At 45.3% G+C, this 141,715-nt stretch overlaps 5 protein-coding genes, 1 non-coding gene and 4 pseudogenes across 12 annotated transcripts in view; 5 read left to right on the plus strand and 5 right to left on the minus strand.

Annotated features, from left to right (window-relative positions):
• The window catches only part of Arhgef15 (Rho guanine nucleotide exchange factor 15), a 16,034-nt gene extending 5,767 nt beyond the window's left edge, over window positions 1–10,267 (minus strand). For 2 of the 4 annotated variants that reach the window (XM_045131762.1, XM_045131765.1), the window contains exons 1-9: window positions 9,661–9,897; window positions 7,528–8,174; window positions 6,699–7,031; window positions 6,380–6,434; window positions 4,921–4,979; window positions 4,628–4,839; window positions 4,360–4,520; window positions 4,061–4,213; window positions 2,884–3,013 (exon numbers count right to left, since the gene is read on the minus strand). In XM_045131762.1, coding sequence (XP_044987697.1) covers window positions 2,884–3,013; window positions 4,061–4,213; window positions 4,360–4,520; window positions 4,628–4,839; window positions 4,921–4,979; window positions 6,380–6,434; window positions 6,699–7,031; window positions 7,528–8,125 — 1,701 coding nt within the window. In that variant the 5' untranslated portion in view covers window positions 8,126–8,174; window positions 9,661–9,897. Of the gene's footprint in view, window positions 1–2,883; window positions 3,014–4,060; window positions 4,214–4,359; window positions 4,521–4,627; window positions 4,840–4,920; window positions 4,980–6,379; window positions 6,435–6,698; window positions 7,032–7,527; window positions 8,175–9,267; window positions 9,400–9,660; window positions 9,898–10,160 lie in introns of those variants that run through there. The other 2 variants (XM_045131763.1, XM_045131764.1) reach the window with 2 other exon arrangements.
• Window positions 10,268–35,794: 25,527 nt separating this feature from the next.
• LOC101616339 lies at window positions 35,795–36,809 on the plus strand (annotated as a pseudogene).
• A 5,276-nt stretch (window positions 36,810–42,085) lies between these two features.
• On the plus strand, window positions 42,086–42,191 carry LOC123453878. Its single transcript, XR_006633053.1, has one exon. It is a non-coding gene; the product is annotated as a U6 spliceosomal RNA (small nuclear RNA).
• A 2,111-nt stretch (window positions 42,192–44,302) lies between these two features.
• Window positions 44,303–51,947, plus strand: Slc25a35 (solute carrier family 25 member 35). 2 transcript variants are annotated; one of them, XM_004663154.2, is made up of 5 exons: window positions 44,303–45,305; window positions 48,215–48,280; window positions 48,704–48,856; window positions 49,173–49,307; window positions 49,475–51,947. In XM_004663154.2, exons 1-5 carry the CDS (start codon window positions 44,931–44,933, stop codon window positions 49,646–49,648), a joined length of 903 nt encoding a protein of 300 aa, XP_004663211.2. In that variant the 5' UTR covers window positions 44,303–44,930; the 3' UTR covers window positions 49,649–51,947. The 2 variants fall into 2 exon arrangements, with proteins under 2 accessions (XP_004663211.2, XP_044987701.1); XM_045131766.1 differs by lacking the exon at window positions 48,704–48,856.
• Rangrf (RAN guanine nucleotide release factor) lies at window positions 50,025–51,445 on the minus strand. Its single transcript, XM_004663153.3, has 5 exons — window positions 51,233–51,445; window positions 51,025–51,141; window positions 50,675–50,831; window positions 50,501–50,586; window positions 50,025–50,294 (listed from the first exon to the last, which is right to left on the minus strand). Exons 1-5 carry the CDS (start codon window positions 51,307–51,309, stop codon window positions 50,174–50,176), a joined length of 558 nt encoding a protein of 185 aa, XP_004663210.2. The 5' UTR covers window positions 51,310–51,445; the 3' UTR covers window positions 50,025–50,173.
• Window positions 51,948–71,589: 19,642 nt separating the features above from the next.
• Pfas (phosphoribosylformylglycinamidine synthase) lies at window positions 71,590–94,356 on the minus strand. 3 transcript variants are annotated; one of them, XM_045131034.1, is made up of 28 exons: window positions 94,319–94,356; window positions 92,169–92,344; window positions 91,637–91,772; window positions 88,449–88,554; window positions 87,186–87,375; window positions 86,960–87,065; window positions 86,486–86,626; window positions 86,266–86,390; window positions 85,804–85,932; window positions 84,537–84,668; window positions 84,274–84,402; window positions 79,557–79,630; window positions 79,293–79,449; window positions 78,965–79,026; window positions 78,666–78,827; window positions 78,291–78,404; window positions 78,038–78,169; window positions 77,540–77,770; window positions 77,207–77,387; window positions 77,036–77,119; window positions 76,653–76,808; window positions 76,090–76,209; window positions 75,350–75,495; window positions 75,024–75,231; window positions 74,651–74,742; window positions 74,451–74,565; window positions 72,128–72,451; window positions 71,590–72,032 (listed from the first exon to the last, which is right to left on the minus strand). In XM_045131034.1, exons 2-28 carry the CDS (start codon window positions 92,305–92,307, stop codon window positions 71,722–71,724), a joined length of 4,002 nt encoding a protein of 1,333 aa, XP_044986969.1. In that variant the 5' UTR covers window positions 92,308–92,344; window positions 94,319–94,356; the 3' UTR covers window positions 71,590–71,721. The 3 variants fall into 3 exon arrangements, with proteins under 3 accessions (XP_044986969.1, XP_012805234.2, XP_044986968.1); XM_012949780.2 differs by having other exon boundaries at window positions 94,231–94,339; XM_045131033.1 differs by lacking the exon at window positions 94,319–94,356 and adding an exon at window positions 94,231–94,302 and having other exon boundaries at window positions 92,169–92,372.
• A 28,474-nt stretch (window positions 94,357–122,830) lies between these two features.
• On the plus strand, window positions 122,831–123,943 carry LOC123453577 (annotated as a pseudogene).
• A 4,783-nt stretch (window positions 123,944–128,726) lies between these two features.
• On the minus strand, window positions 128,727–129,383 carry LOC101615085 (annotated as a pseudogene).
• Window positions 129,384–135,613: 6,230 nt separating this feature from the next.
• Window positions 135,614–141,715, plus strand: part of Ctc1 (CST telomere replication complex component 1) — a 37,458-nt gene continuing 31,356 nt past the window's right edge. Inside the window, exon 1 of the mRNA XM_045131445.1 lies at window positions 135,614–135,697. Within this exon, the coding sequence (XP_044987380.1) occupies window positions 135,665–135,697 (33 nt within the window). The 5' untranslated portion in view covers window positions 135,614–135,664. The remainder of the gene's footprint in view (window positions 135,698–141,715) is intronic.
• The window catches only part of LOC101616949, a 5,641-nt pseudogene continuing 2,601 nt past the window's right edge, over window positions 138,676–141,715 (minus strand).

Here is a 141,715-nt window from a genome sequence, read left to right on the forward strand (position 1 = left end):
ATGGGAGGGAATACATCCATGATACTGAAAACTTAAAACAGGGGTAGTCATGAGCCCTAGGGGTGTAACGTCTGCTGATGTCTGGAAAAATGTATATACTATGCTTATCAAACTGCCCAGTAAGCACCTCCTTAATATTCATACCCTTATATTAATGCTACTCTCACTTTGGGTAGAGAATCTGCTCTTTTCAGATAGCAGTGACCTAGGGATGACTCAGAAGGTATCATGGTGCTGGAAAGAAGTGACTGGAGTACAGAGTAATATCTCAATCACAACTTCCAAGGCTCAGGGTCTAATGCAGAAGAGGTGGCAGAAAGAATGTAAGAGCCAAAGGAAGGGTAGGACTCCTTACAATGTGTGTCCAGACATAAAATGGCCCGGATATCCATGACCTCACAGTGCCTGACACTACCTACACAAGACCACCATAATAGGAGGAAAAGATGATGACATCAAAATAAAAGAGAGACTGATTGAGATGGAGAGGGGTTATGATGGAGAATGGAATTTCAAAGAGGAAAGTGGGGGGAGGGAGGGTATTACCATGGGATATTTTTTATAATCATGGAAGATGTTAATACAAATTGAGGAAAACAAATAGGACTGGAGAGATGGCTTAGTGGCTAAGAAGGTGTTTGCCTATAAAGCCAAAGGATCCCAGATCAGTTCTCCAGGACCCACATAAGCCAGATGCACAAAGAGGCACATGCATCTGGAGTTCATTTGCAGTGGCTGGATGCCTTGGAGTGCCCATTCTCTCTCTCCCCCTCTTTCTCTTTCTCAAATAAATATAAAATAAATAAATAAAACATAATATTTTTAAAATCACATCATATATATATATATATATATATATATATATATATGAAAGAGTTGGGTGCGGTGGCACATGCTTTTAATCCCAGCACTTAGGAGGCAGAAGTAGGAGGATCCCTGAGTTCAAGGCCACCCTGAAACTACACAGTGAATTCCAGGTCTGCCTGAGCTAGAGTGAGACCCTACCTTGAAAAGCCAAGAATAAATAAATAAGTAAGTAAAAATAAAATAAAATAAAAAATCTGATCATCTACTAAGAGACTCTTTACATTAAGATTCCCACTCTGAGTGACCTGCTTAGTCTATACTTTTTAACAAATATTCTTATCCCACTAGAAAATGATTTTCATTTACTTTAATTTTTTTAAATTATTTTATTTGCAAGCAGAGAGAGACAGAGAGAATAGGAGAAAACCAGGGCCACTAGCTGCTGCAGATGAACTCCAGATGCATATGTCACTTTGTGCATTTGGCTTTACATGGGTACTGGAGAATCAAATCTGGGTCACTCAAGTTGTTAGCTTTGCAGGCAAGCACCTTAACCACTAAGCTATCTTTCCAGTCCTATTTTTAAAATATTTTATTTATTTGAGATAGAGACAGAGAAAGAAAGATAGAAAGAATGGGACTGGAGTGGTGACTTTGCAATTAAGGAGCTTGCCTACAAATCCAAAGGACCCAGGTTCGATTCCCTAGGACCCATGTAAGCCAGATGCACAAGGTGGCACAAACATTGGCACATTTGCAGCTGCTAAAGGCCCTGGCATGCCCATTTTCTCTTCTCTCTCTCTTTCTCTCTCTCTCCCCTCCCTCTTTCTCAAATAAAATAATAAATAAGGGCTGGAGAGATGGCTTAGCAGTTAAGTGCTTGCCTGTGAAGCCTCAGGACCCCGGTTTGAGGCTCGATTCCCCAGGACCCACATTAGCCAGATGCACAAGGGGGCGCACACATCTGAAGTTTGTTTGCAGTGGCCAGAGGCCCTGGCGCGCCCATTCTCTCTCTCTCTCTGCCTCTTTTTCTCTCTGTCACTTTCAAATAAATAAATCAATTAATTTAAAAAAATAAATAAATAAATAAACAAACAGAAAGAATGGCACAAGCACTGGGCATGGTGGCACACACCTTTAATCCCAGCACTCTGGAGGCAGAGGCGAGAGGATCACCATGAGTTCAAAGCCACCCTGAGACTACATGGTGAATTCTAGGTTAGTCTGAGCTAGAGTGAAACCCTACCTCAAAACAACAACAAACAGAATGGCAATGGCACAATAGGGCCTTCAGCCACTGCAAACGAGCTGACCTAGAATTCACTATGTAGTCTTAGGGTGGCCTTGAACTCATGGCAATCCTCCTACCTCTGCTTCCCAAGTGCTGAGATTAAAGGCATGCACCACCACACCCAGCTGAAAAATCTGTTTATTTACCATTGCTTTTCTTTTTTTTTTTTTAAATTTTTTGTTGTTGTTACTTTTTATTTATTTGACAGTGACAGAGAGAGAGAAAGAGGCAAAGAGAGAGAAAGAGAGAGAGAGAGAGAGAGAGAATGGATGCGCCAGGGCCTCCAGTCACTGCAAACGAACTCCAGACACATGCACCACCTTGTGCATCTGGCTAATGTGGGTCCTGGGGAATCGAGCCTCGAACCCAGGTCCTTAGGCTTCACAGGCAAGCGCTTAACTGCTAAGCCATCTCTCCAGCCCATACCATTGCTTTTCAAAGTACCACAATGTTTGGAATATCTAAGGTTGCTTTCATCCTGCACCCACAAAGCCAGTGTTTGCCCCTTTGGAGATGTCAGATAATTAGAGGAGCAGAAGGGTTAGAATGCACTCCTCCAACCAGAGACCCTTTCTCTGCACCAATTCGGCCTCTTGAGGCATTTAGGGCACTGCAGAAAGGGCTTGATAGATTCTGGACTAAGAGGCCCAGATTAGGCGATTTATTAGATTTCTGTGGTCATGGTAGAGTAGTGGGAAATGGTGAGGACCAGGCGAGAGCCCTGGAGACAGCTCTCCAAAGGGATTTGGTGAGGTGGAAGAGAAACCCCCACGCCAGGGTGGTACCTGCAGCAGCATGCGGAGCCGGGTGATGCGCTGGAAGGGCAGCAGCAGGAAGGATGGCAGTGGGAGCCGCTCGCACTTGGGGAGGCTCTGCAGCCGACGCAGCTCAGCAGAGAAGCGCACATTTGTGTCCCTGCAAAGGAGGCCCAGTTAAGTGGGACCCTGACCCCCTAGTCAGCTCTAGCTCAACTCCAACCGTGCTCTGCATCTCTGTGATACCACAGTCCCTCCTAATCCATAGTTTTGTTTACAGTTTCAGTCACCCAGAATGAACCTCGGTTTTAAAAAACGAAATGGGAAATTCCAAAGGGAACAATTCATTAAGTTTTAAGTTGAGTGCTTTTCTGAGTAGCATGACAAAATCTCAAACCATCTCACTCAGAGCATGAATTATCCTTCATCTAGCATAGCCACACTATACACAGTACCCACATATTAGTCACTTAGCAGCTAGCTATCCAGTTATCAGACCGACTATAGTAGTATCATTGTGCATTTTACTTAATGTTGGCTCCAAAGTACAAGAGTATTTGCTAACAATTTGATATTATATTATTATTATTATTATTATTATTATTTTCAGTTTTTCGAGGTAGAGTCTTACTCTAGCTCAGGCTGATCTGGAATTCATTATGTAGTCTCAGGGTGGCCTTGAACTCACAGTGATCCTCCTACCTCTGCCTCCCGAATGCTGGAATTAAAGGTGTGCGCCACCATGCCAGGATACTTATTTTATTTTTTTTATTAGTTTTTATCTCTTACTGGGCCTACTTTATAATGATACCATTTGAAGTTAAAACTAGTATGCATTCAACTAGTTTTTCAAATATATGGTCCTACTTTATATTATTTATTTACCTATTTATTTATTTACTTGACAGAGGGGAAAAAAAGGGAGACGGAGAGAGAGAAAAAGGGCACGCCAGGGCCTCCAGCCACTGCAAACGAACTCCAGACCCATCCACCCCCTTGTGCATCTGGCTAACGCGGCTCCTGGGGAATCAAACCTGGGTCCTTTGGCTTTGCAGGCAAGCGCCTTAACCACTAAGCCATCCCTCCAGCCCTGGGCTTATTTTATAAATTAAACTTGTCATAGGTATGTGCATGTAGGGGGTCAGTACTACCTACTGGATGTATCAAAACATATCTCAGGGAGAAGGCGGGGAACTGCTGTACTCACATAAGGCGGCTGTAGGTTTCTTCCTGATACTGCTGGTTCCGCACATAATCCACATACACTGAAAAAGGGCCCACTGCATGGGAGTGCACCACATCACACAGGTCACTGATATGAGGGGAAGCACGCACACGAGACAGTAATGTTCCTAGAAATCTGAAGGCATAGAGGAGACAAGCAATGGAGAGGCCAGAGGGGCAGGTCTTCCAGTCTTCAAAGGAGCTTTGGGAAGGCTCTGGAATGGGAAGCACTCAGCAGCCCAAGACCAAGACTCATGGGAGAACAGAATCCCTTTCACTGACCGCTCACTGACACCCTGGACTCGTTGTACATTGGAGAAAAGTGTGTGGTGGTCTCGAGGAGTGAGTGTGTCCCGGAGAGCTTGGCTCAACACAAAGGTGTCAGTCAGTAGCCGCAGAGAGCGCAGGTAGGAGGCCTCTGATGTCACCACCTCAAACAGGCTCTAGGCAGAAAGGCAGGTCCACAATGGAAAGGCCACCTCATAGCCAGCCCAGGACTCAGGTCACACACCTCCCCTAGGCCAGCCTGCCCCAACCGAGTGGTGTCTACCTCCTGCATACGCCTCTCCTGAGGGCTGAGTGTCTCTAGGAGACCACTGGATCTCACAGCTGGAAGCTCCTGCCACAGGGTGTTTCGAGGTCCAGGGAGCCTGGCGAAGGTGGGAGCTTCCCCAGGATTAGCTAGAGGGGGGCTCCCATCCTCACCCACACCCCACAGTTCCTCTGATAGCACAGCTGCTCGGTAGGTCTGGTATAGAGGTTCTGAAAGTCAGACAGAGCACATCAAGACAGTCCAGGGCCTAAACCCTCCCTCACTCTCTGACAGTCCCCCAGGGCTCTCACCATCCTGCAGGGGCAGCTCCCAGTTCGGTTCCTTCAGCCCCTCTAGCCCCTCCTCTTCCCTGTGGAGAGAGAAAAGAGAATGGGCATCCCCACTCCATGGGTACAATTCACATGATACCATAAGGAATGGATGTGCAATTCACATGCATAATGTATACCCCCAGATCAGCCTACAGCTTTTTCTATATGCCCGTTAAGGAGGAGACTCTAAGTAAACTGTCTTCACCCATTCCTGCTATCTCAACTACTGTGCACCGAGAATTAAAAGCCCTGTCTCTAGGGACTTGTCTGAAAGGTCCTATTATTGGTGCACTAATGAAACTCCACATGGTCAAATCCAAATTCTCACACCTGCCTACCACCTACTCTTTCGTTCAAGCTAAAAACTACACAGGTAAATATTTCCTGAATAAATGAATGGACCTGGACTACTGGATAAAGACAGTCAAGCTAAGATGACTACCAAGCCCAGAGAGAAGAGACAGTCGTGGCTGCCGAATAGTTTTGTCAACAGTGATTACAACAGAGACTCATGGTAAGAGATGGGAATTCGGAGTGTCATCCTGCTTAGGCTGGCTTCAAATTCCTGATCTTCCTGCCTTAGCCTCCTAAGTGCTGGGGTTACAGGCCTGTGCCACCAAGCCTGGCTTGGACCCAGATTTTTTTGTCATCTCACTTTAGCCCAGGTAGGCTTGGAACTCTATACTTCTAGGCTGGCCTCAAACTCATAAGGATCCTCCTACCTCTGCTTCCCAAGTGCTGGGATTAAAGGTGTGTGCCACCATGCTCAGCTTAAACCCAGATTTTTTTTTTTTTAGCCACATTTTTATTTATTTATTTGCAAGCAGAGAGAAATAGAGAGGAAACAGAAAATGGGCACACAGGGCCTCTGTGTGCATCTGGCTTTATGTGGGTACTGGGGAATTGAACTGGGGTTGTTAGGCTTTGCAGGCAAGCACCTTAACCACTGAGACATTTAACCAGCCCTAGAAAGCCAGATAGCCACTCTTTTTTCTTTCTTTCTTTTTTTTTTTTTAATTTTTTTTTGTTTTTCGAAGTAGGGTCTTGCTCTAGCCCAGGCTGACCTGGAATTCACTATGTAGTCTCAGGCTGGCCTCAAACTCACAGCTGTTCTCCTACCTTGGTCTCCTGAGTGCTTAAACCCAGATTTTCAACAATATCACATGCCAGTAACCCCATGGAGTAGTCAGCATACTTACTACCACTTATTATTAGACAAGGATTCTGAAACCCAGGAAAAAAAAAAAAAAAAGAGGATTTGTATAAGGGACAGAACTAGGAGTAGAAACCTAAACTTAAACTGCTTGCTTCTGAAGCCCTGGCCCTTCTTCCTTCCCCCTTCATAAAGTGGGATTCACATGGACCTGAAGTTTGGTTTGCTTTCTGGTGGGAGCAGGGTTGTGTCAGAAGGGGGGAGCATAGGTGGGGTGTTCAGTACCTTCCTTCTAAGGATGCAGGAGGAGCATTCTCAGGAGCTTCACCAGGACTGTCCCCTGGAGAGAGAACTCACAGTGACGAGAGCAAACTTCTAGGACCCCCAGCCCCAAAGAAGACTGTCACTATAAAAAGTACCACTTTTCACAGCCCAGAGCAGCAGCTGGTAGAGGAACAATGAACGGACCCAGAGCCTGGTGGCACTGAAGCTAGTTTGGCTTCAGGCCACTCTGCATCTACCCTGTCCTTTCAAAGCCCAGAGGTCCTACCACTCCTGTCTTCCCCACGCCACCCCACCATGTGCTTACCCCAGGGTCTTGTACCTGTTTGGATCCCATCTTCTGAAGGTAGATCAAGATCAGGCTGTGGGGATTCCCTAGAGATGCCGTCATCTTGCATGACTCGGGTAGGTTTGGGAGGCTTGAGGGGGGGCAGAAGTTTTCGCTCAGCCGTGGAGCGATAGGACGTGAGGACTACTGGGGGGTCACTGAGGCTTGAAGGGTTAGGGCGAGAGCGGGACGTGCGCAGTGGGGACGCCCTGACTGGTGCCCGGAGGACTTCCTCAGAAACCCCCACAGGCACCCATCGGAGCTCCAGACCAGGCCGTGCCATGTGACAAACACAAGGGCAGCAAGGTGGGCAGGCCAGGGCAGCATCTGTGGCAGAAGGATTAGCCTAAATCGGAAGCTCTTCACGCTGGGCCCACTCCATCCAAGCCTCCTCCCCACCTCAAGTCTAGCCCCAGGCTTCTATCTATAGAGCTCCGCTGTCCTGGCTGTCTTCAAACCCCAGAAATACAAAAATCAAATTTCCCAAACGCAAAGTCCACTTAGGAAAACTAGCCCCTGGGCTGGAGAGATGGCTTAGCGGTTAAGGTGCTTGTTTTGTTAAGCCTAAGGACCCAGGTTTGATTCCCCAGTGCCCACATAAGCCAGATGCACAAGGTGAAGCATGCATCTGGAGTTCATTTGCAGTGGCTAGAGCCCCTGGTGTGCCCATTCTCCCTCCCTCCCTTCCTCTCTCTCAAATAAATAAATAAAAACAATTTTTTTTAAAGAAAGAAAAAAAAACAGTCCCTCAATAAAGTTCAGCCTCCAAGCACTGAAAACAAAGATAAACTAGATTGAGGCCACCCTGGTCCCATCTGCTTACCCAGAACACCATTCTCCTGTGATGCATTCCCGGGTAGAATACCTTGGGGAGCCTCTCTCTCCCCATTCACACCAGTACTCCCTTGGGAACTCTGCTCCAAGGAATCCACAACCTGGGTCCGGCCCTCACTGCCCCATTCAAACTTGCCCGCCAGTCTCCGCACAGTACCAGGGGCAGAGGCAGAGCCATCCTGGGGCAGGGTGGGGAGCTGGGGTGGAAGTGAATGGGGTGACCCAGAGGGCTTGGGTCGGGGGACTGGAGAGCAGGGAGCTGGTTCTGGAGAGACAGAGCGCCGGGACACTGGACTTGGGGTGCTGGAAGGAGAATCTGGGGATGCTTGAGAGTCCAGGCTGGCTCTAGAAGCAGAGGGGGGCACAAGGGCAGGGGGCTTCAGGGATGAAGAGGGAGGCTCCCAGAAGATTGGGGTGCACATGGTGGCTGATGCATCATTGGAGGTTTGAGGAAATACTTGTGGTGAGGAGCCATTGTGGGGAGGCCCTGGGGAGTGGGGAGCCCGCTGACGAGGAGGCCTTGGACGAATAATCCGAGGGGGCTTCAGGTCAGGGGGCGTTGCTGCAGGAAGGGACTGGGCAGACATCTTCCTCTGAGTGTTTCCAAGGAGTGGAGTGTTCTGTGGGAGTCATCCCCTGAGGAGGATGGAGGGAGAGAGTACCTTTCAGTGTCTCTTAGGTGGGTAGACTGAGGCCATCTAAAGTCATGCTGCATGAGGCGTACTTCCTCTCCTCATTTGTACTGTCTTTTCCCTTCACTTCCCACCCCTCCTCATCCTACCCCTAGACCCTCTTAGGGAGCCTTTCTTGTTTTAAGACAGGGTCTCCCTATGTAACCCGAACTGACTTTAAACTCATGATCCTCCTGCCTCAGTTCCCCACCTCACTACTGCTGGGATTACAGGCCTCAGCACACCCCTCCCTTCCTATGTCCAGCCTCTCCATGTCTTTCATCTTTTTAAATTTTATTTGGTTATTTATCTGTGTGTGTATATGTGTGTGCTCACGCATACATGTGTGCACATGGGCGCGTCAGGGTCTCTTGCCGCTGCGGCTCAGCCATCTCCCTAGCTATGTCTTATGACTTCTGCTGCCACACTCAGGCCAGAGAACATAGTAAGGCTAGAGATGGCAATAATAGCCGGGGGTGGGTAGGCAGGGACAAAAGAGGATCAGCAAAATATAGTGAGAGGAACCCAGTTTGCCAATATGTTGCTGGGTGTCTGCCTGATGAGCAGTGTGGCTGGGAGAGGGTTGACGGTTTTGGTGGTTTAAGTGTGTGCTATATCTAGTGTGTTATGAGAGGGAGTTGTGTGTGTACCAGGGATGGTGCTGTGTGGCCCATCAAGGAACAAGTAATGTGAGTACAGGAGATGGGCTTGTATCTGTGTTCCAGGCTGTCTAGGTGGAGTGCGCTCCATGCCTGGGCTGAAGGATGCATCACAGTTTCCCTGCTCCAACTGGCCCTCCCACCCCCACCCCCAGTTCCTCTCTCCGGACTCTCCCTTTCCGGATTATTTTTAGTCTCCTTTTCCTGCCATGAAGATTCCTGGAGCCTCTGACCCCAGGAGACCAGGAGTCTCCGGCCTGATCTTTTCAGTCCCCCATCCTCTTATCTCTGCTGTCCCAGGGTCTGGTCACAGAGACTGACTCCAGCGGAACACTAGGTCCTGCTAAGATGTCTGGGAGGTGACCAGGAGCTCAAAGCAAAGCACGGGATCAATAGCACCTGGGCAGACACTGAGTCCTGGACATTTCTTCTTGGGAGAAAGGAGACTGGGGTCCCAAGTGCACTGTAAGGCCAGAGCTCAGCCCCAGTAGCGTCCCGAAACTCCCTTCAGGAGTCAACAGAAGTCACAGCCCTCCAGGCCCAGTGAGGTTCTGGAAAAATGATGGGCGCCCAGATTGTAGACTGCAGCTCCGTGGCCTCTGCATGCTTTCAGGAAGCCGTCAGCAAGGTGACCCGGGCAGTAACCTCATCAACTGACCAACCCCTCCCCAGCCCTTGCCTCTTTCAGGGAACCCCCTCCCCAGTCCCAGGCATGGGCATTTATTTCCTTCCATACCACCCACTCAGGCCTTTTGGAGGCAGGGCCCAGGTAGCCAGTCCCCAAGTACTTACCCTTAAGTCCCCTCCACTCTCAGTCACCTCCCAGGGCTGAGTGAGTAGGGGCAGGAAACAGGAATCGGATCCTCCTCCCAACCGGACACCCCCCCACCCCGCCACACCGCACTCCACATGCGCACACTGGGGCTCCGAGGGCAGGCTCTGCCTCTACAGGGCGGTGAAGCTTCAGGAGACTGGAGAAAGGCCTGTGTGTGCGCAGCCCACCTGCACGGCGGCTCGGTGGCGGGGGGGCTCTCGGCCTGGGTGGACAGACACAGACTCAAGATGGAGTGGCCACGACAAGGAGCCATGAGCCTGTACCTGCCTTCGCCTGAGCTAAGGGAGAGTGTGCGTGTGCCCTTGTGCAGCCTGTCTGACCGTCCTTCCCACAACTTGCGCGCCCACCTTTCTACTTGGCTTCCATCTTGTGCCTGGGCGTGAGCCCACAGCACTTCACACTGAGGGACCCCTCGCTGCTTCCCTCCCTCAGGTGCTCATGCACCCCAAGGATTTACCTTTGTGATTTTAGGGTCGTTTCTGTTTTCAGCCTGTCCTCCTTGCCCCTTGGAGCACAAAATGTGTCCGGAGGTCTCCCAATGTCTGTGCCCGAGTTTCTGCAGCGGGAAATGAGGGCCCAGATTGTGATCTCCACAGAGGAAGCCAGTTCCTCAGGCCCCACCCGGCCATTGTGTCAGACATGAGGGGGAGGGTCAGGATAGGTGGGGAAGGGGATCTTCCAGGTAGCTACAATGTTTGCTGGAGCCTCTGCAGCTCCCCATTCTGCAGTCCCAGTTTCTTTGGGTCCCAGTTCGTGACTCCACGTCCCACTGGGAGGCTCCCACAATGATTGGCTAGGAGTCAATCAATGGTCCTGTGGAGAAGACTGAGGGCGTGCCCTCCCTGCCCCGACCAGACCAGCGGGACCTAGTTATTCGTGAGGGCACCAGGAGGACCTTAGCCTGCAAAGAAAATGGGCGAGAGAGGGGAATGGACTCAGGCAAACCAACGCTTGTCGAGAGTCGTTTATTCAGTCAGAAGGCTCATCTTTTAAAGTCACTTTTAGGTAGGGGAGGGGTAAGGGGAGTAGAGGGTGAGACAGTACAGAATCTTCTTGCACAAGGCATGGATCATATGGGAGGGGGTCAGGGCGACCTAGGTGGTGGAAGGTTACAAACTCTTCTTGGCCTCAGGCCAGAGACATTGTGGTTGTTCTGAGAAGTCAAAACTCAGGGGCCTTGATACTGCAGGCGCAGAGCAGAATGTTTATTCTTTAGCCAGAATGCAGCAGGGGTGGAGGAGGGGGTAAGGGAAAGATGAAGGATTTCTTTAAGGGTGGTCCCCAACATCTCCCCCTCTCTTATGTAAAAAATGAGGCAAGTGAGGCAGTCATTGCGATCCCCTTGGTCACATGTTAACAACATTTAGGTTTTAGTGCCAATTGTTTGTCACGTTCAGTGGGTCCCAGGGTTGCCCTGAGGATGTTAAACAGGGAGGCAAGCGTCCCCCAGGGATCGGACAAAGCCATTATATCATTTTGGCAGGATGTTTCTGTGGCCAGAGTGTCTAGAGTGATCCCGACAGTAGGGGCACAAACGGGACCTGAGCCTGTTAGAAAGGCAATGCTAGGCCCTTACCCGTCATTGGGTCGGCCTCCTCTCAGCGAGGTCGCCCTGTCTTAGGTGGGCCAAGACTTAGTCACCTGTTCCGTCACTGACTTACCAGGTCACTCACTTTGTGGCAGCGCAACGCACCTCTCCCTTAGAATAAGCCGATAGGGTCCTCCCGGGATCCCAAAGGACGGACCTTGTATGTTAAAAAGATGACCTTAAGCATTTGAAGTTCTTTTTGTAGCCAATAGTGGGAGGGGGATCGCAGAGACTTGAACCATCACATGGAGGGACGGGACCAGAATTTCCACTGAAAGGAGGGTTTTTGCAGGGGGGTAAAGTCTAAAGGTTGAGGGGGAGGGCCGGCAGGTTCTTTGGCCGCATATGTGGCGGAGACTTCTTCAGTTGCCAGGCGATGGTAGTGAACTTCCACCGGCTTGATGGCGGCGTCCACCTGATTCTTAATGAAACTGGTTAGTCGTCTGACGGCCCAGGGGCCAAAGGAGATAAGCAAAAGGAATCCAAAAAAGGGGCCTAAAAGACTAGGAAGCAAAGTAGTTAGCCAGGGAGATGTAGAGAACCAAGTTTTGTACCATGACTCTTGTTGTTCTCGGGCTCTCTTTCTGTCCTCTAGATTTCTTTTTATTTTGTTCAGACTGTTTTGTACCAAGCCAGTCTTATCAGAGTAGAAACAACATTCCTCCTTTAGAGCCACACAAAGTCCACCCTCCTTTAGGAATACCAAATCTAGCCCCCTCCGGTTTTGGAGTACAACCTCAGAGAGCGAGGCCAAAGAGTCTTTGAGATCTTGTATCCCCTCATGTATGAGGTTAAGATCTCTGTCCACTAAGGCACTGAGTTGTGTAAAGTGCTGTTGGGAGGTTACCAGCGAGGCAATGCCTGTTCCTGCTCCTGCAACACCAAGTCCCAGGAGCACAGTCAGGGTGAGGGCAGTTAAAGGCTCTCTTTTTGGTCTAATGGCAATGCCTTGATCTATAGTAGTTGTAAAACTTTCAGAATCATGAATGAAAAATCGTGGCAAAACTATAACTACAACACAATAGTCCTTAGTCTGTAAAAAGTCCTTGTTGACAATAAAGGGAGTCAGCCCCATGGAATAAGCAAGATAGGAGTTACTAGGGGCTTTAGTATATATAAAGGAGTCATTGATAATAGTAGTTTGGTTGCATACCGGTTCAAGAGTCAGAGGAGGGAGCATATCAGGGCCTAATAGACACAGTCTGAGACCGAAAATGGATGTAAGAGTAATACCCCCCTCTGGGGCAGAGTGCCAGAATAATCCCTCTGCACTGTTAGTAGACACAGGAGATGTAAGGATGGCAATTCCCTCATAAAAGGGAGGTATTGGAGAGAAACAAATCCAACATTCCTGGTAGGCAGGATTACTAGTATTATGGATAGCCTCTAAGGAGGCATTGACCAAGGAAACAATAAGATCAGCAGAGCTTGGGGGTCCTTTAGGAATGGTGGGACGAAACAATGTATGTGTAGACAGCCTATTCTTTTATTTTTTCCTCTCATGAGAAGACACTCTAACTGCTTTAGGGGACTGGGTCGAAGACATCAGATCATTTACTACTTCCTGCTGAACGGGACATGAAGTGGAGACTTGTTGCAGTTAGAGAATCTCTCCTAGAGAGGGGAACTATTTTAATGTACCACAGAGTGTAGGAAGATAATCTTGAAAGAGAACTTTGGAAAGAAAGAATAAAAGTAAGGAGTTACTGAGAAGTGAGCACACAGCAAACTGGTCTTTTTGTAGGTCGAGGGAATCCAGGTAGACAGGCTTGGATCATCTCAGGACCATCTGAGGATGAGTTGGCTGAGATTTTCTTTCAGAACTGTTCATTAAATGGCACAGTAGTATTTAACATGGCTTGTAAAACAGGTGAGATGTTAGCAGGGTTATCAGAAACATATACATAACATTTAATCTTGACAATAAAGAGCTATTGGGTGCCATTAAAGGCTATACAAATATATATATATATATTTGGTCTTAGAACTTATTTATATATTTTAGATTTGAAAATAACCCTTTGAACATCTATAGTTGTTTTTCTTTATTATAGAATTAGAACTGTGGGGAAAAGATATCTTAATGTTTATTTGTTTCCCCTCTTGAATAGCTCTTGTATTACTTAATAGGCCATTCATATATTTAAGGTATTTTTAATCTTTGGTTATACATTTCTCTCTGAGTGTTTAAGACCACGCAGATAGCCAAAAGTTAATTAAGGATTAATTTTGGAGGTCATTAATGGCTCTCCAAAGAGACTTTAGGGACACAGGAGTAGCCCCATAGTTTACTGGTGTCTTTTACCTGTTAGGATGAGTCAGGGCCATGCTGGCCAAGTAGTTTTCCCTTCTTTGGGAAGTCAGGAGGACTGATTGTTCCTCAATTGTGACTCTCCTGTTTTACATTGCACACCAGTTTTGTTTGGGTCTCCATATCCTCCCTGCTCAGGAAGACAGGTGACTTACCAGGGGCCCAGTGTAGAAGTGTCCCATCATCTCCAGTGGCCTCATGACATGGGAGCACAGGCCAAAATATTGACACTTTTTACTCCGATGATTCCAATTGGCTTTGGCTTCTACATAGGTGATTAACACACTTAGAAAGGAAGTTACACCAGCCTGGATGTACATACATATAGAACACATTTAATTACTGAAATAGACAACTAAAGAATGGCACAGGGCTTCTAAAATTATTTTGTCCTATCTTTAAAATTTTTGTTGTACTGTGGTAGCATAAGCCATATATCTGAGGTATAGAAAGTAGGCACATCTCCCATTTTAAATATCCAACATTTATAAATATAGGCAGAACCTGTTACCAGTCTTGAAAACAGTACCAGTTGATTTACAAACTTAACTTATTTAACCTAGAAAACAAGTAAGACAGTATAAGGTCTTAGCACCTGTGTAAAAACATCTTTGATTAGTTCAGATACCTGTGTGGGTACAAATTACCCAGAGAACATTGGAAACAGAACCATGGAGCTTGAATTTTTTTTTTTTCCTTTTTTCTCAGATGAGGACCATTGTTAGAGCATGAGGCTGTGCCCTAAAGTAGGGAATATGTCTTAAGGGTTAATTTTGTTATAAGCACTGGACTTAAGATGCCAAAATTGAGACAGTTACTTTACATACAACAAAGTAGAATCTGGTCTTTTCTGAACCCAAACAGCTAGCTAAATATTAATATAACCCTTGATAAATCTTTTTGAAAGAAAAAAAAACATTATTTGACAACCAATGATTTTGGCTTAAACTTGATAGCTATTGATTTCATGTACCACAGAAATTTTTATTAACATAAAATTTTATGTTTTACCCATGACTTAAATTTGATAAAGCTCAAGCAAACTATCCCAACATACTTCAGCCTGAAAATTTCTTTCTTTTTTCACATCCGCACACCTTTATCTACATACTTTAACATTCTGATCTAAGTACCACTCAAAAGGCATTTTTAACAAGCACTCTATGTCCCAACATTGAAAAATTCCTTCCCAGTTTCTTTCTTTTTGGGGCATTCACGAACCCAACATCCTCTTTCCTTGCAATACATACATTGATCCTTCTCAAGGGGCTTCCTAAAGCCCTCAGGTTTTTTTTTGTTTGTTTGTTTTGTTTTTTCTTGTTTGCTTGTTGTCCAGGTACCCTGGCTGTTTAAGTCTTCCTGATCCTGATGCTCTTTTTTATTTTTTTTCCTATCACTGTAGCCAATATCTTAAGTTTCTTTCTTGTCTCCTTTTCCATTTATCTTTTCTCTCTTCTGCTTCCTTTTTTTCTCTGTCTTTCTTCTCTTCTTTTTTTTCTCTCTCTTATGATTAACCTTTTTAGCTTCCTTAATTATGTCTGTCAAAGCTAGATCTTGTAAACCCTCCAGATGTTTTAATTTCTTTTTAATGTCTGGAGCAGACTGCCCTATATATGTCATTGTTACTGTTGCCTGTTGACCTGGAGAAGTAGGGCCAAAAGGAGTATATCTCCGGTGAGCCTTTATCAAGCATTCTAAAAACACAGAGGGAGGTTCTGTAGGCCCTTGGAGGACCTCTCTTATCTTAGCCAGATTTGTGGGGCAGCAGGCAGCTCCCATGAGACCTGCCATCAGAGCCCGGCAGTAGACTGTCAGTTGCTCCCTACCTTCTGTTGAGTTGTAATTCCATTCAGGTCAGGTGAGAGGGAATCCCACATCAATCTCATTTGGGAGCTGGGTAGGCTGCTCATTTGGGCCGGGGACATGCTAACTAGGGTCAGGGGGAGGACCAAAGGCTCGTAGGGGCAGGGACATGGTGGAATCAGGTCCTTTGGGACTTTGGCTGCTAGTCCCTGCAGTGGGTCCATCTCCTCCCTCAGCCAAAGCTGGAGCGGGGAGAGCAGGGGGGGGGGGTAAGGTGGGGGAGATGGAATCAGGGCAGAGGGCCACTCGGGAGGGTCCTCTATTTCAGGATATATTTTGGGCTGAGCCAAGGGGTCCAGGGCCATTCGGCTTAGTTTTCTTGTAGCTTGTTGGGCCACTGCCAGGACTCGGGAGCCTGACTGTGGCGGGGGGTGGATCCAGGGCTTGACCCACCGGGGGATCCGTCCTTAGGCTCTCCCAGACCAGGATGTATGGGTGTTGATCTGGGTGAGAATGTGGTCCCTTCTGAAAAACAATATTCTTAACAGAAGAAATAATGGTTAGATAAAATGCTCCCTCTGGCAGCCACTCAAAGGAGCAGAAAGTCTGCTATTTACCTTCTCTAATTTTTACAGATAAGTCATAAGCCCTACTTCTAACTTCAGAGAAATGAGATACCGTCAGAGTCAGGGGGGTCATCATAGTCCGTCCCATAATTAGAAACAAGAGTCCACAAACAAACACAAAATAGATACTGACAAAAAGAAACCAAAAACCGTGACGCCTCCGATGTGTCCAAAACAGAAAACCAAATGCAGTTTCAGATGGAAGATGCCTCTGTGGTTTCTCCTGAAGGAGAAATACACAATCTTCCTTTACCAGATAGGAGACTGTCAGCTACCCTGACTCTCCTCAGATCCCGGGGCGTCCCCCAGGGTTGCAGCCTGTGGTCCTGCCAACCACCATTGTCAGGTCCTCACGGTCCCGAACAACAGCTGCCCAAACCAAAATTAAAATAGATCAGAGCAACAGAAATCACAGAAATCACTCAGACAAACACTCAGACAAACACTCAGACAAGCAGTACTGCAGACATTTACATTGTTTACCTCCAAGGGGGTCTCCGGAGTCCTGGGTAGATGTGCAAATCCCTGGACGAGCCCCCAATTGAAAGACCCCCAGAGGGAGACCTTCACTCAAGTCTCGAGATAGCATGCACCCAAAGACACATGGGAGACCAAACTTGCTGCAAAAGCATGAGGCTTTATTCGGGAAACCAGAGCTCTGGGGTCAACACGTATCTCATGCAGGAGACAGAGGAGTCGACTCTTTGTCTTATTGGGTGTTTCTTTTTATAGGTTTTTAGCAAGGAAGGGAAAGGAGAGGGGGTTTCACAAGGGCATTTGCCAAGCTTGTACAGTTATGTCTACATATCTTATTTGTGCATAATCAGAGTTTAAGTCCTTTTTCTTTACCTTAATTCCCCTTTCTCTGAGAGAAAACTTTAAGTCCTTAATAAAGGATGCTTAGACAAAGAATGGCCCATTTTATGGGACGGAATGAGTGAACTTACCAGATCTAGCCGTCTCCTCAGGCAAAGAAGCCGTGATCACAAGAGAACTCCTCCGGAGGATCTTCAATAAGTGGTCTCCGTCCGACTAGGTCCGTGCCTGAGCCCCACGTTTGGGCGCCACTTGCCCCGACCAGCGGGACCTAGTTATTCGTGAGGGCACCAGGAGGACCTTAGCCTGCAAAGAAAATGGGCGAGAGAGGGGAATGGACTCAGGCAAACCAACGCTTGTCGAGAGTCGTTTATTCAGTCAGAAGGCTCATCTTTTAAAGTCACTTTTAGGTAGGGGAGGGGTAAGGGGAGTAGAGGGTGAGACAGTACAGAATCTTCTTGCACAAGGCATGGATCATATGGGAGGGGGTCAGGGCGACCTAGGTGGTGGAAGGTTACAAACTCTTCTTGGCCTCAGGCCAGAGACATTGTGGTTGTTCTGAGAAGTCAAAACTCAGGGGCCTTGATACTGCAGGCGCAGAGCAGAATGTTTATTCTTTAGCCAGAATGCAGCAGGGGTGGAGGAGGGGGTAAGGGAAAGATGAAGGATTTCTTTAAGGGTGGTCCCCAACACCTCCCCCCGCCCCCACACACACACTGACCTTTAATTTTTCTCACTCTGGTTCCCAGGTCTGGGAGTGTGTCATAACAACTGAGGAGATGGAATAAATCACACCCCAATCTGGGAAGAAGATTGGTGGAAGATCCAAGGCCCAGTTTTGAACTCTTGAGGTCCTTGTCATATCATACCTTCACTCACACGTGCATACATTCATACTGGGAAGAAAATCCACTAAACTAGTGTTAAAAAAAAATATTTTAGCTGGCATGGTGGTGCATGCCTTTAATCCCAGCATTTGAGAGGCAGAATCTGTACAAGGAGCTCAAGGCCACTCTGAGACTACATAGTAAATTCCAGGTCAGCCTGGGCTAGAGCAAAGCCCTACCTCGAAAAATCAAAAAGAGTAAAAGAAAATATTTACTTTAGTTTAATTTATCAAATGTAAACACCTCCTGGGTGCAGTGGCAAGTAGCTGTAGGCATAGCCTGTAGTTCCAGGTATTTGGGAGGCTGAGGTAGGAGTATGGCCTGAGCCTAGGAGTGCAAAACCAGATTGGACAAACCAAAACAAAACAAAACAGGGACCAAGGAGTTAGCCTAGTGAGTAAGAGCATTTGCTGTACAAGTTCAAACCCTGGCATCCGTGTTAAGAAAAAGCAGATGTGGCTGTGTATGACTGTAACTCCAGCCCTGACGGGGCGCAGATAGGAGATTCTGGGGATTAGCTCACAGCAAATCCTCCTACCTCTGCCTCCTGACTGCTGGGATTAATGACAGGTAGGGAGATCACCATGAGTTCAAGGGTAGACTGGGAATGCAGAGTAAATTCCAGGTCAGATAGAGTGGGCTCTGCTTCAAAACAAAACAAATAGGGCTGGAGATGGGCCTTAGTCCCTGCACTTGGGAGACAGAAGTAGGAAGATCACCATGAGTTCGAGGCTGGCCTGAGACTACAGAGTGAATTCCAGGTCAGCCTGGGCTAGAGCAAGATCTTACACTGAAAAACAAAAAAAAAAAAAAGAAAGAAGGTAGGGAAGAAAGAAGAAAAAAGAGAAAGCAGAAGGAACAAACAGGAAAAAGGAGAGTAGAGAGGGAGAAAAGGAGAAGAGAAAATAATTTCTTTCTCTCCCGCTCTGAGTATGAGTGTGTATGTGTGTGTGTGTGTGTGTTCATTTTGATTTTTCAAGGTAGGATCTCACTGGAGCCCAGGATGACATGGAATTCACTCTGTAGTCTCAGGCTAGCCTCAAACTCACAGCAATCCTCCTACCTCTCTGCCTCCCAAATGCTAGGATTGAAGGTGTACGGCCCCATGTGAGAGAGAGAAAAAAATGTGTGCACCAGGGCCTCTAGGTACTGCAAACAAACTCCAGACATATGCACCACCTTGTGCATCTGGCTTGACATGGGTACTGAGGAATCAAACTCAGGTTGTTAGGCATTGCAGGCAAGTGCCTTAATGATTGAGCCATCTCTCTAGCCTGGAATTATTCTTTTTAAAATAATTCTAAACTGAGCATAGTGGCGCACACCTTTAATCCCAGCACTCAAGAGGCAGAGGTAGGAAGATCACCATGAGCTCGAGGTCACCCTGAGATTACATAGTGAATTCCAGGTCAGCCTGGAGTAGAGTGAACCCCTACCTCAAAAAATAATAATAATAGTTATTATTATTATATTTATTTATTTTCAAGTACAAAGAAAAAAAGAAAGGAAGAAAGAAGGGAAGAGAGAAAGAGAAAGAAAGAAGGAAAGAAAGAAAGAAAGAAGAAAGAGAAGGAAAAGAAAGAAAGAAAGAGAGAGAGGGAGGATGGGTGTGCCAGGGCTTCTTGCAACTACAAATGAACTCTAGATGCATGCACCACTTTGTGCATCTGGCTTTACATGGGTAGTAGGGAATTGAACCTGGGTCCTTAGGCTTTGCAGGCAAGTGCCTTAAAAGCTGAGCTATCTCTCCAGCTCCTAATTAATTAATTAATTTTGATAGAGTCTTGCTCAAGCCTAGGCTGACCTGGAATTCACTACATGGTCTCAGAGTGGGCTCAAACGCATGGTGATCCTACCTCTGCCTTCCAAGTGCTGGGGTTAAAGGCATGTGTCACTATGCCCGTCCTACTAATTAATTTATTTTTTGTTTATTTTTATTTATTTATTTGAGAGTGACAGACAGACAGAGAAAGAGGCAGAAAAAGAGAGAGAGAAAATGTGCACACCAGGGCCTCCAGCCACTGCAAATGAACTCCAAATGCATGTGCCACCTTGTGCATCTGGCTTTCGTGGGTCCTGGGGAATCAAGCTTCAAACCGGGGTCCTTAGGCTTCACAGGCAAGTGCTTAACCACTAAGCCATCTCTCCAGCCCCTAATTAATTTTTTTTGCCATAGGTTGGAGTATATCCTCTCTCCCAGTCCTATTCTCTGAGGGCCCTCTTCAGTAGGGTCATGGGTGTTCACTGTGGAATAATTAAGGCCTCTATGGGGGTTGGGGGGAGGGAGTTGCACCTCAGGTTGTTTCTACTGGCCTTGTGGGTCTTACAATCTTCCTCCCCCCTCTCCCACAACAGTGCCTGAGTTTTGGCAGGTATGTTGTTTGTTGATGGTGACTTCTCTTTCCAGCCCTTTAAAAAATACATATGTGAGGGCCAGGCATGGTGGCACACGTCTTTAATCCCAGCACTTGGGAGGCAGAGGTAGGAGGATCGCTGTGAGTTCGAGGCCACCCTGAGACTACATAGTGAATTTCAGGTCAGCATGAGCTAGAGAAAGACCCTACCTCAAAAACAAAACAAACAAAAAAGAATAATTTCCTTAGAAGAGTTAAAAGAAGGGTTGAATTCCACCTGGCTTCTGGTAGGATCAGAACCTTAAGTCCAATCGAATCCTTCCTGAAAAAGCACAGAGCACCAAGGCCCTCTAGTCTGTCTGGAAAGCTGTTAGGGTTAATACCACTCTACATGTGGGTTAAATCAGGCATGGGGCAGCAAAGAAAAACTACCTGCTCAGGGGATTAGAATGGGTTCTCATCCACGTGAAGACGGACTCAGTGAATGCTATCAAACTGCCACCAGGTGGAGTCTGAGCTCTTCAGGTGCTGCTGTGGAGTGGGGGGGGGGGTGAGAGACAGCCCCCCTGTCTTCTTAGCCTCAGCATTTCCTTCCTGCCTCTGTGGTTTCACGACTGGGGGGGGGGGGATCAGGTAACTATCTGTGGACACACAATTATTCACCTCTACAGAATACTTCTGCCCATACTCTCTCAGACTGGCCTCAAACTCACAGCCATCCTCCTATCACTGCCTTCTGAGTGCTGGGATTAAAGGCGTGAGCCACCACACCTAGCTCTCTTTCTTTCTTTCTTTGTTTTGTTCTTTGACATATGTATTATTAGTTAGTGAGAAAGTAGGTTTCCATATGACTTACGCATGACATTATAACTCTCCTCTCCTCTACTTCCCCCACCTCACTCAGACTATTCCACCTCCTCCCTCCCAGATTCTGCCCTTCTAATTATATATCTACATAGCCTCCCCTTCAGCCCTCCTCTCTCCTTCCCTCCCTCCTTCATAATCCCTTTCTCATTTCCTGGCCTCTACCACAGACTTTTACTCCAACTCACATACAAATCTAAATATTTGAAGCTGGGATCCACATGTGAAGGAGAACATGTGGCATCTGTCTTTCTAGGCCTGGGTTACCTCACTTAGTATATAATCTTTATCAGATCTATCCATTTCCCTGCAGATTTCATAATTTCATTTTTCTTTAGAGCTGAATAAAAATTCCATTGTGGGGCTGGAGAGATAGCTTAGTGGTTAAGGCAGTTGCCTGCAAAGCCTACTGTCCTGAGTTCCATTCCCCCAGTGCCCAGGTAAAGCCAGATGCACAAAGTCACACATGCATCTGAAATTCATTTGCCAAGGCTAGAGGCCCTCATACGTCCATTCTCTCCCTCTTTCTCTGCCTGGCATGGTGGCACACACCTTTTATCCCAGCACTTGGGAGGCAGTGGCAGGAGGATCGCTGTGACTTTGAGGCCAGCCTAGAACACAGTGAATTCCAGGTCAGCTTGGGCTAGAGAGAGATCCTACCTCGAAAAAGCAAAAACAAAAACCTCCATTGTAGCTGGGTGTGGTAGTGCACGCCTTTAATCCCAGACCTTACCTCGGAAAAACAAAAACAACAAAAAAGAAAAACCTCCATTGTGTAAATGCTTTATTATCCATTCATCAGTTGAAGGGCATCTAGGCTGGTTCCATGTCCTACCTACTGTGAATACATGGATGAGCAAGTATATCTGTGGTAATAAGTAGAGTCCTTAGGGTATATGCCAAGGAGTGGTTTAGCTGGATCATGTGGTAAATCTGTTTTTGCTGCCTCAGGAAACTCCACACTGATTTCCACACTTATTTGCTATACCAGTTTCTATTCCCACCAACAATGCGGAAGGGTTCCTCTTTTCCCACACCCTTACTGACATTTATTGTCTTTTGACTTTTTATTTACTTATTTACTTATTATTTATTTATTTTGGTGTTTTGATGTAGGGTCTCACTCTAGCCCAGAGTAATCTGGAATTCACTATGGAGTCTCAGAGTGGCCTCAAACTCACGGTGATCCTCCTACCTCTGCCTCCTGAGTGCTGGGATTAAAAGCGTGCACCACCATGCCTGGCTCTCTTTTGATTTCTTGAAGATAGACAGCCATTCTGACTGGAGTGCGATAGAATCTCAAAGTAGAAAGCAGTTTGATTTGCATTGCCCTGATGGCCAAAGATGTAGCACATGCTTTAGGTGTTTATTTGCCATCTGTATTTCTTCTTTTTTAAAAAAAAATTATTTATTTGACAGAAAGAGAGGGAGAGAGAGAAAAAAATGGGTGTGCCTGCAAAGTCTAAGGACCTAGGTTCAATTCCACAGTACCCACGTAAGCCAGATGCACAAGGTGGCACATGCGTCTAGAGTTCGTTTGCAGTGGCTGGAGGTCCTGGCATGCTCATTCTCTCTGTCATAAATAAATGAAAATATTCACTTAAAAAAAAAAAACATGGGCTGGAGAAATGGCTTAGCAGTTTAGGCGCTTGCCTGCAAAGCCACAGGTCCCCAGTTCAATTCCCCAGGACCCACATAAGCCAGATGCACAAGGTGGCACATGTGTCTGGAGTTCATTTGCAGTGGCTGAAGACCCTGGCATGCCCATTCTCTTTCTCTCTTGCTCTCAAATAAATAACTAAAAATAAAATATTTTTAAAAAGAAGTAACTCACAGATCATTCTGAGACTACATAGTGAATACCAGGTCAGCCTGGGCTAGAGCAAGACCCTACCATGAAAAACTAAAAAAAATTTTGTTTTAATTTTTAAATTTTTATTAACATTTTCCATGATTATAATAAAATATCCCATGGTAATTCCCTCCCTCCCCACCCCCACACTTTCCCCTTTGAAATTCCATTCTCCATCATATTACCTCCCCATTACAATCATTGTACTTACATATATACAATATCAACCTATTAAGTATCCTCCTCCCTTCCTTTCTTTTCCCTTTATATCTCCTTTTTAACTTACTGGCCTCTGCTACCAAGTATTTTCATTCTCACGCAGAAGCCCAGTCATCTGTAGCTAGGATCCACATATGAGAGAGAACATGTGGTGCTTGGCTTTCTGGGCCTGGGTTACCTCACTTAGTATAATCCTTTCAAGGTCCATCCATTTTTCTGAAAATTTCATAACTACATTTTTCTTTACCGCTGAGTAGAACTCCATTGTATAAATGTGCCACTCGTCTGTTGAGGGACATCTAGGCTGGTTCCATTTCCCGGCTATTATAAATTGAGCAGCAATAAACATGGTTGAGCATGTACTTCTAAGGAAATGAGATGAGTCCTTTGGATATATGCCTAGGAGTGCTATAGCTGGGTCATATGGTAGATCAATCTCTAGCTGTTTTAGGAACCTCCACACTGTTTTCCACAATGGCTGGACCAGATTGCATTCCCACCAGCAGTGTAGAAGGGTTCCTTTTTTTCCACATCCCCGCCAACATTTATGATCATTTGTTTTCATGATGGTGGCCAATCTGACAGGAGTGAGATGGAATCTCAATGTAGTTTTAATCTGCATTTCCCTGATGACTAGTGACGTAGAACATTTTTTTAGATGCTTATATGCCATTCGTATTTCTTCCTTTGAGAATGCTCTATTTAGCTCCATAGCCCATTTTTTGATTGGCTTGTTTGAATCCTTAATATTTAACTTTTTGAGTTCTTTGTATATCCTAGATATTAATCCTCTATCAGATATATAGCTGGTGAAGATTTTTTCCCATTCTGTAGGTTGCCTCTTTGCTTTTTTCACTGTGTCCTTTGCAGTGCAAAATCTTTGTAATTTCATGAGGTCCCAGTGATTAATCTGTGGTTTTATTGCCTGAGCAACTGGGGTTGTATTCAGGAAGTCTTTGCCAAGACCAATATGTTGAAGGGTTTCCCCTACTTTTTCCTCTAGCAGTTTCAGAGTTTCAGGTCTGATGTTAAGGTCTTTAATCCATTTGGACTTAATTCTTGTGCATGGAGAGAGAGAAGAATCTATTTTCATCCTTCTGCAGATATATATCCAAAAGATATATATCAAAACACCATTTGCTGAAGAGGCTGTCTCTTCTCCAATGAATATTTTTGGCATTTTTATCGAATATCAGGTGGCTATAGCTACTTGGGCTTACATCTGGGTCCTCTATTCTGTTCCACTGATCGACATGTCTGTTTTTGTGCCAGTACCATGCTGTTTTTGTTACTATGCCTCTGTAGTATAGGTTAAAATCAGGTATGGTGATACCACCAGCCTTATTTTTGTTGCTCATTATTATTTTAGATATTTGAGGTTTTTTGTGATTCCAAATGAATTTTTGGATTGTTTTTTCTATTTCCATGAAGAAAGCCTTTGGAATTTTTTTTCTTTTTTTTTTTTTTTTTTTTGGTTTATCGAGGTAGGGTCTCACTCTGGTCCAGGCTGACCTGGAATTAACTCTGTAGTCTCAGGGTGGCCTTGAACTCATGGCGATCCTCCTACCTCTGCCTCCCGAGTGCTGGGATTAAAGGCGTGCACCACCACGCCCGGCCCAGCCTTTGGAATTTTAAAAAAGTAACTTGGGCTGAGGATATGGCTTAGCAGTTAAGCCTGTGAAGCCTAAGGACCCCAGTTTGATTCCCCAGGACCCATGTAAGCCAGATGCACAATGGGTACATGTGCCTAGAGTTCCTTTGCAGTGGCTAGAGGCCCTGGCATGCCCATTCTCTCTCTCTATCTGCCTCCTCCTCTCTCTCTTTCTCTCTCTCTCTCTCAAATAAATAAATAAGGGCTGGAGAGATGGTTTAGTGGTAAAGCACTTGCCTGTGAAGCCTAAGGACCCTGGTTTGAGGCTGGATTCCCCAGGACCCACGTTAGCCAGATGCACAAGGGGGCGCACATGTCTGGAGTTCATTTGCAGTGGCTGGAAGCCCTGGCGCCTGTTCTCTATCTGCCCCTTTCCCTCCCTCTCTCTCTGTAACTCTCAAATAAATAAATAAAATATTTTTAAAGTAACTTGCATTTCTAATATACAATGGAAAAGAGGTTTGAAGCAGAATTTCACTCTAGCCCAGGTTGACCTGGAACTCACTCTTTAGCCCCAGGCTGTCCTTGAACTCACTGTGGTCCTCCTACTTCAGTCTCCTGAGCACCGGCACTAAAGGCACGTGCCATCATGCACAGCACCTTAAAAAACCCTTTATTTGTATGTGATTGTGTGTTTGTGCATGTGTACGGATGTATATGATGTGTGTGTATGGGCACATACATTCCACCATGCATGTGGGTGTCTGAGGACATCCTCAGAGTGTTTGTCCTCTTCTACCTTGCTTGAGACAGGGTATTCCTTTTTTCTTCCACTGTGTGTGCACCAGTCTAGCTGTTCTGTTAACTTATGGATTTTCCTTCCCAGTGCAGTAAGCGTGTTGGGATCAGATGTGTGTGCTGCTTTGTGTCTGGCTTTACATCGGTGATAGGAATGAAACTCTGACCATCAGGCAAGAAAGTATGGACATTTAAATGCTAAGCCATCTCCCTAACCCATTTAAGTTGCTTCTTGTGAACTATTTGGTCACAGCAAGAAAAGTTGGGTATGGTGGCACATACCCTTAATCCCAGCACTAGGGAGACAAAGGTAGGAGGATCACCATGAGTCTGAGGCCACCCTGAGACTACATAATGAATTCCAGGTCAGCCTGAGCTAGAGAGAGACCCTACCTCAAGAAGCCAAAAAGATAAAAATAAAAATGAAAGAGAAGTAACTAAAACATGGTCCAAGGTTAAAAGTCCATACTTGGGGCTTGAGAGATAGCGCAGTAGTAAAAGGTGCTGGTTTGCAAAGCCTGACAACCTAGGTTCAATTCCCCAGGGCCTATGTAAAGCCAGATGCACAAAGTAGTGCATGCATCTAAAGTGTGTTTGCAGTAGCAGAAGGTCCTGGAGTGCTCATACTTACTCACTTTCTGTCTCTTTCTATCTCTCTCAAAGAAAAATATTTTTTTAAAGTCCACATCTGGAGAGCTGGGTGTGGTGGCACACGCCTTTAATCCCAGCACTTGGGAGGCAGAGGTAGGAGGATCACCATGAGTTCGAGGCCACCCTGAGAGTACACAGTGAATTCCAGGTCAGCCTGGACCAGAGTAAAACCCTATCTCGAACCCCCCCCCCCAAAAAAAGGCCACATCTGATGATGCCTTTCTTGGTTTTTCTTTTCTTTTCTTTCTCCTCCCCTCTCGCTTTCCTTTTTTTTTTTTTTTTTTTTTTTTTGGAAGTGTCTGGGAAGGAACCAGGGCCCTTGTATGAGCTAAGCAAGAGTTTTACCACTGATCTCCATCCCTGCTCATGATTTTTAGAGACAGGGTCTCACTATGTAGCCTAGGCTGACTCTTAACTGGAAATTCTCCTGCATCAGCTTCCCAAATGCTGGGATGCTAGTGACTGATTTTTACCTTCTCCTTTGCTACTGACCAGAGGATCTTTTTGGCCTAGTGGCTGTTACAGCTTAGTGTGGGGCCAAGCCCTCTCTTTATGGCCCTCTACTCTATCTTCCAGGAAGGAGGATGAAGCAGGACTGTATTGGGAGTGGTTGAATCCCTGTCTACAGAGGGTAGCAATCCCTGCTGACTCAGATCTTTCCTCAGGCCATTGCTGGTCCATGACTCTCATGCTGCCTTCATAAAAATTCTGGAATTGCCCAGCATGGTGGCGCACACCTTTAATCCCAGCACTAGGGAGGCAGAGGTAGAAGAACTGCCGTGAGTTCGAGGCCACCCTGAGACTCCATAAGTGAATTCCAGGTCAGCCTGGGCTAGAGTGAGACCCTACCTCGAAAAAAAAATAATCTGGAATTATGAGCTGGAGAGATGGCTTAGTGGTTAAGGTGCTTGCCTGTGAAGCCTAAGGACCCATGTTTGACTCTTCAGATCCCACATTAATCTGATAGACAATGTAATGCAAATGCGCAAGGGTGTGGTGACACACACCGTTAATCCCAGCACTTGGGAGGCAGAGGTAGGAGGATTGCCATGAGTTCGAGGCCACCCTGAGACTACAGAGTGATTTTCAGGTCAGCCTGAGCTAGAGTGAGACCCTATCTCGAAAATGCAAAAAAAAAAAAAGAAAAAGAAAAAGAAAAGGTCAGGGAAACCAACTGCCCTCTAATTTGACTGGAGGCCTGCTCCATGGAAGGGAATACATCCCTGATACTGAAAACCTACAACAGGGGTAGTCATGAGCCCTAGGGGTGTAATGTCTGCTGCTGTCTGGCTAAATGTATATACTATGCTCACCAAACTGCCCAGTAAGCACTTCTCTTAATATTTATACTCGTATATAAATGCTATTGTCACTTTTGGTTAGAGAACCTTCTCTTTTCAGATGGCAGTAACCTTGGGATGACTCAGAAGGCACCATGGTGCTAAGAAGAAGTGACAGAGGAGTATTCAGCATTAAAATTCCCTATCACACCTTCCAATTGCAGAAGAGGTGGCAGAAAGAATGTAAGAGCCAAAGGAAGGGTAGGACTCCTTACAATATGCTCCTCCAGACAAAAAATGACCTGGATATCCATGACCTCACAGTGCCTGACACTACCTACACAAGACTATCATAATAGGAGGAAAAGATCATGACATCAAAATAAAAGAGAGACTGATTGAGAGGAGGAAGGGATATGATGGAGAGTGAAGTTTCAAAGTAGAAAGTGGGGGAAGGGAGGAAATTACCATAGGATATTGTTTACAATCATGGAAGTTGTCAATTAAAAAAAAAAGGCTAGTCCCTTGGGCTTACCCCCCCAAAAAAAAATAATTCTGGAATTAGAGGCTGAGAGCACAGTTAAGTGGTACAGTGCTCGCCTGGTATGTGCAAGGCCCTGGGGCTCCATCCCTAGAGTTTTGGTTTTGTTTTGTTTCTTTTTTTGAGGCAGTATCTCAGTCTAGCTCAGGCTGACCTAAAATACATTATGTAGTCTCAGGGTGACCTCGAACTCTTGTCAATCTTCCTACCTCTGCCTCCCAAGTACTGGGATTAAAGGCATGCGCCACCATGACCGGCATGTCTCCATCCCTAGGAGTGAAACAAAACAAAAAGTTTCACTCAAAAATTGTAGAATCTGGCCGGGCGTGGTGGCGCACGCCTTTAATCCCAGCACTCGGGAGGCAGAAGTAGGAGGATCGCCGAGAGTTCGAGGCCACCCTGAGACTACAGAGTGAATTCCAGGTCAGCCTGAGCCAGAGTGAGACCTTACCTCGAAAAACCAAAAAAAAAAAAAAAAAAAAAAAAAAAAAAAATTGTAGAATCTGGGCTGGAGAGATGGCTTAGTGGTTAAGGCGTTTGCCTATCTCTTTCTCTCTCTCCCTCTTTCTCTCTCTCAAATAATAAAATAAAATATATTTTAAAAAATTATACAATCTTGGCTGGAGAGATGGCTCAGAGGTTAAGACACTTGCCTGTGAAACCTAAGGACCCAGGTTTGATTCTCCAGTGAAAGGCCCAAGAATTCAGAAGCCCAGAAATACTATCACGCTCCAAAGGGAGCTTAAGCGGGCCCCTGCATACCTCAAACTCCAGGCTTTACTCTCTGTTGGAAGCAAGTAAAGAATCCCTCTTCTCATTATATCAGAGCCCGCTCCTAATATAAAACTAGGTAAAAAGGGCATGAGATAGCCCTCAAGGATGAAAAATGAGTAATGAAGTGAACCACTTATTTGGTTTCTGTAAATAGCCTGCACCATAAGCCTTAGTAGCCCACACCATAAGCTGTAGCAGCCTGCCTCAGACCACCAAGGTCATAGGAGACTGATACCACACTCTGCTACTCCCACCCAAGGACCTGTGCAAATGCTGACCACCAAGGTCATAAGAGACTGATTGGTCCATGAGGGGATTGAACAAATTAAACTAATTGGCTTAGAAACTATGGAGTGGCACAAACTGACTGGCTCGCACCCCGCGGGCTCCTGATATTAAAAAAATGATTGGTCTAATGCACAGGCTTTGTTAGAAACCCTATAAAAACTGTCCCGTTCCTGCATTTGGGGCTCTGCAGTCCTCTACCCCTGTGTGGTGTACGACTGTGGGCCCCAGCGTGCTTGGAATAAAATCCTCTTGCAGTTTGCATCAAGACTGCTTCTCGTGAGTGATTTGGGGTGTCGCCATATCTGGGCAGAGCATGGGGTCCTTGTTTTGGGGGTCTTACATTTGGGGGCTCGTCCACGATTTGTGACCACCCCTCACACCCGAGAACCAACTTGGAGGTGATGGGGACCCCCCTGGAATGAATGTGTGCTGGCCAGTGTTTCTGTTCTGAGTATCTGTTTTCTGGGACATCTGAATATGTTGTCTGGGATGCATGCTTTCAGTTTTCGGTTTGCAGCCATCCTCTCGGACCATAAGGAACAGAGGACTGTGATCAGCAGACATGCTAGGAGGATCACAGGCTGCCACCCTGGGGGACGCCCCAGGAGGTAAGGAGAACCAGGGATGCCTGGTGGTCTCCCATTGTTGGTCAGAGGACCGAGTTCTGTTGTCAAGGTGGAGGGAGCCTCTGCGGCCGTCAGACCCTTTTGCCTGATTGTGGAGGATGCGGACGGGCCGCTGATGTCTGAATCTGTTAGTCTCAGTTGTGTGCGTTGTTGTCCTTTGTGTCTTTGTTTACAGTTTTTGTCATGTGACAGACGATGATAAATGCCCTTAACTTGACTCTTGACCATTGCATTGAAGTTAAGTCTAGGGCCCATAATTTGTCAGTTGAGGTTAAAAAGAGACCCTGACAGACGTTTTGTGCCTCTGAGTGGCCAACTTATAAGGTTGGATGGCCGTCAGAAGGAACCTTTAATTCCGAGACTATTCTGGCTGTTAAAGATATTATTTTTCAGAATGGACCAGGCTCCCGTCCCAACCAGGAAGGATTTGATGGACAACCCCCCGCCATGGGTCAGGCCATGGCTGAATAAACCAAGGAACTCAAGCTCCAGAGTCCTGACTCTCGAAAATGCAAAAAAGCCCTCTCCTGAGGGAGCCAGACCTCCCCCTCGCATCTATCCTGAGATTAAAGAGCCTCCGGCTTGGCCGGAGACTCAGCCTGCCCCTCCCCCCCTTACCTAGTCCTGGGAGCCAAGAGAAGGCCCCTCCACCCTTCCCAATCCTCCGCCCTCCGCCCTTCCCAATCCTCCGCCCCTCACCCTTCCCAAGCCTCCGCCCTCCAGCCTTCCCAAGCCTCCGCCTCCCAGCTTGCCCAAGCTTCTTCCCTCCGCCCCTCCCGAGCCCCTGGAAATGGGAGGGCCGGCCACAAAGACGCGGAGCTGGAGAGATGCTACCCCGGAGGGAACAAATAAAATCGTAACACTACTGCTATGTGAGGCAGGTCCTCCCATGCTGGGGGGCCAACTACAACCCCTCCAATATTGGCCTTTTTCCTCTGCAGATCTTTATAACTGAAAAGCTAACCACCCCTCCCCCTTCTTCAGAGGAACCCCAACACCTCACGAGGCTGATGGAGTCTCTTATGTTTTCTCATCAGCCTACTTGGGACGATTGCCAACAGCTGTTGCAGACACTCTTCACAACCGAGGAACGAGAGAGAATTTTATTTATTTATTTATTTATTTATTTATTTATTTATTTATTTATTTATTTATTTATTTGAGAGCGACAGACACAGAGAGAAAGACAGATAGAGGGAGAGAGAGAGAATGGGTGCGCCAGGGCTTCCAGCCTCTGCAAACGAACTCCAGACGCGTGTGCCCCCTTGTGCATCTGGCTAACGTGGGACCTGGGGAACCGAGCCTCGAACCGGGATTCTTAGGCTTCACAGGCAAGCGCTTAACCGCTAAGCCATCTCTCCAGCCCACGAGAGAGAATTTTAATAGAGGCCAAAAAAAAAAAAAAATGTCCCTGGGGCCAACGGGAGGCCCACGCAGCTGCAGCATGAAATAGACATGGGGTTCCCTCTGACTCACCCTGTTTGGGACCACAATACGGCTGAAGGTAGGGAGAGCTTAAAAATCTATCGCCAGGCTCTGGTGGCAGGTCTCCGAGGTGCCTCCAGAAGGCCCACCAATTTGGCCAAGGTGAGAGAGATGCTGCAGGGGCCAACGGAGTCTCCCTCAATGTTTCTTGAGAGGCTCATGAAAGCATTTAGGAGGTTCACACCCTTGACCCCACCTCTGATATTCAAAAAGGCTCAGTAACATTAGCTTTCATAGGACAGTCAGCTCCTGATATCAGAAAGAAACTTCAGAGATTGGAGGGATTACAGAAAGCTGAGCTACATGATTTAGTAAAAAAGGCAGAAAAGGTATATTACAAAAGGGAGACAGAAGAGGAAAAGGAGCAAAGGAAAGAAAGAGAGAGAGAAGAATGCGAGGAGAGACATGAGAAAGAGAGAGAGGAAAGGGAGGATAGGCGCAATAGACGACAAGAGAAAAATCTGACCAGGATCCTGGCCACAGTGGTAGAAAACAAAGGAAAAAGAGAAAAATATTCAAAAGTTTAGGCCCTAGGAAGATAGGGAACCTGAGCAACAGGACCCAACTTGATAGAGATCAATGTGCCTGTTACAAGGAAAAAGGACACTGGGCAAGAGACTGCCCTAAGAAGAATAGCAAAAGACCTAAGGTCCTAATCCTTAAAAAAAATAAAGACTAGGGAGGAAGGGGCTCAGAGCCCCTCCCCGAGCCCAAGGATTCAAGAACTCCCCAACCATCTTTGATGAAGCCCTACACAGGGACCTAACCAATTTTAGAGTTCAACACCCCCAGGTAACCCTCCTTCAATATGTTGATGACTTACTCCTAGCAGGAGCTACCCAACAGGACTGTCTAAAAGGTACAAAAGCATTATTACTGAAGCTGACTGACCTTGGTTACCGAGCCTCAACTAAGAAGGCCCAAATATGCAAAAGAGAGGTAACATATTTGGGTTGCTCCTTGCGGGATAGACAAAGATGGCTGACAGAGGCACAAAAGAGGACTGTAGTACAAATACTGGTTCCAACTACGGCAAGACAAGTTAGAGAGTTCCTGGGGACAGCTGGGTTCTGCAGACTATGGATCCCATGGTTTGCAACCCTAGCAGCCCCCCTCTATCCACTAACTAAAGAGAAAGGAAAATTCACTTGGACCTCTGAACACCAGGGGGCATTTGATGGCATCAAGAAGGCACTATTAAGTGCGCCTGCCCTAGCCCTCCCTGATGTGATTAAACCATTCACCCTTTACGTAGATGAGCGTAAGGGGATAGCCCGGGGAGTCCTAACCCAGTCCTTAGGGCCATGGAGAAGACCCATTGCCTACCTATCAAAAAAACTTGACCCTGTGGCTAGTGGATGGCCTATATGTCTAAAAGCCATAGCAGCAGTGTCCACGTTGATCAAAGATGCTGATAAACTAACTCTAGGGCAGAGGATAACTGTCATTGCCCCCCATGCCCTGGAGAGCATTGTCCGGCAGCCCCCAGACCGATGGATGACTAATGCCCGTATGACTCACTACCAGAGCCTGCTCCTCACCGACAGGATAACGTTTGCCCCGCCTGCCATCCTCAACCCCGCTACTCTTCTCCCTGAAGAAACTGACGAGACAGTGACTCATGACTGTCATCAACTGCTGGTTGAGGAAACTGGGATCCGAAAGGATCTCACAGATGTCCCACTGACTGGAGGAACGTTAACCTGGTTCACAGATGGGAGCAGTTACATTGTAGAAGGTAAGAGGATGGCTGGGGCGGCGATAGTAGACGGAACACGAACAGTCTGGGCCAGCAGTCTGCCATAAGGAACTTCAGCACAAAAGGCTGAGCTCATGGCCCTCACACAGGCCTTATGACTAGCTGAAGGAAAGTCTGTGGATATCTACACGGACAGCAGGTACGCTTTTGCTACTGCACACGTACACGGGGCCATCTACAAACAGAGAGGGCTACTTACTTCAGCAGGGAAAGAAATTAAAAACAAAGAAAAAATTCTAAGTTTACTAGAAGCTCTACATCTACCCAAAAGACTGGACATTATGCATTGCCCTGGCCACCAAAAAGCCAAAGATTTTATCTCCAAAGGGAACCAGATGGCTGACCAAGTGGCCAAGCAGGCTGCCCAGGGGGTCAACCTTCTGCCCATAATAGAAAAGCCAAAGAACCAAAAGAGTGAGCAACGATATACCCCAGGTGACTGACAAGAAGTTAGAAAGTTAGGCCAGTTCTCCAAAACTCCGGAGGGGGCCTGTTTTACCTCAGAGGGAAAAGAGATTCTACCTCAAGCGAAGGGACTAGAGTACTTTCAACAAATACACCGCCTAACCCATCTGGGGGCCAAACATCTACAAAAACTGCTGCAGACGTCTCCTTACCATATTCTGAGGTTGCCAGAGATAGCTGGCTCAGTAGTCAAGCATTGTGTACCTTGCCAGATGGTCAATGCTAATCCCTCAAGAATGCCTCCTGGGAAAAGGCTAAGGGGAGACAGCCCAGGTGCTCACTGGGAAGTGGACTTCACTGAGGCAAAACCAGCTAAGTATGGCAATAAGTATTTACTAGTTTTTGTAGACACTTTTTCAGGATGGATAGAGGCTTATCCTACCAAGAAAAAAACCTCAACCGTGGTGGCTAAAAAAATACTAAAAAAAAAAAATTTTCCCAAGGTTTGGGATACCCAAGGTAATAGAAACAGACAATGGTCCAGTCTTTGTTGCCCAGGTAAGTCAAGGACTGACCAAAATATTGGGAATTGATTGGACATTACATTGTACATACAGACCCCAAAGTTCAAGACAAGTAGAGAGGATAAATAGAACCATTAAAGAGACCCTCACCAAATTGACCACAGAGACTGGCGCTAATGATTGGATAGCTCTCCTACCCCTTGTGTTCTTTAGGGTTAGGAACACACCCGGACAATTTAGACTGACCCCCTATGAATTGCTATATGGGGGGCCTCCTCCACTGGTAGAAATAACCTCTATACATAGTACTGATGTGCCGCTTTCCAAGCCTCTGTTTTCTAGGCTCAAGGCGCTCGAGTGGGTGAGACAACGAGCGTGGAAGCGACTCCGGGAGGCTTACTCAGGAGAAGGAGACTTACAGGTCCCACATCGCTTCCAGGTGGGAGATTCGGTCTATGTCAGACACCACCGCGCAGGAAACCTTGAGACTCAATGGAAGGGTCCCTACCTCGTCCTACTGACCAAGGATGGTTTGAGGGATGGTTCAACAAGTCCCCCTGGATGACTACTCTGCTTTCCACCCTGATGGGACCCTTGATGGTTTTGCTCCTGATGCTTTCAGTTGGGCCTTGCATACTAAATAAGATTTTTACTTTTGTTAGAAAACGAGTGAGCGCGGTCCAGATCATAATACTTAGACAACAATACAAGGGCCTTCAGGGCAAAGAAAAAGCTTACATTTAGTCCTTCCAAGTTCGAGGATTAGAACTATTAACAAGAGAAAAAGTGGGAAATGAAAGGCCCAAGAATTCAGAAGCCCAGAAATACTATCACGCTCCAAAGGGAGCTTAAGCGGGCCCCTGCATACCTCAAACTCCAGGCTTTACTCTCTGTTGGAAGCAAGTAAAGAATCCCTCTTCTCATTATATCAGAGCCCGCTCCTAATATAAAACTAGGTAAAAAGGGCATGAGATAGCCCTCAAGGATGAAAAATGAGTAATGAAGTGAACCACTTATTTGGTTTCTGTAAATAGCCTGCACCATAAGCCTTAGTAGCCCACACCATAAGCTGTAGCAGCCTGCCTCAGACCACCAAGGTCATAGGAGACTGCTACCACACTCTGCTACCCCCACCCAAGGACCTGCGCAAATGCTGACCTCCAAGGTCATAGGAGACTGATACCACACTCTGCTACTCCCACCCAAGGACCTGTGCAAATACTGACCACCAAGGTCATAAGAGACTGATTGGTCCATGAGGGGCTTGAACAAATTAAACTAATTGGCTTAGAAACTATGGAGTGGCACAAACTGACTGGCTCGCACCCCGCAGGCTCCTGATGTTAAAAAAAATGATTGGTCTAATGCACAGGCTTTGTTAGAAACCCTATAAAAACTGTCCCGTTCCTGCATTCAGGGCTCTGCAGTCCTCTACCCCTGTGCAGTGTACGACTGTGGGCCCTAGAGCGCTTGGAATAAAATCCTCTTGCAGTTTGCATCAAGACCACTTCTCGTGAGTGATTTGGGGTGTCGCCATATCCAGGCAGAGCGTGGGGTCCTCGTTTTGGGGGTCTTACACCAGGTCCCACATAAGCCATATGCACATGGTGGTGCATGCATCTGGTGTCTGTTTGCAGTAGCTAGAGGCCCTGGTGCGCCCATTCTCATTCTCTCTCTGTCCTCCTCTCTATCTCTAATATACAAATAAAACATCAGCCTCTAGGATCGTGGCTGCAGGCGTAGGACTACATTCACGGGTTTTCCTGGCGACCGAGAGTCGGAGCCTGTGTGCCAGCAGCCTGGAACCCAGAACCTGCCCTGGAGCCTTGCACAATCAATCCAGACTGATGCCGATGCCTTCTAGAGGGACAGAAATGCAATCCATCTGGGGTACAGCTGAATTTTGAGAGGCATTAATGTCTTGGCGTCCACCGAAGGACTGCTGGGACTAATTCACTTGGCAAACTTGTGGTCAGCCATACTTCAAATCCCCATTGTCCTTGGCTATCGCCCAAGATTGGCTTACAGAAGAGATGAAATGTGGTCTGGGGGTGTTATGACTATCAACGACTTCCAAGAGAAAGGGGACCTCCTCGGAATCACCCCAGTGATGGCTACCATAGAGTAGTTAATATTGTGCCAAATAAATCACCTCTGCTAGAAAAGAAACCACCACTCCTAGAAAAGAGACCACCTCTTTCTAGACAGATCTGATGAAGGAAGCTACAGGAGATATTACAGTCATGTTGATTACTGAGAATATGACGCAGGCCAGTTTTTCTCATGATCAAAGAAGTGGTCCACCTCACAGAGGAGATGAAGCTGGCTATAGATGGACCAGAGATGATCATTCCATAAGCCGACAGCCTGACTACAGAGAATCACCTGTAGGCCAGAAGACTCCCCGCACAGCAGATCTGGCTCCAGTGTCAGCAGTAGAAGCTATTCTCCAGAAAGAAGCAAAGTGTACACTTTCCATCAATCTCAGCATAGAAGTAAGGAGAGGCCCATCCAGTCTTTGAAAACATCAAGAGACACTTCACCCTCAAGTTCTTCAGCAATTTCTTCATCAAAGGTGTTAGATAAATCAAGCAGGCTAACTGAGAAGGAACTTAGTGAGGCTGCAAGCAAATGGGCTGCTGAAAAACTAGAAAAGTCAGATGAAAATAATTTGCCTGAAATTTCCGAGTTTGAGACGGAATCCACAGCACCCTTGTTTATTGATCAGACAGGAGAACCCGAGGGGGACACAGTGGATGGCACAGAGTTGTTTGAAGACAGCCAGTTGACCAGTCGCTCTAAAGCAATAGCATCAAAAACCAAAGAGATTGAACAGGTTTATCGACAAGATTGTGAGACTTTCGGGATGGTGGTGAAGATGCTGACTAAAAAAGATCCTTCATTAGAAAAACCCATTCAGTTTGCACTGAGGCAGAATTTACATGAAATAGGTGCCAAGTGTGTGGAAGAACTCAAACGTTGCATTGCAGAATATATTTCTACTCAAGATTTTGGAGAGCCTTTTTAGGAGAATTAGTGTTGATGCCAAAAAGAAGTTTATAGGTCCTTCCTCGGATTGTGTGAATCCTTAATATTTTGTGATAAAGAAAAATACTTTATTATAACTGGCCATTTCTCTTATCAAATAAACATCTAAAGTAGTCTGTTTAAAATATCTGAATCATGGGCTGGAGGGACGGCTGAGTGGTTAAGGCACTTGCCTGCAAAGCCAAAGGACTCAAGTTCCATTCCCCAGGACCCACATTACCCAGCTGCATAAGGGGGCGCATGCGTGTGGAGCTCATTTTCAGTGGCTGGAGGCCCTGGAGTGCCCTTTATCTCTCCCTTTCTCTCTCCCTCTTTCTCTGTCAAATAAATAAATAAAAATAAATTATTAAAATATCTGAATCAAAAATGTTTTCTACATGGACAGTCTGCTAATATATATTCATGCCCCTCCCTCTAAAACATGATGGTCATTTAAAGCTTGAAAAAGCAGTTTTAGGAGCAGTTTTCTATACTTAACACATGTTCTTTAGTCTTCCACAATATGGTCATTTGGTCACAAGTGTCATATATAGTTAGAAATCATCCCACTTCAACAGTAGTCTGTTTGCATTTCATGTGAGTGATCCTATGTGAGAATGTTAGCAGTTTGAGTTGTGATTCTATAGATTTAGGCTTGCTTTTCTTAATGTAACACTTCACAATGTCAAGGTTTCCCATCCTAATGAATTAGTACTTTGGTGTCTTAGAGAATATTTGCTTTGAGAAGAATTCTCAGCCAGTGATAAAACAGCATTTAAAATCTCTACAAAAGACCTCTGAGAATAAAATACTGATTTTCCAAGTACATGAACTGAGTGCATCTATTCCACTAAAATACTTGTGAAACTTTGGACCATGCTGTGTGATGTGTAGTTTTAAACAACATTGTAGATAAGATTTAGAAGATGGAAGAGAGTTTTAAGGTTAAGATTTCTCAGAAACCCTTCTGATCATTACAGGAAAACATTAATAGGCCCATACTCTGTATTAAAACTAACATGCTCATAGATTATTCTATTAATCTCTGTGATCTCAGTTCCTTGTTCTGTGAATCTGAAGAGGTTCTCAGCTCTTCAGAAGTATTTCTGAAAGAAAGAAAGAAAGAAAGAGAGAGAGAGAGAGAGAGAGAGAGAGGGAGGGAGGGAGGGAGGGAGGGAGGGAGGAAGGAAAGAAAGAAAGAGAAAGCAAGCAAGCAAGCAGAGAAGGCATTGAGGTCAGCGTTGCTACACCTTACCTCAAGAGTGAACAAGTTACTTAGGAATCCCCAGCAACCAATAGGGGAGTCCTCTCATTTCCTGGCCTCTTCCAGCAGCACAGTGACATTGAACCAAAATACATAATTTGTGACATTAGTGAGGAAACCTTAAAAAATCATGCTTTTTATTAACTACCCAGTTTCATTATCTTCCTGTCCTTTATCCATTTTCACTCTATTCTCACTTCAATTCCATCATTTAAAAAAGAAATTGAGATAGAGTCTTACTATGTAGCTCAGGCTGGTCTCAAGCTTTCCATGTAAATTTCCACATGGACTTTGAATTTATGATTCTCTTGCCTGAGTACTAGAGTTGTAGGTATGAGCCATCATGTCCAGCCATCTGCCATTACTTTGTGGTTTCTATTGATATTATCAAAAGAGCTACCCCAAAGTACATACAGATTATATTAAAAGTAGAAATAGAAGTATAAATAATTCTAATGGATCTGTAATGGATGCTTGAAATATGTATTAAGCTACTTCAAAAATTAAAAACTAATTGAGGACAAGATTTTTTTAAGTTTCCTAAATGAGACCACTTGAAATTTTTATTTTTGCCTTTGATAAGTTAGACATATCTAACTTTTCTAAAACATGATATTCTCCCTAAATATAAACAGTGATTTACTTGCTACTCATTTTTAGAGAGACTTAAAAAGATACTGCCATTATTTTTTCTTCCCAGGGTTTTTCTTTTCTTAAATATTCTAGTCCCAGGAGTTAGTTCTTCTAATCAAGGTGTTACTAGTTTAAATATAAAATTTGAGAAACTACCAGTTTGCCAAGTTGTTCACTTGGTAGAAATTCATGAGGAAGGAAATCTAATAGATACATTTAAATATCAGTTCAACACACAGTTTCTTCCTCTTCCTTTTGTTCACATTACTGTCCACACACAAAGCTGTTTATAGCTTGCCAACAGTCTTCTTCTCCTAGGCGTGACAGTGTTAAATATGTTTGTTTTGCTTTTATTTTTTTAAAGTCCAATTTTAGGATCAATAAATTCAGATGTGTACTAGAATATTTATTTTGCAAAATGTTTTAATTAAAGTGATTTGTAAATTATCCGTTGTTTTTGAATATACCTAATTGATGTGATAAAATTTTCATTGTCTTACCATAAAGCCCTGATGCTCAACATGGGGGAAGCAGATATTGTAAAGCTTTTGTGAACTTTAAAAATGCAAAATAAAGCAACCAAGATGAAGTAAAAATAAATAAATAAATAAATCAGGGGAAAAAATTACAGAATCTGGGCTGGAGAGATGGCTTAATAGTTAAGGCATTTGCCTACAAAGCCTAAGGACTTAGGTTCAATTACCCAGTACCCATGTAAGCCAGATGCACAGGGTGGCACATGTATCTTAAGTTTGTTTGCAGTGGCTAAAGACCTTAGTGCACCCCATTATCTCTATCTGCCTCTCTCTATGTAATAAATAAAATAAAATAATAAAGCATTATAGAATTTAGATGGCTGGGGTGGCACATGCCTTTAATCCCAGCACTCTGGAGGCAGCAGTGGGAGGATCACCTTGAGTTCGAGGCCACCCTGAGACTGCATAGTGAAGTCCAGGTCAGCCTGGGCTAGAGTGAAACCCTACCTTGAAAAACAACAAATAAAAAAAAAAAAAATCATAGAATTTAGCTCATAGGAGGACCCCATGAGTTAAAGGCAAACCTGGAATTACAATTACAGAGTGAGTTTCAAGTCAGCCTGGGCAAGAATGAGACCCTACTTCGGAAAATATTTTCGAGGTAGGGTTTCACTCTAACTCAGGCTGACCTGGACTTCACTATGTAGTCTCAGGGTGGCCTAGAACTCATGGTGATCGTCCTACCTCTGCCTCCTAAGTGTTGGAGGCCACCATGCCCGGCTTAAAAAACATTTTTATTAATTTTCAAGGGGAGAGAGAGAGAGAGAATGGGTGTGTCAGGGCCTCCCGCCACTGCAAAGGAACCTCGGAAGCATGAGCCATCCTGTGCATCTGGCTTTATGTGAGTACTGGGGAATCAAACCCAGGCCATCAGGATCGGCAGGCAAGAGCCTTAACTACTGAGCCATCTCTCTAGCCCCCAAGAATTTTTTTGTTTTAAGTTGAACGTGGTTTTACTACATACAGTGCACAATCTAAAAACTAGAGGTTTTTTTTAAAATTTTTATTAGCATTTTCCATGATTAAAAAAAATCCCATGTTAATTCCCTCCCTTCCCCCCCCCCACTTTCCACTTTGAAATTCCATTCTCCATCATATTACCTCTCCATCACAATCATTGTACTTACATATATACAATATCAACCTATTAAGTACCCTCCTCCCTTCCTTTCTCTTCCCTTTATGTCTCCTTTTTAACTTACTGGTCTCTGCTACTAAGTATTTTCATTCTCACGCAGAAGCCCAGTAATCTGTAGCTAGGATCCACATATGAGAGAGAACATGTGGTGCTTGGCTTTCTGGGCCTGGGTTACCTCACTTAGTATAATCCTTTCAAGGTCCATCCATTTTTCTGCAAATTTCATAACTTCATTTTTCTTTACCGCTGAGTAGAACTCCATTGTATAAATGTGCCACATCTTCATTATCCACTCATCAAAACTAGAGGTATTAGCCGGGCGTGGTGGCACACGCCTTTAATCCCAGCACTTGGGAGGCAGAGGTAGGAGGATCGCCATGAGTTCTAGGCCACCCTGAGACTCCATAGTGAATTCCAGGTCAGCCTGGGCTAGAGTGAAACCCTACCTCGAAAAACCAAAAAAAAAAAAACAACAAAAAAAAACTAGAGGTATTTAATCCAACCAATATGAAAACTAACATCCAGGAATTGAGGGGGTAGTTCAGTGGTAGAAAGCATACTTAGTATGCACAAGGTGCTACATTCTATCCATAGCACATATACACACACAAAAGTAACTTAATGTAGGACTGACTGGAAAGATGGCTCAGCAGTTAAGACACTTGCCTATAAAGCTTAAGGACCAACATTCAATTCCCCAGTACCCACATAGAGCCAGAAGCACAAGGTGAAACATGCAAAAGCCCTGGTGTACTCATTCTCTCTCTCTCTCCCTCTCCCTCTCTCTCTCTCTCTCTCTCTCTCTCTCTCTCTCTCTCTCTCTCTCTCTGCCTCTCATAAAATATTAAGCTGGGCATGGTGGTTCACTCTGTAAGCCCAGGCTGGCCTTGAACTCATCGGATCCTCCTACCATCTAAATTCTGTAACTTTAAATTTTTTTTTAATTTTTCTGTTTTATTTAATTTTTTAAAATTTGAGAGAAACAATGAGAGAGAGAGAGAGCGACAGTGAAAAAGGGTGCATCAGGGCCTTCAGCCACTGCAAAGGAACTCCAGAAGTGTGCATCTGGATTATGTGGGTCCTGGAGAATTGAACCTGACTCCTTTGGCTTTGCAGGCAAGCACCTTAACCTCTAAACCATCTCTCCAGCTGCCAGCACCGCCCCCCCTTTTTTTTTTTTTAGTTTTTCAAGGTAGGGTCTCAATCTAGCCCAGGCTAACCCGGAATTCACTGTGGAGACTCAGGGTGGCCTCGAACTCACAGCAATCCTCCTACCTCTGTCTCCCAAGTGCTGGAATTAAAGGCGTGCGCCACCACACTTGGCTCTGGCTCCTCCCCACACCCTGTTTTTTGACAGAGGGTCTCACTCTAGCCCAGGATGACCTGCAATTCACTGTGTAGTCTCAGGGTGGCCTTGAACTCACAGTGATCCTCCTACCTCTGCTGGGATTAAAGGCATGTGCCACCAAGAAAGGTTTGAAAATGTTTTTTAATCCCAGCACTCAGGAGGTAGGAGGATTGCTGTAAATTCCAAGACAGCCTGAGACTACATAGTGAATTCCAGGTCAGCCTGCGCTTCAGGGAGACCTTACCTTGAAAAACAAAACAAAGAAATGTCCAGTTGGGCGTGGTAGCACACGCCTTTAATCCCAGCATTTGGGAGGCCACACCCTGAGACTACATAGTGAATTCCAGGTTAGCCTGATCTAGAGTAAGTCCTTACTTCAAAAAACCAAAATTTTGTGCTCACTTCAGCAGCACATATACTAAAATTGGAACGATACAGACAAGATTAGCATGGCCCCTAAAAAAAAAAAAAATGTCTATGGATACAACCAAGATATCTTTCAGTATATGAATGGATAAACATATAATGGGACATTATTTGCTAACAAAAGAAATGAGTTATCAGCCAGGATGTATCATGCATCTATAGTCCTAACTCTTGAGAGGGTGGGGCCTAAGAATCTCTAGTTCAAAGACAACATTGGGAACTTGAGAAATAGCTCTGTGTTGAGCCAGGTGTGCTGGTGCATGCCTTTAATCCCAGCACTAGGTAGCAGGATCACCGTGGGGTCAGGCCCACCCTGAGAGTACATAGTGAATTCCAGGTCAGCCTGGGCTAGAGTGAAACCCTACCTTGAAAAAACAAAACAAAACAATAATAATAATAAAGAAAGAAAGAGCTCGGTGGTTAAAGGTGCTTTTCTTTCTTTATTTATTTATTTATTAGATCAGAGGGAGAAAGCGAGAATGAGCACACCAGGGCTTCTAGACACTGAAAATGAACTCCAGATATATAGATACATGTGCCACAATATGCATGTGGCTAAAGTGGGACCTGGAAAATCAAACCTGGGTCCTTCGACTTCGCAGTCAAGTGCCTTAACTGCTAAGCCATCTCTCCAGCCCAAAGGTGCTTTTCTTGCAAAGTCTGATGGTCCTGGTTTGATTCCCCAGTTACCCACATAAATCCAGACACACTAAGTGGTGCATGTATGTGTGGACTTCATATGCAGTGACAGGAAACCCTGGCACACCCATATTCATTCTCTCTGTCTGCCTCTCTTTCAAATTAAAAAAAAAAAAAAAAAAAAAAAGACAACCTGTCCCCACATAAAGCCAGATGCAGAGGCACATGCATCTGGAGTTCATATACAGTGGCTGAAGACCCTGGTGCACCCATTCTCTCCCTCTCTCTCTGCCTCTTTCACTCTCTCAAATAAATAAAATAATATTTTTAAAAGCCAGGCATGGTGGCACACGCCTTTAATTCCAGCACTCAGGAGGCTGATCACTGTGAGTTCAGGGACACCCTGAGACTACACAGTGAATTCCAGATCAGCCTGGCCTAGAGTGAGACTCTACCTAAAACAAAAAAAAACAAACAAAAAAAAAAAACACGGAAAAAAAAAGACTCATATTCAACCCTCAGCTGGGGGAGCCTCCCTTTGGGAGGTGGAGCCTTGCTGGAGGCAGTGTGCCACTAGGAGCAACATTTAGGTTTATTAATCCAGTCCATCCGTATTCAGTCAGAGTTCACTTTTCCTACTTCCTCCCTAAATGTTTGAGAAACAAAGTGGGTTGAGTAGCTGAATGTGGAGGATTTAGGAAAGTCTCATATGTCGGGTGATGTTCCAGATACAGAGTGGGGAGCGGAAGGGTTCCAGAAATGGGAACAGCGGTCTGCCAGAGACGTTGACTGAGCAAGTGATGCCAACCCAACACTTCTGGAATAAAGTTCATAAAATATTGCTGTTAGCCGGGCATGGTGGCCCACACCTTTAATCCCAGCACTCGGGAAGCAGAGGTAGGAGGATCACCGTGAGTTCGAGGCCACCCTGAGACCACAAGTCAGCCTGGACTAAAGTGAAACCCTACTTCGAAAAATCGAAAAGAAAAGAAAGAAGATAAATCGGCATCTCCCACCTCTTGCTTGCCCTCAGTAACCTAAGCCTAGCTGGAAATCCTTGCCTTGGCCGACCTCCTCCAGGTCGCTGTGAAGATCAAAAGAGCTTGCTGTGAACGAGCTCGGCTCTCTGGCTCTTCAGCCGGAGGCCTCCCTCCCTCGGAGCCCGCCGCCACACCCGTTCTGGCGCAGGAACCTACAAACCCTCCTTTGGCCCTTAGTGGATGGGTCCCATCCAGCAGGTGTCTCGTCGCCAGGGCAGGCGGGACAGTAGCTTCCGGGAACTCGGGCACCCGAACTGAGCTGGGCGTGGCTGCGCTCGACAGCCTCATCCCGACATGACCTGGGTTAGAGGGCAGCAGCAGGGAGTGAGCTCAGCTTCTGCATCCTTCCAGAATCCAAGCATCCAATCCCCGCGCTCCCTCCGCGCCCGCCCGGGACACCCTTCCCGAGGCTCAGCAGGCCCCGGGCACAGGCGCTGGGGCCGGCAGAGTTAACCTCCACCACCTCTCGGCAGCTGCCCCGGGCCAGGCCTTCCAGAGCACCTCCCATTGGCGGCGGAGCCGGCTCTACGCTGATTGGCTGAGGATCTCGGCTGCGGCTCTTGGAGAGTCCCCATTGGTGCTGCTTTCCAGGGCTGGAGAGTGGCGGCCCGGCCTCCGCAGGCTACTCCGGGTGAAGGTGCTCGAGCTCCGGTAGCTACCTTAGGACACTCATCCCCCGACAGAGTCCGGACTGCGTTCCCTAGTCAGCTCTCATTGCTGCCCCGGAGACACCCCCAGCTCTTCTCACGCATCCTTTTCTTCCTGTTGCTTCTCCTTCTCCTGCCTCTCCAGCTCCTAATACTGCGTTTCCTCTGCCGCACCCCCAGACCCCCTAGCCTGTCATCCCGAGCATCCTACCCCGACTCCTTCTGACTTCGGCTCCTCCTTGACCTCAGATCCCTTGAGCCAACAGGGCTCTGTCATACATAGCCTTCTCACCAGACTCACCCACACTCCTCTCCTTCCCTCTTTGCCAATCTCTGACTTCCAAGTTCCAACTAACCTTTCTTGACATTTGACCTGACACTTGACTCTAGAACTCTAAATTTCTACTTCTTGCAGCCTGGACTGTAAAAAAACCAGGTCTTGCCCAAGTTCCCTGATCTCCCTTTCCAAGGCTGTTTCTATCCCACCATGGACTTCTTGATGAGTGGTCTGGCAGCTTGCGGAGCTTGTGTGTTCACCAATCCCCTGGAGGTTGTGAAGACCAGAATGCAATTGCAAGGAGAGCTGCAGGCCCCTGGCACCTACCAGAGGCACTACCGAAACGTCTTCCATGCCTTCTTCACTATCGGCAAGGTGGATGGCCTGGCTGCCCTGCAGAAGGGCCTGGCTCCTGCACTCCTGTACCAGTTCCTGATGAATGGTATCCGATTGGGCACCTACAGTCTGGCCGAGACTAAAGGATACCTGCACACGGCTGAAGGCACCGTCAGTCCTGTCCGCAGCGCCGCAGCTGGGGCCCTGGCTGGAGTCATGGGAGCCTATCTGGGGAGCCCTATCTACATGGTAAGGAAAGGGGTCTTGCCTGGAACATTCAAGGTAGACCCTTGGTGGAGGGTGGGAGCCTATCCTTCAGCTGGGCTTCATGACAGGTGCTGCACCCCTTACCCCAGCAATTAGGGAAGAGCATAGGAAAGTGTTTGGCGGGCTTTGGGGCCTTCTGATCTGCCGTATACTCACACTCATTCAGTGGACTGTCACATATGTCGATGATTATGGACTTAGTTTTCAGGGTAGTTTTTTTGGGGGGGTTGTTGAGGCAGGGTCTTCCTATATAGACCACAGTGGTGTCTTTACCCACCCATACTGGCTTCAAAATCACAGCCCAACCTCAGCCTCTCCAATGATTGAATTACAAGTGTGCATCATCACATCCAGTTTAGATTGAGCTTTGGAGTCAGACTTTCTAGAACACAAATCCTGGGCTTTGAAAATTATTCATTGTTGAGTTTCAGTTACCACATCTCTAAAACAGGGGTAAATTGTAGAGCTCTCCTGTTTTTGTCTTTTTTTTTTTGTTTTGTTTTCCTTCCTTCCTTTCTTTCTTTCTTTCTTTCTTTCTTTCTTTCTTTCTTTCTTTCTTTCTTTCTTTCTTTCTTTTTCTTCAAGGTAGGGTCTCCCTGTAGCCCAGGCTGAGCTGGAATTCACTCTGTAGTCTCAGGGTGTCCTTGAACTCACATCCACCTACCTCTGCCTCCCAAATGCTGGGATTAAAGGCATGTGCCACCATGCCTGGCTGTCTTTGTCTTTTGAAAAACTATTTATTTGAGCCGGACGTGGCATGAGTTCGAGGCCACCCTGAGGCTACAGAGTGAATTCCAGGTCAGCCTGGGCTACAGGGAGACCCTACCTAGAAAAACAAACAAAAACCAACTATTTATTTGCGTGTGTGTGTGTGTGTGTGTGTGTGTGTGGTGGGGGATGCTCCAAGGGTCTCTTGCCATGAAAACCAATCACCAGCTGTTTGTGCCATTGGTGCCACTTTTTTTTTTTTTCCTGGTTTTTCGAGATAGGGTCTCACTCTAGCCCAGGCTGACCTGGAATTCACTCTGTATTCTCAGGGTGGCCTCGAACTCATGATGATCCTCCTACCTCTGCCTCCTGAGTGCTGGGATTAAAGGTGTGCACCACCACACCCGGCTTCATGGGTGCCACTTTTGTGTCTGGTTTTCCATGTATGGATGGAAGGCTTTGCAAACGAGTTCCCTTAACTGCTGGCTAAACCATCTCCCAGTCCTTCTTTTATTTATTTATTTTGGATTTTCGAGGTAAGGTCTCACTCACTCTAGCTCAAGCTGACCTGGAATTCACTCTGTAGTCTCAGGTGGCCTTGAACTCATGGTGATCCTCCTACCTCTGCCTCCCAAGTGGTGGAATTAAAAGCATGCACCACCATGTCTGGCTTGTTTTAAATATTTTATTTTAATATTTATTCATTTGAGAGAGAGGGAGAGAGAGAGAGAAATAGGTATGCCAGGGCTTCCTACCACTGCAAATGAACTCCAGACCCATGTGCTACCTTGTGCATCTGGCTTACGTGGGTCCTGAGGAATTGCCTTTGCAGGCAAGTGCCTTAACTGCTAAACAGTCTCTCCAGCCCAACCTCCTTTTTTTGAGGTAAGGGCCTTGCTCTAGCCCAGGCTGACCTGGAATTCACTATGTATTATCAGGCTTGCCTTGAGCTCAGAGAGATCCTCCTACCTCTGCCTCCCAAGTGCTGGGATTAAAGGCATACACCACCATGCCCAGCTTTTTTTTCTTTTTGAAACAAGGGTGTCACTCTGTAGCCCATACTGGTCTTGAATTCATGGTGACTGTCTGCCTCAGCCTCTCCAGGGCTGGGGATTACAAGTGTGAGCTCTTTTGTATGATTATTGGGAGGTCTGAAGGAGACAGATGAAATAATACATGTGAAGCACAAGTCCTGGCAGACAATAAACATTTGATAGTATTGCTTTGCTTTCATTTCTTTTCTTTTTCTTTCTTCCTTTCTTTCTTTTCTTTTATTTTTTTGAGACAGGGTTTGGCTAAAGCTCAGGGTAACTTCAAACTCTTGATCCTTGTGCCTGTGCCACCTGAGTGCTAGGATTATAAGCATGTGGCACCATGCTAGCTGATAGTATTGCTTTTATTGTTTTATGATTGTTACCTGATACTGAGGTTGGCTTTGTGTGGTTGAGGATGAGGAATTTGAGTAATACATCCGCAAATACAGAGATCCCTGGGCATCAGAAAATTATAATCTTCAATCTACTGCTTTGAGTTATCTGATATACGTGAAGGACTGGGAGCCCAGGCCTAGCTAGAGAGGGGAAGTGACCTCGTCAAGGTCGCACAGCTGCTTAATTATTGCTGGGCCTAGCTCACACTTAGTGCAGCTAAGAAAGCCGGAGGCAGCATGTTTCTCAGGAGAGCCCACTTGTTCTCACTCCCAAGGTGTGAGATTCGAAGACAGAAGCTTCTTCAAAGTCAGCCAAACACATACCCCTACGGTCCTGGGAGCCAAAGAAAACAAGTGTAGCCAGCCTGATAGGGAGCCTGCTAGAAGTAGCAGCTGGGGACCTGGTCTAGGAATGGGAGCTGGCAAAAGTGGCCAGATACCCAGGTCTTGCTTAACATGAAGTCTTGGGAAATGTTGCCATTAGTCAACCCCCACCCCCCAACCCCAAGGGAAGGAGGATGTGGAGGGGGAGTGGTACCTTACAGTGCTAGGAGATCTGTCTCCTGGGACTAGAGCCAAGGGACACAGAGTCGTATGACTAATTTGTTAAGTGGGGAAAAACAATAATTATCAGATTAAAAGGATATTCATTGCTTAATACTCTAGAAGAAGTGTGAAGGGGCCTAGGTGTTTGGGTCTCTAAGAAAGGAGGATGGGCATTGGGGCACAGGCTGTGATACTCTCTTGTTTCCAGGTGAAGACACATCTACAGGCACAGGCAGCCTCTGAAATTGCTGTAGGGCACCAGTATAAGCATCAGGTGAGGGTTCCCCAAACCACCAAGCGCCCAGCCATCCTTTTCCATTTCCTCCGAGTTTTCAGCCTGCACCTGGCAGCTCCATCCCTGGCCACTGTTCTGTCTACCCCATTAGTTCAGCCCCTTTCTGCCCCTGGAGCCCACTCTGACCCTCCTGTACCCGTGGTCCTCATATCTTATGCACCTGTTTCTCCTGTCCCATTCTAAGGCCTGCTAATGTCCTTACTCCCATACCTTCAGCTCATAGTCTGGGACTGCAGGGGTGGTAGACACCTGAAGACCCCTATTCTGGCTCTAAGCCCACTTTGAACTGGGTATCTGGACAAAAGGTGTGTGTTAAGGACTGATCCTTGACAAGTGTTAGCAGGTGGTAGTCCCTGATGCTGGAGTGACTGAACCCCACCCCCATGGTCTTCCCCCAATCAGGGCATGTTTCAGGCACTAACCGAAATTGGCCAGAAACATGGTCTGGTGGGGTTGTGGCGTGGGGCCTTGGGCGGCCTGCCCAGAGTGGTCATCGGTTCCTCCACCCAGCTGTGCACCTTCTCATCTACCAAGGACCTCTTGAGCCAGTGGGAGGTACTGCCTGGGAAGGGGTGGGGTCATCCAGGGAATGGGACATAGGGTGGGCAAAGGGAGGTGGGCCCAGGAGGGGATGGTGTCAACTGAAGTGAGAAAGGGAGCAGGAGTTACTGACTCCTTAGACACAATTCTCTCACTTTCTCCCAGAGGGGTACCTGAGCCCTTGGGGCACTCTGGCCTTGTCCTTCATAGTGTAACTGTTACTGGTGGAGTAGAACCCTCAGTTATGGCTCTGTGTACCCAGGGTAGGACCTGCTTTGGCCTAGGAGTTGCATATCTGTCTGGTTGACAAAGCTCTTCCTGTCTCCTGTAGATCTTTCCTTCCCAGAGCTGGAAGGTGGCTCTGGCTGCTGCCATGGTGAGTGGCATTGCAGTAGTCCTGGCCATGACACCTTTTGACGTGGCCAGCACAAGGCTCTATAACCAGCCCACAGATGCTCAGGGCAAGGTAAGGGCGTGCTCTAGGGTTCAGGCTGGCAGGAAAAGATGTGGGGTGGGGAAGTGGATTGTGGGTACAGGTGGGTCAGCTTCAAATGCCACCTGATGAGGTTAAGGCCTTGGTGGGCTCTGACAGGCTCCTTCCTGTGCTCTCCCTTCCTCTCCACCATGCTCCAGGGCCTCATGTACCGGGGGATCCTGGACGCTCTGCTGCAGACAGCTCGAACAGAGGGCATTTTGGGCATGTACAAGGGTATAGGTGCCTCTTACTTTCGGCTTGGCCCCCACACCATCCTCTCCCTCTTCTTCTGGGATCAACTGCGCTTATTCTACTACACATATACTAAATAAGTCCCTCTCTCATACACCACCAAACTGACACTCCTTGAGCATCTTCTGCCTCCACTACTGTCTTGGTGGCTACTGACAATGTGACTTTTCATCTGTCTGAGGGGGACAGCCAAGCCCACTCCCTATCTGTACTCTCAGGGTCGAATCACTACGAGTAGTAGTTTCTCTCTCTTCCTTGTGTGTTGCTTCAAATACTCCCACACACCCCTTTGTACACTTCGACCCTTGTCTCAGGGTTGAATCAGTCACTCCAAAGTGTATTTCCACTGCCAGTCTTGGGTCCCTTTTGCTCCCACACACAGCTTTAAACTCCCTCTTCCAAGCCAAAGGGAATTGGGGAAACCTAGGTGTCCTCTTAAATTCAAAGCCACAGAAATTATGTTGGTGGTAAAGCAAGTTTATTTCTGCAGAGGAGGTGTTTTATGTTTATGTCCAGGAAAGAAGAGGAAACTCAGGTATCCAATTTCTTTCTCCCTTTTCTCAGAACTGGGTCCCTAAGTCCCTTAGCGGCGGCAGCATGCGTCTTTAGTGAGGACCAAAGATGTTTGGATCATGGAGGGTCAAACTGGTCACCAATTGTTCAAAGTTACTCAAGCTCCAGGGCGGAGATGACAGATTTTCAGGGCCAAGACACCCGTTGTCAGAGCTTAGGGTAGAGGAACACAGAGAGAAAGAACACGGTTCAGGTCAGAGATTTGAAAGATCCCACTTCCTGTGTCCCAGAGGACCCAGGGATCTGCCACCACAAACCCACTTCTGCTTCCCTGAAGACCCCATCAACCTATCTCCCACCTCTGCCCACCCAGACTAAGTATCCCACTGTGAGATTCCCACCCTTTCCTTCCTCCTTACGGGGGCTGATTGAATGTGAGCAAGAGATCAGTCTGGTACTGGGGCATCCGCAGCAAAGCCTGGTGCAGTGTGATATCCTTTGCTACCTAAAAGGATCAGAGTCAGAATGCTTCTCTAGATCTCTGGAACTATCTTTCCCCTATTCCAGGGCATCCCACACTCCTGTTGCCTCACCTGCTGGTTTTCTTTAGCTATCTGTTGCTTGCCAGAGAGGACCCAGGCATCTTGACAACAGCCCCTCAGGGCTAAAGTCTCCAAACTGAGAGGCTGCACAGACTCCACGTGCACAGACCTAGCCCCCTGCACCCCGCCAACATCTTCAAAATGGTACCTTGGGGGGGGGGGGAGAGAGGCGTCAGGGAGAGATAACTCGCAGTGTCCCAAGCCCGAGACCGAGCACACGTGTGTCATCTGGCCGTCTGCTATTGCCCTTGGAGTTCTCCTGAATAACCGTCCTGCCACAGACCCACCCGCTTCATCGAGTCCCAACCTCCCATTGGCCAGTCGAAGGGCCCCTTCCTCACAACGCAGCCGCTTCGCCCAGCACGTGGGCCTGCAGCTCCAGAAGTTCCACGATCAGACTCTGGTCGGTCACGGGATGGCAGAAAACTTCTTGGTTGTCCGGGACCGGGCGGAGGTCACTAGAGAATCGGGGGGGACCCTGGCTGACTGTGGATGCTTTCCCACAACCCAACCCGGGCCGGCCTCCACCGGGTATCTGGGCTGTCTCACCTCACATCAATGGCCCCAGGAGGGAGGATGGCAGAGAAGGCGCCCCCGAACAGTGGAAAGTCTCTGGTGGGCTCCATGAACCGGGGACTAAGGTGTGGACATTAGAGAAGCTTAATGGAAACCTACATGGGGCTTCGCGGAATCACCTCTCTGGGTGGACGCAGCCGCCACCGCCTCCTCCGGGATCGCTTAGATCCTGGGCCTTTAAGACTTGGCCCCGCCTCGCGATCCCGCTGACCAATCGGCGGCCGCGCTTTGGGGGCGGAGCCCAGCCGGGACGTTCTCTGAATTTGGAGAAAGCTGGGCAGGACCTAAGGTCTGGTAGGCATTTCAGACCAGGGCTTCTCCTTAACGCTCCGTAGGGGGGTCAGTATCCTGTCCCCGCCTGCCTCTTCCTTTTAAAGGAGTCGCACCTGGGATGGGGGAAGGGGTGGGGGCGGACAGTTGCTCAACTAAGGGACCCATGTCTGAGGTGGTGGGGGAATAGGAATGCCAACCACACTTCTAATTCCCGGATCCCATGCTGGAAATTAGGGAAACAATAGGTCCAGGTGTGGATCTGGGTTAGGATTCTGGCCTCATGCCAGTGATACCCAGCCTGAGGATTATAGTTCTAATCCCTTCAAATCTTCGCTTTGGGAGGGTGGGGGTAAGCTCCTCTGCCCCATGCACCTGGACTGAAGCACGGATTAAACTCTCGTGTTTTTCTTTTACAGATTTTCAGAGTGTTCTTTAAGTGTTTATTTAAATTTCAAACTTGCAGTTAAATTTTCCATTCACCCTTGATCCCCAGCACCTGGCACAGTGCTTAGCGCATAAGGCCCTCTTTGTATATTATTACCCAATTGGTAAAACGTATTAATGGGTTCTAGATGTCACCTTCTTTCCAACCTTGAATTAGGCAAAAGGATTCTTCGTCCCTATATGAAGGTCATTAGGACAGCCCTTTCAACGTGTACAAATAAACAGTGGAAACTGTTTATTTTTTTAGTTATTATTTTGACCTTTTCAAGGTAGATGGTCTCACTCTAGCACAGGCTGACTTGGAATTTACTCTAGTTTCAGGCGGGTCTTGAACTCACAGCTACACCTGGCTTTATTTTATTAGAAAATGGGTGGAAAATGGGTGTGCCAGGGTCTTTTGACACTGCAAACAGACTCCAAACACATGTGCCGCTTTGTGCATCTGGCTTTACATGGGCCAGCAGGCTTTACAAGCAAGTGCCTTAAGTGCTGAGCCATCTCTCCAGCCCTCTGCTTTTAGTCAGAGGGCATCTTGGAAGTATCCGAGGCAGGAAATGGGTGTGGAGACTTAAGAGATGAGGTGTGCACTCTAAGAAATGTAAATATATCCTCTTGGGGCAGAGAAGCAGATGAGTTCCAAGTATAAAGGATTTTGTTCGTGTGGAATACTGAGGATTGAAGCCACATAGGACAACCCACTGAGCCTTTGCTGAGTTTGCTTGGACTCAATTTTTTGTTGTTTTGAGGCAGGATGTCACTCTAGCTCAGGTGGACCTGGAACTCCCTCTAACCTTGAATGAACTCATAGTGTTATCCTACCTCAGCCTCCTGAATGTCAGAAATAAAGGTCTGTGTCACATACATGGCTTTTCTTTTCTTTTTTTTTTTTTTTTAAACATGGGCTGGGAGACCCAGGTGTGGTGTCGCATGCCTTTAATCCCAGCACTCAGGAGGCAGAAGTAGGAGGATTGCTGTGAGTTCGAGGCTACCCTGAGACTACATAGTGAATTCCAGGTCAACCTGAGCTAGAGTGAGATCCTATCTCAAAAAAAAAAAAAAAAAATCAATCAATCAATCTATCTATCTATCTATCTATCTATCTATCTATCTATCTATCTCACCTGGGGTTGGAGAGATGGCTTAATGGTTGAGGCATTTGCCTGCAAAGCCAAAGGACCCAGGTTTGATTCCCCAGTACCCATGTAAACCAGATGCACAAGGTGGCACATGTGTTCCTTTGCAGGAGCTGAAGGCCCTGGTGTGTACTATTCTCTCTCTCTCTACCTCTATGTCTCTTTCACTCTCAAATCCTAGCACTGGGGAGGCAGAAGTAGGTGGATCACTGTGAGTTCGAGGCCACTCTGAGACTAATTCCAGGCCATCTTGGGCTAGAGAGTGGGACTCTACCTCAAAAAAACAAAAAATTAAAAAATAAATAAAAATATTTGCTGGAGAGATGACTTAGTGGTTAAGGCACTTGCCTACAAAGCCTAAGGACCCAGGTTCAGTTCTCCAGTACACACGTAAGCCAGATGCACATGGTGATGCATACATCTGGAGTTCGTTTGCAGTAGGTAGAGGCCCTGGTAGACCCATTCTCTCTCACACAGATAAATAAATTAATTAATTAAATATTTTTATGAAAAGATTTTATTGCCAGGTGTGGTGTCAGTGCCTGTAGGCCCAGCTACTCAGAAGGCTGAGGCAGGAGGATTACTTGAGTCCAGGAGTTCTGGACTATAGTGCGCTGTGCCAGTCAGGTGTCCACACTAAGTTCACCATCAATATGGTGACCTCCTGGGAAGGGGAACTACCAGGTTGCCTAAGGGGGTGGGGGTGAACCAACCAGCCCAGGTCAGAAATGGAGCAGGTCAGAACTCCCATGCTGATCAGTAATGGGATCACACCTCTGAATAGCCACTGCACTTCAGCCTGGGCAAGTAGTGAGACCTCATCTGTAACAAGAAAAATAATTGGGGGGCTGGAGAGATGGCTTAGCAGTTAAGGGCTTGCCTGTGAAGCCTAAGGACCTCAGTTTGAGGCTCAATTCCCCAGGACACACTAAGCCAGATGCACAAGGGGGCACATGCATCTGGAGTTTGTTTACAGTGGCTGGAGGCCCTGGTGTACCCAATCTCTCCCTCTCTCTCTCTCTCTCTGCCTCTATCTGTCGCTTTCAAATAAATAAAATTTAAAAAAAAACTATGTATTTGCAAGCAAAGAAAGAGATTGAGCATGGGCAGTTGCCACTGCAAACAAATTCTAGGTGTATGTGCCATTTTTTTAGTCTAGCTTTACGTGAGCATTGGGGAATCAAACCTGGGATGGCAGGCTTTGGTAGCAAGTGCCTTTAACCACTTAACTATTTCTCTAGTCCTGATTTCTTTTTCTTTTCTTTTTTCCTTTCCTTTTCTTTTCTTTTCTTTTTTTATTTTTTTGAGACAGGATCTCAATAGGTAGTCCAAGCTGGCTTCTGATTTATGATCCTCATGCCTCAGCCTCCTAAGTGCTGGGATCACAGGTATACATCACCTAGTTTAGACTCCTCATCATTTTTTTTCCTCAATTTTTATTAACATTTTCCATGATTATAAAAAATATCCCATGGGACATTGTATATATGTAAGTAGAATGATTGAGATGGGGAGGTAATATGGAGAATGGAATTTCAAAGGGGAAAGTGGGGGGGGGGATTACCATGGGATTTTTTTTATAATCATGGAAAATGCTAATAAAAATTAAAAATATATATCCCATGGTAGTACCCTTCCCCCCAGCTTTCCTCCTTGAAATTCCATTCTCCATCATATCCCCTCCCCATCTCAATCATTCTACTTACATATATACAATACCAACCTATTAAGTACCCTCCTCCCTTTCTTTTTTTTTTTTTAATTTAATGTAAGATATTTTTACTTACTGTGCTTTTCACACACACACATATGCATGCCTAAGGTTCTTGAAGCCACAAATGAACACCAGACTTTTTGCATCAGGTTTACATGGGTGGCTTGGGAGTTGAACCAGAGTCTGCTGGCTTTGCAGGCAAGTATCTTTAACTGCTGAGCCATATTCCCAGTTCCTTAGACTCATTATTTCTTTTTTTTTGTTTGTTTTGCTTACGAGGTAGGGTTCCACTTTAGCCCATGCTGACCTGGAATTTACTATGTAGTCTCAGGCTGGCCTTGAACACACGGTGATCCTCCTACCTCTGCCTCCCGAGTGCTGGGATTAAAGGCGTTCACCACCACGTCTGGCTAGACTCATTATTTCTTACTGTAGGAATCAAACTTCTCTGAGCCTTTCCTCATCTCTAAAACACTGTTAGGACTAATGAGATGTGGCTATATTTGAACATGAATCTTTCTCTGGACAAAGATTGTGAACTAGGTTATTCCATGGGGAGCAATAGACAGGAGAGGTGCTGCATGCCTCCAAGGCAGCCAGACCATAGGGATCTCACTCTGTTGCTTCTCTCAGAGTGGAAGATCTCTGTCCCTCTTCCCATTTTTGCCTGCCTGCCATCTGTCCCTCCTCCCCACCAGAAACTACTCTGTGAGCAGCCAAGCAAATCAGAAGTTCTTGGATAAGGAGTGCCAGGAACATAGACATTAGCAGATCATAACACTGATTAGTAGGGGTGGAGGCCTATTTATGGGCCAGAGGAGGTCATAAAGAAGAAAGCCTCTTCAACTGCCCATCCCCACGCCGTCCCCCTCCCCATAGTATCTGATAGATCTTCCAAGCTTCAGGCAGCTGTGAATGCCTGGTCCTTTTCAGTCCATGAGTTCTTAGGACAGGGTTAAATGGGCTTTTCCGAGTCATAGAAAGCAGAAAGTGCCAGGGGCCCAAGGCCAGATCTCCTTTGGGAGAGTGAAGTGGAAGACTACTCTTACTTGGCAGTTCACTCTTGGCTCCCTTGGTGTCTCATCACTGCTGGCCTTTAAATTTTTTTTTTTTTCTGAGTAATGAAGGGAAATAATTTATTATTCCATGTAAGTTTTTTTTTTCAAATATATTTTAAAGAATATTTTATTTTTATTTATTTACTTATTTGATAGAGAAAGAGAGAGAGAATGGGCATGCCAGGACCTCCAGCCACTGCAAACAAATTCCAGATGTGCATGCCCCCTTGTGCATCTGGCTAATGTGAGTCCTGGGGAATTGAACCAGGGTCCTTTGACTTTGCAGGCAAACACCTTAACCACTAAGCCATCCCTCCAGCCCTTTAAAAAATATTTTTTATTGACAACTTCCATAATTATAGACAATAAACCATGGTAATTCCCTCTCCCCCCACTTTTCCCTTTGCAATTCCACTCTCCATCATATCTCCTCCCTTTCTCATTCTCTCTTTTATTTTGTTTTTTAATATACTTATTCATCTATTATTGACAACTTCCATAATTATAGGCTATAAACCATGGTAATTCCCACCCTCCCCTACATTCCCCTTTACAACTCCACTCTCCATCATATCCCCTCCCTCTCTCAATCAGTCTGTCTTTTATTTTGATGTCAGTATCTTTTCCTCCTGTTAATGACGGTTTTGCGTAGGTAGTATCAGACACTGCAAAGTCATGGACATCCAGGCATTTTGTGTGGAAAGAATGTATTATAAGGAGTCCTACCTTCCTTACATTCTTTCCTCCATCTCTTCTGCAATGGACACTTAACCAACTAAGCCATCTCTCCAGCCCTTATTTTATTATTTTTTTATTTATTTGAGAGAGAGAGAGAAAGAGGCAGAGAGAAAGCCAGGCATGGTGGCACAGACCTTTAATCCCAGCACTCTTGGGAGGCAGAGGTAGAATGATCACTGTGAGTTTGAGGCCAGCCTGAGAGTACATAGTGAATTCCAGGCCAGCCTGGGCTAGAGCGAAACCCTACCTTGAAAAATCAAAGCAAAACAACAACAACAAAAGAGGTAAGGAGGCATGCCTCACAGAGAAAGGGGTGTGCTAGGGCCTTCAGTTGCTGCAAATAAACTCCAGATGCATGTACCACCTTGTGCATCTGGCTAATGTGGGTCCTGGGAAAGTGAACCTTGATTCTTTGGCTTTGCAGGAAAGTGCCTTAACCACTAAGCTCTCCAGCCCTGTTGTTTGTTTTTGAAACAAGATCTCACTCTGTTGCACAGGGTGACCTAGATCTCAATATGTAGCCCAGGCTGACCTTAAACTCACAGCAATTATTTTCTTAGTCTCCTGCAGGTACTGGGACTATAGGCATGAACCACCATACTTAGTTAAAGTAGACTAAGGTGTTCAAGTACAGTGATCAAAACCCAGATCAGCTGGGCGTGGTGGAATACCTCTTTCATCCCAGCACTCAGGAGGGAGAGGTAGGAGGATTAGTGTGAGTTAGAGGGCAGCCTGAGACTATATAGTGAATTCTAGGTCAGCCTGGGTGAACAAGAGACCCTACTTTGAAGAAACAGAAAGAAAACCAGATATTTAGCGGCATATAGATGTGCTCCCCTGACGTTATAGCATTGACAAAGCTGAGGCAGCAAGGTCTACAGTTTGGTCTACATAGAAAGTTGCAGGCCAGGTAGCTGAGGATGTAATTCAGTTGGTATAGTACATGCCTAACACATTCAAAGCCCTGAGTGTAATCCCTAATACCTCATAAACTGAGTTGTGGTAGTGCAGGCCTGTTATCCAAGCACTCAGGAGGTGGAGGCAGAAGGCAGAAGTTCAAGGTTATCCTTAGATACGTCATAAGTTTGAGGCCAACCTGGGATATATGGAACCCTGTATCAAAAAAAAAAAAAAAAAAAAAGGGCTGGAGAAATGGCCTAGTGGTTAAGCGCTTGCCTATGAAGCCTAAGGACCCCGGTTCGAGGCTCAATTCCCCAGGACCCACGTTAGCCAGATGCACAAGGGGCACACACATCTGGAGTTCCTTTGCAGTGGCAGGAAGCCCTGGCATGCCCATTCAGTCTCTCTCTCTCTCTCTCTCTCTCTCTCTGTGTGTCTCTTTCTCTCTATCTATCTCTGTCACACTCAAATAAATAAATAAAATTAAAAAAAAAAAAAAAGGCTGAAGAGATGGCTCAGTGGTTAAGTCACTTCCCTGAGAAAATCTAAAGACCAGAGTTTGATTCCCCAGTGTTGCAATCAGGTTTGCATTGCTGGTAGAAAACACCCAACCAAGAGCAGCTTGTGGGGACAAAAAGGGGCGGTATTTTAGCTTATAGACTCAAGGGGGAGCTTTATGATGATAGAGGAAAATGATGACATGAGCAGAGAATAGACATCACCTCCTGGCCAACATCAAGTGGACAATAGCAACAGGAGAGTGTTCCAAACACTGGAAAGAGGAAGCTAGCTATGATAACTATAATAATATACTGCCTGCAGGAGGTTTCAATTCCCAAATTGCCACCAGCTGAGGACCTAGAATTCAGAACAGCAAGTTCATGGGGGACACCTGAATCAAACTACCACGTAAACTGATAACCACACATGATATAAAATACAATGCATTCAGTCCAATTTTAAAAGTCCCCATAGTCTTACCAATTCCAAAGATGTTCATACATCCTCATAATCCAATATCTTTTTAAAAAATTTTTTTTTCATTTTTATTTATTTGAGAGTGAAAGAGGCACACACACACACACACACACACACACACACACACACACACACATATATATATATATATATATATAGAGAGAGAGAGAGAGAGAGAGAGAGAATGAGAGGGAGAAAGAAAGAATGGGCACGCCAGGGCTTCCAGCCACTGCAAACCAACTCCAGACACGTGTGCCCCCCTGTGCATCTGGCTAACACGGGTCCTGGGGAATCAAAGCGGGGTCCTTAGGCTTCACAGGCAAGCACTTAACTGCTAAGCCATCTCTCCAGCCCATAGTCCAAGATCTTTTAACTGAGCCATAAGACCAAAAATATCCCCCCAAAAAACCATAATAATAGCACGGAATAAACATTCATGTGAAAGATGGTATTGGGCATAGCAAAGAAATTTTCAAACAATACAAGATTTAAACAGGGCAAACATCAAACTCTCTATAGTTCCAAGTCCAAAAACTCTAACCAGTGATGAGTCTCCAATTCTGAACCTCCAGCTAGACTACCCAGTCCCAGAAAACTTCGTCTGGTGCTGGCAGTTCTCCTTGGAAGCCATCCCATGGTCCTGGCATCTCCAATGGGTCTCCACTGCAACCCACAGTTCATCCTCATGGCTCTATCAGGTCTCTTCACAGGTGATCCAAGAAGACTGCTTCACACTGCCCATGGCCATTGTAATCTCTCAAACAATTGCACCTGAATGGGCAAATTTCTTCCTGAACCATATCCCTCTGCTCACAACAGTGCATTTATGCACAATGCAGCCCTGCACAACTTCTCCGGACACAGGCATAACAGCAAGCCTCTCACACAAACTGCTGCTATCCCAGTCTAGGCAAAGCTCTTTCTCACCCTCATAAGCCAGACCTCATAGTCCATAGTTCTTACTGCATTCAGTCTCTCAATTCTGACCAAATAGTCCATCAAGCTGTACTTACAGTACTGCAAGGTGTCTCTTAGGCCAAGGTTTCAAATCTTTCTGCATTCATCTTGAAAATGAGGTCCAAGGGCCAAAAGCCACATAATCAGATTTCTAGCAGCAATGATCCCACTTCTCAGTACTAACTTTACTGTTGCACTCAGGTTCACACTGCTGGCAGGAAACACCCAAAGAAGAGCAGCTTGTGGAGAAAAAAAGGGTTTATTTTGGCTTACAGACTTGAAGGAAAGCTTCCTGATGGCAAGGGAAAACTATAACATAAGCAGAGGGTGGACATCACCTCCTGGCCAACATCAGATGGACAATAGCTATAGGAGAGTATACCAAACACTGGCAAGAGGAAGCTGGCTATAACACCCATATGCCCACCCCCCCTAACAATACACTGCCTTCAATTCCCAAATTGCCACCAACTGAGGACCTAGAATTTAGAACACATAAGTTTACAGGGACACCTGAATCAAACCACCACACCCAGTAGCCGTGTAAATCCAGATGCACAAAGTGGTGCATGCATCTTTGCAGCAACTGGGGGCCCTGGTGCACCCATTCACATTCTGTCCCTCCCTCTCTCTCCTTGCAAATAAAAAAGTTGTATTTTATTAAAAAAAAAAAAAAGTTTCAGGCCAGGGCTGGGGATGTTGCTCAATGGTAGTACAGAGGGCAAGGCCCTAGGTTCATTCCTCAGAACTGAAGAAAAAAGTTGCAGGGCTGGAGAGATGGCTTAGCAGTTAAGGCATTTGCCTGCAAAACCAAAGGATCCCAGTTCAATTCTCCAGGATCCATGTAAGCCAGATGCACAAGAGGGCACATGCATCTGGAGTTTGTTTGCAGTGGCTGGAGGCCCTAGTGCACCCATTCTCTCTGTCTACCTGTTTCTCTCTCAAATAAATGTTTTTTTTTTTTTTAAAGTTTCAGCCAGTTTGGACTAATAATTAAGACATCTCAAAAAAAAAAAAAAAAGCCACCTGATATTTGATAAAAATGCCAAAAATACTCATTGGAGAAGAGACAGCCTCTTCAGCAAATGGTGTTTTGAAAACTGGATAAATATCTGTAGAAGGATGAAAATAGATTATTCTCTCTCGCCATGCACAAGAATTAAGTCCAAATGGATTAAAGACCTTAACATCAGACCGGAAACTTTGAAACTGCTAGAGGAAAAAGTAGGGGAAACCCTTCAACATATTGGTCTTGGCAAAGACTTTCTGAATACAACCCCAATTGCTCAGGCAATAAAACCACAGATTAATCACTGGGACCTAATGAAATTACAAAGATTTTGCACCGCAAAGGACACAGTGAAAAAAGCAAAGAGGCAACCTACAGAATGGGAAAAAATCTTCGCCAGCTATATATCTGATAGAGGATTAATATCTAGGATATACAAAGAACTCAAAAAGTTAACTAATAAGGAATCAAACAAGCCAATCAAAAAATGGGCTAAGGAGCTAAATAGAGAGTTCTCAAAGGAAGAAATACGAATGGCATATAAGCACCTAAAAAAATGTTCTACGTCACTAGTCATCAGGGAAATGCAGATTAAAACTACATTGAGATTCCATCTCACTCCTGTCAGATTGGCCACCATCATGAAAACAAATGATCATAAATGTTGGCGGGGATGTGGAAAAAAAGGAACCCTTCTGCACTGCTGGTGGGAATGCAATCTGGTCCAGCCATTGTGGAAAACAGTGTGGAGGTTCCTAAAACAGCTAGAGATTGATCTACCATATGACCCAGCTATAGCACTCCTAGGCATATATCCAAAGGACTCATCTCATTTCCTTAGAAGTACATGCTCAACCATGTTTATTGCTGCTCAATTTATAATAGCTGGGAAATGGAACCAGCCTAGATGTCCCTCAACAGATGAGTGGATAATGAAGATGTGGTACATTTATACAATGGAGTTCTACTCAGCGGTAAAGAAAAATGAAGTTATGAAATTTGCAGAAAAATGGATGGACCTGGAAAGTATTATACTAAGTCAGGTAACCCAGGCCCAGAAAGCCAAGTGCCACATGTTCTCCCTCATATGGGGATCCTAGCTACAGATGACTGGGCTTCTGTGTGAGAATGAAAATACTTAGTAGCAGAGGCCAGTAAGTTGAAAAGGAGACATAAAGGGTGGAGAAAGGAAGGGAGGAGGATACTTAATAGGTTGATATTGTATATATGTAATTACAATGATTGTAATGGGGAGGTAATATGATTGAGAATGGAATTTCAAAGGGGAAAGTGTGGGGGTGGGGAGGGAGGGAATTACCATGGGATATATTTTATAATCATGGAAAATGTTAATAAAAATTTAAAAAAAAAAAAAAAAAAGGTGGGGCTGGAGAGATGGCTTAGTGGTTAATCACTTGCCTGTGAAGCCAAAAGATCCCGGTTCGAGGCTCAGTTCCCCAGGACCCACATTAGCTAGATGCACAAGGGGTCGCACGCGTTTGGAGTTCGTTTGCAGTGGCTGGGGGCTCTAGTACGCCCATTCTCTCTCTCTATTTGCCTCTTTCTCTCTGTCACTTTCAAATAAATAAATTAAAATAAACAAAAAAATATTTTTAAAGCCAGGTGTGGTGGCGCACACCTTTAATTCCAGCACTCGGGAGGCAGAGGTAGGAGGATTGCCGTGAGTTCAAGGCCACCCTGAGACTCCATAGCGAATTCCAGGTCAGCCTGGGCTAGAGTGAGACCCTACCTCGAACCCCCCCCCCGCAAAAAAATTTAAAAAATTAAAAAAAGAAAAGACAGATGTAACAGATGTTTTCCCCATTGTATCAAAGCCAACTGAAAAGGAAGGTGGGAGCTGGAGAGATGGCTTAGCAGTTAAGGCTCTAGCCTGCTAAGCCTATGGACTCAGGTTCAGTTCCCCAGTACCCACATAAGCTAGATGCACAATGTGGAACATGTGACTGGAGTTCATTTGCAGTGGCTAGAGGGCCTGGTGCTGTGCCCATTCTTTCCCTACCTCCCCCTTCAAATAAGTAGAATTAAACTAGGCATGGTGGTGCATACCTTTAATCTCAGCACTTGGGAGGCAGAGGTAAGAGGATCACTGAGTTCGAGCCCACCTGAGACTAAATGGTGAATTCCAGGTCAACCTGGGCTAAAGCAAGACCCTACCTCAAAAAAATTAATATTTTATTTATTTACTTATTTATTTGTGTGTGCATGTATGCATATGTATGTGAGTATAGGCTTAAACTGAAGAAATGGCATAGCAGTTAAGGAATGCTAAAGACTTGCCATTATAAACAAAACAGATGCCTACACTATGAAAAAAAATCTTTTACAACTACTTTCTTTTTGAAAAACATTTTTTTTGTTGTTGTTTTGTTTTTGTCTTTTGAGGTAGGGTCTCACTCTGGCCCAGACTGACCTGAAATTAACTATGTGGTCTCAAGAGTAGCCTCAAACTCACAGCGATCCTCCTACTTCTGCCTCCCGAGTGCTGGGATTAAAAGGTGTGCACCACCACATCCGGCTTTTTAAACGTTTTTTAGTTGACAGCTTCCATAACTATAGACAATAAACCGTGACAATTCCCTTCCCTCCCCCACTTTCTCCTTCACAAATCCACTCACAGTTTTTTTTATTTTTTGGTTTTTCGAGGTGAAGTTTCACTCTAGGTCAGGCCGACTTGGAATTCACTATGTAGTCACGGGATGGCCTTGAACTCACGGTGATCCTCCTATCTTTGCCTCCCGAGTGCTGGGGTTAAAGGTGTGTACTACCACGCTTAGCTAGTTTTAAATTTTTAAAATTTTCATATGGGCACTTAGGAGGCTGAGGTAGAAGAATTGCCACATATTTGTAAGGCCAGCCTGGAGAAAAAAATAATAATAAAAAAAAATAAAAATAGGAAGCAGAGGTAGGAGGATCTCTGAGAGTTCGAGGCCACCCTGAGACTACATAGTGAATTCCAGGTCAGCCTGAGCCAGAGTGAGACCCTACCTCGAAAAACAAAACAAAACAAAAATAAATAAATAAAATAAAAATAGAAACAAAAGAAAAAGCTCCGGGCTTGGAAGATGGCTCAGCTGTTGTAGGTGCTTGCTTGCAAAGTTACTGGCCCTGGTTCACTTCCCCAGCAGCTTACATAAGCCAGACACAAAAAGTGGCATAAGTGCCTAGCATTTGTTTGCAGCAGCAAGAGACCTCATGCCTTTGTCTTTGGGCTTTGTCTCCATGACTCAAACACCTTGCACTAGACTCCACCTTCCAACATTGCTACAATGGAGACCAACCTTCAACATGAGCTGTAATGGGAATAAGCCTATTCAAACCAGAGTACAAACTGTGTGTGGTGGTACATTGCTTTAATCTCAGCACTTGGGAAACAGAGGTAGGAGGATCACCATGAGTTTGAGACTACATAGTGAATTCCAGGTCAGCCTGAGCTAGAGTGAGACCCTATCTTGAAACACCAAAAAAAAAAAAAAAAAAAAAAAAAAAAAAAAAGCCTATAATACAGACACAACTTTGTCATACCCAGTGCTTTGTAACTTGTCATGAAGACCCTGGGTTTGAAGCTAGTTAACAGTGCTGGTCCCTCACCCCTAGAGTGAGGTATATATTCTCCCAACTAAGTTCTGGCAACCCTTGGTTGTGACTTCTCATCAGACTCATGCATTCCTGCATCTCATATTTGTCTCAAAACATATTCCAGCCAAGCTTGGTGGTGCACGCCTTTAATTCCAGCACTTGGAAGGCAGAAGTAGGAGGACTGCCATGAATTCCAGGCCACCCTGAGACTACATAGTGAGTTTCAGGTCAGCTTGGGCTAGAGTGAAACTCTACCTCTAAACATGCTCCCTCCCCCCCAAAAAATACATCTCTTCCATCTCTTCAAAATCCCATGAACCCCAGTAGGAGGAGTGATCCATCAGGCAGGGTGAGGAGTTTCTTCAGCCTACCACTCAGAGCAGGATGTTGGTTCTTGGGCCCAGTGGCACTGTGCCTGTCCCTTCCTTTGAACCTCATAGAGGGTGCCACCCTCTTGGACCTATGGGACCCACCCTTCAAAGTCCTACACAGTTGAATCTTTTATTTATCCAAGGCCACTTCCTTGTAACTTCCCACAGGTGTGATGTTTGGAGTGGGGAGGACCTGCCACACTATGTTGGCAAAGAGAGGACTTTTGCCTCTGGGTAAAGATTTGGCCAGCTAAGCCAGTGGGTGAAGGAGAACAGAGCACACTTTGCTGTTGCCTTGGATACCTTAGGTGGGTGGGGGGGGGGGGAGGGGGAGAAGGCGCATCCCAGAATATTCAGGCAGTGGAAAGCCACTCTACCGGTTAGACCTGATCATGGTGGCTGTTCCTTTTCCACCATTCTGCCAAGCTCTAGGCTTCCTGACCTGAAAATTCTCCCACACTAATTTTTTCCCATCTATCCACATCCCAGTGTCCTAAACCTCCATGTCTATCCCACATCCCTTCTGACTACCTCATGGTTGATACCTTCACCAGCCTGTCCCACTAACACATGGACCCATGTGCAGAGTAAGGGCTAGGGGGCTCTTCCCTTGGCTCAACCTAGCAGCTGAGGGAAAAACACTTCATGCACGGCTGGAAGTTCCCAAGTGGTCAGAGCATTTTTTTTTTGGTAGGATTTCACTTTAGCCCAGGCTGACCTAGAATTCACTATGTAGTTTCAGGCTGGCCTCAAACTCACAGTGACCCTCCTACCTCTGCCTCCTGGGTGCTGGGATTAAAGGTATGCCTTTAATGCCCAGCTCCTACTTTCTTTTTCTACAGTCACTATCATCTCTCAAAATCTCAACTCGTGGGCTGGAGGGATGGCTTAGCAATTAAGGCACTTGCCCAAAAAACCAAAGGACCTAGGTTTGGTTCCCCAGGACCCACATAAGCCAGATACACAAGGTGGCACATGTGTCTGGAATTTGTTTGCAGGGGCTGGAGGACCTGGAACACCCATTCTCTCTGTCTCTCTCAAGTAAATAAAATATATATATATTTTTAAATCTCAAATATGTACTCAGTTGGTAGAATACTTGTCTAATATGCGTAAGGCCCTGTACCATGTAAAAGTGGGGGCTGGAGAGGTGGCTTACTGGTTAAAACGCTTGCTTGTTAAGTCAAAGGATACAGGTTTGATTCCTCAGGATCCACATGAGCCATATGTACTAGGTGGTGCATGTGTCCGGAGTTTGTTTTCAGTGGCTGAAGGCCCTTGCGTGCCCATTTTCTCTTTCTCCCTGTGTCTCTCTCAAATAAATAAAATAAAAATTTTAAAACGAGAGAAAAAAGGCAGGGCATGGTGGTGCATGCCTTTAATCCCAGCACTCAGCAGGCAGAGGTAGGAAGATCACCATGAGTTCAAGGCCACCCTGAGATTACATAGTGAATTCCAGGTCAGCCTGAACTAGAGTGAGACCCTACATTGCTACTAGGATCTCCTTCAGGTTTCTTTTTATTCTTTCTTTTTTAAAATTTTTATTTATTTATTTATTACAGAGAGAAAGAGAGGAAGAGGCAGATAGAGAAAGAATAGGTAAACCAGAGCCTCTGCAAACAAACTCCAGATGCATGAGCCACTTTGTACATCTGGCTTTATGTGGGTACTGGGGCATTGAACCTGGGTACTTGGCAGGCAAGTGCCTTAACCACTAAGCCATCTCTCCAGCCCTTCTTCAGGTTTCTTAATGTTAGTAGACTTTTGCTTAGTCTACCTCCTGTTTGTACTTCATGTCCACAATACACGATTTTCATTCATTCAGTTACTTAGTTCACACTGTCTAGCCCTGAGGCTCTGCAAATATTGTTTTCCTAGAATGCCACCACCCTTTCTCCCTGCCCTTTATGTAAACAACCTTTTGCATAGTCTCACCTCTCCCAGAATTCTTTATTGGGCTACTTCCTCAGCTGGGAACTTCCAAGGTATAGAGTCCCTAAGAGGCAAAAAAAAAAAAAAAAAGGGGGGGTGTGGAGAATCACATATTAAAAGGCAGCCTTGCCCTGCTTGGTGGATGGCACATACCTTTCACCTCAGCACTTGGGAGGATCACTATGAGTTCGAGGCCACCCTGAGACTACATAGTGAATTTCAGGTCAGCCTGGGCTAGAGCAAGACCCTACCTAGAAAAAAAAAAAAAAGAAAGAAAAAAAAAGGAAGCCTCCTTTTAATGCACTCCAAGGACAATTGTGATATGGGCAGGCTAGGGTGGAGCTCCCACAGCCTGATCCAACCGTGTTGTGTGAGCATGTACCTGTCTGGTTAGATGACCCTGTGCCACAGTCACTCCTACATGGTCTTACTAGGGTTCCCGAAGCTCCAGAGATTCATCCATCAGTGTTCCCATCTCCACCATCTGGTTGTTTGCTGCCCCCTGGTGTCCACTGGCAAAATAAAGGTTTCTGCAAGGGTCTTAAGACCAGGTGTGCAGCAAGTAGCTAGCTAGATCCTGGACAACAGTAACACAGCTGCTGAAGACGTCCTGCTTTCTCCACAGACTCACAACTTCTTGGCACCCACTTCCTTCTCCCGCCTCTGTCCCTTGTCTGTGCATAGTCCCAGTGACAGTTTGAAGGGAAGGATAACATGGGGCTGACATAGTCAAGAGCAGAGGTGCCCTGTCTAGAAGTTCCCCTACAGATGACAGCCAGCCCCTATCAGGGCCCTCCTGCCCATTGGCCCCTGGCTACCTCCCTTTCACCCTTGCAGTGGTACCCCTACCAACAACCAGGCACACACTGAAAGTGACAATAACAAGTGTCTCTGTAAAATTAAAGAGTCATGTTGACTAACATGTTGCCAGGTCAAGTTGAGACTAGGTCTTTAAAATCTGTTTTTTTGAGCCAGGGGGAGAATGGGCACCCCAAGGCCTGTAGCCACTGCAAACAAATTCCAGATTCATGTGCCACCATGTGTATCTGGTTTACGTGGGTACTGTGGAATTGAATCTGGGTCCTTGGGCTTCTTAGTCAAGCACCTCAACCACTAAGCCATCTCTCTAGCACCTTAAAAGACTAGTTCTGGGGGCTGTAGAGATGGCATAAGGGTTAAGGTGTTTGCCTGCAAAGCCTAAGGATCCCGGTTCGATTCTCCAGGACCCAGATGCACAAGGGGACACATGCATCTTCATTTGCAGTGGCTGGAGGCCCTGGCATGCCCGTTCTCTCTCTGCCTCTTTCTCTCAAATAAATACATATATCTTTAAAAAGATTAGTTCTTTTTTTTCAAATTTTTATTAACTTCCATGATTATAAAAAAAAAATCCCATAATACCCTCCTCCCCACTTTCCCTTTGAAACTCCATTCTCCATCATATCCCCTCCCAAAAAAGATTAGTTCTGTCATTTGTGTCAGGCCAGGGTCCTTCATTTGGCCTGATGACAGGAACTGATAGCTTTGAATGATGGGACAAATAAGATGAAAAGGGGAAATATTTGAGAGGCACACCCACAAACCCAATCCACCAAGTCCACTCCTCTATTAAGGAGAAATCATTTCAAAATCTCTGAGAAAAAAAAAAAAAAACATAAAAAAATAAATAAAAATAAACAAAAAAAAAAAAAAAAATAAAATCACTGAAAAGCTGGGCATGGTGGTGCACTAGGGAGGTAGAGGTAGGGGATTGCCATGAGTTTGAGGCCAGCCTGAGATTACATAGTAAATTCCAGGTCAGCCTGGGCTAGAGAGCAAGACCCTACCTCCAAAAAAAAAAACCAAAAAGCAACCAAAAGCCAGGTGTGGTGGCGCACGCATTTAATCCCAGTACTTGGGAAACAGAGGTAGGAGGATCACACTGCATCCAGGGTCACCCTGAGACTATATAGTGAATTCTAGGTCAGCCTGAGCTAGAGCAAGACTCCACCTCAAAAAAAAAAAAAAAAAAAAAAACCACAAAAATTCAGATCCCTAGAACCCATGTAAAAGTTGTTATATTGAGCTGCACATGGTGGCTAATGCTTTAATCCCAGCATTTGAAAGGCAGAGAGGTAAGAGAACCACCATGAGTTCAAGGCCACCTGAGACCACATAGTGAATTCCAGGTCAGCCTGTACTAGAGTGAGACTGTACCTCAACCTCCCCCCCAAAAGTTGTGTTGTATGTGACTATCTATAATCCCAGTGCACATATAGCAAGAAGGGAGGCAAACAGGTGAATCCCAAGAAAGTTTGTGAGCCAGCTAGCCTAGCAAATGCAGCTGTGAATACCCTGTCTCAAACAAGGCAGAAAGCAAGAACAGCTACATTCACACACACACAAATGAAAATCTTAACCAATTTCATATTTTTTTCATATTTATTCCTTTGTTCAATATAGATTAATTGAATGCCCAGTAGGTGCCAGACATTGAGGATACAGTGGATCAGTGTGCACTGTACCAAGAAGACAGATCTGTGGTCAGAGAAGCATGGTCCAAGGTGAGATTGCAATGGTCAATGGTGGAAACACAAGGGTGACTTGGCTTGAGAATAGAGGCGTCAGTGTGATAGCCCCATAGGTAAACAAGGGTTTGACTAGGTTCATCAGATGAAACGGAGGACAGAACTTGCTTATGAGGTTTGTTGTAAATGTCTTGAGGATTCAGGAATGAGAACACAGGTCATTATCCCCCCCCTCCCACACACACACACCAACCATTCACAGTATATTACCAATGAAGGGCCATTTAGCATCTTTTATCTCACTCCCATTCCAATTTCCTCACAGGTGGGTTGTGAATTTGAATTTAAGACAATTTGTTCTCTGGCCTTCAGGTGGCTTTGAATTTTGTAAGATGAGGATGATGAAAATAGCTATTAGGACACCGAAGAAGATGGATGAGGGAAGGGAAAAAAGATTGTCTCCAGAGATTCAGACTGAGGGAGCAGCAAGGAAGGTTATGGTTGGAAGCAGGTGTTCGAGTTTGAAGACAAAACAGATGGACTTGGTGAAAACAGAATCCCATGAGATCACCAAAGCAATGTCCATGATAGTGACCAACATGACCCAGAATGAAGAAACTTATATGGAAGTCAGGCTAAGACACTAAAAGTATGATGTAAACCAGAAAAGCTCCCCAAAATCAGGCATGGTGGCACATGCCTTTAATCCTAGCACTCAGGAGGCTGAGGTAGGAGGATCACTGGGAGTTCAAGGCTAGCCTGGGCTAGAAACCCTGCCTGGAATAAAAACAAAAGTGTTCCCCAGCCCAAGTATCATATATTTTCAAAAGATTTCTCCTTAATAGAATGGACTTGGATTGGGCTGACCTATCACAGCCAACCAGTAGCTTACCTCACAAGCCATCCTTGTACTTCTGCATTGGTGAACCTGACCTCTAAGCTTTTAGCAGTCTACAAATTGCACATGAGGTTAGTTTTAAAATAAATATCCCTTCCTAGCATCCGGAGGGAATGTCCAAATGTCAAAAATAGTCCTTAGATGTTCAGAAGTGGTGGTGCATGGCTGTAATCCCAGAATTTTAGGAGGATCAAGAGTTCATCTTAGACTACATATTGAAGTGGAGGTCAGCCTGAGCTATACAAGACTTGAAAAAGTCTTAGCAGGGTGTGGTGGTGCATGCCTTTAATCCCAGCACTTGGGAGGCAGAGGTAGGAGGATTGCTGTGAGTTTGAGGCCAGCCTGGGAATAGAGTTCCAGGTCAGTCTGGGCTAGAGTGAGACCTTACTTTGACAAAAACTAAAAAGAAAAGTCTTTAGAACCTTAAATCCACTCTACCCAGGGCAGGTCAAAGGAATGAAGGCTGGGTAAAGAATGTGACTTTTCTTCACACCTCTTCTTTTTGTGGTAATAGAGATCAAACTCAGTCTCACATATGCTAGACAAGCACTCTACCACCAAGCCACATCTCCAATCACACACCTGTCAACTTAAACCTCTTTCATTATTTTCCTGGGGTGCTATTTCCTACCAGAAACACATATTCAAGAATCCACTCTAAATTTTTAGGGGGAAACTCCTTAGATGTGTAACTTTTTAGTGGGCTCATGGACTTGTTATACAACAAAACAATCACAAGTGACCTGTAGACATATTCGTATGGGGAAGCAAAGGAAGATGGAAGACAGCTGTCAGTAATATAACAGTTGCTTCTAGGAAATGTGACCACAGGATGGCTGGAAGCTCGGTGAACAGGGCTCTTTCCTGTCCTTTGCAAGTGTTTAAAACTCCTTTGTTAAGTGAAGAGGGGTTTAGGTCCTTTAATTATTGTGAGATTTCAGAAACATAAGTTACTCAACAACTGCTTGGCTCAGTGTTGTAACACACAGCTATTGTTTCAGTTCTATGAAGACTATAAGCTCCATGAGGCCAGTGCTACTACTTGGCACCAGAGCTGATCAAGGGACGGACATCAGTGGAATGAACCAAAAGAGGAGATATTCCAACAAGTTAAGGGCTTCATTCTAGGGAGGACGGTGCCAGCTACTAATGAGAAAAGCAGCTGCTAACCTACAAGCAAATATCAGCAATGTGGGTCTGAGGCCAATAACAGGTCAGTCCTCAGGCACAATTAGAAATCCTATCAGAGATGCGTTTGCAAGCCCTTGCAACTAGCACAGCACATCTGGGGAGGAATTCAGAAAGGTGATGGTGAGAACAGTGAGGTCAGGAGAGGTAGGTGTGCAGTGCCCAGATTCTAAATCCAAATGAGAAAAACAGAACACAAGTCAGGCCTGGCGGCACTTTCCTGCAATTCCTGCACTTGGGACACTGAAGCAAGGACCTTCAGTTCTGGACCAGTCCAGGCTACAAAGTAAAACCCTGTCTCAAAAAGCCATAGATGGCCGGGCGTGGTGGCATGCACCTTTAATTCCAGTGCTCGGGAGGCAGAGGTAGGAGGATCACTGTGAGTTCAAGGCCAGCCTGGGACTAGAGTGAGACCCTACCTCAAAACACCCCTCTCCCCCCAAAAAAGAGGCACAACATGGTGATGGCTAGGAAGGAGGCCAGTGGAGGCTGCCTGTCTACTCTGTCTTGTCAGCTCTTTGCTGGGAGCCAGAGGCTGCTGGCTGTGCTCAGGGAAGTTGAGCCATGTTAGGATATAAGAACTGTTAACAGTTCCAGACATGCAAGGCTAAAATGGGCAAAGCAGCTGATAAGTTCCAGCATTTTGGTTCTTGTTTATCCAAGATGCTTCTAGAAATCATGTGGGAGGCTTCTGAAGGCAACAGGAGAGAGGGCAGTAGACATTCAAAAGGATGAGCTATGGGCCAGGGTATCCTTGTGGTCTATTCAGCAGCCTACCTCCTGGGTCCAGTGCCAGGCATTGATGAAGAGCTGCAGCCAAGGGGAGGTGGCAAGAGCATCAAAGGGAGCTGGTCTCCATGCCCATTGCCAAGGTCTCACTGCCCGCTCAGGGTGTGGCATAAGAGCCAGGTGGCGGCCATCCTGGGAGCAAATGCCAGCTACACCCCCTGGAGACCCATTGGGGTTCAGAGGGTACTGCTCTGTGGGGTTCCCATCATCATCTGCCCAATGCAGGGGAGCCAAACCCTTGGCTTCAATCTGGGCTTGGAGCTCCGGAGAAGAAAATGCCATGTAACCTGGTTATGAGGGAGAAGGGAAAGTCAAACCCAACCTCCTTCAGGCCCAGCCCCAGCCCCAGCCCTTAGTCTCTCCCTACCTGACCCAGCCTCACCTTCTCCATGGGCGCTCCACACAGGCAGCACAGCACCCTCCATTCCACGAAGCATTATAGCTGGCCCAGGCCCCACATGCACACTGGCCCAGCGAGATTCAAATCGTCCAGACAAATTGTGGCGGAGCAGGAGGCCTGGCTGGGTTGGTTGGGAGTCATGGCCAGCCTTTTCTGCTCCTTCACTGGGGCTGCCTCCCACCCAGCCCAACAGAGCCAGTAGTTGACAGCCATTACACACACCCAAGCTGAAGGTGTCGGGCCGCTTCCTGAAGCGCATCAGTTCATCCCTGGCCTGTGGATTAAAGGCCACAGAAGCTGCCCACCCTAGGAGGGAACAGAGGCAAGATGTGAAAAGCCCAAGAACAGGGGAAGCAGAGAAGAGAGACAGCTGCTCTTCCAACCTAGCAAGCAGCTCCTCTCTGTAGAGCCTGATGCAAGCTTGAGGGGGGGAAGCAACTTTATCTATTTCAGATATCCCAACTCCTGGCCCATCAATGGCCAATGTTTTTCTTTTTGCTTGGCCAAATTTCAAAAACTTACTTAAGATGCTGTTGTGATTTGAATGTAAAACATCCCCTACAGACTCGTGTCTGAACATTTGGTCCCCAGCTGGCACTGCTTGGAAAGGTTGGAATCTCTGGGAGGAAGTGAGTCACTGGGACTAGGCCTTAAGGTTTTGTGGCCCAGCTCCACTTCCTGTCCACCATCTGCTTCCTAATTCTGGTATACTGTAACAAGCTCTGCTTTTGCTCAGGCCTGCCACACCTTCCCCACTGTGTAGGACTAGAACCTTAAGCCAAAACAAACCTTCCTTTCTAGTTGCTTCTGGTTAGGTATCTGTTCACAGCCATGAAAAAAATAACTGATAAAACTATTTAAAATTTAAAAGGAAGATTTCAGCCCAGATGGTGGCTCACACCTGTAATCTCAGTACTAGGACAGCTAAGGGAGGAATTATCACCGCTGGTCCAAGGTCAACCTGGGCTACATAATGAGTTTGAGGGTAGCCTGAGCTACATAAAGCCCAGTCTCCAAAAAAAAAAAAAAAAAAAATTAGAATGGAATTTCAAAGGGGAAAGTGTGGGGGGTGGGGAGGGAGGGAATTACCATGGGATTTTTTTTTTATAATCATGGAAAATGCTAATAAAAACTTAAAAAAAAATACAAAGAAAAAAAATTAAAACTAAGGTTTCATAAGCTGGGTGTGGTGGCACATGCCTTTAATCCCAGCACTTGGGAGGCAGAGGTAGGAGGATTGCCATGAGTTTGAGGCCACCCTGAGACTCCATAGTGAATTCCAGGTTAGCCTGGGCCAGAGTGAGTCCCTACCTAGAAAAACCAAAATAAGTAAATAGGTTTCATGGGTTCCAGAGAGATGGCTCAGTGGCTACAGGTGCTTGCTTGGAAAGCATGATGACTTGGGTTCAACTTCCCAGTACCCCCATAAAGCTAGATACACAAACTGACCCATGCATCTGAAGTTGTTTTCACTAGCGAGAGGTCGTGACATGCCCAACAGCTGCCTCTCTCTCAAATAAGTAAGTATTTTTAAAAATTAAAGCCAGGCATGGTGGTGCATGCCTTTAATCTTAGCATTTGGGAGGCTGAGGTAGGAGGATCAATATGACTTCAAGGCCAGTGTGGAGCTACTGAGTGAGTTCCAGGACAGCCAGGGCTAGAGTGAGACCCTGCGTGGGGAAAAAAAAAAACCAAACAAACAAAAAAACAACTTTAAGGGCTGGAGGGATAGCTTAACAGTTAAGGCGTTTGCCTGCAAAGCCAAAGGACCCAGGTTTGATTCCCCAGGGCCCACATTAGCCAGATGCACAAAGGGGTGCACTCATCTGGAGTTTGTTTGCAGTGGCTGGAGGCCCTGGTGCACCCATTCATTCTCTCTTTCTCTGTCAAATAAATTAATTAATTAATTAAAAAACTTTAAAAAAATAAACACTTAAAAAATCTCTCTAACACACATCCAAAAATATGTGCACTTTTGGCCTCTTCTAAAACTGGAAGATCTGGCTATATTGAACCATCTTACCCATCTTTCCAAATAGGACAGTCTGCTTGAGCTAAGTAGTAGAGAACAAATGCCCTCTAGATTGACACAGACCTAAAGCGCCCACCTGCCTCATTTCAGTTACCCTCAGTCCTGCTGCCATCTGGTCCTGAAGCAGAGTGCTCTGTCTGGCTTTGTGGAGGTGACAGTCCAGGCCCCAGGCCAAGTGGCAGGGTTGGGGAGATGGGGGGGAGGGGCAGGGACAGGGGCAAGGCACCTCTTCAGGAATGTTGTGAAGAAATGTGCAGTTTGCTGCATACCAACCTTTGGCAGAGCCCAGGACATCTGCATAGCTGAAGCCACCCACAAAGGCCACACCACGGAATGTGTCCAGCCCAATGGCTCCAGAGCAGAGGTCCTGCATGGTCACATCCCACACCTAGCAGGATGGGAGGGAAGTGTCAGAGAACACATAGTCCCAAGGCTAGATCAAGGCCCCTGGCTCTGTTAGCCACCGTGCTCACCTCAAATCCAGCCAGGTGAAAGGCATCAGCCATCTCCCGGTCCCCATTACTGCCCTCTTCTCGCAAGATGGCCACTCGGGGGGTAGGACCACCTGGAAGAAGACATGTCTCTGGGCCAGGGAGCTACCTTTCTTTCTTTCTTTTTTGTGATTTTTGTGAGGTAGCGTCTTGCTCTAGTCTAGGCTGACCTGGAATTCACTCTGTAGTCTCAGTGTGGCCTTGAACTAATGACGATCCTCCTATCTCTACCTCCCAAGTGCTGGGAGTAAAGGTGTGTGTCACCACACCTGGTAGCTACCCTTCTTTTTTTAGTACCCCAGAGACCTTTCTTGGGCAGGCCCAAGTACCCCAGGCTTTGCACACACTCTCTCACCAGGCTCACAGGGCACAGAGGCTATGGGGAAGGTAGGTGGCAGGCAGTAGCGGGGCCCTGTCCGTTCCCTCAGGCCCCGTTCCTCCTCTGCCACACAGTGTGGCTCGGCCTGCAGCAGATCGAGCTGGAAACTCGTCTCCTCCCAGAGAGCTCGTAGCTGCCCAACAGGCTCCTCCACAACCACAGTCCCATTCACTGACACCCGGACCTGGGGAGAAGAAACATGATGAAAGACTAGAGAAAGGGTGGCCCCTCAATTGCTGGCAGAGTGGCCCATATTTTCTCCTTGGCTCACGTGAGTACCACACTCTTCTTGGCTTCCTCACCATGGCATGGGGCCCAGACTCGCCTGTGCGGCCCAGCTCCAGGCAGTGCAGGCCAGCACTCTGGTACCGCTGCAGTACTCCAGCCAGGTCTGGCTCCTGCACCTCCAGCACTAGGCCTGGCTCCTCCGCAAACAGAACACTCAGCGCTAAGAGAGCAAAGGAAATGGGTCAGGGTGATTAGAGTACTGCCAGGGACTCAGGTAAAGTGTTACCAAGGAGGCTACACCAGGGACTGTGCATAGACTCAGAGGGACACAGTCCATGAGAGTGATGGGTGCCATGCACCTAAGAGGCTAGGTATGGTGGCACAAGCCTTCAATGTCAGCCCTCAGGAGGCCAAAGGCAGGAGAACTGCTGTCAGTTCGAGGCTAGCCTGAGACTACATAGTGAATTCTAGGTCAGCCTAGGCAAGAACCTACCATAGGGAAAATAAAAAAAGAAGTATGTAGGTATGTCAAAAGACAGTATGGATAAAACAGCTAAAGAATACTCAGGAAAAGGGGCCAGAGGGCTTTACCCTATCTGCCTTCTCATTGGCAAGGAGTTCCTCACACTCTCTACTCTTTCTTTCTCTCAATCTAATAAAGTCTCTAAACTTAAAAGAAAAAAAAAAAAAAAAGGAAGAAAAAGGAGAAAAGGAGGAAGAAAGGGAGCCAGAGACATTCCATTCTTTCTTTACTAGATCAGGTTTGGAAGGGGGAAGACAGCCCAGGCCTGGGGCTAGACCCAGAGATCCTTACCATCAGTCCCGGGGGCAGATACATCTACCTCTATCCCACAATTCCCAGCAAAGGCCATCTCCAGCAGGCAGGTAACTAGGCCTCCATCACTGACATCGTGGCCAGAGCAGAGACGTCGGTCTAGAGAAAGGAAGGAAAGCTCAGCCAGCTCAGGCCCAGCCTCCTAGCATTGTAGCACGTGGAGTGCATGTGTGCGTGCGTTGGCAGGCATTCATAGGAGAGAAGGCCTGGATCTTTCTTCCCTAAAGTTCATTTATTCAGGAGGCCAGTGTCTGCCAGCCATCACACAGGCCAGGATTCCACTCACCTTTTTAAAAAAAAAATTTTTTTGTTTATTTTTATTTATTTATTTGAAAGCAACAGACAGAGACAGAGGCAGAGAGAGAGAGAAGAGAGAATGGGCACACCAGGGCCTCCAGCCACTGTAAATAAACTCCAGATGTGTGCGCCCCCTTGTGCATCTGGCTAACGTGGGTCCTGGGGAATTGAGCCTTGAACGGGGGTCCTTAGGCTTCACAGGCAAGCACTTAACTGCTAAGCCATCTCTCCAGCCCTCTACTCACCTTTTAGCAGTCCCTGGGTTATGTGGAAGGCACGCACCAAGTTCTCAGGATGGTCCAGGTCAGGAGGCTGTTTCCCAAGCTGGGAGAAGCACTGGGCCAGAGCTGTGCCCCCCAACCGGTGCTGCCCAGGGCTCAGGGGCACATAGATCAGACAGCCTGGGAAATAGAGAGGGAAGAAGTGAGGGAAGAATGCAGCTCAGCCCCACCCCTGAAATGCTCCCAGCTGCCATTCCCAGCATGCAATGAGACACCGCCACCTGCCAGTCCTAAATAGCAACAGAACCCAGGGCTGAGATGAGGGAGCCCAGGATTTATAAAGCAGACCTCAAACTGAGGACCAAGCAGAGAATACACAAACAGTAGGGAGGGGGATGAAGCCATACCTCTCCCACCAGGAAGTTTGAGGTCTGGGGTTACAGTGGCCATGATGTCTGGACAGACAGCATAGGCTGAAATGACCAGGGACCCTGCAGAGCAAGGAGGAGTAAAACTAAGTAAGGCACCAACTCGGACTGAAAAGTCCTTCTTCCCTCCGCTAAGGGCCCCAGCCTTACCAGGAGCACGCACGGTCTCAGTGCCCACCCGGGCAGCCATGCTAAGGGAGTCCTTGCCACCATCCACTGCCACACCCAGGGCTGCCATCACTGCCACCATAGCCTCACAGGCATCAGCCAGAGCTGCACCTTCCCCCGGGAGCTTGGCAGCCCACATCCAGTTCCCACTGCATTTCACATCCTGGAAGCAGTAGGGACAAGGCATTAGAAGGGAGGAGAAAGGGCCCCTAAGCTTATGCGCACAGAATGAAGGGAAAGTGGAAGATTAAGTGATGGATACAGAAGTGTCCCTAGAGGCCTAAGGTTCCAAGGCAAAGCCATAGGGTTACTCACCCGGAGATCAGTGACGAGAGCAAATACCAGGTTGGTAAGGGCTTCTGCCACAGCCAGCCGGGCAGCAACCTTAGGATCCAGCAGGCTCTTAACTGGCTGCTCTCCTAGGGCTGTGGCAGCTCCTGTAAGTTCCTGGTGACTCAGTGCCACAACAGCTACATCAGCCAAAGGAGTCTGCAGAGGCCCAACACACTGCTGTTGGGCCACGAGGCCACTCACAGAGCGGTCCACCTATGGAGCCAGATGAGACTGTCAAGAGGGCAGAGGTCAGGGAGATCATATGATCTATTCTTACCAGAGGAAGATGGGAGGCCTAGCTTTCAATGAAATTGCACACAAGGACATGCAGGGTGGAGAGCAGGAAGACCAGACCAGTTATGTCCTGCTCCCCTGTGTCTTTGCTCCCAAGGCCAAGGAACCACCTCAATGCGGTCCTAAGGGCAGGGGTATAGGGATCAGAGAAAATGAAGGATGCAGAGGGACCATGTAGGGGTGCACCTTGTTGGTGAGGTAGCGCTTGCTGGCCACAGCAGGAAGCCTTAGAACCCGCTCCAGAGCCTGACGCACGCTCAGCCCTGGGGGCAAAGCTAGAGGCTTCAGCACTGGGGGATCCCTCTGGAGGAAGAACTCCTGCAACAGAAGAGTATGAAGTAGGAGCAGGTGGGGGGGGGGGCACACACAGGTGAAAATCACAGACATGGGGAATGAGAAGGCCACAGGAAAAGGTACTCCCAAGCCTCAGCCCACATACCTTCTGAGGCATCTTTCCCAGAACCCAGTCAAGCTCTAGGTCCACTGGGGTTGGGGGTACATCTCCCAGGCCATTTTCTCCCACAGCACACTCACGATCATCCACCAGCACTATCTGTGGACCCAGGGACATACCCCGGAAAGAGTGTGACTTTGAACACCAGCAAGGAATGTACCCAGAGACCATGACCAAAATGCTCCCATCCCATGCAGCTTCCTCTGGAATTTCTCCCTCCTCCTCTCTAACCCTCTACTGTTCCCACACTGTGCCCACCTCCCATCCCTTCTCCTGTTACTGCCTTGCTAGCTCTCCCTCTAGCCCAGGCAGCTTGAGCCTGTTTACAAAGTCTGCTCCCGATATCTGGGGCCTACTCACCTTCTTGTCTCCAGTAATAGTGCCCACAAAGCAAGCTGGGCAGCGTTCCCGGGCACTGACACGACTCAGGAAGTCTCGGTGGGGGGGCCTCAGCAGAAGTGCATTTGACTCCTGGTACTCAGCCCCCCAGATTTCTAGGGCATTCAGGGTTGGGTCACCCAACTGCACAGCCGAAGCAGAGGAAAGAGAAGGGTCAGTGGGCATGACCTCACCTCACACGGTTGATGGGAATAGGGGAAAGTCAAGGAGAGGTCCACTGGAAATGGGATAGCTAGATGCAGGGGATGAGACCCACAGACCTGAAAGCGGCTGGTATAAATGATGGCTCCAGCTGGGTCACTCAGCTCCTTCAGGACATTGCCTGGTGACAGAAGAGCAGGAAGGTGACAACCTGCTCATGGTCCCATTCCAGAACAAAGGGTAACCCCTGATCTCCAGAGGGTCATCTAATTCTCCTGCACCCTTCTTATCCACCATCCCATGGCCACAGGTTCCACCACCTTCACCCCGAGCCTGGCCAGCATGCAGAGGGTAAGGAGAAGAGGACCCAGATATGGGTAGTTGGCCCTCCCTAGACCAAACCTGGCAGGAGACCAGGCAGACCCTTGTCCTAACTGCTTTCCTCACCATTGCCACCTGCACCCTGGTCATGGAGGCTGCAGATGGGGTTTCCTTCTGGGGCTTCCACACAAGCCCGGATCACACGGTTCATCTTCTGCTCCATCTCTGGATCTCCCCGTTGCACAGCCCCAAAGTCTAAGTCACTGGTGTTGTCTCCCTGCACCTGGAGAACATAAAGCCCTGCTGGGCTCAGGGAAGCTGGGAGGCCTTCACCCCACCCCAGCCCCACGAGGGCCTAGTGAGAGCAGTCAGCTTCCAATTTTCACTCACCTGCACTGACGAAGCAGCTCCACCCCCAACTCCAATTCTGTAGACAGGACCCCCAACCTTTACAACCTCCATGCCTGTGAGGAAGGAGAATAGAATCTAAACCCAGAGAAGCCACAAGAAGCCAGTAAAATAAGGCAGGGTGAGGATGGAAGGAACTGACATTAGGAGAACTCCACTGGGCAGAAGGAGGAACAACTGGACAACCTTTACCAAGGACAATGTGATCTTATCAAAATTACAATTACAAAATCACCTATTATAAGACTAAACACTACAGAATAATTTGTATTAACAAACACCAGAAGTGATCTAAGGCTAATAGAACTGCTTAAATAACTTATGGTATGTCTGAATGTTGAGACACTAAGCTACCAAAAAAGAGAATTGTATTAATGAAGTAATAACTTCATTAATATGAAATGACCTCAAAATACAATACAGAGAAGGCAAAGTGCCTATGTTTACCCATTTATCTTAGTATCAGAAGCAATAAAATATTTACTGCATACTTACATACTAAAACCTCTAACACCTTAGAAAACTTAAACAAATGGAAAAGAATTCCATATTTCCATATTTATTCATAGAATGAAAAACTTAATACCATTAAAGTGGTAATATTATTTCCCAAATTGGGCTGGACGTGGTGGTGTATACTTTTAATCCCAGCACTCTGGATACAAAGGTAGGAGAATTGCTGTGAGTCTGAGGCCAGTCTAGAACTACAGAGTAAATTCCAGGTTACCCTGGGCCAGAGAAAGACCCTACTTTGAAAAAAAAAAAAAAAATGTTGGGTATAGTGACACACGTCTTTAATTCCAGCACTATGGAGACAGAGGTAAAAGGATCAGCGTGAGTTCGAGGTACCCTGAGACTATATAATAAATTCCAGGTCAGCCTGGGCTAGAGTGAAACCCTACCTTGAAAAAAAGAGAAAAAGCCCCAAACAAAAAAATCATTTTCCCCCCAAATTCATCTGCAGATTCAATATAATACCTATCAAAATCTTTGCTACCTTTTAGACATGTTGACAACTTCATTCCAAAATTCATGTGAAACTGTGAGACTTAGTACATTCAAAAGAATCTTGAGAGGCTGAAGAGATGGCTCAGCAGTTAAGGCACTTGCTTGCAAAGCCTGATGGCCCAGGTTCAGTTCCCCAGTACCCACATAAAGCCAAGTGCACAAGGTAGCACATGCATCTGGAGTCTGTTACCAATGGCAATAGGTCCTAGCATGCCCATTCTCTCCCTGTGTCTTTGTTTGCATATAAATAGTAATTTTTAAAAAAAAATCTTGAAAGTCAGGCATGGTGGCACACAACTTTCATCCCAGCATTCAGGAGGAAGAGGTAGGAGGATCCCTATGAGTTCAAGGCCAGTCTGGGGCTACAAAGTGAGTTCCAGGTCAGCCTGGCTACAGTGAGACCCTACCTGGGGGGGGGGGGGGGGAGTTCTGAATGGGAACAAAATGGAAGACCACTTTCTGCATCTATTTGTGGTGTTAGGTTTTAAGCCCAGGGCCTAGTGAATACCAGACAAGTGCTCTTCCTCAGCCATACTTGCTGCAGAACTTTCTACAATGCTTCAACAATCAAGAAAGTACAATCCTAGCATTAAGGACAAGCATAAATCAACTGAATAGAACTGTTGGTCCAGAGATAAAGTCACGTTTATAGACAGCTGACTGTGTGTGTGTGTGTGACGGGGAGAGGGGCGTACACATACCAGGCAGGTGTCTTACCACTAATATACACCTTCTGCCCTGCTAAATGATCTTTCTATCCTCATACTCCATTTTTTTCTTAAAGATTTGTTTTTATTTATTTATTAGACAGAGGGACAGGGGTAGACAGAGTGAGAATGGGTGCACCAGGGCCTCTATCCACTGCAAATGAACTCCAGACACTTGCGCCATGTTCATCTGGCTTATACGGGACCTGGAGAATCAAACCTGGGTCCTTAGCTTCACAGGCATGTGCCTTAGCAGCTAAGCCATCCTTCCCGCCTTCTATTTTTATTTTTTGTAGAGTCTTTCCTACCTCAGCCTTCCAAGTGCTAGAATCATGTATGTCCACCACCATGCTCAGCTGCCAATTGATTTTTCCTCCTAGTGCTCCAGGCAAGCCTTTACCACTGAGTCACACCTCCAGTCCCTGCCAACTGACTTGCTCTCCTTCCCTCCCTTCTTCCCTTTCTCTCTTCTCCAACCAGGCAGTCTTACTTTAGCCCAGGCCAGCCTTAAAATCACAGTGATCCTCTTACTTCCTGAGAGCTAGAATTAAAGATAAGTACCACCATGCCTGTCTCCAACAGATTTGTTGTTGTTGTTGTTTATGGTTTTTTAAAAAAACATTTTATTTATTATTTATTTGAGAGAGAGAGAGAGAGAGAGAGAGGGAAGGAGGGGGAGACAAAGAAAGAATTAGCATGCCAGGGCTTTCAGCCACTGCAAATGAACTCCATCCACAAGTGCCTCCTCAAGCATCTGGCTAATGTGGGTACTGGGGAACTGAACCAGGGTCCTTAGGCTTGGCAGGCAAGCGCTTTAATGGCTAAGCTATCACTACAGCCCTGTTTTTGAGTTTTTTTCAACAGCTAGTCTCACTCTAGCTGAGGCTGGTCTGGAACTCATGGTAATCCTCCTATCGAGTGCTGGGACTAAAGGTCTGGCTCTTCAACTGATTTCTGATGAGTGTCAAGACGATCTAACCAAGAATAAGCCTTCCAGAGTAGTGCTAAAACAACTGAATAACCACAAGTGAAAGAATGAAGTAGGACCCTACTTCACACAAGATACAAAAATGAAATTCAAATGCATCACAGGAGCTGGGCACAGGGCTCATGCCTATACCACAGCACTTGGGAAGCAGAAGCAAAAGAACTGAGATCCAGGACAGTCAATACTACAGAAGAGACCTTGTCTTTTTTTTTTTTTTTAATTTTTTTTTCTGTTTATTTTTGTTTATTTGAGAGCGACAGAGAGAGAAAGAGGCAGAGAGCGAGAGAATGGGCGCGCCAGGGCTTCTAGCCACTGCAAACGAACTCCAGACGCGTGTGCCCCCTTGTGCATCTGGCTAACGTGGGTCCTGGGCTGGGGAATGGAGCCTCGAATCAGGGTCCTTAGGCTTCACAGGCAAGCACTTAACTGCTAAGCCATTTCTCCAGCCCGAGACCTTGTCTTAAGGAAATGTGATAATAAGCAGAGGGGAGCAAATAGACATGTGTGTATATAAAGTAAACACCTCTGATAGGATCTAAAAGTAACTAATAGTAGCTAGGGTCTATAGCCAAGGGAGTTTCACTACCTAACCTTCCCTGCCTTTTGAAAAAAGAATACACACATATATTTAAATAGTTTTTCGAGGCAGGGTCTCACTCTAGCCTAGGTTGACCTAGAATTCACTATATAGTCTCAGGGTGGCCTCAGACTCAGGCTAATACTCCTACCTCTGTCTTCCCAGTGCTGGGATTAAAGGCATGTGCCAGCAAGCCTGGCTATTTTTTTTTTTTTTTCTTTAACTTTTATTTATTTGAGAGTGACAGAGAGAGAGAAAAAGGCAGAGTGAGAGGGAGAGGATGGGCACACCAGGGCCTCCAGCCACTGCAAACGAACTCCAGAGGCATGCACCCCCTTGTGCATCTGGCTAATGTGGGTCCTGGGGAATCAAGCTTAGAACCGGGGTCCTAAGCTTCACAGGCAAGTGCTTAGCCACTAAGCCATCTCTCCAGCCCAATTTTGGGGTTTTTAAAAATAGTTTATTTAAGCCAGGTATGGTTGCACACACTAATCCCAGCACTCAGGAGGCAGAGGTAGGAGGATCGCTGTAAGTTTAAGACCATTCTGAGACTACATAGTGAATTCCAGGTCAGCCTGGACCCGAGAGAGATCCTACCCCAAGAAACCAAAAAGAGAAAGAGAGAGAATGAGTATGCTGGGGCCTCCAGCCTCTGCAAATAACTTCAGACGCACGCACCTCCTTGTGCAGCTGGCTTACGTGGGTACTGGGGAGGCAAACCTGGGTCATAAGGCTTTCCAGACTTTAATCACTAAGTCATCTCTCCAGCTCTGGTTTTACTTTTTGGAAGCAGGTTGTCATGTAGCCCAGGTTAGCCTCAAAATCACTATGTAGGTAGAGATGCCCTCTTGCCTTCACCTCCAACTGCTCGGATTTTGTAAGTGTGTACCACCATGTCATTTATGTGGTGATGGGGATGGAACCCAGGGCCTTGTGAATGCTAGGCAAGCATCCTATCAACCAAGCTACATTCTCTACCCTGTCTTTTTCAATGTGACTGCATCACCTGGTTACTCAAGGGAATCTGGACTTTCATCTTGATTCTGCCACAGCTGTTAGCACAGTGCCCAGCACATAACAGGTACGCAATACGTGATTGCTCAACTGAACCGAGCTAGCAAAGAAAAGTCACTGGCAAAAAGCAGGTACTGAATAAACATTGGCTGTGATGACTTAGCAAGGTTTCTTCCACAAGCACAGGGGCAGGGGTGATGGTTCCTGTCACGTACAAGTATACTGGGGAAGAGACAGGCAACAAAAGAGACTGCCTCACTAACAGAAAGCTCTGTCTTGCCTTGACAACCTGTATTGGGAAGAAGAGAAGAGAGCCAGCAGAGTCTAAAGTAACTCTTAGAATATCTTCACAATTCCCTCCCCATGAAAGAAAGTTGGTTGGATCCAGAGAAAGGTGGCTCTTACCTGGCTCTGGGGGCTCCTTGCCCACATGCTTGGCTTCCATGGATCCAATGCCCCCACTAAACATGATGGGCTTGATCCACTCACGCCTTTGGCCATCTGGGAGCTTGATACCCAAGGATCGGGCAAATCCTGGTATGTACATCCAGTAGAAAAAAGGAGTAAGTCTACTAATACCTGCGCAATCATACGGTCCTGGATTACATACTACCCCCACCAGCCTCTCTGAGTAGCTGTCTGTTATCTTTCCATATGCCCACCCTCACCCGCCAGTACTGGTTCTCCAAACTTGTTGCCATAGTCAGATGCTCCATTACTGGCCTCAATGGCTACCTCCAGGGGCAGGGCAAAGTTCCCAGGGTACTGGAAGCTTGGATCTTCCCAGGGCAGACTGTAACCTGAAATGGAAGGATAAAGTTAAATGGACTATAAAGATAGAATGCAAGAGGCTGGAGAGATGGCTTAGTGGTTAAAGCAGTTGCCTGAAAAGGCTAAAAACCAGAGTTTGATTCATTTCCCAGTTCCCACATAAGCCAGATGCACAAAGTGGTGCATGCATCTGGAGTTCATTTGCAGCAGCTAGAGGCCCTGGCACACCCATTCTGTTTCTATCTGCCTCTTTCAAACAAATAAATAAATAATTTAAAAAAAAATGCAAAGGTCTGGGGATGAAGGTCAGTGGTCTAGTGCTTGCCTTGCATGCACAAGGCCTTGGGTTTCATCCTCAGTAATGGAAAGGTGGGGGGTGTTGAAACCAAGTATGCATCTTTAGGGAAGAGTTTAAGTCACTGAAGGACCACCTTCACACACAATGGCTGTGTGAGCAGAGCACTCCACTGCAGGGTAGGGTAGAACCTGAAGTTTAATACTAAATTGCTTTCCACCTCCACACTAGCATTTCCTCGTCTCAGAATCAGACTTTAAAAATAAATTTCTTTTGGTATTTTATTCATTTTTCATCTGAGAGGCAGAGAGAAAGAAGCCAACAGAGGGAATAAGTATGGGCACACCAGGGCTTCCTGCCACAGCACCACTTTGTGCATTTGGCTTAAGTGGGTACTGGAGAATCAAACCCAATTGTTAGGCTTTGCAAGCAAGCACCTTGACCACTGAGCCATCTTTCCAGCCCAGAATCAGACGTTTTATGTTTATTTAGTTTATTTTATTTATCTTTTGGAAGTATTAGCAATCAATCCCAGAACTAAGCAAGAACTCTACCATTTCACTACACCCGAGCTCTAGGATCACAATGAAGGTTTTCTAAGAAACAAGATTTTGGAAGCAAATGCTAATTATAAGAGTCCTACCACATGTCTTCTGGCTGAGTAGATACTAGTTTCTAAAGAAGACAGTAGATCTCCAAAGCCTGTCTGGTAGCCTCCATCTCTCCCTCTTTTCCCACCTCTACTGTTTGTGATCATGGTCAGCAAAAACACTTCCCTCTCAAGATGACCCAAGAGATTTCAGTGTTTGGTGCCTGCCAGGGCTAAAAATCTGGATGGGGAAGAATGGCAGAGGGGAAGGAGACAGAACCTGGGATGAGCAGATTTCCAAAGCAGTAGCCGGCAGTGCCAGCCACCACATGGGCTCCGCGGCCTGTGCACTGGACGTCTCTGATGCGACCTCCTGTGCCTGTAGTCGCACCGCTGAAAGGGGCCACTCCTGCAAAGAGAAAGAGGAGTTATGGATGCCACAGAAAGCCCCCATGGAAATAAAGACAAGCAGCAGGCTGGAGAGATGACTCAGCAGTTAAAATGCTTGCCTGCAAAGTCTAAGGACCTGGGTTCTATTCTCCAGTATCCATGTAAATCCAGATGTACAAAGTGGCACATGTGTCTGGAGTTCATACGCAGTGGCTAGAGGTCCTGGCGTACCCATTCTCACTCTCTCCCTCTCTCTCATAAATAAATACATAAAAAATATTTTAAAACAAGATAACCAGTTTCCCCATTTCCCCAGCTCAACCCAAAGGGTTTAATTCCCTTCTAATCTCACCAGTGGGGAAGTTGTGTGTCTCTGCAGTGAAGACAACATGTCTCAGCCCCTGCTGTTGCCGGAAGCAGCTTGGTCGTGCAGGGTCCTCAGGCCGTAGGAATCGGACTTCCTTCCCCTGGATTGCACTATGGACATAGTCATTCTAGACCTTCTTTTATTCCCTAAGAGCTGTGCCAACCCAACCAGGGCCTGGTCCTCCCCAGCCCAGGGCACAGTCAACCTGCTGTTGTCGCAGAACTTGAGGACATTATTAGGGTTTGAGGACGCCTGGGTGCTCATGATGGACTCAAACAGAGATTGAGTCAGCTTCTTCCCGTCCACATGGAGCTGGCCCTTGAAGAACCAGTGTCGGCTGTGCTCGCTGAGGGCAAGGCAGTACAGAAACATGAATCATTCCTCAGGGCCAGACCATCTCAACAGTAGTCATAATCAACTCATACTTGGAGTAGATGTCAAAGTACACTGCAGAAAGTCAGAATCATCAAGCATTCTAGCATTGTGGATTATCCAGAGTGAAAGTGAAAAGAAAATCAAGATCTGTGGTAGACTCCTAGATGGGTGGAGGAGCCAGGCCTTCAAACAGATTGATTCAGGGATGCCCCTACAGCAAAGGAGAGCACTGAAGGTGAGTCCCTATGGGCTTCCCTTCTAACCTTCATGGGCTAAGAAGCAGGATGACCTCATTACTCCTCACCTATTAGACTGAGCCAAGTCAAAGGCCTCCACAGTGCTGGGGTTCCGCTGCAGCTCCTGGAAGCGCTTGGTGTAGAAGTCCAGATCCCAGGAATCTAGAGCCAGACCTGGGAGACAAACCCTTACAAAGCTGACAGTCTGCTCCAGGCTGCCATATTCCAGGTCTCAGCATCCCAGATGGCCCAATGTTGGGTCCTTCCATTCTTTTCCCAGGGACGTCTGCTCACCTAGCTCATGGTTGGCCTTCTCCAGGGCAGATCGACCCTCAGCTAGGACATTGATGGTGCCACTGAGGGGAGCTGGGATGCTCTGAGGGGAGAAGTTCTTGATAGGGTAAGGGAAGTGCTGCTCTGTCATCCGGTCATGCAGAACAGCCAGAGCAATGGTCTCCATCTCAGCCGAAGGATGGTGGGTAAACTAGCAGTAAGACACACACAGAAGACAAAGAATGATGAGTTGAAAACAGAGAAAGAACCCAGCCCTAGCACTCTACGCTGCTTAGCCTGCTGTCACATATAACAACTCTGTTCCTCTTCCCAAGTTTTAGGAGTCAAGTCCAGGGCCTTGTATGTATCAGAACTACCACTGAACAACAACTTGAATAAACTACCAAAAAAAAAAAAAAAAAAAGAGCAAGGCATGGTAGTGCATCCCAGCACTCAGGAGGCAGAGATAGGAGGACTGCCATGAGTTCAAGGCCACCTTGAGACTACATAGGGAATCCCAGGTCAGCCTAAGCTAGAGTGAAATGCTACCTCAATAAATAAATACATAACACTGCTAGAGATATGGCTTGGTGGTTAAGGTGCTTGCCTGTGAAGGCTAAAAACCCAAATTCAATTCCCCAGGACCCATATAAGCCAGATGCACAATGTGGTACATGTGTCTGGAGTTCATATGCAGCAGCTGGAGGCCCTGGCACGCCCATTCTCTGCCATTCTTTTTCTCTCTCTCAAATAAATTAAAATAAATAAATATTTTTTAAAAATAAAAACAAAAAATAAAAAGCAGGGCTAGAGAGATGGCTTAGAAGTTGAGGCACTTGCCTGAGAAGCCTAAAGACCTATGTTCAACTCCACAGATCCCACATAAGCCAGATGCACAAAGGGGAGGTAAGTGCAAGGTCGCATATGCCCACCAAGTGGCACAAGTGTCTGGAGTTTGACTGCAGTGGCTGAGGCCCTGACACACCAATGCTCTTTCTCTCTCTAAAAGTAAGAAAAAATAAACAAATAAAGATTTCTCTGCTAGTCATGAGTCCATGCCAAGATACACAGGTTAGTATGGAGAGCACAGGCTGAAAATTTCCACCCCATTCACTACTTAACCAAGTACTACCTTTAGATAGCAAATAACTTGTGTAACCAACCATACAGGGTAGTTCGAAGGCCAGGAGCTTTCCCCAACTTTTCTCACAACTTCCCTAGGATTTAGGTCTATATTCTGATCCATCCATTCTTTACTCCACACCATAATGGCCCTTGCCTCACCGAGAGCCGGTACCGCCGGGTAGTCTCCACTCGATCCACAGCCTTCAGACCAGCAGCCTGGCACACGGAAACGATGTTGGTGGATGCTGGGGTGGAGAAGTTCAGCCTGAGGAGAAGGTCAGCTGGTTAAGACGTGAGGGCCTCAGCAAGTATCAGCCGGGAAGGTGGCTCTTGCCCATTATTGTCCAAACAACTCTACCACCATTACCCCTTTACCACTGGCCTCCAACCTCAGACTGGGCACCAAGAAACCTGCTTTTAAGTTACCCAAGTTGGGCATGGTAGCATGCACCTTTAATCCTAGCATTTGAGAGGCAGAGGTAGGAGGATCACTGTGAGTTCAAGGCCAGCCTGGGACTACAGAATGAGTGCCAGGTCAACCTGGACTAGAGTGAGACCCTATCTTAAAAAAAAAGGTGGGGGGGAGCAGGAGAGATGGGTTAGCTGTTAATGCACTTGCCCTTGGCACTTGAAACCCAAAGACCCAGGTTCAATTCACCAGGTCCCACATAAGCCAGATACACAAGGTGGTGCATGTGTCTGGAGTCAAAGGAAGGGAAGAACTTCTTACAATGTGCTCCTCCAGACACAAAATGGCCTGGATATCCATGACCTCACAGAGCCTGATACTGCCTACACAAGACCATCATAATTGGAAGAAAAGATCATGACATCAAAATAAAGGAGAAACTGATTGAGAGGGGAGGGGATATGATGGAGAGTGGAATTTCAAAGGGGAAAGTGGGGGGAGGGAGGGAATTACCATGGATATTGTTTACAATTATGGAAGTTGTCAATAAAAAATGAATAAAAAATTAAAAAATTTTAAAAATAAAATAAAATGTTATACAATCAAGGCTAAGAAGATGACTCAGTAGTTTCAGGCACTTGCTTGCAAAACATTCTGGTCTAGGTTCAATTCCCTAGTACCCACATAAAGCCAGATACACAAAGTTGTACATGCATCTAGAGTTCATTTGCAGTGGCCCTGGAGTGCCCATTCTTTACAACTGTTTGCAAGCAAATAAGTAAAATTACAAATAAATAGATAAGATGCTCAATTGGAGCTGGAGAGACCACTCAGTGGTTAAAGTATGTTCCTTTGGGCTGGAGAGATGGTTCAGTAGTTAAGGCACATGCCTACAAAGCCTAAGAAGGACTTGACTTCAATTCCCCAGTACCCACGTAAACAGGTGCACAAGGCGATGCTTGTGTTTGGGGTTCATTTGCAGTGGACAGAGACCCTGGTCTGCCCATCCTTTCTTTCCCCTCTCTCCCTCTCCCTCCCTCCCTCCTTCCCCCCCTCCATCTCACACACTCTCAAATGAATAATACAGTATTTTTTAAAAGTATGCTTCCTATATGAGCATGAGGGACTGAGACCACCTGAGCCTGTATTTCTAGAACTCACATTAAACAGCTGGCCATGGCCATGTGCACATGAAACCCCAGTCCCTTAAGGGAACAGAGGCCAAGGAATTATTAGCACTCATAAAAAAATAAAAACTGTAAAAAAATAAAATAAAGCTGGCATAGTGGCACATGCCTTTAATCCCAGCACTTGGGACGTAGAGGTAGGAGGACTGCCTTGAGTTCAAGGCCACCCTGAAACTACATAGTAAGTTACAAGTCAGCCCGGGCTACAGCAAAACCCTACCTTGAAAAACAAAAACAAAAACAAAAAACATGGCAACCTCTGGAATCAGTAAAAGACTCAAACAAGAACAGGTATAAGAATAATGGAGCAAGGCTGGAGAGATGGCTTAGGGGTTAAGTGCTTGCCTGTGAAGTCTAAGGACCCCGGTTCAAGGCTCAATACCTCAGGACCCATGTTAGACAGATGCACAAGGGGGCGCATGCATCTGGAGTTCGTTTGCATGCCCATTCTCTCTCTCTGCCTCTTTCTCTGTCACTTTCAAATAAATAAATAAAATAAAGAATAATGGAGCAGAAGCAATGAAACATCTCTATCACACCTTCCAAGGCTCATGGTCCATTGTGGAAGAGGTGGCAGAAAGAATATAAGACCCAAAGGAAGGGGTAACATTCCTTACAACGTGCTCCTCCAGACACAAAATGGCCTGGATATCCATGACCTCACAGTGCCTACGTTACCTACACAGGACCATCATAACAGGAAGAAAAGATCATGACATCAAAATAAAAGAGAGACTGATTGAAAGGTGGCAGGGGATATGATGGGGAGTGTGGGGTTGAGAAGGGAAAAGTGAAGGGGGGAGGGAATTATCATGGTTTATTGTCTATTATTATGGAAGTTGTCAATAATAATAAGAAGCTAGGTGTGGTGGTGCACACCTTTAATCCTAGCACTTGGTAGAAGGATCACTGTGAGTTCTAGGCTACCCTGAGACTACAGAGTGAATTCCAGGTCAGCCTGAACTAGAGACCCTACCTCGGGAAAAAAAAAAAAAAAAAGAAGAAGAAGAACAAAGAAGGAAGAGGAAGGAAGGAGAAAGAAGAAGAAAGAAGGGAGCAGGGCACCAGACTTTATTCTGGCTACCACAGGCAAACACACCTGTAGGCCTAATCCCTAGCACTGCCAAAACAAACACAAAACAGAAAACCTGGAATAGTTCAGTGGTAGGAGCTTGCTTACAAAGCCTCCGGCACACATTCGATTCCCCAGTACCTACAAGGCCCCGATGAACCTAGTTCTCTCTCATTAAAAAAAAAAAAAAAAAATACTGTACTTGTCCTTTCAACTTTTCAAAATTTCTAGAATACACATGGGAGCCAGTTCAATCTTCAAAGGCATTTGCCCACAAGAAGCAAGTCTGTGAGTAGCTTCACAGGTGGATAGTAGGATGGACCAAAGGTGAGGGCAATAAGCATGAAGAGTTGTATCTTCAAGATCATCATAACAGAAGGAAAAGATCATGCCATCAAAATGAAAGAGAGACTGATTGAGAGGGGGAGGGGATATGATGGAGAGTGGAGTTTCAAAGGGGAAAGTGGGGGGAGGGAGAGAATTAACATGGGATATTGTTTACAATAATGGGAGTTGTCAATAATTTTTTTTTTAAATGAAAGCCTAAAAAAGAAAAAAAAGAGTTGTGTCTTCACCAGGTGTGGTGGTACACACTTTTGATCACAGCACTTTGAATTTAATCTGGAGTGAGACCCTACCTTAAAACAAACAAAATCAAGCTGCTTCAGGAGACATGTACCTGGGCCCAACCTCCAGTAGCAGGTCACTGGAGCCAGGAAGGAGCCAAGACTTCTGAGCAACATCACCCTGCACCAAGGGGCAGCCAAAGAGCCACATCAGCTTCTTCATGTCCTCAGCACTTGGGAGGGTCTCAGCTGCACAGACAAGACAAGAACACTTCAAGACACATGCCTGGCGCCAGGTTACCTCCTTAAAGAATCTGCCACCTGGAGCCATTTGGGAGGTGGAAGCAGGGGATCCATTGTAATGCCATCCTTGGCCACACAGCAAGTTTGAGGCTAGCCCAGACTACATGAGACTCTCAAAAACCCATATACTGGGGCTGGAAAGACGGCTTAGCGGTTAAGACGTTTGTCTGCAAAGCCAAAGGATCCCGGTTCAATTCCCCAGGACCTACCTAAGCCAGATGTACAAGGGGGTGCACCTATCTTGCAGTGGCTGGAGGCCCTTGTGTGTGTGCACACTTGCTCACGCTCTCCCCGCCCCCATTTCTGTGTCTCTCTAAAAAAATAAATAAAAATAAAATAAACCTGTCCAATCCACGTTATAGCACAGCTCAGTCTCCATACTCTGTAGCTTTGGCAGCTTCTCTTGCAGTTTCCGAAGATGCTTAGAGGCAGCTCCCTCGTGCCCAGAGGGACGGACATAAAAGTGAAGGACCGGGGCCATCTTGCAAGTGTCCTTCCTGAAAAGATGGCTTGGGTTCCTAAAAAAATAGAAGCCCATCTGTGGAACTGATTTCATGTTTCAGGGGCAGCAGACACATGAGGATAACAGAACATTTAGAAAAACAAAGTAACTAGGAAGAAATCCAAAGGAATTTAAACTACAGCATGTGTTTAGTCAAATTCTCTCATGACCAATAGTTTATGGAGTATCTGAGTATCCTGTATAAGCTGCAAGGGAGCTGGTGACTAGGCATTAACTGCAGTACTAGTGGCTCCCAAAACAGTAATTCTGATTTCCCATTTCTCCAGAGTTATTGTTCCCCTAGTCTTCCTCATCTCCACCACTATCCAATCAGTTACATATGCAAACCAAGAACACAGGCCCTGGGCTGAGGCTATAGCTCAGTGGTAAAGCACCTGCTTAGCATGTAGAGGCACCATGCCCCATTCTTTCCCTCCTTCCCCCCCACCTTTTGTTTTTTTTTTTTTTTGGAGGTAGGGTTTCACTCTAGCCCAGACTGACCTGGAATTTACTATGTAGTCTCAGAGTGACCTCAAACTCATGGTGATCCTCCTACCTCTGCCTCCCAAGTGCTGGGATTAAAGGCATATGCCACCACGCCCAATTCTTTCTTCCTTCCTCCCTCCCTCCTTCCTTTCTCTCTATTTGTAAAGAGAGTGAGAGAGAAAACACCAGGCCTCTTACCACTGCAAATGAACTCCAAAGGCTTTCTTTACTCAGCAAATGTTTTTAACTGCTGAGCCAACTCTCCCGCCCAGCAACCTGTGTTCAATCTCTAAAACCAAGTAAATGAGCCGGGCATAGTGATGCACTCCTTTACTCCCAGCACTAGGGAGGTAGAGGTAGAGGATTGCCATGAGTTCGAGGCCAGCTTGAGACTACATAGTAAATTCCAGGTCTGTCTGGGTAACAATGAGACCCTACCTTGAAAAGCCAAAATCAAAACAAAACAAAACGAAAACAACCCTAAACTAAGCTAAACAAATGAATAATAAAACCCACACAAAACTCAATTTATTTTTCCCTTCAGCCATTCCACCCCCAATCTATCAAATCTATTTCCAAATATGTCCTAAATCTACAGCCTTTTCATGTCTACAATATCACGCTAGTCCAAGCCAATAACATCACTCACCTGGACTAACTTTAATACAATGGCTTCTGTGCTGTTGTTTGCTTTATAACACAAAGCCTCCTATAGAGCTCCTATAGAGCCCAGGTTGGCCTGGATCTGGTGACCTGTCTTGCTTCTGGCTCCTAAGTGCTAGGCTATAGCCTGGCCAACCTGATTCCACTATTGAACAACTAACCATATCCTATTTGCCACAAGTTAGCATAAAGATCGTGGCTCCCTTGCCGGGTGGGTGTGGTGGTACACATCTTTAATCCCAGTACTCAGGACTACATAGTGAATTCCTTGTCAGCCTGGGCTAGAGTGAGACCTCAAAAAACTAATGTGGTAGCTGAGGATGACCTTGAACTCTATCCTCCTGCCTCTACTCCCGAGGGCTGAGATTACAGGCATGTGCTGCCTGTAATCTTTGGCCTCCACACGTACAAGAGCGCACACAGGACTCTCATACACACGCGCGCGCACAAGCACAAAGATGTTTATCTATCACACCCAGTGAAAATAAGCTCCAGAAGTACAGGGACAGGGTTTTCTATGTCAAGGCTGCATTCTCAACAACAAGTATGTTGCTCAGCCATGCCTGGCCCGAAGCAGGTGGTCAACAGATTTTCTGAACGCATGGGATGGTAAGGAGAGGCTACTGCAGCGTGCGGGAAAACCTACGTGGAATCGCGCAGGGCGCGCGCACCAGCAGACCAATGGGAGCCCGACTACAGCGGACGCGCGCACACACGGGACCCCGCTCAGCCTGCTGGGGATAATGAAATTACCCGGATGGGGCTTGAGGCGGGGGCTCAAGGGGCTTCAGCCAGGAGAGGAGCCGGGGTACTCGGGGCAGCACGCTGGAACTGCACTCACGTGAAAGCGGCTCACGCTGCTCCAGACCTCTACGAATCTTGGCGCGCTGTAGACGTCATTCTTGTGCGCCGCGAGCAGAGGCCGGAAGTGCGCACGCAGGAGCGGCCACGCCCGGTGTGGGCGGGGCCTCGGCGCTGTGTTCTGAAGGAGAAAGGACTCTGACACCTGGAGTTTGAGCCGGCTGGCCCCAAACCGCCTAAGTAGCCAAGGATGACCTTGACCTTCCGATTCTCCTGCCTCCACCACGCCCAGCCATTTTATTTTTTTCTTTTTGGTTTTTCGAGGTAGGGTCCAGGCTGACCTGGAATTCACTATGTAGTCTTAGGGTGGCCTCGAACTCACGGTGGTTCCACTCCTTCTCCCCCGGAGTGCTGGAATTAAAAGTGTGCGCCCCCACGCCCGGCTCACCCCACCCTTTTAAAAAAAATATTTTTAGCGTCTGAGTTCATTTGCAGAGGCTGGAGCTGACTCGCCCATTCATCCCCCCTCCCCCGCCTCTTTCTAAAATAAAAATAAAATAGTTTAATAAACAGTTAAACCAAGCATTTAGTAATAATAAATAATAAAGAAAATTTTAATATAGTGTTTATTTATTTGTAAGCAGAGGGAGACAGAGTGAGACTGAAGGACTCAGGAAGCCATAATAAGCCTCAGAATCATCAATAGGCCTAAGTTTCTGCTTCCCAGCAAGGTCAGTCTCCTGATAAGGGAATGAACTGTCTGCACCTCGCCTTCCTGTGGTCATAGATAAGTTTGCTCAAGTTTGCTTAAAGGTCTTTGATACATATAGCCAATCTCAATAAAGGTTACCTAATCTGCTTGGAATTCCCCTAGACCCCTGCCCACAAGCTTTGCCCACCAGCATCCTAAGCCTATCAGAAAAATACAGGTGCAGTTACTGCTTAATTCAACCAATCATGTAACTATTCCCCTACTTATCCCTACTTCTTTGTTCAAATCCCTATAAAAACCCTGACCCCCCCCCCCCCCCCCCCCCCCCCCCCCCCCCCCTGCTGCTCAGGACTCTTGTACAGATCCACTGGGCTGGTGATAAAGCTCCTTGCTTTTGCATGCCTTCTTGATTCTCCTTGGTGGTTTCTGGAGTGGAGGCCGAGAACTGGGCATAGCAAGACAAGGACAAATGGGCACGCCAGGGCCTCTAGTTACTGCAAAAGAACTTCAGATGCACGCTCCACTTTATGCATTAGGCTTTACATGGGTACTGGAGTATCGAACCACAGTCACTAGGCTTTGCAGGCAAGTGCCTTAACCGCTAAGCCATTTCTCCAGCCCCCAGCCTTTTGTTGTTGTTGTTGTTTTACAGTGATGAATATTGAACCCGGGGCCTCAAAGTGTTAGGCAAAGCCAGATGTGGTGGCACACCCCTTAATCTCAGCAGAGGTAGGGAGATCTCCAAGAGTTCGAGGCCACCCTAAGACTCCATAATGAATTGCAGGTCAGCCTGAGCTAGAGCGAGACTCTGCCTCGGGGGAAAAAAAAAAAAAGTTAGGCAATAAGTCTACAGTTCAGTTATTTCAGCATTTTTCTAGTTGCTGTAAAACAATAGCTGAGAAAAGCCATTTGAGTAATTTGAAATCAGCAAAACAATTGTATTTATTTATTAGCAAAGAGGGAGAGAGAGAATGAGTGCACAGGGGCCTCTTATGACTGCAAACTCCAGTTGCATGCTCCACAATTTTTTTTTTTAATCCAAAAGTGCAATTATTGGACTGGAGAAATAGCTTAGCAGTTAAGGTGCTTGCCTGCAAAGCCAAAGAGCACAGGTTTGATTCCTCAGGACCCATGTAAACCAAATGCACAAGGTGATGCATGCATTTGGAGTTCATTTAGAGTAGCTAGAAGCCCGGGTGCACCCATGCTCTCTCTTTATCTGCCTCTTTCTTTCTATCTTTCTCAAATAAATAAATAAATTTAAGACAAAGAGTTTACCCTGGGCATCGTAGCGCATACCTTTAATCCCAGCATTCAGGAGGTAGAAGTGGGGGATCTCTTTGAGTTCAAGGCTACCCTGATACTACATAGTGAATTCCAGGTCAGCCTGAGCTAGAGTGAGACCCTACCTCAAAAAAAAAAAAAAAAAAGAGTTTACAAAAGTGCAATTGTAAGGTTAACACGCAAAGATTTTTGGCTCTGTGTATTGTCTCTTCTACTTTTGTTTACAAGATAGGTCAGTGTTCATGGTCATTGAAACTCTGTTTTCTCTTGGTGAATGGAAATTTTGTGAGGTAGGCAAGATAAATGTGTAAAAGAGCCAAGCAGGGACTAGGGAGATGGCTCAGGGGTTAAGGAGCTTGTTTGCAAAACTTCTTGGCCCAGTTTCAATTCCCCAACACCCACATAAAACCAGATGCAAAATCTGGCACAAGCAAACATCTGGTCTTCCTTTACTGCAATAGGAAAGCTTAGTGTGCCCCCTATATATATGCACACATGCAAATAACATATATATATATATATATATATATATTATATACCATATATATATGTAACATATATATATATATATATTATATATTAATGTTTAAAATAAAAGATTAGCCAGGTATGCTGGCCCATGCCTTTAATCCCAGCACTTGGGGAAGGGGGAACAAAGGTAGGAGGATTGCTGTAAATTCAAGGCCACCCTGAGACTACATAGTGAATTCCAGGTCAGCCTGGACCCTACCTCGAAAAACAATAAATAAAAATAGGGCTGAAGAGATGGCTTAGCAGTTAAGGCGTTTGCCTGCAAAGTCAAAGGATCCAGGTTCAATTCTCCAGGACCCACGTAAGCCAGATGCACAAGGGGGCGCATGCATCTAGACTTCGTTTGCAGTAGCTGGAGGCCCTGGCGTTCCCATTCTCTCTCTCTCTCTCTCTCTCTCTCCCCATCTTTCATTGCTCTCAAATAAGTAAATAAAATACATTAGAAAATAAATAAATAGGGATGGAGACATGATTTAGCAATTAAGGCACTTGCCCACATAGCTTAAGGACCCAGGTTCGATTTGCTAGTACTCAAGTAAAGCCAGATGCACAAGGTGGTGCATGCATCTAGAGTTTGTTTGCAGTTGCTAGAGGCCCTGGTGTACCCATTCTCTGTCTCTCTTCTCTCTGCCTCTCTCTGCATGCAAATATGTGTGTGTGTGTGTGTGTGTGTGTGTGTGTGTGTTGGTGTTGTTGTTGTTGTTTTTCGAGGTAGGGTCTCACACTAGCCCAGGCTGACCTAGAACTCATTATGTAGTCTCAGGGCAGCCTTGAACTCACTGTGATTCTCCCACCTCTGCCTCCTGAGTGCTGGGATTAAAGGCGTGAGCTACCACACCTGGCTAAATAAATAAATTTTTTTAAAACTTAAAAAAAGATCTGTACTTGTGGGTCTTCAAAACCAATGAAAATATGCAGGCTAAAAGACAATATATATTTTGTTGACCCCAGATCAACCAGCCCCCAGGATATGATGGAACACATCTCTAAGGGTCTTGTAACTCTAATGAGTCACCTGTCCTATTGATCAGAGAAGCCATGAAAACCCCGGAGGTGGGACTCTAACCAGTGTGCATTCTGCAAAGAGAAGGTCAACACAGAGAAAACTGTCCTCAATGCTTCTGAGGGATGCCGCATGGTCAGTAAGGCTGATCTAGCCCCACAAATGATGCAATTGATAAAAGAACCCTGAAAAGGGGGCTGAAGAGCTGGCTTAGCAGTTAAGGCATTTGCCAGCAAAGCCAAAGGACCCAGGTTCAATTCCCCAGGACCCACATCAGCCAGATGCACAAGGTGGCACATGCATCTGGAGTTTGCAGCTGGAAGCGCTGGCATGCCTATTTTTTCTATCTATCTGCCTCTTTCACTCTGAAATAAATAAATAATATTTTAAAACAATGTAGAAGAAAACAGGGCTACTCTAAGTCCTTAAGAGTAACTCCTAAAAAACCTCAACTGACAATAGTAAAAAGAAAAACTGATTAATTTTTGGCCCTTTACATGGTCTTAAACAGCCAGCAGTAATCATACAGAACAAAAAGAAGCAGAGTTTTTAAAATATATTTAATATTTTTTTCTTTGTTTTGTCTCCTGAGTGCTGGGACTAAAGGCATGCACCACCAGGCCTGGCTAGACGTTAGACCTTACATTATTTTTTTCTTTCTTTCCTTCTTTCTTTCTTTCTTTCTTTCTTTCTTTCTTTCTTTCTTTCTTTCTTTCTTTCTTTCTTTCTTTTTTTATTGAGGTAGGGTCTCACTCTAGTTCAGGCTGACCTGGAATTCACTATGCAGTCTCAGGGTGGCCTCGAACAGAGAGAATATGGGTACACCAGGATCTCCTGCCACTGTAAACCAACTCCAGAAGCATGCGCCACTTTTTGCATCTGGCTTTATGTGGATACTGGGGAATTGAACCCCAGCCATCAGGCTTTTCTAGCAAGTGCCTTTAACCACTGAGCAATCTCTCCAGCCCAGACTTTATATATATTTTTTAATTTTGTAAAACTTATGTCTTCTTTTTCATTTTTATTTTAACTATTTTTTTATTTGAGAGAGAATGGGTGTCCAGGACCTCTAGTCACTGCAGATGAACTCCAGACATATGCACCACCTTGTTCATCTGGCTTTACATGGATACTAGGGAATCAAACCTAGGTCCTTTGGCTTTACCACTTTGGCTGGAGAGATGGCTTAACCACTGAGCCATCTCTCTAGTCCATTTTTTTATTGTTATTGTTTTTTGTTTGTTTTGGTTTTTCAAGGTAGGGTTTCACTCTAGCCCAGACTGACCTGGAATTCATTATGGAGTCTCGGGGTGGCCTTGAACTCACAACAATCCTCCTACTTCTGCCTCCTAAATGCTACGATTAAAGGCGTGCACCACTACATCGGGTGTCTCCAGCCCTATTTTTATTTTATTTTTTTACAAAGGTGTAGTCTGTGTCTTCTAATATATAATGACCATTTCAAACTGAACTCCTTAAAGGCAGAGACTCCAAAGCTTCCTCTCCAATAAGATTGAACAGTCTTGTGGTTCCACTTAGGCATACTGTGCCCCACATCACTGGGGAAGTAGTTAGGGAAAATTGATCACCACTCTTCAACTCCTCAAAAAGATTCTGGGAGAAAAAAAAAAAAATTCTGGGACCAAAGCTATTGTGTAAAACTTCCTCCTTGGGGAGACACAAACATAAGTCCTAGATAAGGCACAGACATCAAAACCAGTTTTGGTGAACCAATGAGTTGACTGGGGTTACTTCTAGAGCAGGGTGAGGGGTTAGTTACAAGAACATGGAGGGGAATAGGGACTGAGAGAGGGTGACATCAAGATCAACATATGAAATAAGGCGATGGAAACAGAAGACTGGAAACCTTCCCAATGCTGACTACATGGAACAAGAGAGCTGCTATTGATTGTTGTTATTACATCATGTGAGATCTAGAGAATTTCCATCTGTGTGTTGTTTTAACCTTATTGATAATTCTTTAAAGATTTTTGCATTGGTCTCAGATTTTCAGATTGAAACTAATAAAACAACTTGTTCTACACATTTCCCAACCTGTAACGGGGTATTGAGGGTCCAGGAAAGTCTTCGAACCCCAAAAACTAGGTTTGTTTTTAATTTTAATCAAAGAATTGAATAAAAAAGAAAACTGAAAAGGATATATATATATATATATATATATATATATATATATATATATATATATATAATTTGTTGTTGTTTGTTTGCTTTGGTTTTTTGAGGTAAGATCTCACTCTGGCCCAGGTTGACCTGGAATTCACTATGTAGTCTCGGGGTGGCCTTAAACTCATGGTGATCCTTTTACCTCTGCCTCCAGAGTGCTGGGATTAAAGGTATGTGCTACCACACCTGGCTTCATAATTATTATATTTATTGAGGGAAGTAGAGCCAAGGAAAGTCACCCACATGGCTAGAGACACCACATGGAGGGCTGGTGGAAAAAGCATGGAAAGAAAAGAAAAAAGTAAGTTCTAGGAGCTCTTGCCATGTGGAGAGCTGGACGGGATAAAGAACCCATGAGGAAAGTAAGGGCTGGGCTAGAGCCTAGTCCAAGCCCCTCCTTGCTGGGCCTGGGCCAAGCCAGCCCAGACCCAGTGTTACAGTCAGGTTCACATTGCTGGTAGAAATCTCCCAACTAAGAGCAACTTGTGGGAAAAAGAGGGTTATTTTGGTTTACAGGCTCGAGGGGAAGCTCCACGATGGCAGGGGAAAACGATGACATGAGCAGAGGGTGGACATCACCCCCTGGCCAACATAAGGTGGACCAGAGCAACAGGAGAGTGTGCCAAACACTGGCATGGGGAAACTGGCTATAACACACATAAGCCCACCCCCAACAATACACTGCCTCTGGGAAGCATTAATTCCCAAATCTTCATCAGCTGGAACCTAGCATTCGAAACACCTAAGTTTATGGGGGACACCTGAATCAAACCACCACACCCAGCCAAAGGAAAAACTCATCCACAGCTAGAATTTCCCAAGTGATCAGAGAGAAAGTTTGTGTTTTCCTTGTAAAGGTATTTATGACCTTAGGTGGTGTGGTGGTTTGAGTCAGGTGTCCCCCATAAACTTAGGTGTTTCGAATGCTAGGTTCCAGCTGATGAAGATTTGGGAATTAACGCTTCCCAGAGGCAGTGTATTGTTGGGGGTGGGCTTATGTGTGTTATAGCCAGTTTCCCCATGCCAGTGTTTGGTAGACTCTCCTGTTGCTCTGGTCCACCTTATGTTGGCCAGGGGGTGATGTCCACCCTCTGCTCATGTCATCGTTTTCCCCTGCCATCGTGGAGCTTCCCCTCGAGCCTGTAAGCCAAAATAAAACTCTTTTTCCCAGAAGCTGCTCTTGGTTGGGTGATTTCTACCAGCAATACCAACCGGACTGCAACAGTAAAGTGGTACCGAGGAGTGGGATTGCTGCTAGACACCTGACTATGTGGCTTCGGCCTTTTAGAGCTGATTTTCAAGAGGAATGTGGAAGGAGTTGAAACCTTGGCCTAAGAGATGCCTTGCAGTGCTGTAAGTACAGCTTGATGGACTATTCTGATCTGAGCTGCAAGACCTGAATGCAGTAAGAACTACGGACTGTGAGGTTTGGCTTATGAGGGTGAGAAAGAGCTTTGCTTGGACTGGGCTAGCAGTTTATGTGAGAAGCTTGCTCTTATGCCCATGTCCTGAGAAGTTGTGCAGGGTTGCTTTGCGTAGAAATGAACTGGTGTAAGCAGAGGAATATGGCACAGAAAGAAAAATCTTTGGGTGAACTGCTATCTGTTCAGCTGCAACTGAGAGATTACAATCTTTGAGACTGGGCTAGCTGACCTGCGCTGGGGCAACAAGAAGAATGTAGACTCTTTTGAAGGGATCTTGGTGGTCAAGGAGTGTCCTGTTCTTCAAAGTCTGCTTTATTCCCCCCTGGATTAACAAATTGGCACCCTACCTGGTATCGTGGAGTATAAGAAATGCTGGAAAGAGGGTCATTGAGTTTGCAACACGGTCTTGTGTTTTGGAAATGGCCATGGGCCGTGTGAAGCAGGTTTGCTGGTTGCCTGCATAGAGATCCCATGGGGCCATGAGGATGAACTGTGGATTGCAGTGGAGACCCAATAGAGATGCCGGGACCATGAGATAGCTGCCAAGGAGCTGCCGGCCCCTATGAAGTTTTCCAGGACTGTGAGTAGCCTAGATGGAGGGGCGGAATTGGAATGCCAGAGACTTGTTGCTGGTTAGAATTATTGGACTTGAAGATTTGTCACTGGCTAGAGTTGCTGGACTTGAAGCTACAGAGTTTGATATTTTCCCTGGTTGTTTTAAATCTGGTATTGGTTGAATGTTTCTTTGCTATGCCCAATGCCATCTTTTGCAGTGTGAATATTGATTTTGTGCCATTATGGGTTTTTTTGAGGTTATTTGTTTTGGTATTATGGCTCAGTTAAAAGATCTTGGACTATGGAGATGTATGAACATCATTGGGATTGATAAAAACTATGAGGACTTTTAAAGTCAGATTGAATGCATTGTATTTTACATCATGTTTGGATATCAGTTTATGGGGGCCAGGGGTGGAATGTGGTGGTTTGATTCAGGTGTCCCCCATAAACTTAGGTGTTCTGAATGCTAGGTTCCCAGCTGATGGATATTTGGGAATTAATGCCTCCTGGAGGGAGTGTATTGTTTGGGGTGGGTGTATGGGCTTTATAGCCAGTTTCCCCATGCCAGTGTTTGGAACATCCTCCTTTTGCTGTGGTCCACCTTATGTTGGCCAGGGGGTGATGTCCACCCTCTGCTCATGCCATCGTTTCCCCCTGCCATCGTGGAGCTTCCCCTCAAGCCTGTAAGCCAAAATAAATCTCTTTTTCCCAGAAGCTACTCTTGGTTGGGTGATTTCTACCAGCAATGCGAACTGGACTGCAACAGGTGGTAAGCTGTTTTTCACCTCAGGTGAATCAGAGGACCATTTGCTTGGTTAGGGCTAGGGGCTGTTTCAGGAAGAGGTTAGCTCCAGCACCAAGTTCCAGGGACTGAACTTGACCAACACAATGTTTAATTTTATGAAAGACTTCCCTCCAAAGAGGGGTCCTGATTATGGAAAAGCAGGTCTAGGGAACTAAGCAAGGGATTAAAAGTCAGATCATCTTTGATTTTTAGCAAGTGCAAACTTTGTGCTTTTTACTTTCAGGGGTATTCTAATTCTACGCTCTTCTCATGAAGATACTCTAACTACTGTTAAAGGACAAGGGGATGACATCAGATCATGAGCTTTTTAAAAAATATTTTATTTTTATTTATTTGAGAGAGTAAAAGAGCCAGAGAGAGGGAGAATGGGTGTGCCAGGACATCCAGCCACCACAAATGAACTCCAGACGCATTTGCCCCTTGTGGCCTTGAACTCTCAGCAATCCTTGTACCTCTGCCTCCTGAGTGCTGGGATTAAAAACACATACCACCATACCTGACTAGGGCCGTTCTTTTTGTGGAGTTGTAGGCCTTGGGCAGCATTTGAGAGAACCCAGATAGATGGAGTTGGATTGCCTCAGGATCATTTGAGCATGAGCTGGCTAAAAATTTTTCTTTTTCAAAATTGTTCATTGAATGACACAGTAGTATTTGACATGGCCTGAATCTGTTTTGTATGGCTTGTAAAAAAGATGAGATATTATCAGAATTATTATAAACATATACACAACATTTAACTTTGATAATGGTGAATATACCATATGTTGTATAGTAGTCTTTCATAGTGTACCTTTTAAAATTTGTCCTGGGGGTACCCAGGGCCAAAAGTTGGTACCACAGAGCCACTGGATACCACTGAAGGTTGTACAAATATATTTTTGGTTCCAGGATTTATTTAAGGATGTCTTGGCATAAGTTTGAAGAGATTTACCATTGTTTCCAGAGACCAGGGGAAGGGAGCTCACAGCACCCAGGTGACCAGAGCAGCAATCCAATGACCCAGCCAGCCTACTTGAACCCACAGTGCACAAAAGAGGGACCCAAGCAGGAGCGCAGCATAACTGAGACCAAAATCATCCCAAAAGGTAACGGGGATTACACCAGGTCAGTACCCACCAAACAAGCCTGGTATATAGGCCTGAACTGGAAGTGCTAATTGCACCTTCCATATCAGGATAAATTATATGTTAAATCTGGTGGATGGTCAGATTTGCCATTCTTAAATAAGCTATATTTTGAGCTTATTATTTGTTGCTTCTTGATTTATAGTGGCTTGTTGTACATTAGGGAAGGGTCTCAGTTGGTCACAAGCTGACTTGGAACCCTCAACAGACCAGAAATCTTAACCTCCTAGTTAATAGGATTAAGGGTGTGGGGCACCACACACCCTAAGGGACAGTGACTTTGTTAGAGGATCTGGTTGTCATAATGCCTACTCTTGCATAAGTACTCTGTGCTGTTTTTCATTGAATGTGTACATTGTTTAGTTAAACTTTAGAATCTGCCTGTATTTTGTTCCATTAAGCCTACTTGAATATTCTTCATAGCAGGCAAACCCAACACCTAGGATCACTTTTGTAGATACTCTGAGACTCCTATGAACCACACTTAGCACCTTAAGCTCCTACCCTGAAGATATATAACATCAGATTGATTGATACATCTAATAATACTGCAGCTAAGTAGAGAATCCAGGCATTAAATTAATCCAAGATGCAAAAATATATACATTATAACATAAGAAACACCAAAAATCAAGACAATATAAATCCACCAAAAAAATTAATGCATCAGAAATGACCTCCAGTAAGAATGAGTTAGAGGAAATGCCTGAGAAAGATTCCAAAAAAATGATTATAAATATGCTCAAAGTCAAAGAGGAAATAAAAGGAATCAAAGAAGACACAGGAAACCAAGTTAATGAAATAAAGAGGTCAATACAAGACATAAATAAGGATATAGAAATAATTTAAAAAACACTCAGAATTACTAGCAATGAAGAACACAGTTAATGAAATAAAAAAAAAAAACCTGTAGAAAACCTCACCAGTAGAATGGATGAAGGAGAGGACAGAATATCTAAGCTAGAAGACCAGGTGGCAGATCTAATACAGTCCAACAAAGAGAAAGACAAACTAATAGGAAAGTATGAATGGGAATTTCAAGATGCTTGGGACACTATGAAAAGATCAGACATAGAATTCAGGGTATAAACCAGGCGTGGTGGTGCACGCCTTTAATCCCAGCACTCGGGAGGCAGAGGTAGGAGGATTGCCATGAGTGCAAGGCCACCCTGAGACTCCATAGTGAATTGCAGGTCAGCCTGGGCTAGAGTGAAACCCTACCTCGAAAAACCAAAAAAAAAAAAAAAATAATAATAATAATAAAATAAAATAGAATTCAGGGTATAGTAGAAGGATAAGAATTTCACTCCAAAGGCATAGTAGGCGTTTTCAACAAAATCATAGAAGAAAACTTCCCCCATGTTGGGAAAGTGGTGCCAATGCAGATACAGGAATCCTTTAGAACACCAACCAGACAAAACCTGAAAAGAACCTCTCCTTGCCATATTATAATTAAACTACCAAACATACAAACCAAAGAAAATATATTGAAATCAGTTAGAGAGAAAAATCAAGTTACCTACAAAGGCAAGCCCATCAGAATCACAGCAGATTACTCAACACAAACTTTCAAAGCCAGAAGGGCTTGGAGTAATCTATTCCAAGTTCTGAAAAATAACAACTGTCAACCAAGGTTACTTTATCCTGCAAAGCTATCCATTCAAATAGATGGAGAAATAAAAACATTCCACAACAAAATCAGGCTAAAGGAATATTTGAAGACAAAACCAGCTCTACAAAAAATACTTGAAAGGATCCTCCATGCTGAAGAGAAAGAAAAGCACACATATAAGGAACCTGGGGGAGGGGGGACATACTCAAATACTAGTTAATACAAGAGAGCAAAGGTAAAACTGGAAGAGCTACAAAACAAAAAAAAAGAAGGCAAAAACAAAAAATAAATACACACCTTTCAATAATAACTCTTAATATCAAAGGCCTCAATGTCCTAACCAAAAGACACAGGTGTGCAGACTGGGTTAAAAAGGAGAATCCTTGGGCTGGAGAAATGGCTTAGCGGTTAAGCGCTTGACTATGAAGCCTAAAGACCCCAGTTCAAGGCTCGATTCCCCAGGACCCACTTTAGCCAGATGCACAAGGGGGCGCATGCTTCTGGAGTTTGTTCTCAGTGGCTAGAGGCCCAGGCACGCCCAATCTCTCTCTCTCTATCTGCCTCTTTCTCTCTTTGTCTTTCGCTCTCAAATAAAAATTTAAAAAATCTAAAAAAAAAAAAAAAGAATTCTTCAATTTGTTGCCTCCAAGAAACTCACCTTTCTACAAAAGATGGACAGTATCTTAGGGTGAAAGGTTGGAAAACGGTGTTTCAAGCAAATGGGCCTAGAAAACAAGCAGGGGTTGCTATCCTAATATCTGATAGGATAGGCTTCAGGCCAACGCTAGTTAGTAAAGACAAGAAAGGTCACCTTATGTTGATGAAAGTCACACTCCAACAGGAGGACATTACAATCCTAAACATACATGCACCTAACATGGGGGCTCCCAACTTCATCAAACAAACACTATTAGAACTAAGGTCACAGATAACACCAAACATAGTTGTAATGGGTGACTTCAACACTCCACTCTCATCATTTGACAGGTCATCACAGCAAAAAATAAACAGAGAGATGCATCTGGATTAAATGAGGTCTTAGAACAAATGGGCCTAACAGATATATACAGAATGTTTCATCCAAATGCTGCAGAATACACATTCTTTACAGCAGCACATGCAGGAAAATTGAAATAATCCCTTGCACTCTACTGATCACAAAGGGATCAAATTACAAATCAATAGCAAGAAAAGCTATAGAGCATACACAAAATCATGGAAACTTAACAATTCACTACTAAATGATGATTGGGTCAATGAGAAATCAAGAAGGAAATAAAAAAATTCATAGAATCCAATGATAATGAGAACACAACATACCAAAACCTTTGGGACACAATGAAGGCAGTCCTAAGAGGGAAATTTATAGCTTTAAATGCCTATATTAAGAAATTAAAGCCGGGCGTGGTGGTGCATGCCTTTAATCCCAGCATTTGGGAGGCAGAGGTAGGAGGATCACTGAGAGTTTGAGGCCACCCTGAGACTACACAGTGAATTCCAGGTCAGCCTGGGTCAGAGTGAGACCCTACCTCAGAAAACCAAATAATAATAATAATATGAAATAAAAATATCTGAAAGAAATGGATGATTTCCTTGATTTATATGACCTACCAAAATTAAATCAAGATGAGATTAACCACTTAAATAGACCTATGACAAGTATTGAGATTCAAGCAGTTATCAAAAATCTCCCAACTTGGGCTGGAGACAGGGCTGGGTTAAGGTGCATGCCTGCAAAACCTAAGTACCCAGGTTCCATTCTCCAGGTCCCATGTAAGCAAGATGCACATGGTGGCGCATGCATCTAGAGTTTGCAGTGGCTAGAGGTCCTAGCATGTTGATTCTCTCTCTCTCTCTCTCTCTCTCTCTCTCTCTGTCTCTGTCTCTAATAAATAAATAATAAAATCTTTTTTAAAAATCTCCCATTTTAAAACAAAAATAAATAAATAAAATAAAATAAAGCCAGGCGTGGTGGTGTATGCCTTTAATCCCAGCACTTGGCGGGGGGGGGGGGCCAGAGGCAGGAGGATTGCCATGAATTCAAGGCCACCTTGAGAATACATAGTTAATACCAGGTCAGCCTGGACCAGAGTGAGACCCTATCTTGAAAAACAAAACAAAAAAAATACATAAATAAATATAATGTCCCAATTAAAAACATTCTAGGCCCAGATGGATTCACTGGTGAATTTTACCAGACCTTCATGAAGAACTAACACCAATGCTTCCCAAACTTTTCCATAAAATAGAAAAGCAAGGAATCCTACCAAAGTCTTTCTACAAAGCCAGCATCACCCTGCACCCAAAACCAGACAGTGATAGACCAAAAAAAAAAAAAAAAAGGAAAGAAAAAGTACAGACTAATCTCCCTCATGAACATAGATACAAAAATTCTCAACAAAATATTGGCAAAAAATACAAAAATATATCAGAAAGATTATCCACCCTGACCAAGTAGGCTTTATTCCAGAGATGCAGGGATGGTTCAACATATTCAAATTCCAGTTCAGTCAGACTGAGCTAGAATGAGACCCCACATTGAAACCAAAAAAAAAAAAGGAAGAAGAAAAAGAAGACAAAATATAGATGCCATATAAGCATCTAAAAAAAAATGTTCTACATCCCTAGCCATCAGGAAAATACAGATTAAAACTACTTTGAGAGCCAGGTGCACTGACACATGCCTTTAATCCCAGCACTGGGGAATCAGAGGTAGGAATTTCACTGTGAGTTTGAGGCCACCCTGAGACTACATAGTGAATTACAGGTCAACCTGAGCCAGAGTGAGACTTTACCTCAAAAAACAAACAAACAAACAAACAAAAACTACTTTGAGATTCCATCTCACTCCTGTCAGAATGGCTATCATCATGAAAACAAATGACAATAATAAATGCTGGCAAGGGTGCAGAACAAGAGGTACCCTTCTACACTGTTGGTGGGAATACAATCTGGTCAAGCCATTGTGGAAATCAGTGTGGAGGTTCCTGAGACAGCTAAAAGTAGATCTACCATATGACCCAGATATACCATTCCTAGACATATATCCTAAGGATTCATCTCACTATCTTAGAGATACTTGCTCAACCATGTTTATTGCTGCTCTACTCACAATAGCTAGGAAATGGAATCAGCCTAGATGTCCCTTAACTGATGAGTGGATAAAGAAGATGTGGCACATTTACACAATGGAGTTCTACTCAGCAGTGAAGAAAAATGAAATTATTATATTTGCAGGAAAATGGATGGATCTGGAAAGGATTATACCTAGTGAGGTAACCCAGGCCCAGAAAGCCAAGTGTAACATGTTCTCTCTCATATGTGGATCCTAGCTACAAATGATTGAAATTCTATGTAAGTAGGAAGAAAACTCAGTAGCAAAGGCCAGTAAGCTAGAAAGGGGATATTAAGCAATTAGAAAGGGAGGGAGGGATGGGGGACTTAATAGGATGCTATTTTATATATGGGGGTAGAAGAACAGATTAATGGGGATGAAAAGGCCTAAGTGAGGTCAGGAGAAGAGATTGAGTAAAGGAAAGGTGGAGGGAGGGCTAATCAAAATCTAAGAGGATGCAAATAAATCATATGGAATCCTCTGGTTTTGGACAATGGAACACTAAGGAGCCACAGATCATTGTTAGAAAATTTTCAGTGCCAGGGATGGGATACCTCCAGTGAGTTGTTGGCCAGGGAGGTCCCTGATGACCCCAAAACATTATAGGCCATTGCCAAGGCCCTTGGTTTCCCACCAGGAATACATGGTAAGACCCTATTGTTGAAGACTCCACATACTTGGGCTGCAAGGCCACTGAGAAATCCTGCTGGAACTGAGTTGATAACTTCCTCCATGTAAACCAGCTGACAGAAAGCTGAAAGAAACCATTATACATGTAGTTCAATGGGAGAAAGATATACCACCAGTGAAGACACTCAACAGTGGACACTGCAAGCCTTATAATTGGCCAGCCGGGCCAAATGAGCCAACAGGTGCAATAGAGGCACATCTGTCATGGTAGAAACCAACTGCCCTCCAATTAAACTGGAGGCCCGCTCCATGGGGGGAAACACATCTCTGATACTGAAAACTTAAAACAGAGGTAGTCATGAGCCCTAGGGGTATAACATCTGCTGATGTCTGGAAAAATGTATATACTATGCTTATCAAACTGCCCAGTAAGCACTTCTCTTAATATTTATACCTTTATATTAATGCTACTCTCACTTTGGGTAGAGAATCTTCTCTTTTCAGATAGCAGTGACTTTGAGATGACTCAGAAGGTATCATAGTGCTGGAAAGAAGTGACTGGAGTACTGAGTAACATCTCGATCATACCTTCCAAGGCTCAGGGTCTAATGCAGAAGAGGTAGTGGAAAGAATGTAACAGCCAAAGGAAGGGTAGGACTCCTTACAACGTGCTCCCTTCAGACATAAAATTGCCTGGATATCCATGCCTTCATAGTGCCTGACTACCTACACAAGACCATCATAAGAGGAGGAAAAGATCATGACATCAAAATAAAAGGGAGACTGATTGAGATGGGGAGGGGATATGATGGAGAATGGAATTTCAAAGGGGAAAATGGGGTGGGGGAGGGAGGGTATTACCATGGGTTACTTTTTATAATCATGGGAAATGTTAATAAAAACTGAGAAAAAAAATCTAAGAGGATATAAATAAGTCATGTGGAAACCTACTTTTCTGGATAATAGAACACCCAGAATCCATAGATTTTTACTAAAAAATTTTCAGTGCCAGGGATGGGATACCTTCCAGTGAGTTGTTGGCCAGGGAGGTTCCTGATGCCCCCAAAATATTACAGGCCAAAGCCGAGGCTCTTGGTTTCCTACCAGGAATAGGTGGTAAGACCATATTGCTGAAAACTCGCATACTTGGGCTGCAAGGTCACTGAGAAACCCTGCTGGAGCTGAGCTGAAAACCTCCTCCATGAAGACCAGCTGAAAGAAAGCTAGGAAAAGCTATACTGCATGAGGTTGAATGGGAGAGAGAGAAATCCCCAGGTGAGATACTTAACTGTGGACATTGCAAGCCTGAAATTTGGCCAGCCAGGCCAAATGAATCAATGGGTGCAATAGTGGCACATCTGTTATGGGGGAAACCAACTGTTCTCTATTTGGACTAGAGGCCAGCTCCATGGAATGGAATACATTCCTGATACTGAAAACCTACAACAGGGGTATTCATGAGCCCTAGGGGTGTAATGCCTGCTGGTGTCTGGCTAAATATATATACTATGTTCACCAAACTGCCCAGTAAGCACTTCTCTTAATGTTCATCCCCATATATTAATGCTACTCTCACTTTTGGTTAGAGAAGTTTCTCTTTTCAGATGGCAGTGACCTTGGGATGATTCAGAAGGCACCATGGCGCTGAGAAGTAGTGACAGAGGAGTGCTCAGCACTGAAATATCTCTATCACACCTTCATAGGCTCAGGGTCCATTGTGGAAGAGGTGGCAGAAAGAATGTAAGACTGAAAGGAAGGGTAGGACTCCTTACAACGTGCTCCTCCTGACACAAAATAACCTGGATATCCATGACCTCACAGTGCCTGACACTACCTACACAAAATCATCATAATAGGAGGAAAAGATCATGACATCAACATAAAAGAGAGACTGATTGAGAGGGGGGAGGATATGATGGAGAGTGGAGTTTCAAAGGGGAAAGTGGTGGGAGGGAGGGAATTACCATGGGTTATTGTCTACAATTATGGAAGTTGTCAATAAAATAAAATAAAGAAAGGAAGTTACACCAACCTGAATGTATGCACATATAGAGCACATTTGGTTACTGAAATAGACTTAAACATAGCATAGAGCTAAGCATCCTGACCTTTCTTGTCTTACTCTGAAGTTGTTTGTTTTTAATTAGAAAATTTATTTTACCCATTTGTAATACATAATGTGACAGGGTCTTGTCTATGTCTAACCTGGTTAGACCTCCAAAGAATGTGAATTACACATGTATTTATGACTTTGTGACCCACCTAGCATAGGACATCACATGTAACTAATGTAAGCTGAATTTACATTAAATCTATGTCCATATATAAAACTTTTAGAGCATCCTTAACAGTCTGTAAATGATTGAAAAATCTTTATTTTTAGGCATGGTGTTTATCTACATTTAACCCAAAAATTAGCCTTCTGTTCCTTATAAAAGGAAGTTAATTTTAGGCAAAATTTGGTTATTTTAGATCTTTTACATCTTTTTTTTACATATGCACACCTGTATCTATTTACTTTAACATTCTGGCCTAAGTTCCACTCAAAAAAGAAAAAGCCATTTTGGGGCTGGAAGGATGGCTTAGAGGTTAAGGCGTTTGCCTGAAAAGCCAAAGGACCCAGGTTTGATTCCCTAGGACCCACGTTAGCCAGATGCACAAGAGGGTGCACACATCTGGAGTTCATTTGTAGTGGCTGGAGGCACTGGCGCACCTATTCTTTCTCTCTCTCCCTCCCTCTTTCTCTGTCAACTAAATGAATAAAATAAAATATTTTTTAAAAGCATTTTTGCCAAAAAAAAAATACCTTTGGGTTTTCATAGGTGGAGTCTCACTCTAGCTTAGGCTGACCTAGAATTCACTAGGTAGTCTCAGGGTGGCCTCAAACTCATGGCAATCCTCCTGCCTCTGCCTCCCAAGTGCTGGGATTAAAGGCATGCGCCACCATGCCTAGCTAAAAAAAAAAAAAAAAATCCATTAATTTTTTTTTTTGTTCACTTTATTTATTTATTTATTTGAGAGCCACAGACAGAGGGAGGAAGAGGCAGATAGGAGAGAGAGAGAATGGGGGCGCCAGGGCCTCCAGCCCCTGCAAACGAACTCCAGACTTGTGTGCCCCCTTGTGCATCTGGCTAACGTGGGTCCTTGAACCGGGGACCTTAGGCTTCACAGGCAAGCGCTTAGCCCTGAGCCATCTCTCCAGCCCCCAAAAAGCCATTTTTTTTAAAAAAAAAATTTATTTATGCTGGGAAATGGAACCAGCCCTATATATATATTTAAATTAACAACTTCTATACTTATAGACAACAAACCATGGTATTTCCCTCCCTTTCCCTCCCTTTCCCTCCCTTTCCCTCCCTTTCCCTCCCCTCCCTCACTTTCTCCTTCATAACTCTGCTCTCTGTCATATCCCCTTCCCACACTCCCAAATCTTATGAACTGAGCTGAGGTCATTATTGTTTATCTATAAGATAAAAATGTTTATGGTGGTGCACACCTTTAACCCTAGCACTTGGGAGGCCTAGGTAGGAGGATCACTTTGAATTCAAGGCCAGCCTGAGACTACATAGTGAATTCCAGGTGAGCCTGGGCTAGAGCAAGATGCTGCCTTGGGAAAAATAAAATCCTTGTGGTTGGAACTGCTAATTGAAAGCCTCTTGGAGGAAGAGATTATGTTCCCTGGACTATGAATGGGGAACTCCAGCATACTGTTGCAACAGGGCTTTCCCAGTCATTTCTCTTGATTGTTACATCTTGAGAGGAGGGTACAATTAGGGTGACTGGACCCCTAAAGATAAAAAAAAAAAGACTGGAAAGGGCTAGAGAGATGGCTTAGCGGTTAAGGCACATGACTTTGAAGCCTAAGGACCCAGGTTTGATAATCCAGGTCCCGCGTATGCCAGATGCATATGGTGATATATGCATCTGGAGTTCCTTTGCAGTGGCTAGAGGCCCTGGCACATCCATTCTGTCTGTCTCTTTCTCTCCCTCCCTCTCTCTGTCTCAAATAAATAAATAAATAAATAAATCTTTTTTAAAAAGACAGGAAAGTTTGCACTTTCTAGAAATCAAAGATAACCAGACTTCTTATCTCTTGCCTAGTTTCCTAGACCTGTTTCTCCACAAACAACCAGGACCCCTTCTGGGAGGGAGGTCTTTCATAGGATTTAAACATTGAGGTTGGTCAAGATCAGCCCCCAGAATTTGATGTCAGGGCTAACCTCTTCTCAGATGGGCCCTAGACAGGCCCTAGCCCTAACCAAACAGCCATCCCTCTGGTTCACCTGAGCCAGAAGACAATCCACCACCATAGGTTATAAATACCTTTGCAAGGAGAGGGCAGGCTCTCTGCCACTTGAGAACTTCCAGCTGTGAGTGGTGAGCTTTTCCCTCAGCTAGCCGAGGCCCAGCCTGGTTGAGCTGAGGACAGGCCCCCCAACCCAGACCTTACTCTCCACAAGGGTTCTTTGTCCCTATAGCTCCCCACATTGCAGGAACTCCTTGAAATTTCTTTTCTCTCTTCTCTTTCCACAGTTTTCCTAGGCCCTCCACGTGGGATCTTTAGCCATGTGGGTCTTTCCTTGGCTCTCTACTTCCCTCAATAAATATAATAATTTAATAATTATCCTTCGCAGTCTTCTGTTTATTCAATTCTTTGATTAACATTAGAAACTAGCCTAGGGTTTGGGATTCAAGGACTTTCCTGGACCCCTGACACGCTGCTACAATCTGATTTGATGTTTTGTTATTTATCTTTGTTTCTTCCACTTTTCAGCAAAGCTATTTGTTATTTTTTTTTAATTTTTTTATTAACATTTTCCATGATTATAAAATATATCCCATGGTAATTCCCTCCCTCCCCACCCCCACACTTTCCCATTTGAAATTCCATTCTCCATCATATTACCTCCCCATTACAATCATTGTAATTACATATATACAGTATCAACCTATTAAGTATCCTCCTCCCTTCCTTTCTCTACCCTTTATGTCTCCTTTTTAACTTACTGGCCTCTGCTACTAAGTATTTTCATTCTCACGCAGAAGCCCAGTCATCTGTAGCTAGGATCCACATATGAGAGAGAACATGTGGCGCTTGGCTTTCTGGGCCTGGGTTACCTCACTTAGTATAATACTTTCCAGGTCCATCCATTTTTCTGCAAATTTCATAACTTCATTTTTCTTTACCGCTGAGTAGAACTCCATTGTATAAATGTGCCACATCTTCATTATCCACTGATCAGTTGAGGGACATCTAGGCTGGTTCCACTTCCCAGCTATTATAAATTGAGCAGCAATAAACATGGTTGAGCACGTACTTCTAAGGAAATGAGATGAGTCCTTTGTATATATGCCTAGGAGTGCTATAGCTGGGTCATATGGTAGATCAATCTCTAGCTGTTTTAGGAACCTCCACACTGTTTTCCACAATGGCTGGACCAGATTGCATTCCCACCAGCAGTGCAGAAGGGTTCCTTTTTTTCCACATCCCCGCCAACATTTATGATCATTTGTTTTCATGATGGTGGCCCTATTTGTTATTTCTGCTAGATGTTGTTCAGTGTCTGGCTTGATGCTCTGCTCTTATCTGCTGTTTGCCTTTTTAATTTATTTTTTCTTTCTCTCTCTTTTTTTTTTTTTTTTCTTTTGAGTTAGGGTCTTGCTATAGTTCAGGCTAACACAGAATCCACCATGTATTCTCAGGGGGGCCTTGAACTCACCCTGATCTTCCTACCTCTTCCTTCTGTGTGTTGGGATTAAAGACATGTGCCACCATACTGTGCTTTCTTTCTTTCTTTCTTTCTTTCTTTCTTTCTTTCTTTCTTTCTTTCTTTCTTTTCAAGATAGGTATCCCTCTGCTTCTGTAATTATAATCCTCCACTCAGATGTGACTTCTACTCTACCATCTTACCAGAAGTCCTGGTTAATCTATTAATGATCATGTCACTCATCTTCCATATATAATTTTGGTGGCCTGTTTAGGGACCTCTCTGCTCACCTTCCTTGGCTTCTCTTCTCTGGTGTTTGGGGTGGTCAACCATCAACCTGTGTGTGCGCAGCTGAACATCTGTGAATAGGGCTGTTTGTTTGTTTGTTTGTTTGTTTGTTGTTTGTTTGTTTTTCAAAGCAGGGTCTCACCTAGCCCAGGCTGACCTGGAACTCACTCTGTAGTCCCAGGCTGGCCTCAAACTCACCGTGATCCTCCTATCTCTGCTTTCCCAGTTCTGGGATTAAAGGTGTGCACCACTATGCCCAGTGATAGGGCTGCTTTTTAATGAGTCCCAAAGACCTCCAAGCCATGACTCAGAACCATCATTGCCCATCAAGGCTCAAGCTAAGGAGTTCTTTATTTTTTTTTTCAAAGTAGGGTCTCAGTCTAGCCCACGATGACCTGAGTGCTGGGATTAAAGGTGCATGCCACCACACCTGGCAAAAGCCTTACTTTCCATTCACAACTAAAAGTGACCAACTGAAAGTTTGGGTTTGAGAATAGTGGACTCTAAGGCTGTTTCTTGGAGCCTCAAGATTTATTATTATTATCTTTGTTGTTTTTTGAGGTAGTGTCTGACTCTAGCTCAGACTGACCTGGAATTAATCTCAGGGTCTCACTTAGAATAAGTCTTGAGAGCTGGGAGTGGAGGCACACGCCTTTAAATCCCAGCCCTTGGAAGGCAGAGGCAGGAGGACTGGCAAGAGTTCAAGGCCACCCTGAGACTACATAGTGAATTACAGGTCAGCCTGAGCTAGAGTGAGACCCTACCTTGAAAACCCGATTAAAAAAAAAAAAAAAGACTTATTTTGACATTAGGTAAGAGAATGGTGAGATAGAAAGGAAAAGGAAGAAACTTCTGCATGCCCAGTAAGTGCTGGTTTTAAAGCTTTTCAAAGAAGAAGGGGGATATTTCACTGTAGGAATGTGGACCTTGAATGGAGTGGGTAAGGCATGAAGGAGAGTTAAACAAATGTGATCCAAGCCTACATGGTCCTGGAAAGTGAGCCCTGGAAAGTCAGATCTCCACTCAGGGCCACACCCTGGGGAAGTGAAGCTTGGTCAATTTTCATAATAGTGGGGATTCCAAAGTCACAGACCTGGGCATGTTTTCAGATGCCTGTCACAGCTATTAAGAGGGGGGAAGAGTCAACACTAGTTAAGGCAAGTTTCTAATTTTCTTTGTAAATTTAGGAAACTGTGTGTGTGTGTGTTATGGTAGGGTCTCACTCTAGTCCAGGCTGGAATTGGCTATGTAGTCTCAAGGTGGAATGCTGGGATTAAAGGTGTGTGCCACCATGCCTGGCCTAGAGGTTTTTTTGGGTTTTTTTTTTTAGCTTGTTTGTTTGTTTTGTCTTAACTAATTATTTATTTATTTGAGAGAGAGAGAACGAGGTAGAGAGAGAGAGAGAGAAGGAGAGAGAATGGACATACCAAGGCCTCCAGCTGCTGCAAACAAACTCCAGACACATGCGCCACCTTGTACATCTTTCTTACATGGGTCTAGGGAATTGACCCGGGGGTCTTTGGCTTGGCAGGGAAGTACCTTAACTGCTAACTTAAGGGAGGAAGGCAGAGCTATTGACCAAGGAGGCAAGAGAGGGTTTGGGGAACTGGAAAAGCCCCCAAGACAACTTTTTTTTTTTTTTTTTACAATTTTATTTATTTATTTATTTGAGAGCGACAGACACAGAGAGAAAGACAGACAGAGGGAGAGAGAGAGAATGGGCGCGCCAGGGCTTCCAGCCTCTGCAAACGAACTCCAGACGCGTGCGCCCCCTTGTGCATCTGGCTAACGTGGGACCTGGGGAACCAAGCCTCGAACCGGGGTCCTTAGGCTTCACAGGCAAGCGCTTAACCGCTAAGCCACCTCTCCAGCCCCCAAGACAACTTTTTTATGGAATCTAAAAGCGACAATAAAAGGAAGCTGGCCTGTTATGGTTGGCAAGAGCAAGGATCTCCTGGGAAAACCCTCACTGTCAAAGTGTGGCACAGTTAGTGGGGGCAGCTCATCCAGGGTGAACCCACACATATTGTGAGGGTTCTCACTTGCTTCTTCCCTCTCACTTCTATTTCTCACTGTGGCATTTGCACCTACTGGTCTCCTGGCCAGAATTCCTATTCTGAGAGCTTTATGGGTAAACACTTCTACAGGTCAGTGAGCCCCTCTAATCATGACCAATCGCACACTGGCCCATAGATGGCGCCAAGGCTGCACTTTTGTGAAGCAAAGTCCTTCCATTCTCAGATGCCCTAAGAGTGCTGTCTTATTACTGGAGTTAGGGTAACAAGGTTTGCCCTGGCAGCCCTAACATGTCAGGCTTGCCAACCCATCCTCAATAAGCCAACAAAAATGTATTTCTTTATTCTAGAGAGCATGGGTATGCCAAGGTTTCCTGCCACTGTAAACATTTACATCTGGCTTTTTTGTGGGTACTGGGGAATCAAACCTGAGCCATCAGGCTTTACAAGTAAGCACGTTTAACCACTGAGCCATCTCTGCAGCCCCCTCAATATGCCATTTAGAGGAGCCAAATAATGGTGAAAAGCATGGGTTGCTGAGATGGATAAATTGGTAAGCTGTTTCCCACATGGGCATGAGATCTTAAATTAGGACCTCCAACAACCACATAAAAGCCAGGTATGGGGGCACATACCTATAATCCTAGTGCTGGAGAAGTAGAGACAGGAGAGTCCCCAGGATGTTTGGCTAGTCTAGCCAATTGGTAAGATCTGGCTTTAGTAAGACTATCTCAAAAAATAAGGTGGCTAAGGGATGGGATACCTTCCAGTGAGTTGTTTGCCAGGGAGGTCCCTGATGACCCCCAAACATTACAGGCCATTGCCAAGGCCCTTGGTTTCCTTCCAGTAGCATATGATAAGACCCTATTGCTGAAGACTCCACATACTTGGGCTGCAAAGCCACTGAGAAATCCTGCTGGAACTGAGCTGATAACCTCCTCCACGTAGACCAGCTGACAGAAAGCTGGAAGAAGCCATCTGCATGCAGTTCATTGGGAGAGAGAAATCACCAATGAAGATACTCAACAGTGGACACTGCAAGCCTGAAATTTGGAACGGGTGCAATAGTGGCACGTCTGTCACTGCATCGGAGGGAATACATCCCTGATATTGAAAACCTACAACAGGGTTAGTCATGAGCCCTAGGGGTGTAATGCCTGCTGGTGTCTGGTTAAATGTATATACTATGGTCAATCAAACTGCCCAGTAAGCACTTCTCTTAATGTTCATACCCACATATTAATGGTACTTTTGGTTAGAGAAGTTTCTCTTTTTTTATTTTTTTATTTTTAAAATTTATTTATTTATTTATTTATTTGAGAGCAACAGACACAGAGAGAAAGACAGATAGAGGGGGAGAGAGAGAATGGGTGCGCCAGGGCTTCTGCAAACGAACTCCAGACGCGTGCGCCCCCTTGTGCATCTGGCTAACGTGGGACCTGGGGAACCGACCCTCGAACTGGGGTCCTTAGGCTTCACAGGCAAGCGCTTAATCGCTAAGCCATCTCTCCAGTCCTAGAGAAGTTTCTCTTTTCAGATGGCAGTGACCTTGGGATGACTCAGAAGGCATCATGGTGCTGGGAAGAAGTGACAGAGGAGTGCTCAGCACTGCAATATCTCTATCACACCTTCCAAGGATCAGGAACCATTTCGGAAGAGGTGGTAGAAAGAATGTAAGAGCCAAAGGAAGGGTAGGACTCCTTACAATGTGCTTCCCCCAGACACAAAATGGCCTGGATATCCATGACCTCACAGTGCCTGACACTACCTTCACAAGACCATCAAAATAGGAGGAAAAGATCATAACATCAAAATAAAAGAGAGACTGATTGAGAGGGGAGGGATATGATGGAGAATGGAGTTTCAAAGGGAAAGTGGTGGGGAGGGAGGGCATTAGCATGGGATATTGTTTACAATCATGGAAGTTGTTAATAAACATTAAATTAATTTAAAAAAATAAGGTGGCTAGGTGTAGTGGGGCTCACTGTTAATCCCAGCACTTGGGTCACTGTGAGGCCAGCCTGGGACTGCACAGTGAGTCCTACCTCAAAAAAAAAAGAAAGAAAGAAAGAAAAAAAAAAACAAGAAAAAGAAAAAGAAAAAAGAAAGGTGGAGCATAGACTTAAACATTTGTGCAAGGTACCATGCATGAGTGTGTGCATGTGCATACACACCAAAAAAATTGTTTTAACTACAGGGGGCTGGAGAGATGGCTCAGTGTTAAAGGCACTTGCTTGCAAAACTTGATGGTCTTGGGTTCAATTTCCCAGTTCCCATGTTAAGCTAGATGCACAAGGTGGTACATGTGTCTGCAGTTCATTTTCAGTGGCAGGAAGCCTTGACATGCCAATGCCCATTCTCTCTCTCTTTTCTTGCAAATAATCAATAAAAATATTTTTTTAAACTGCATAGTAGCTGGGCATGGTGGTGCATGCCTTTAATCCCAGCACTAGGGAGACAGAGGTAGGTGGATTGCCATGAGTTCGAGGCCACCCTGAGATTACATAGTGAATTCCAGGTCAGCATGGGCTAGAGTGAGACCCTACCTCAAAAAAACAAAAAAAAAAGAAAAACAAAAAACAAAAAACCCTACATAGTGAGCGGGGTGTGGTAGTGCATGCTTTTAATCCCAGCACTCAGGAGGCAGAGGTAGGAGGATCACTGTGAGTTCAAGGCCACCCTGAGACTACAGAGTGAATTACAGGTCAGCCTGAGCTAGAGTGAGACCCTACTTTGAAAAAACATCATATATATATATATTTAAGCTGGGTGTGGTGCTGAAGGAGGATAGGAGAAAGCTAGTCAGGCCACCCTAACAATAAACTCTATTCTACATTGATTTAGCCTAAATTGCCTTTCCTTCTTATCGTCCCTCTGGGCCCTTTCCGGACAGGTGTCTGGGATTTTTTCCATCTGCTGACAAAGATAAATTTAGCTCCTCAGCTGTTAACTCTCAGAGTAACTCAGTGAATCAGTTCAGCCTTTAGCCTCTCTTTTTTTTACCACAGTCTCTCTGCTTTGGTACTTTCCCTCTTCAGGAAAGCACATGGCAGATGGCCACATGTGTGTTTTCTGAGACTCTACATTTACATCAAAGTTCTACTTCCCATGTACTTGCAACCCGGTTCCAGTCTTTTTCTAAGGACCTCATTTCTCTTAAATGAACCTTATAAACTCTAAAGTGTTTCCACATGAGAGCGTGTTTCCTACTTCCCACACGTTTAGCCTCCCTTTTAAACCCCACAATTTGTGATTTTCCCCTCAATAAATTTAATAATTCATAATTTATCCTTTCTGAGTCTGTATTTATTTTATTTATTTATTTATTTTTGCTTTTTCAAGATAGGGTCTCACTCTAGCCCAGGCCATATATATATATATTCTCAGGCTGGCCTCAAACTCAGAACAATCCTCCTACTTCTACCTCCCAAGTGCTGGGATTAAAGGTGTATGCCACCACTCCTAGTGAGTCTGTCTTTATTAATTCCCTATTAAAACTAGGACTAGGCTGGAGAGATGGCTTAGTGGTTAAGCACTTGCCTGTGATGCCTAAGAACCCCAGTTTGAGGCTCGATTCCCCAGGACCCATGTTAGCCACATGCACAAGGGGGTGCAGGTGTCTGGAGTTCTTTTGCAGTGGCTGGAGGCCCTGGTGTGCCCATTCTCTCTCTATTTGCCTCTTTCTCTGTCACACTCAAATAAATAAATTAATTAATTAAGAAAAAAAACAAGTAGGACTAGTACATGAAAAGCTGGGCATGGGGCTGGAGAGATGGCTTAGCGGTTAAGTGCTTGCCTGTGAAGCCTAAGGACTCCGGTTCGAGGCTCGGTTCCCCAGGTCCCACGTTAGCCAGATGCACAAGGGGGCGCACGCATCTGGAGTTCGTTTGCAGAGGCTGGAGGCCCTGGCGCGCCCATTCTCTCTCTCTCCCTCTATCTGTCTTTCTCTCTGTGTCTGTTGGGCATGGTGGCACACACCTTTAATCCCAGCACTGGGGAGGCAGAGGCAGGAGGATTGCCATAAATTCGAGGCCACCCTGGGAATACAAAGTGAATTGTGAATTCCAGGTTCTGGGTTAGAGTGAAACCCTACCTTAGGGGGGAAAAAAAACCAAAAAAACAAAAAAAAAACTAGGACATGGGGCTGGAGACATGGCTTAGTGGTTAAGGCACTTGCCTGCAAAGCCAAAGGACCCAGGTTCAGTTTCAAGGTGGCACATGCATCTGGAGTTCATTTGCACTTGCCTGTGAAGCCCAAGGACCCATGTTCAACTCTCCAGATCCCAGATCCCATATGACGCAAGAACAAGGGTCGCACATGCACACAAAATGGCTCATGCGTCTAGTTTTATTGCTGTGGCTGGAGGCCCTGGAACACCAATTATTTCTTTTGCTCATTAAAAAAAAAATTGCTATGTGGTAATAAGAAAGTAACAAAATGAGAAAGAAAAAAACATGAATGGGGAAGGCCTTACCAGTATTGGAACCCTGAGGTTCAGACAGGGAGAGATGAACAGCCAGGAAGAAACCTTTGCCCACCCAGTAAGCCTGTCTTATAGCTTATTAGCATGGGCTTTACCCTCAGGCTCAGGTTAGTCTAAGAGAGTTGATTGGTTTGGACTCAGGGAACTGGCTCAAAAGAAAGCCAGTATACTGAGTAGAGAGGGTGTGGTCACTGAGGGATGAGACTGGACTAGATCAGATGCAGAATTATCTTTGGGCCCATCCTAGCTGGCTACCTAAAAATAAAACTACCTGGCTCCAACATCTCCCTCACAATGGCCTATAATTTCTTTATTTTCTTTCCTTTTTTGATTTTTCACAGTCGAGTTTCACTGTAGCCCAAGCTAACCTGGAATTTACTATGTAGTCTCAGGGTGGCCTCGAACTCACAGTAATCCTCCTTCCTCTGCCTCCCGAGTGCTGGGATTAAAGGCATGCGCCACCATACCTGGCTTAATTTTTTATTCTTTTTAAAAAATATATTTATTTATTTATTTGAGAGTGACAGAGAGAAGGAGGCAGAGAGATAGAGAGAGAGAGAATGGGCATGCCAGGGCTTCCAGCCACTGCAAATGAACTCCAGATGCGTGTGCCCCCTTGTGCATCTGGCTAATGTGGGTCCCGGGGAATTGAGCCTCGAACCGAGGTCCTTAGGCTTCACAGGCAAGCGCTTAACCACTAAGCCATCTCTCCAGACCTAAATTTTTTATTCTTGAGACCTCTATGGTGCTGGTAATATAGGTCAGTGTAAAACACTTGCCTAGAAAGCCTGAGATCCTCAGTTCAACACTCAGTAACACACACACACACACACACACACACACAGAAAGAGAGAGGTTGATTCATGGAATAAAAGAATCTTTTTCATGTGTGGGGGGAATGCTAAGAACACTTCCTGTGCAAGCATGACGGCCTGAAAGAACACTAAAATTCCATTCTCAGGACTCACTTGTGATGGTAACCCTAGGAACAAAAAAAACAAAACAAAACAAAACAAAAAACAGCAAGCTCTGGGAACAGCAAGGCTCGCAGTAGAACAATGAAGCAGGATACCTGATGTTCTGCGCTCGCCACTGCAGGCGAGTGTACCCTGTCCCAGGTGAGCATATGAGTCACTGCAAGGGCATATACACCTGCATTCACACTTCAACCCACCCCCACACACCACGTTACACACACTAAGAAAAAAGAAAAAAAAAAAAAAAGCCGAGCATGGTGGCACACACCTTTAATCCTAGCACTTGGGAGGCAGAGGTAAGAGGATCACTGTGAGTTCAAGGCCACTTTGAGACTACATAGTGAATTCCAGGTCAGCCTGGGCTAGAGTGAGACCCTACCTCAAAAAACTAAAAGAAAAAGAAAAAAGAAGCTGCACGTGGTAACACACGCCTTTAACCCCAGCACTTGGGAGGCAGAAGTAGGAGGATTGCCATGAGTTCAAGGCCATTCTGAGACTACACAGTGATTTCCAGGTCAGCCTGAGCTAGAGTGAGACCCAACCTCGGTGAACTTGAATCATCTGAGACTTGTTCTTCTGGTGCTGCATTACTTTGTTGAATTTCTTTTCCACATTTCTCACCTGTTTATTTTAGTAATGAGAAGCATCAGAAAGGATTTTCTCTGTGGACAGTTCTCTTTGTTGTGGGAAGACTTCTGACCTTGACTCTTTCAGTCCTTACTGTTGGCTTTGGTCTTGCAAGAGCAGAAAATCAGAAGCTGGATTTCAGTACTGGGAACTTCAACGTACTGGCTGTTAGAATTGCTGTTCTGGCCGGACATGGTGGCGCATGCCTTTAGTCCCAGCACTTGGGAGGCAGAGGTAGGAGGATCGCCGAGAGTTCGAGGCCACCCTGAGACTACATAGTGAATTCCAGGTCAGCCTGAGCCAGAGTGAGACCCTACCTCGAAAAAAAAAAAAAAAAGAAAAAAAAAAAAAAAAAAAAAAGAATTGCTTTTCTGGCATCCATTTGCCATTTCATGATGTGGAAGTTCATTAACTTTCAGCTTCATAGGTGGAGGGAACACTCTACCTTTCAGGCACCTCCTGTGAAGAAGAAACCAGCAGTGACTGAAGGCAGGCCTTCTAGGAAAGGAACAGAAAATGGTGTGAATGCAATAGTGACTGCAAACGGAGCAGACTCTCCCCATAATAGGAAAGAGAAATCTTAATGAATGATAAGCTAATCGATTAGTGTCCCCAAAGGAATCTGCTTTTTACTCTATCTTTCAGCACTAGAGATTTTTCTGTTCTTGAAAATATAGTTTGTTGCCGGGCATGGTGGCTCACGCCTTTAATTCCAGCACTCAGGAGGCAGAGGTGGGAGGATTGCTGTGAGTTCGAGGCCACCCTGAGACTCCATAGTGAATTCCAGGTCAGCCTGGGCTACAGTGAGACCCTACCTCGAAAAAACAAAAACAAACAAACAAACAAAAAAAAAAAAGAAAAGAAAAGAAAAGAAAGAAAAGAAAAGAAATATAGTTTGTGCTCTTTGAAAAAAAAAAAGGTGGGGGGCTGAAGAGATGGCTTAGCAGTGCTTGCCTGCAAAGCCAAAGGACCTCGGTTCGATTCCCCAGAACTCACGTAAGCCAGATGCACAAGGGGGTGCATGCATCTGGAGTTCATTAGTGCATTTGCAGTGGCTAGAAGCCCTGTAGCACCTATTCTCTCTCTCCCTCTTTCCCTCTCTCAAATAAATAAATAAAAATAAAATAAAATTATACAAAGAAAAAATAGTTGTCATCTGCTAAAGGTGGTATGTGCTGTAATTCCAGCCCTTAGAAGGTGGAGGCAGGAAGCTCAGGAGTTTGATAGTGAATTCAAGGGAAACCTGTAGATTACATGAGACCCTTTTTCAGTGTGTGTGTGTGTTGGGGGGGGGGTGTGGAAAGTGTGGGGCAGGGAGCTGGAGAGATGGCTCAGCAGTTAATGCACTTGCTTGTGAAGTGTAAGGACCTGTGTTTGATTCCTCAGTATCCGTATCCAGGTCAAGCCAGAAGCCCAGGTGACTCATGCATCTGGAGTTCGTTTGCAGTTGCTTGAGGCCCTGGAGCACCCATATTCTCTCTCTTTATCTGCCCACCCATATAAATGCCAGCCATGATCCTGATGAGCTATGCACTCTAATGTGGGGCCACTCACAGCCAATCTTTTATTTTCCTTTGCTACTTTAAGAGGAAAAAAAAAAAATGATGCATGAGTAGGGTATTGCCCAGCTCCCAGTCACACTTGGTGTCTTTTTTGAAGAACCTGGCCCTTCCACGAATGCTGCCAGCAATAGAATAACCTGTCCAAATCTGTTTTGAAAATTCAAATAAGAAGAGTAGGCTTGGGCCTGAGGATGTGGCTTACTTGGTTGAATGCTTGCTTACCAGTCACAAAGCCCTGGGTTCCATCCCTGGCACCATATGAACTAGGTGTGGTGCACACTTGTAATCCCAATACTCAGGAGGCAGGCAAGGTCATCCTTGGCTATATTGTTAGAGGCCACCCTGGGCTATATGAAGCCCCATACTCCTATGACCCTCCCAAAAAAGTAGGCTTTATAATTATCACATGGATATCACCCTTGTGATTTTGAAGTACAAAATAAGATTAATTATATTGTTTTCTGTATTTGTAAGTTGGATGCTGAGCATTCACAGTAATTTACATGATAAGACTTAATAAAAATTTTTCCAAGTTAAATGCAGATTCTGCCAATATAAAAATAGTCTTTTTCAGTTTTCCTTTGAGATTTACTGTTAAGTTGGGTTTGGTGTAAAATAGACAAGGTCACTGGATAGTGTGCTCATTGAATTTACCATTAAAAATTCATTTTTATATTGAAGAAAGAAAGAATATTGTTATGGAAACACTAGATTTGAAAAAGTAATAGTTTAAAAACAAATTATGTGAAGCTCCCTTCTTTCTGATTCTCCCCTATTTAAAGGTATTTGGAAATCCCAAGGTGCCCCTGAACCTCTTGATGTTAATAACTTTGCATTCTAACTTAAGTTCCTTAGAAAATGTTAATGACAAGAAAACCAAAAACTAAACTTGTGTATATCAAGAGCAGCACCATTTTTTCCCCATGTTGCACTTTTATTTCAAATTATGCATTGTAAAGAGATTTTTCTCACTGAATAGAGAATTTCCTGTACTGGTGTTTTACTGGGCTGTGGAGCTTCATTTTCATCTGTTACATCCGACTCTCCACTGCTTATCCAACCAGGCTGGCCTGGGAGCTGGCTGGAAAGCAGCCATGTTTGAGCAACAGAAAATAAACTATGCTAGAGACCCTGATGTGTGGAGAATTGGAGGTTGTCAGAGTTAAGCTTGTAGGACATTCTATAACAAATACCCATGCTATCTTAAGCCATTGGACCATGAGGAAGTAGAAGTTATCCTACAAAAAATTATTACTTTTCAATAGGTCCAGACTTTTTTATGTTTTTATCCATAAAATCTTCATTGTTCAGGCTAGAGTATTAATTACCATTTTACCTTCCTTAGTGGGACCATGAGTCAGCCCTTTAAGACAACTCACTTTGAATTGACTTTCAAACTCGAAGTGTGAGGATTGAAAGTATGGGTATATCGGGCCCCACCTCTCCATAGGTTTTGTATGCTGGTTGCAGAACATCCTTTGCACTCCCCACTATCTCACACACTCTCAATGAAACTGACATAAAGGTAGTGCAGTGTACTACTCTGTAGTCTAGAACTTTCTCTGCCACAGCTTACATGTTTTCTGCTCCCTAAATGACTTTTCCTGGATAGCTCTTTTCAAAATTCAATCTCTGGAACCTGTAATTGCTTGCACAGAAAGGAGCCATCGTGAGATTTCAAGTTTCAAAACATGGTGGAAACCATCAGGGTGTGACATCTGTCACTTTTCAGTGCTCTTGCTCTATAATGATTTGTATCAGAATAAAAATGTGTAGCTCACTTGAAATTAAAATAGGAATTTATAAATTTTTAAATTAACCTTGGCCTTTTTCCAAGTCTGTCTTCCATTTTGTTCTGTATTTTCTGATCACTCTTAAGCTCACAAGCCTTTGAAGAAATAGGAGTAGTCTGATATTTTTTCCAAGGTTTACAAATTAAGTGCTTTTTAATGTATTCTCTTTACTGCTTTGGTTTTTCAGATTTTAATTCCATATTTGAAGATCTGCCTTTTATTGCATAATGTTAATTCATGAATGTAGCCATGTTATTTCCCAAGTGTAATGTTACATGATCATAGGTGTGGCATTCTCTAACACAATGTGGAAAGTAGTTTTCATAAAACTCATGGCTCTTGATTGCACAGTCCTACTTGCTAGAGCAAAGGACACTTTTAAGGCTACTTTCAGAACTTGTTTTGTATTTTCTCTAAATTATCAATGCAGTTATGTCCAATGGAGGCCAGGGTACCACATGTTACAGGCAGCCTTGCATGTGTGCCGTGAGAAAGTTCAAAGACTCAAGAAAGTCTATGGGAACTCAAAAAAAATTTTTTTTAATGGTAAACCCCAAGATTTTCTCCACTAAATAGTTATTTTGTATTTTGTAACTTAAAAGCAGCTATTAGTACATTTCTGAAATATAGCAGGAGACCAAAACATTTTTGGAAAGAGAATAAACATATTAAGAGAGACTGGTTTTATTTTCAGTGTGCTAATGATTAGACTATTTTTTTTATGAATGGATGTAATGAAACAAATATTCAGGTGTTTAGCATATGATTAAGAGTGGAACTATTAAATCCATCACGGACAAATCAATTTTAAAAGAAAATTTGCATAGTCTAGCTTGTTTTCTGGTGCTGTTGACCTGCAAGAGAATATACTTTTGCATATATACAGGTGAATGTTTCCCAGTTTATGTATACAACAAATTGTAGGCATTAAAAGTATTTTATTGATTAAAAAAAAAAAACAACAAAGCACTTTTCCCTAAAGGACAGCCCAATTATTAATGTACCTAACTCCATTTTGTGTCTAATTTGTTCTTGATTTTCTTTTTTTTTTCTTTTTTTTTTTAGAGAGGCACAAGAGGGGTCAAGCTCCTCTTTTGTATTATTATTTTATTAACGTTACTTTCTTAAGTCCATGTAATATATAAAACATAACAGGAAAAGAAAACCCAACAGATTTAAAATAGAAACGGAAAGTGTTTGGCTAGCAAAAAAAGAAAACACGAGGGCATCATTGCCTTCCTCTCTGTAGATCTCCTGGGGCTGTTGGTCTCGCACTAGCTAGAAAGGGAATGTCACTAGCTTGAAACAAGTTGGCATGCCACGAGGGTAAGCTGCAGTCAGCTTGGGGATGGGCCAGGAAAGGACAGATTTTAAACTCTTACCCTAAGATACTGTCTATAAGAAATGCTGATATGCAAAAGGTAAGCTTTAATCAAATAGCAAGAGAAAACGTGAGTGAATGAATACAACTCCTAGTCTTCTGAGAGGAGGTTTAAAAAGAAAATAAATACTGTGCTTTATATTGCTCCCCCAAAGCATTATTCCAAGTATGCAGGAGGCTGTTGTGAGCAGCTATCATCACTAATAAGCTCTAACTCAGAGGTAGGGCAAGTACCATTTCACAGAATGCTTGCTGACGCTGGGGGAGGCCTGTGGCCCCAGTTCTTCTCATTCAGAAGGGGCTTCTGAATTCCAGTCTTGCTGAAAAAGCAGCATTCTGGTACCTGCGACCCAAAACAGCTAGGACATAGCAAGCACATGCTAGCTATTCCAGTTTGAGGTCTGCCCAAACTGTCAAATGAGGGGGAATAAATGGTTAACGATGGACTTGTTCTTCAAGATGAGGAACTGAAATCTTACAAGATCGGGGAGTAGGCACTCGCTCAACTGTACATGGGCAGCACCCTTCTCAAGCTAGGCAGGAGATGAGGAGGAAAGGCCGACTGGTCCACTTGGGGGACAGGAGAGGTTAACAGAAGGACTAGGAAGAAGGTGGGGAGAGAAAACACTGAACTGGTAACAGTGGATGTTCCCTGTGTCTGCAAGGCTTCGGGACCAAGTAGCTGATCGTCCATCCAGTCCGCGCCAGCTTCCAAACCCCCAGGAAGGATTTCAGTTAGCCTCGTTCTTTGAGGCTTCATCGAAGTTTTCTACAAGGTCTGGAACGTCGTCCTCCTCCTTATCAATGTCTTCTGGCTTTGGAGCTTTCCTGTCCAGCACTTGCCGTGGGAACTGTTCAGCTAACTTTCTAATGCTTGTTAAACTCTCAGCCCCAAGCTGACTTAATATTCCAGGAAGCATTTCTGTAATTGGTCTGGCTTCTGCGTGACCAGTGATTGCAAAGGTGTTGGCGGACAGGGAAGCCTGGACTTCGGGATTGTTGAAATGAATAACTGTTCCATCGTCTTTGATCATGTTCACCTCTTCAATACCAGCTATGTTATTTACTGCCAGTTTTTTTCAGAGAACTCTGGAGTTTTTTGTCGTCAGCTGTCGCTGTTCTATGTACCGCCTTCTTTCTGCGAGCTGTACCCTTGCCCCCTATCCGGACCTGAGCCTGAAGTTTGGCTAACTTTTCTTGGTTCATGCTGTTGGTGAATCTGAAGTAGGGAAAGGGGAGGGGGTCCCCCAACACCCGCATGCGGCAAGAGCAAGATGGCTGCCTCCGCTGAAACAGGGAAAGACCACTGCCTGTTCGATTTTCTTTTTTCTTTCCTTCTGTGCTATTCTAAGTCTTTTTTTTCCTCCAGTTACCTTGGATCCTGGGAATAACAGGCCTGATTGATGAACATTTTAAGACAATGACCTAAGTAACAGAGACTTTCTTGGTAATGGTCAGACAATAGATAGACCAAGATACCTGGACTTCTGCTACACAAACCCCAATCCTTGCCTATATACCACTGAGATTGCTAAACAATTGGATGACAAATTTTGATTCATTAGATCTCTATTTATACCCTTCCTGGTGTGAATCTGCTAATAGCTCATTCCTGCCAAGTGTGATGGGGCATTCCATAATCCCAGTACACAGGAGGATGAGGCCAGGGGATTATACAAATTCAAAGCCTGTCTAGCTGATGATGAGAATCAGGACATCCAGAGATACTAGAAGACCTTGTTTCAACACACACACACACACACACACACACACACACACACACACACACACACACACAAATGCTGGGGCTGGACAGATAGCTTAGCAGTTAAGGCACTTGCCTGTGAAGCCTAAGGATCCAGGTTTGATTCTTCAGGTCCCACATAAGCCAGATGCACAGGTGGCACATGCATCTGGAGTTCGTTTGTAGTGGCTAAAGGCACTGGTGCAACCCCCCCCCCCCCGTATTAAATAAATAAAATAAAAATAAATCTTAAAAAAAAAAAGCCTGGTATGTTGGTACACACCTTGTGCCTTTGATCGCAGCTCTTGGGAGACAAGGGTAGGAGGATCACAGTGCGTTTGAGGCCACCCTGAGGCCACATAGTGAATTCCAGTAGACCCTACCTCTGAAAACCAAAATAAATAAATAAATAATAAACAAATGAAATAACTAAATCCCATTTTCCTTTTCACTACCACATGTCTTTTTTTTTTTGTTGTTGTTGTTGTTAAATATTCAGTTATTTGCACTATGGGCACACTAGGGTTACCTGGACTCCAACGAAACACATGTACCACTTTGTGTATCTGGCTTTATGTAGGTTTTGGGGAATTGAATCTGAGCCAGTAGGCTTTGCAAGTAAGCACCTTTAACCACTGAACATTCTCCCCAGGTTTCTTTTTCTTTTTTCCTTTTCCTTCCTTCCTTTCTCTCTCCTTATTTTTTTGTTTTTGTATTTGTTTTTTGAGGTAGGGTCTCACTCTAGTTCAGGCTGACCTGGTTGGCCTTACACTGATCCTCCTACCCCTGCCTCCCAACTGCTGGGATTAAAGGCATGGGGCTACCATGCCTGAACCCCCTCTTTTTTTTGAAGGTGAGAGGGGGGAAATGGGCCAGTGCCTCTTACACCTGCAAATGCATCTGGCTGGGACTAAAGACATGTGTGACAAGGCCTCAGCTATTTTGGTTTTTCCAGTAGAGTCATTCTAGCCCAGGCTGACCTGGAATTCACTATGTACTCAGGCTGGCTTCAAAGTCACAATGATCCTCCTACCTCTACTTCCCTAGTGCTGGGATTAAAGGCATGCACCACCATGCCAGCAGAGAAAGAAAGAGAGGAAAAGGGAGAGGAAGGGGGAGGAAAAAGGGAAATAGGGAGGAGGAGAGGGAGCGTGAATGGGTATACTAGGACCTCTAGCCACTCAGACACGTGAATCACTTTGCACATGTGGCTTTATGTGGTTACTGGAGAACTGAACTCAAGTCATTAAGCTTTATAAGCAAGCACCTTAACCACTGAGCCATCTCTCTAGCCCAGGATATGTTTATTAAAAAAAAAATTAGGGGGGCTGGAGGGATGGCTTCGCGATTAAGGCATTTGCCTGCAAAGCCAAAGGACCCAAGTTTGATTCCTCAGGACCCACATTAGTTGGGGGTTTGCGTACATTCTCTCTCTCTCTCTCTGTCAAATAAATAAAATATTTTTTAAAAAATTAGGGGCAGCACTCGGGAGGTAGAGGTAGGAGGATCTCTGTGAGTTCGAGGACATAGTGAATTCCAGCTCAGCCTGGGCTAGAGTGAAAGTCTACTTGAAAAAACCAAAAAACCTTTAATCTAGCACTTGGGAGGTATTGGTAGAAATCACCATGAGTTCAAGGCCACCCTGAGACTACATAGTAAATTTCAGCTGGGGCTAGAGCCTGGGCTAGAGTTTGATCCTACTTTGAAAAACAACAACAACAACAAATTTTTATTTGCATGTGTATTGAGGAGGGGCACTGAAAATGTCCATCTGAGTTTCTGGAGATGGCTGGGAAATTGAACTTGGGCCAGTAGGTTTTGCAAGCAAGCACCTTTAGTTGCTGAGCCATCTTGTTGCAGTCCGGTTTGCATTGCTGGTAGAAATCACCCAACCAAAAGCAGCTTCTGGGAAAAAGAAATTTATTTTGGCCTACAGGCTCGAGGGGAAGCTCCACGATGGCATGAGCAGAGGGTGGACATCACAACATAAGGTGGACCACAGCAACAGGAGGGTGTGCCAAACATTGGCATGGGGAAACTGGCTATAAAGCCCATAAGCCCGCCTCAAGTAGCACCAGTTTATTTAAAAAAAAAAAAAAAAAAAACAGAATAACAACAATAAAAATCCCAAGCAACCAATCAAACAAAATCATTCAGCCAAACAACAGACCCAGCCAGGCACATAGAGCAGAAAAGATGAACTTGGCTTGTGATAGCCACAGAGCAATCATTCCTGTGGCTCACCCAGGATGAGATCTGCTCAATTCACATCCAGGGGATTTAGGAGCTAGTTGTCAAATGAGTCATTTCCAAGATTTTTTTTTTCCCAAAATTTTTGAGACAAAGCCTCATGGATCTCAGAACTTGCCTTGAACTCAGTATGTGTAACCAAGGATGTGAGGACAATCTGGCTCTGACATATGTCACCCCATTGATCGCCAGGGTCGATTCAGCTAATCTTCCTGGCTAGGTGGGTGTCCCCTTCCTCCCTCACCACTCCATGTGTGTCCCTCTCACTGGAAGCTGCGGGCACGGTGGAAGAGGACGACCTTCCCCAAAGAGTGGTCTGCGGTCAAGGGTACACGAGTAGCTGCACTCCCCTGCTAGAACCTCCAAACAAGCTTTCAATATGTAATGAAGGATGATTTTGAACTCCAGACCCTTCTGCCTCTACTTCCTGAGTGTTGGGATTACAGACATGTGTCACCCACACTCAGTTTTATTTGGTCCTGGGATCAAACTCAAGGCTTTGTGCTAGGCAAACATCCTACCATCTGAGCTACATCCTTGGCCCTTCTATGTAATTTTAATGTCCACTTCCCCACCTAAAAGGTCCCTGGTATCTCGGGATGAGGTGAGAGAGCAACTCCACATAATGTCTGGAGTTAGGCGAGCCTTCCTTCCCTTCCCATCAAATGAACAGAAGGCTTAAATGTGGTGTATTGGTAAGTCCATGGGTGTCAACTCACCATCCATAAGCAGACGGCACCTGTCTCAGTCAGTTTGAGCTGCTCTAACAAGTTACCACAGAGTGGGAGGTATAAACAACAGACATCTACATCCCATAATTCTAGTGGCTGGAAGTCCAAGGTCAAGGTCCCAGCATGGTTAGGCTCTACTGAGGGCCATCTGGCAAACCACCCTCTTCTTGGGGTATTCTCACATGGTAGAACGAGAGAGTAGGCTTTCCCTCAGACCCCATCTTCTCCTACCATCACCCTAGAGAATGCCTTCAGCATATGATTTTGTTTTTGTTTTTCGAGGTAAGGTCTCACTTTAGCCCAGGCTAACCTGGAATTTACTACAGAGACTCAGAGTGGCCTCGAACTCACAGCGATTCTCCTACCTCTGTCTCCCAAGGGCTGGGAGTAAAGGCATATGCCACCACGCCTGGCTCTCAACATGGTTTGATAGGTAGTTTCCATCACCAAGGTAGAACCCTCATATACACTCAAAGAAATCAATTTTTTTTTTTTTTTTGAGGTAGGGTCTCACTCTAGCCTGGGTTAACTTGGAATTCACTATGTAGTCTCAGGTGATCTTGAATTTACAATGATCCTTCTACCCCTGCTTCCAAAGTGCTGGAATTAAAAGGCATGCTCTACCATGCCCAGAAAAGAAACTAATTTAATCCATCCTCACCTGATACCTAATATGCATCCCTGGATGTTTTAAGAACACTTGGTCCCAGTCACGAAGTGGGTTACCTGTTCAGGTGCTCTCCCAGCTTGGGAGATTTTTGCTTTTCTAAGAATAAAGACTTGGGCTGGAGAAATGGCTTGGCAGTTAAGGCACTTGTCTGGGAAGCCTAAGGAACCAGGTTCAATTTCCCAGATCACACATAAGCAAGATGCACTGGCATCTGGAGTTCACTTGCAGTGGGTAGAGGCCCTATCATACCCATTCTGTCTCTCTCTCTCTAACAATAAAAACAAAATAGTTTTGAGCCGGGCGTGGTGGCGCACGCCTTTAATCCCAGCACTCGGGAGGCAGAGGTAGGAGGATTGCCATGAGTTCAAGGTCACCCTGAGATGACAGAGTTAATTCCAGGTCAGCCTGGACCAGAGTGAGACCCTACCTCGAAAAACCAAAAAAAAAAAAAAAAAAAAGTTTTTAAAAAAATCAATCCTTTACCAACTGTAAGACAAGGGATTTGAGAAAGCCACTGGTTTGGGGAGTTCTAGTGACCATTAAGTGTCCAGCAGTCTAAACTAAGCCCATGCAGAGCCAAGAAAGGCTGTCACTCTCAAAACCTGAATTACCACTATGCTTGGGGCCATATTTTCTTTTTCTGTAGAATTACTAACATTCTACTTATTTTGCAGCCCCCCCTCCCCTGTCAGTCTCCTTTTCATAGAACATAAAGCCGGGCGTGGTGGCGCACACCTTTAATCCCAGCACTCGGGAGGCAGAGGTAGGAGGATGGCCATGAGTTTGAGGCCACCCTGAGACTCCATAGTGAATTCCAGGTCCGCTTGGGCTAGAGTGAGACCCTACCTCGAAAAAACAAAACAAAACAAAACAAAAAGATATTTAGGTTTTGTTCACTGGTTATCCTTAGAGCCTAAAACAGAGTCTGGCACACCTGACACATAGGTAGATGAATGGTTTAGGCCATTGGTACTGAGCTGTGAATTGACTGAGTGAATGAAGAGTGGAAGCTTTAATTTATTGATCCGTGTATTTTCAAGTCCTCTAGCTTCAGAATACAAAAGTGAACAGAACACACTCTCTAGGAGCTCACATTTAAGTGGCAAAAAAATAATAATTTTATCAGTGACTTAGGGCCACTATACAATTATAAGCGATGTCCTCTGGCTGCTTTTAGGAAGAAACACTTTTTGTTTAGCAAGATCACTGAGACTGAAGGAGACTTAGGAGTCATCAACTAGGTGCGCTGTGTTTGAGTGCCTGTGTACTCCCACCCGATCCCTTGTGATGGACATGACGTCACTATAAAAGAGAAAGGGAGTTGGAGAGAAGGCTCAGCTAGTAAAGGAGCTTGCTTGCAAAACCTGATGGTGTGTGTTTGATTCCCACAGTCTGGAGTTCGTATGCAGTGTGGCAGGAGGTCCTGACGTGGCTTACCCACTCTGTCTGCCTCTCTCTTTTTTTTTTTTTTTACACTATTTTAAAAAAATTATTTATTTGAGAGAGCGAGCGAGAGAAATAGGGAGAGAGGGAGAGACAGAGAGAATGGGCACACCAGAGCCTCCAGCCACTGCAAACGAATTCCAGACTTACGTGCTACGTTGTGCATCTGGCTTACATGGGTCCTGGGTTCTTTGGTTTTGCAGGCAAGTGTCTCAACCGCTACGCCATTTCTCCAGCCTCCTTATTTTATTATTTTATTAAGAGAAGCAGGCAGGAGAGGTGGCTTAGCGTTTAAGGCGTTTGCCGGCAAAGCTTATGGACCAGGGTTTGGCTCCCCAGTACAGTACCCACATAAACCAGAAGCGCATGTTGGCGCATGCGTCTCTGGAGTTTGCAGCGGCTAGAGGCCCTGGAGAGCACATTCTCTCATTCATAAGTAAATAAAAATATTTCATGAAAAATAAAATAAAGAGAACAGAGGATGGGATCACATCTATAATCTCAGCCCTTGAGTAAACTCAAGGCTAAAACAGAGTTCCGGTCTCAAAAAAAAAAAAAAATTACTCTGAAGCCAACCAACCAGATACACAGACGACACAGACCTGACTCAAGAGAATGCGCAGGCGCCTACACCGGGAGGGGCGGTGAAGCCACGTTACGTCCAACCACCTTCCCGTGAGCCCTTGCGCGGTTCGTTCGCGCGTAGTTCTGGGGCGGGAGTTTGGTGCGTCATGGCGGCCTGCCCGGCTCCGGGTCCTTCCCCTGTGAGTGCTGGTGACCTATGCTTGTGTCTTTTTTCTTTCCTCTCGTGTTGTTCCTCTTGTTCCGCTTGACTGGTTCTACGGAGATTTTCCGCCCTTGTCTGTGGAGCGCCACCGTGAGCCTTGAACTTGTCTCTGCTCAGCCTCTGGTTCACGCCGCGGGCTCCTCAGAGGAGAGCCAGGCCTCGGAGGCCTGAGCTGCGTGTAGGTGTTAGCCAGGCCAAAAAATAATAATAATAATAAATATATCTATACATATATAATTATTATTTTGAACTTTTTGTTTATTTTTATTTATTTATTTGAGAGCGACAGACAGAGAGAGGCAGAGAGTAGAGAGAGAATGGGCGCGCCAGGGCCTCCAGCCACTGCAAACGAACTCCAGACGTGTGCGCCGCCTTGTGCATCTAACGTGGGTCCTGGGTAATCGAGTCTCCAACCGGGGTCATTAGGTGTCATCGGGAAAGCGCTTAACCACTAAACCATCTTTCCAGCCCTATATATTTTTATTTTTTGGTTTTTGAGGTAGAGTCTCACTGACCTGGAATTCACTATGTAGTCTCAGGGTGGCCTCTAACTCACGCCAATCCTCCTACCTCTGTCAAGGACGGGCCCCACCACACCTGGCTTGGCAGTGTTTTTTTTTTTTTTTAAGTTTTGTTTGTTTATGATAAGAGAAAAGCAGAAAGAGAGAGCATGGGTGTGTCAGGGCCTCTAGCCACTGCAAACAAGCTCCAGATGCACATACCACTTTGCAGCTGGCTTATATGTGGGTACTGGGTGTGTTTCTTAGGCTTTGCAGGCAAGTGCCTCAACCGCTAAGCCATTTCTCCAGCCCGTTTCCCCCCCCTTTAATACTTTTATTTTATTTTTATTTATTTATTTATTTTTTTTGTTTTTCGAGGTAGGGTCTCACTCTGGTCCAGGCTGACCTGGAATTAACTCTGTAGTCTCAGGGTGGCCTTGAACTCACGGCGATCCTCCTACCTCTGCCTCCCGAGTGCTGGGATTAAAGGCGTGCGCCACCACGCCCGGCTTTATTATTTTGTTTTTAAGGTAGGGTCTCACTGTAGCCCAGGCTGACCTGGAATTCACTATGTAGTCTCAGGATGGCTTTGAACTTTGATTATTTTTATTTATTTATTTGAAAGTGACAGAGAGAGAAAGAGGTAGATAGAGAGAAAGGGTGCACCAGGGCCTCTAGCCATTGCAAACGAACTCCAGACACCTGCGCCCCCTTGTGCATCTGGCTTATGTGGGTCATTAGGCTTCACAGGCAAGCGCTTAACCGCTAAGCCGTATCTCCAGCCCTAGAGCAACTATTTGGAGGGTGGTTGTGAAGAGGAGTCCCTGTGGGCATGTGTGCTGCCTGTAGATTTTTCTAGGTAGGCTCTGTGAAGGGCAGGTTGTTAGGACCAGATGTAGGTAAGAGAACTCTGCCAACTTAGAGATCTAAGATCAGTTATCATATGTCAAATGGCTGTTGAAACCAGAGAATGGATAAAGTTACTGAGGGTAAAAGTGTGAAGTGTTCTTAAGCTTATTTTATATAGAAAATCATTCTGGAAAGTTCATTCAGATACACAAGATACAGACCTGTCCTGTTTTAGCAGAACAGGTTCTTGGTTTGCACCTTCCTCCCCCCTCTTTTGGTCATTTTTGTTTTTGAGACAGAGGCTGACATTGAAATTCTCAATGTATCTCAGGCTAGCTTTGAACTCATGTAGCCTAGGCCAGTCTTAAATTTGAGATCATCCTGCCTGAGCCTTCTGAGTCCTGGTATTACAGACATCCCTCTAGTTTGTTTGTTTGGATTTGCCTTGAAACGGGGAGGGGGTGAACATAAGAGGATAATCTGATGGGAATAGGCCCAATTTGTAATATGTTTATATAATAAATTTCCCAATAAAGAAATTAGTATGGCAGCCAGGCACGGTGGCACATGCCTTTGATCCCAGCACTGAGAGGCAGAGGTTAGGAGGATCACCATGAATTTGAAGTCACCCTGAGACTTCACCCTGAGACACAGTGAGTTCCAGGTCAGCCTGGACTAGAGTGAGACCCTACCTTGTAAAACAAAAACGAAAAAAAAAAACAAAACATGGGGTATGGGCTGGAGAGATGGCTCAACAGTTAGGGTGTTTGCCTGTGAACGCTGAATGACCTGGGTTCAATTTGCCAGTACCCACGTAAAGCCAAATGCACACAAACTTTTTGTGCAGCAGCTGGAGGCCCTGCAGCAGCTGGAGGCCCTGGCACACCTATTTTCTCTATCTGTCTTTGGTTGCAAATAAAAAAAATATTTTAAAAAGAGAATATAAAGCCAGGCGTGGTGGTGCATGCCTTTAATCCCAGTACTCGGGAGGCAGAGGTAGGAGGATTGCTGTGAATTTGATGCCAACCTGGGACTACAGAGTGAGTTCCAGGACAGCCTGGGCTAGAGTGAGACCCTACCTCGAAAAAACAATGTACATATCTAGCTTTGGTCATACTATTATATCGCTAAATAATCAATATAATGAGGGCTGGAGAGATGTCTTAGTGGTTATGGCACTTGCCAGTGAAGCCTAAGGACCCAGGTTCAATTCTCTAGGTCCCATGTAAGCCTGATGTACATGGTGGCACATGCGTCTGGAGTTCGTTTGCAGTAGCTAGAGGCCCTGGTACACCCATTCTCACTTTCTCCCTTTCTGTCTCTAATAAATAAATAAAAATTTAAAAATATGTAATATAATATAATGTAATGTAATATAAATAATATAATATAATATAATATAATATAATATAATATAATATAATGAATCGGCCCACTGTCCAAAACTCTAACCATGAATGGAAGGAGAGTGATTGACATAAATAGCCGTGGAGAGCATTAAGAAGAAAGTCCTGGTTGGAGGCACAAGGCCTGCAGCACCAGCTGTGGGACTCAATGATGACTGCACAGCTCTATCCTCAAACATTAACTTGCAGGGTGATCACCACTACCACTGAGGGGGCACATAGCTGTAGGTAGGTGTTCCTGGGGCCCAGTATGTGGGCACAGTGACTGGGTGAGGGGCAACAGGAGCTGAAGAATGAGCAGTCAGCAGGGTTCCTGCTGACATGACCATGGTGGTCCCTCTAGGAGGAGGGATGGGAGCAGGGTACAACGTTGCTGCCATGCCCTTGGGCTGCACCACCATGGTGTGGTGGATGATGTGAGGAGATGCTGCATACAGTGGCTGCGTATAATAACGTGCCGTGCTGGGCATATGGGCTCTTCTCACGAGGTACACGGCCGTCTGGTAGGGATTGGGGGAGGAAGAGTATGCTGGCACAGCCTCACTGGTGGGGGAACAGAATACTGTGTAAGGTGTTCCAGGAGTGTAGCCTGTCCCTCCAGGGTACATGTTAGAATAGGCTGGAGCTGCTGCTGCACATAGCCCATAGGGAAACCAGCTGGGTAACCAATTCCTTTGGCATTTGGATAGGGAACCCCAGAAGACCCAGGGCTATAAACAGGACTCCTTATGGCAAGAACATGTCGCGCGGTCTGGGTCTCCCGCAGGGGACTGGCACGCGCTGGTCCTGGGCGGGCTTAGCGACGGGCAGCGCACACGGACACCGCTCGGATAGGTGCCCGAGCCGCTTGTCCCGCCTCTGAGGGCCGCGCTTCCGCCAGCTGCGCGCCAACCCACCTCGCTGCGGCGGGTGCTTCCGCCGACGCTCGAGAATGATTGGCAGAATCGGTGAAGTTGAAGGTCCACAAAAATGCTAAAATAATTTAGAACATTAATGTGCTGAATATGGGAGATTGACCAGAAAGTTAATAGAAAGACCTGGGAAGACCATGGATGGGAGCTGTAATGGTTTAGAAGTAGCAACGAGCATATAGTAGGATCTCTAAGTACTGTTAAATCTTGGAATTTTAAGATACTGCTGACACTGGGAAAATATACAAAAGATTATGTCTGGTATATTTTTAGCTTGTGGGAACTCAAATATATACACCTTTTTTAAAAAGGAAAAATGTGGGCTGGAGGGCTGGGGAAATGGCTGAGCGGTTAAGGTGCTTGCCTGTGAAGCCTAAGGATCCTGGTTTGATTCCCCAGGACCCACGTAAGCCAGCTGCACAAGGGGGCGCATGTGTCTGGAGATCGTTTGCAGTGGCTGGAGGCCCTGGCGTGCCCATTCTCTCTCTCCATCTCAAAAAATAAATACAAAATATATTTTTTAAAACTTGTGCTGGAGAGAGGGTTTGGTGGTTAAGGTGTTTGCCTACAAAACTAAAGGACCTCAGTTTGACTCCCCAGGACCCACGGAAGACAGTTGCACAAGGTGGCACATATGTCTGGAGTTCGTTGGCAGTGGCTGGAAGCCCTGGCATGCCCATTCACTCTCGCTTTGCATCTTTTCCTCTCTCAAATAAATAAAAATAAAATATTTTTTTAAAGTAAAAATTATAAAAAAAAATATAGTCTGAGCTGCACATGGTAACTCACTTTTGTAAATCCCAGCCTTTGGGAGGCTGAAACAAGGATTTCCCAAGACTGAGGCTAACCCGGGCTACAGATTGAGCGCCCCCCCCCCCCATCTTAGAAAAAAGAAAGAGGAAGGGTGGAGAGATGGCTCAGAAGTTAAGGTGCTTTCTTGGAAAGTCTAATGGCCTGGGTTCGATTCCCTAGTACCTAAGTAAAGCTACATGCACAAAGTGACACATGCATCTGGAGTTCATTTGCAGTGGCAGGAGGCCGTGGGGTGCCCATACACACACACTGTCTCTCTGTGCCCCTTTCTGTCTTCTCTCAAATACAGATGCTAAAGAAAAAAAATTTTTTTAAAAAAAAGGAAGAAAGAGATGGCTCAATAGTTAAAGGCACTTCCTTGCAAAGCCTGCTGCCCTCAGTTTAATTCCCCAGGCACCCACATAAAACTGGTGGGACATTTCTTTGCAATGGCAAGAGGCAACAGTACTATGTTTTCTTTTTATCTTTATTTTTGTTTATTTGAGATAAAGACACAGGGAGAGGACAGAATGGCCTCCAGCCACTGCAAAGGAACTCCAGACCCATGTGCCACCTTATGCATCTGGCTTACATGGGTCCTGGGGAATTGAACTGAGGTACTTTGGCTTTGCAGGCAAGTGCCTTAACCACAAAGCCATCTCTCCAGCCCTTGTTTGTTTGTTTGTTTGTTTGCTTGCTTGTTTGTTTGTTTTTAGGCAAGGTTTCACTCTAATCCAGCATGACCTAGAACTCACTCTGTATCGCAGACTGACCTCAAACTCATGGTGATCGTTCTTACCTCAACCTCAACCTCAGCCTCTTTAGTACTGGAATTGAAGCCACCACACCCAGCTTTTGAGCATTTCAACGGTTTTTTATTTCTTATTTTTTTAGTTTTTTGGTAGGGTCATGCTCTAGCTCAGGCTGACCTGGAATTCACTATGTAGTCTCAGGTGGCCTCAAATTCATGGTGATCCTCCTACCTCTGCCTCCCAAGTGCTGGGATTAAAGGCATGAGCCACCATGCCTGGCTTTCAAAGGTTTTTTTTTTTTTTTTTTAAATATTGTATTTATTGTATTTGCTGGGGATGGTGGTGTACACCTTTAATTCCAGCACTAGGAAGGTAGAGGAAAGAGGATTGCCCTGAGTTCGAGGCCATTCTGAGACTACATAGTGAATTCCAGGTCAGCCTAGAGTGAGATCCTTCCTCGAAAAACCAAAAGCAAACAAACAAAAAAATTATTTATTTGAGAGAGATGGGACATGCCAGGGCCTCCAGACATGTGCACCACTTTGTGCATCTGGCTTATGTGAGTACTGGGGACTTGAACCTAGGTCCTTAGATTTTGCAGGCAAGTACCTTAACTGCTAAGCTATATCTCTCCAGCCCAATTTCAAAGGTTTTGTGTGTGTGTGTGTGTGTGTGTGTGTGTGTGCGCTTCAAGGTAGGGTCTTGCTGTAGCCCAGGTAGACATGGAATTAGCTGTGTAGTTTCAGGGTGGCCTCGAATTCATGGCAACCCTCCTGCCTCTGCCT

This window comes from Jaculus jaculus, chromosome 12, assembly GCF_020740685.1.
Source record: "Jaculus jaculus isolate mJacJac1 chromosome 12, mJacJac1.mat.Y.cur, whole genome shotgun sequence".
NCBI lineage: Eukaryota > Metazoa > Chordata > Mammalia > Rodentia > Dipodidae > Jaculus > Jaculus jaculus.

Excerpts from the sequence above, each read along its gene's own strand:
- Rangrf (XM_004663153.3), bottom strand. The coding sequence starts at position 51,309 with ATGGAGCCCACCAGAGACTTTCCACTGTTCGGGGGCGCCTTCTCTGCC. Across the intron at positions 51,142-51,232 it reads CCTGGGGCCATTGATGTGAG|TGACCTCCGCCCGGTCCCGG; the intron begins GTGAGACAGCCC and ends CCGATTCTCTAG. Across the intron at positions 50,295-50,500 it reads CTCACATTCAATCAGCCCCC|CTCTGACAACGGGTGTCTTG; the intron begins GTAAGGAGGAAG and ends CTCTACCCTAAG.
- Slc25a35 (XM_004663154.2), top strand. The coding sequence starts at position 44,931 with ATGGACTTCTTGATGAGTGGTCTGGCAGCTTGCGGAGCTTGTGTGTTC. Across the intron at positions 48,281-48,703 it reads GGCACCAGTATAAGCATCAG|GGCATGTTTCAGGCACTAAC; the intron begins GTGAGGGTTCCC and ends TCCCCCAATCAG. Across the intron at positions 48,857-49,172 it reads ACCTCTTGAGCCAGTGGGAG|ATCTTTCCTTCCCAGAGCTG; the intron begins GTACTGCCTGGG and ends TGTCTCCTGTAG.
- Pfas (XM_045131033.1), bottom strand. The coding sequence starts at position 92,364 with ATGGGCTTCTATTTTTTTAGGAACCCAAGCCATCTTTTCAGGAAGGAC. Across the intron at positions 79,027-79,292 it reads CCAGGGTGCAGGTGGCAATG|GCAATGTCCTGAAGGAGCTG; the intron begins GTGAGGAAAGCA and ends TTCTGTCACCAG. Across the intron at positions 74,566-74,650 it reads TTCACCTGGCTGGATTTGAG|GTGTGGGATGTGACCATGCA; the intron begins GTGAGCACGGTG and ends CCATCCTGCTAG.